This window comes from Bufo gargarizans, unplaced genomic scaffold, assembly GCF_014858855.1.
Source record: "Bufo gargarizans isolate SCDJY-AF-19 unplaced genomic scaffold, ASM1485885v1 fragScaff_scaffold_437_pilon, whole genome shotgun sequence".
NCBI classification, from domain to species: Eukaryota; Metazoa; Chordata; class Amphibia; order Anura; family Bufonidae; genus Bufo; species Bufo gargarizans.
Window position 1 is genome coordinate 351,800 of NW_025334116.1, and position 144,179 is coordinate 495,978.

A 144,179-nucleotide genomic window follows, 5' to 3' on the forward strand; every position below is an offset into this window, starting at 1 on the left:
GGCACATTTTGGAAAACCGATCCACAATCATAAGAATGACCGTATGGCCTCGGGATGCAGGGAGGTCCACAATGAAATCCATCCCCAGGTGTGACCATGGACGCTCCCCGGTGGCTATGGGTTGCAAAAGGCCCAACGGAAGGTGCCGAGGGGACTTACTCTGGGCACAAACGGAGCATGCCGCTACATATGCGGCGATGTCGGAACGTAGAGAAGGCCACCAGAACAGACGTGAAACAGCCCAGGACAGCTGATTCTTTCCAGGATGCCCCGCGGCCTTGGAGTTATGGTAGGTTCGCAACAACCGAGTGCGCAACTCCTCAGGCACAAAACACCTGCCCGTTGGGTCTCCCAGAGGGAGCACCAGATTGAGCCGCCAAAATCTGCTCACCCAGGGGAGAGGTCAGGCTGGTGCGAATAGCGGCCAGGATCTGATTCGGAGGTATGACCGAAGTCGGAATCGACTCCTCCCCGGACAGCTCGGAGTACTGCCGTGATAAGGCATCCGCTCTGATGTTCTTGGAACCGGGTAGGTAGGAGACCACGTAATTAAAACGTGACAAGAACAGAGCCCATCTGGCCTGACGTGGTGTCAATCTCTTGGCCTCAGAGAGGTAGGTCAGATTCTTGTGGTCCGTCAGGATGAGAACCGGAACCACCGAGCCCTCGAGCAAGTACCTCCATTCTTTAAGGGCCTGCACGATGGCCAATAACTCCCTGTCACCAATCTGATAGTTGCACTCCGCGGAAGACAGTTTCCGGGAGTAAAACCCACAAGGAAGCAGAGGACCCTCTGGTGTTCTACGCTGAGACAGAAGGGCGCCTACTCCCGTCTCAGACGCGTCCACCTCGAGGACAAAAGGCAACCCAGGGTTGGGATGCGACAGAATCGGAGCCGACACAAAGGCGGACTTTAGAGCCTCAAAAGCTCGGATGGCCTCGAGCGGCCAGACCTGGGGATTACTGCCCTTCCTGGTCAGATCCGTGAGAGGCTTGGCTAGCATGGAAAAGTCCTTGATGAACTTCCGATAATAATTGGCGAAGCCCAAAAAGCGCTGCAGGGCACGAAGACCACTGGGCTGGGGCCACTGTAAGACAGCCGAAACCTACTCAGGATCCATGGAGAACCCCTCAGCGGAAATGATGTAACCTAAGAAGGTTACCTGGGATCGGTGAAATTCGCATTTCTCAAGCTTACCGAACAGCTTGTTCTCTCGTAACCGTTGCAACACTCGCCTGACATCCAGAATGTGGGCCTCCATGGATTCAGAATATACCAAGATGTCATCCAAATAGACCACCACACACTGCTGCAACAGGTCACGGAAAACATCGTTGATGAATTCCTGGAAGACTGCGGGCGCATTGCACAACCCAAAGGGCATAACCAAGGATTCATAATGACCGGTCCTGGTGTTAAACGCGGTCTTCCACTCATCGCCCGCCTTGATCCTTACCAGGTTATATGCCGCCCTCAGGTCGAGTTTGGTAAAGACTGTGGCCCCTTTGAGGCGATCGAACAGCTCGGAAATCAAGGGTATCGGGTAAGCGTTCTTGATCGTGATGCGATTGAGACCCCTGTAATCGATGCAAGGCCTCAACTCACCGCCCTTCTTTTTCACAAAGAAAAATCCAGCCCCTGCCGGGGACGAGGATTTGCGAATGTGTCCGCGTGAAAGCTCCTCCCTCACGTACTCCTCCATGGCCTCATTCTCCGCTACCGACAGTGGATAGACTTTGCCACGAGGAGGAACGGCACCAGATTGTAACTCTATGGCACAATCGTATGGGCGGTGCGGAGGTAGGGCAACCGCACGCACCTTATCGAATACATCCCGGTACTCCTCGTATTCGGGAGGCAACAGAGAGTCCGAGGAAGTACACAGCAACTTGACAGGCCCATGGATGCAACTAGCCCCACACTGCGGTGACCACGAGAGGATCTCGGCCGATCTCCAATCGAAAGTCGGATTATGCTTCTGGAGCCAGGGGTACCCCAAGACCACCGAGTAGTGTGGAGACGAAATAACCTGGAGACAGACCGACTCTCTGTGAACGGCACCAATGGCCATCCCCACTGGAAGGGTCTCCTGAGTCACGTGTGGCGGCAGAAGGGGTCTGCCGTCTATCGCCTCAAGAGCCAGTGGGGAACCTCGAGGCTGCAGAGGAATGGAATTGGCGGCAGCGAACACACTATCAATGAACAAACCACCAGCACCAGAGTCCACCAACGCCTGGGTCGTCACCGAGCCCCCGACCCAGGAGAGGACAACAGTAATCAGTGGTTTGTCAACATGGGAAACCGGGGACGAGGAGACTCTACCCAAGATCTGCCCCCGACAGGATCTCAGGTGCGAGCGTTTCCCGGACGGTTCGGGCATGCCAACCGAAAATGCCCACCGAGACCACAGTACATGCATCGGCCCTCGCGTCTCCGGAGTACCCTCTCCCCCTCGGACAGGCGAGCAAACCCCAGCTGCATGGGTTCACCCCCAGACAAGTCATCCCCAGGAGGCGTGGGAGGAGAGGGAGGCACGGGTGGGACAGCAAACGTAGGCGCCAATCTGTTAGAAGACCTCCGCAGGCTCTCCTTAAAGGAAGGTCTCTCCCTGAGTCTGGTGTCAATCAAAATCAGGAAAGAAATAAGGGACTCGAGCTCCACTGGTAGGTCCTTAGCTGCAACCTCATCCTTCAAGGCATCCGAGAGACCATGAGAGAAAGCAGCGACCAGAGCCTCATTATTCCAGCCCACCTCTGCTGCCAGGGTACGAAACTCAATGGCGTATTCAGCTACGGATCGTGAACCCTGTCTGATGGACATAAGGAGCTTCGCAGCAGAGGCAGCACGAGCCGGCACATCGAATACCTTCCGAAGAGAAGCAACAAAACCGGAAAACTCGGCAACCACCGGATTGTTGTTCTCCCATAAAGGGCTGGCCCAGGCCAAGGCCTTGTCCGAGAGCAGCGAGATCAAGAAGCCCACCTTTGATCTCTCAGTAGGAAAGGCATGTGGCAGCAACTCGAAATAAATGCCCACCTGGTTAAGGAAACCTCGGCACTGAGTTGGCTCTCCCCCAAAGCGCTGTGGAAGGGGGGCAGAACCGGTCATACCCCGAAACACCGCAGGCGCAGCAACAGGTGTCGGGGTAGACTCTGGCGCAACAACCGGAGCGGCAGTAGGAGCGGGCCCAGGAGCGACAACCGACCCATCGGCAACGGAAGCTAAATGAGCCGTGCGTTCAAGCAGGGTTTGCAACGCCACAGCGAACCGACCCAACAGGTGATCCTGCTGATCAAGTCTGGCAACCAGCGTAGGTAGCGAGGATGGCCCTGTACCGTCAGAATTCATGGCTTGGTCCTAATGTCATGGAACCATGAACCAGACGTACAACAAGAGATAAGTGGAAATCAGAAGGCTTTATTGAAAATCAAGCTGTAAGGCAAAAGTCCAAACGGATGGCTAAACCGAAGCAGGGTCTTGCGAGGCCAGAGGTCAGGAACCAGAAGGGTAGTCAGACGAAGCCTGGATCAGGAACCAGCAGGGTAGTCAGACGAAGCCTGGATCAGGAACCAGCAGGATAGTCAGATGAAGCCTGGATCAGGAACCAGAAGCAGCAGCAGTCTTAGAAGCATGTGAACACAGGAGGACCAAGCAAGGAACTGAAGCCACAGACCTCCTATATATATGAGCTAGGCATCCAGCTCCTCCCAGTGGGAAGGAGAAGCCGCAGGGTGGGAGGCTACAAGAAACCCAGAAACCAAGATGGCCGCCAGCACATGTCAAACGAAGGAGAACAGCAAGAAGGTAAGACCATGACACCAAATGTCTAAAAATGCCCTCCTAAAAGGAATTTGGGCACCTTTGCGCATCTAGGCTGCAAAAAAGTGTCACACATCTGGTATCGCCGTACTCAGGAGAAGTTGGGGAATGTGTTTTGGGGTGTCATTTTACATATACCCATGCTGGGTGAGAAAAATATCTTGGTCAAATGCCAACTTTGTATAAAAAATGGGAAAAGTTGTCTTTTGCCAAGATATTTCTCTCACCCAGCATGGGTATATGTAAAATGACACCCCAAAACACATTGCCCAACTTCTCCTGAGTACGGCGATACCAGATGTGTGACACTTTTTTGCAGCCAAGGTGGGCAAAGGGGCACATATTCCAAAGTGCACCTTTCGGATTTCGCAGGCCATTTTTTACACATTTTGATTGCAAAGTACTTCTCACACATTTGGGCCCCTAAATTGCCAGGGCAGTATAACTACCCCACAAGTGACCCCATTTTGGAAAGAAGACACCCCAAGGTATTCCGTGAGGGGCACGGCGAGTTCCTAGAATTTTTTATTTTTTGTCGCAAGTTAGTGGAATATGAGACTTTGTAAGAAAAAAATAAAATAAAAAATCATCATTTTCCGATAACTTGTGACAAAAAATAAAAAGTTCTATGAACTCACTATGCCCATCAGCGAATACCTTAGGGTGTCTACTTTCCGAAATGGGGTCATTTGTGGGGTTTTTCTACTGTTTGGGCATTGTAGAACCTCAGGAAACATGACAGGTGCTCAGAAAGTCAGAGCTGCTTCAAAAAGAGGAAATTCACATTTTTGTACCATAGTTTGTAAACGCTATAACTTTTACCCAAACCATTTTTTTTTGCCCAAACATTTTTTTTTTTCAAAGACATGTAGAACAATAAATTTAGCGAAAAATGTATATATGGATGTCTTTTTTTTGCAAAATTTTACAGCTGAAAGTGAAAAATGTCATTTTTTTGCAAAAAAATCGTTACATTTCGATTAATAACAAAAAAAGTAAAAATGTCAGCAGCAATAAAATACCACCAAATGAAAGCTCTATTAGTGAGAAGAAAAGGAGGTAAAATTCATTTGGGTGGTAAGTTGCATGACCGAGCGATAAACGGTGAAAGTAGTGTAGTGCAGAAGTGTAAAAAGTGGCCTGGTCATGAAGGGGGTTTTAGCTAGCGGGGTTGAAGTGGTTAAATCATAATGTAGTCAAAAACAGAAAAAGTGCTTGAAATTATCTTTATTTTGCAAATCATGTTACAAAAGCGTTTTCTTTATTATTAGTATTTTTTTTTTTTTATGAGACTTTCATGGTGGGGAACTTACTTACGTTACAGTAACTATTGTTTCAGAATAAGCTGGTATTGTGGATATATGTATCTGACCATTATATGACTTGTATCCTGTTTTTCAGCAATTTTTCTCTTTCAGGCTCTATCTGTAATTTACAGTTGTTCCTGGGCTAGTGGGTGGAGATTTGCTGCCATGATTCTCTAATAGAATACACATGGAGAAAACAGGAGATAGTGATCCCATACTGTAACTTTCTCTTAGGACCCCCTTACACTGCCCAATGTTCCAGCAGATTATCACTAATGAGCATTTGTACGAGTTTTGAAAAGTGTGTGGTAAAGTGGATGTGGTTAGCTATGTTATTTAGATTCACTCCAGATTTATCACTGCAACTTTTTAAAAAGTTACAAAAAAAAAAGCTGAAAACTCACCCCAGTAGGAAGGTGCAGAAAACTGGAGTAACATTTCTAGAAAGAAGTGCTAAGGTTCAAGGATATACCAAATGTAATAAACAATGTGCAACATTTGATATATTTGGTGTCAATAAAGACTCAAACAAAATTGACTTGAAGTGATCTTCTCACCATAGGGGGGAAAAAAAGAGAGTGACTTTAATCTTCCATCTGCTTTTTCTGATCTTTATATGTAAGGTCTAGTGATGAGCGAGCACCAAAGTGCTCGGGTGTTCGGTCCGAACACATCGCGATATTCGTGTGCTCGATCGAGCACCCGAGTATAATATAAGTCAATGGGAGACAACCAAGCACCCCCTTCTCGGATGAGGGGAGGGTGCCTGGACCATAGGAAAAGGTCTGAAAGTTATGGAAACACCTCTGAAATCGATCAGGAACAGCAGGGGGACCATGTCTGGAGGCATCTTGGACACCAATGTCGCTGCTGGGAACCATGTTGTCCAGGTTGTTCGCCACTTTTACAGACTGACAAAAAAACGTCCAAAACCCCGCCCCCACAAAAAATAATTCTTTTTAGAGGAAAAATTGTTAGGAAACATTCTTTCCTGTAGATTTAATTGTATATACTGTACAATGTAAGTGCTGCCAAAAATTACAAAGAAGATGCACTCCGATACAGCCTGTATTTCACCTAAAGGAGGGCCTCATTCACATGGTGGTACAATTGTTCAAGTAATGGGACTCCTACACTCATGCAGCCAATGCACTAAGTGAAAGGGCTGCCAGAAAATACAAGGAACCAGCACTCCAATGCACCTTTTATTACACATAAAGGAGGGCATCATACACACCCTTTAAAAATTATAATTAAAGGCCTGCTCGTGACCCTCAAAAAACATTAGGAGCAAGGGCCTGCTGGTTACCCTCTAAAACATTACGGGTGAGGGCCTGCTGCTGAGCTGACCCTCTTAAACATTATGATAATTTGGGTGTAAGGCAGCTCTCACCTGCTCCACGACACCCTCCGGGCACGGACACCGCACCTGGATGCGGGGATGCAAAAGCGATTTTAAAGGAAGGAGAAGTCCAGCTCAGGTCAGGTGTAAAAATGTGGCTTCTTTATTTCAGCGGTTATAAAATTCCACACAGCAAGGTGTAACAAGTGACGCGTTTCAGACCTCTAAAGCATCAGGGTCCTTCTTCATGACAAACACAAAATACTGTGGGCGCACCCCCTGATATATCCCTGTCCGATCACCAGCTAATGCTGATCACCAGAGAGAGGGAGGCACCAGGGGGAGGTCCCACAGATCCTCAGTTAAAAAGTACAACATACAGAATGTGTCTAAATAATTAAAAAACGTGGGAGGAAGTAGTGCGTTCATAAATAATATTGCATATAACTGCATAAAAGTGCAGCACATAATAAACATAGAGTTGTATATAACTAAAAGGGACACAACATTGGATAAGCATATAGTATGTGAAATACAAACAATGCTACATATTAGCCATTTTTTTTATATTGCAATATGAGGTCATGGCGTTTATTGAGTCCTAATGGCTGGCGGGATCCCAATTGGAAAATCCAAAAGGCCTCTCTGTTCAGAAGTTTTCCTTCTGATCCCCCCCTCTAGGAGGTAAGAAAACCCTCTCTATACCCTGCACTTTTAAACCTGATGTGTCCCCAGCATGTAAAACCGCAAAATGAAGACTGGCGGCTGAGACATTGCGGTTCTTATAATGCGGTATATCTGAGATGTGTTTTCGTATCCTATTCTTCAGGGGATTAATTGTGCAACCTACATATTGCTGTGAACACAAATCACAGGTAATCAGGTATACCATATATTTGGAATTGCAATTGATATGCGAGTGTATATTAAATGTTTTACCATCTACTGTGGACCTGAAGACCTTATCAATAACCATGTGGTCACAGCAAATGCATTTGCGGTGTCCGCATCTGAAGCTGCCTTTGGAACTGAGCCAAGTTCGTTGTCTACTTTACCTCAGAGAAAAAACTCGGGCTGATATCAGGGGGTGCTCCGACAGTATTTTGTGTTTGTCATGAAGAAGGACCCTGATGCTTTAGAGGTCTGAAACGCGTCACTTGTTACACCTTGCTGTGTGGAATGTGTGGAATGTTTTAACCGCTCAAATAAAGAAGCCACTTATTTACACCTGACCTGAGCTGGACTTCTCCTTCCTCTTAAACATTATGGTTGAGGGCCTGCTGGTGAGCTGACCCTGGAAAACATTGGAGGTGAGGGCCTGAGGGTGAGTCAACCCCATAAAACATTGCAGTGAGGGCCTACAGGTGAGCAGACCATATAAAACATTAAAGGTGAGGGCATGAAGGTGAGCGAACCCCATAAAACATTGTAGTGAGGGTCAACAGTTGAGCAGACCATATGAAACATTGGAGGTGAGGGCCTGAAGGTGAGCGAACCCCATAAAACATTGTAGTGAGGGCCTACAGGTGAGCAGGCCGTATGAAACATTGGAGGTAAGGGCCTGAAGGTGAGCGAAACCCATAAAACATTGTAGTGAGGGCCTACAGGTGAGCAGACCGTATAAAACATTGGAGGTGAGGGCATAAAGGTGAGCGAACCCCATAAAACATTGTACTGAGGGCATATATACTGTATGGAACAGGAGGAGGAGGAGGATGAGAAAACAAGATTCAAACATATACCCTTTTTGGGAGGTGAAAAGGGTGCATCTGAATCTTGTGGATTGAGTGCATTGTAAAGCATACATTTAAATTGCGCGGTTGTTCCTCATTAGCTCAGCGTTCCTCTGGTGGAGTGGAGAAGTCAGGGGCAATCCAGGCCTTGTTCATTTTTATCAAACCTGTCAACCTGTCAGCATTGCCAGTGTACAAACGGATACGCTTATCTGTTATAATGCCACCAGCAGCACTAAATACATGCTCAGACAATAAGCTGGTGGCAAGGCAAGCCAGCACCTCCAAGGCATAGAGTGCAAGTTCGGTCCACGTGTCCAGCTTCGACACCCAGTAGTTGTAAGGCACCGAGGGATCATTCAGTAAGCTGACACGGTCTGCTATGTACATCTTCCAAGCCACTAGGCCGCGGTTCAGGGTGAGGTTTCTGGCAGGGTGTCATAAAAGTGTCCCGTGCCTTGAACAGTGTTGCCCTGCATTTGTTGGAACTGGTGTGTGTTCCCCTTGTCTCCCTTCCTTCGGTTGCCAAAGGAAGTAGGGACTCTGCGGCCAGCATTGTCAGATGTAAATATCTGGAGCGATTTCTCAACAAGGACCTTCTGGTATTGCACCATTTTAAAACAAATGAGTTGTCTCATCAGGAAAAGTAAGTGCGTATACACTTCTTCCTAGGTACTGCTCAAGGATAGTCAAAAAAGTCAAAAGGAAGGGGAGCAGTTACATAGTAAAACTTTACTTTTAATATATTCAAAAAATACTCCCATAACCGGGAGTTAAAATACCTCTTACAAACATATATAGACAAAAGGTGCAGGACCTAAATTAGTGTGCCACCTACAGGAGCAACGACACACCAGGCTAGGTGCATACCACCCAGGGCCAAAACACATGTCAACATAGGTGCATGCAGCCCAGGGCATAAAGTCGCAGAATCCAAGTCCCATAAATAGATGCCGGGATGGTAGGGACGCTATGTAAAAACACGGAATGGTCCTACCGGTTTAGTTGAGAACCTCACTATTCACAAGGTAGGTAATGTCAATAGAAAAAATGGTCACTCCCTGTGGGCTTCTCGGTACCAAACGTCCAGGCAGTGGTGCAGGCATCCAGTTCTTAGGTCAATCGTAGCAGTGGGGAGGCCTTAAAAAGAGAGAAACTGTGCCTATTACACCCTACTTGACCTATTCAGCCCTAGTGACCTAACACAGGGTCTGTGCCCCGCAAGGGGTGGCCTGTCCAAAACCTCAACCTGATCAAGGATCCCTATGAAGCCCTCCACAAGGTGTCCAGAGGCTAAACTGGGTGCCCAAACAGGGTAATGGAGTGGTACATAAAAATAAAATTGTCCACAATATGTTCGCATGTCTCAATGCGTTTTATCAGATGAACATATCGAAAGACTGCTGTATTTACTAGAAAGGCCCCATGAATCATCAGGGGACATGGGGATTAGTATTAACCAAATCCTAATTGTCTATCTGCCAAAAGAGGGGGGGGGGGCGCTTATGGCACAACCTCGCAAAATAGGGCAAGACAGAGTACTACTGAGGTGAGGCGTATGGCGTTGTTATTACCTGCAAGAAATATATAAACACACGGGCAACCCCTTAGGAAAAAGATCCCACAAAGCCTACACTAATGGTGGGTGAAGGATGGTACTCACAATACTGCCGGAGAGGCATGTAGCAGATGTCCAGGGTCGTGGGCACTGGAATTCACAGTGCCCCACTAACAAACGTAGGTCGGACAGGCGCCATATGGTGCGCTGTATTTGAAAGAAGGGGAGGAGAGCCGCCCCTGTGCGTGCGCACGGAGCGACGACGGCCCACGTGACCACGCCAAATCACATGATCGGGTCAACGGAGGTACGACGCTCAGCTCCAGTGTGCAAGTGCATGCGGCCAGACGGCACCAGGACTGCCAACATCAGGCTCAGCCTCAGTGACATGTAGACGTAGCCTCATCACTGAGGTATGCGTACCCATACATGTCAGTAGAGTCCTAAGGCTGCCGGTGGGGGGGTGGAGCTATGTGATGAAAAGTCAAACCCCACAGCTACTAGAAAGCCTACCAGTACATGCCAGAAGGGACGATAAATTAGTTATCAATCTATCCTCTGGTCCCTTGACTGAAATAGAGAATAAGTTACTTAGACAAGGTCTCTCATTCGTTCCAACTACGAGGTTTGATCTGTTTTGTTGGGCCAAGGATCTCCACCTGTTTGCCCGGAAGCTGAGGTGGAATAAACACTTCAAGCTTAAAGACCATAAAGAGACTCGCGATCTGGGCATACCGGTGGAGATCCTTGGTGATGTCCACTTATTGTACAATTTGGAAACTATGCCCATTAACTCTGAGGGTAGGGGCCCCTTTACGGACCTGAAGAAGAAAAGCACCAAAATGCCTCCGCTAGGGGAGGTCTCGTGTATTGACGTTTTTGTAAAACAGACTATCGCAGGACTCTCTACTCTTGATTCCTCCTCTATTAGGTTTAATTATAGTAAGGAAGAGAGACATGCACTTATATCAATAGAAGGCTACAAAAATATAAACATTAAACCCTCTGACAAAGGAGGGAACGTCATCATTATGGACACTTCGGCATACAAGGAAATGTGCCTAGCTATCCTTAACGACAGACAGGGTAATGAGGTGCTACCTAGTGACCACACCGTGAGATACCAGAGTGAGTTACGACAGATATTAACAAGGGCTAAGACTGACCAACTTATCAGTGGTGATGAGTTTGAGTTTCTATACCCCTCCCATTCAGTGGTAGCAACCTTTTATTGTTTACCGAAGGTCCACAAGGACACCCTACCTGTTAGGGGACGCCCCATCGTTTCAGGGGTGGGGAGTCTCTCACAAAAAATTGGCATCTATGTGGACCGTCTACTCTGTCGGTTTGTACAATCTTTGCCCTCGTATGTTAGGGATACAGGTGATTTATTGATGAAATTGGAGCACATTTGTATAAAACCGCACACAACGACTTTGTCCTCGAATTACTACAATTTGTCCTAACTAGGATATACCACCAGCTCAGGGGCACCGCTATGGGCAGCTCATGCACGCCGTCCTACGCTAATTTGCTCCTGGGCTGGTGGGAGGAGACAGTTGTGTCCCGCTACACTGATGATATTTTCATTTTGTGGAGAGGGACCGAAGGGGATTTTGCTAGGTGGGTTCGCAAGCCTAATAGTAACACGATTGACCTTAGATTTACTTTTACCATTATGAAGAATTACCTTCCTTTCTTGGATATTTCCATTTATAGGGATGACGTTGGTGGTCTGCAGACCACCATCTACCGGAAACCAACGGCAACAAACTCCCTGCTTAAGTGGGACAGCTGTCACCCTGCCCCATTAAAACGGGGGATTCAGTTTGGACTATACATGCGATTGAGACAAAATTGTTCCGAACAAAGTGAGTTTAAGCACCAGGCATATGAAATGAGAAGGTGGTTTCGTGAACGCACCTATCCTGACAGGACACTGAGACAAGCCTACCAAAGGGCCCTGAGACGGACACGGACTGTTCTTTTATACTCGACGACGCGCCCTGAGAATGACTCACAGAAAACGATATGAGTCATAGGTACCTTTGATTCAACAGCAACCCGAGTAAAGGGCATCTTGGGCCACAATTGGGATACCCTATTGATGGACCCAGATTTGGCTGAGGTACTTAGTCCATATCCCCCACTGACATTTAGAAGAGGTACTAGTATAAGAGACCAACTTGTGCACAGCCACTTTAGCCCCCCTGTAAGACAACAGACATGGCTAGACAGAATGACCATAGGCTGCTATAAATGTGGCTGCTGCAGTTTCTGTGGATAGTTGGTCCAAGGCAAATCCTTTACATTGGTCTCCGCAGGCAATACCCACACTATACAGTATGTCATTAATTTCCGTACCGTGGGGGTAATCTATCTCCTCACCTGCGAGTGCGGGAAGCACTATGTGGGAAAAACCCGGAGGGAGTTCCGCAAGCAGATGAGCGAACATATCGGGGATATACGTAATGAGAGGGACACCCCAGTAGCAAGACATTTCCTTACTGCACATGGGGGCCGCATGTCAGCCATCACCTTTATGGGCATCGACTGCGTTAAAAAATTAGGATAGGATTAGGATAGACACATCCTTCAAAAAGAGTGTTGGTGGATTTTTAAACTTAACACCTCCCACCCCTATGGTCTAAATGAACAGTTACACTTTGGGTGCTTTTTATGACTCCCCATCACTGTTTAACCCCCTCATCATATCTTTGGATTAGCGATATATGTCCATCACTTTATTATTAGTCACTATGGTCTGATTTATAGATTATTTCCCTATTCTGGTAGGTGCGCTTTTGACCCCTGCCAATAATGTCCCTTCTGTCATGTACTTGTGGGTTTTTACTCGTGTTTCCTCCAGTATCTTAGGGTGGCAGTGTAGTAGCTGTGGGGTTTGACTTTTCATCCCAACAGCTCCACCCTACCTACCGGCAGCCTTAGGACTCTACTGACAGGTTTGGGTACGCATACCTCAGTGATGAGGCTACGTCTACACGTCACTGAGGCTGCGCCTGATGTTGGCAGTCCTGGCGCCATCCGGCCGCATGCGCTTGCGCACTGGTGCTGAGGGCCGTACCTCCGTTGACCCGATCATGTGATTTGGCGTGGTCACATGGGCAGGCACACGCACAGGGGCGGGCTCTCCTCCCCTTTTTTCAAATACAGCGCGCCATACGGCACCTGTCAGACCTACGTTTGTTAGTGGGGCACTGTGAATTCAAGTGCCCACGACCCTGGACATCTGCTACACGCCTCTCCGACAGTATTGTGAGTACCATCTTTCACTCACCATTAGTGTAGGCTGTGTGGGATCTTTTTCCTAACTGGTTGCCCGTGTGTTTATATATTTCTTGCAGGTAATACTGTGAAACAACGCCATACGCCTCACTGCAGTAGTACTCTGTCTTGCCCTATTTTGCCGTGTTGTGCCATAAGCGCCCCCCTCTTTTGGCAGATAGACAATTAGGATTTGGTTAATACTAAGCCCAGTGTCCCCTGATGATTCATGGGGCCTTTCTAGTATATACCGCAGTCTTTCGATATGTTCATTTGATGAAACGCATTGGGACACGTGAACATATTGTGGACAATTTTATTTTCATGTACCACTCCATTACCCTGTTTGGGCACCCAGTTTAGCCTCTGGACACCTTGTGGAGGGCTTCATAGGGATCCTTGATCAGGTTGAGGTTCCGGACGGGCCACCCCTTGCGGGGCACGGACCCTGTGTTGGTCACTAGGGCTGAATAGGTCAATAGGGACAGTTTCCCTCTTTTTCAAGGCCTCCCCACTGCTACAATTGACCTAAGAACCGGATTCCTGCACCACTGTCCGGACATGTGGTACCGAGAAGCCCACAGGGAGTGACCATTTTTTCTATACCTTGTGAATAGTGAGGTTCTCAACTAAACCGGTAGGACCATTCCGTGTTTTTACATCGGGTCCCTACCGTCCCGACATCTATTTAGGGGACTTGGATTCAGGGAATTTATGCCCTGGGCTGCATGCAGCTAGGTTGGCATGTGTTTAGGCCCTGGGTGGTATGCACCTAGCCTGGTGTGTCGCTGCTCTGTAGGTGGCACACTAATTTAGGTCCTGCACCTTTTGTGTATATATGTTTTTAAGGGGTATTTTAACTCCCAGTTATGGGAGTATTTTTTTTAATATATTGCACCATTTTACTTGCCCTCTCCACCGCAGGAATGAGAAATGAGAAGTTCTCTTTGTAGCGGAGGTCGAGAAGGGTGAAAACCCAGTAATCCGTGTTGTCTAAAATGCGTATAATACGAGGGTCACGGAAAAGGCAGCCTAACATGAAGTCAGCCATGTGTGCCAGAGTACCAACAGGCAAGACGTCTATGTCAACGTTAGTATGACTCTCCATCTCCTCATCCTCCTCCTCATCCCCTTGTGCCCATCCACGTCGAACCAGTGGAATTAAAGTTCCGTCGGTAGTACCCTCTGTAGCAGAGGCAACATTCTCCAGCTCCTCCTCCTCATTGTCTTATTCACGCTGATAAGATGAAATATGGGTGGTCTGGCTATCACCCACACTAAAGTCTTCCCGCATTTCCACATCTGCCACATTCAAATCGTCGTCCTTAATTGTGAGCAGCGATCGTTTGAGTAGACACAGAAGTGGGATGCTTACGCTGATTATAGAGTTATCGCCACTAACCATCTGTGTGGATTCCTCAAAGTTTCTTAACACCTAACAGAGGTCTGCCATCAATGCCCACTCCTTGCTTGTGAATAGTGGCAGTTGACTCGAAAGGCGACGACCATGTTGCAGCTGGTATTCCACAACTGCCCTCTGTTGCTCACAAAGCCTGGACAACATGTAGTAGAACGTAGAGTTCCAGCACGTGCAACAGTTAGTGATCTGGAAGCCCCAAGCGCTGCTGCAGCGTTGACAGAGCTGAAGCTGTGGACCACTTGCGGAAATAGGAACCCACGCAGCGCGCCTTTACAAGTAGCTATGTCAAATTTGGGTATGTTTTAATAAAGCGCTGAACCACTAAGTTTAATACGTGCACTAGGCATGGCACATCCATCAGGTTGCCAAGCTCCAAAGCCACCACCAAGTTACGGCCATTGTCCGACACAACCATGCCTGGTTGTAGGTTGAGTGGCGACAGCCACAGCTCGGTCTGGTCCCTAGGCGACAGCCACAGCTCTGCAGCGGTGTGCTGTTTGTCACCAGGCCCGTCGCTACCCAACAGGCAAAACAAGCAATTGCTTGGGGCCCCGAGCTGGTTGGGGCCCCGAGCTGGCCCGGGGCCAAGCAGAGCTGAGTAACTCAGAAGATCCGATGGTATATTCTAACCCCCAAGCGTTCCCATGGTGATGGGGACACTTGCCTGCGGGTTAGAATATACCATCGGATCTGAGTTTTACGAGATCAGTGAGATCGTAAAAACTCAAATCCGATGGTATATTCTAACCCCCAGGCGTTCCCATGGTGACGGGGACGCTTGCCTGGGGGTTAGAATATACAGACAGGGCCACGCCGCTCACAGCAGTATATTTATAAACTAATCAGTAACTACTTTAACTTTAATCATTGCTCATTGCTGAGCTCTTTACTTGGATTATTTGGATATCTTACTTTGTCTTAGCTCCAGTAATAGCAGGCAGTGCGGGGGGCGGCGCTCACTCACTGACCGACGTCACGCGCCTGCTCCTCCCACTAGGCGGCGCAGGCGTGTGACGTCAGTGAGTGAGCGCCGCCTGCACTGCCTGCTGTTACCGGAGCGAAGACAAAGTAAGATATCCAAATAATCCAAGTAAAGAGCTCAGCAATGAGCAATGATTAAAGTTAAAGTAGTTACTGATTAGTTTATAAATATACTGCTGTGAGCGTCGGGGATGGGGATCTGTGGATGGCACTGTAGGGGGATCTGTGGATGGCAGTGCCATCCATAGATCCCCCTACAGTGCCATCCACAAATCTCCCCCCTAAACAGTGCCCTCCACAGATCCCCCCTAAACAGTGCCCTCCACAGATCCCCCCTAAACAGTGCCCTCCACAGATCCCCCCTAAACAGTGCCCTCCACAGATTCCCCCTCCCTTAAACAGTGCCATCATGGCACTGTTTAGGGGAGGGGGGATCTGTGGATGGCACTGTTTAGGGGGGAGATCTGTGGATGGCACTGTTTAGGGGAGGGGGATCTGTGGATGGCACTGTTTAGGGGAGGAGGGATCTGTGGATGGCACTGTTTAGGGGGGAGATCTGTGGATGGCACTGTTTAGGGGAGGGGGGATCTGTGGATGGCACTGTTTAGGGGAGGGGGATCTGTGGATGGCACTGTTTAGGGGAGGAGGGATCTGTGGATGGCACTGTTTAGGGGGGAGATCTGTGGATGGCACTGTTTAGGGGAGGGGGGATCTGTGGATGGCACTGTTTAGGGGAGGAGGGATCTGTGGATGGCACTGTTTAGGGGGGGAGATCTGTGGATGGCACCGTTTAGGGGAGGGGGGATCTGTGGATGGCACTGTTTAGGGGGGGATCTGTGGATGGCACTGTTTAGGGGGGAGATCTGTGGATGGCACTGTTTAGGGGGGGATCTGTGGATGGCACTGTTTAGGGGAGGGGGATCTGTGGATGGCACTGTTCAAATTTCATGCACATTAAATGCAACAGCAGTATTTGCACTGTAAACCTCCTTTTTTATTTATATAAAGTGTGGGTGAACTTAAACTGTATGGCTATACTGTGGTTCCTGTAGGCTTTGCGTGCGTAAGGTGTGGAGGGGGGGCCTCCATGTCTATTTTGCTTGGGGCCCCCAAATTCCTTCAAACGGCCCTGTTTGTCACCTAGGCAGATCAGCTTTAGCACGGCCTGTTGACATTTCCCCACAGCAGTGCTACACTGCTTCCAGCTACCGACTGATGGCTGACTGCTGGAGGTAGAAGTGGTGGAGGTAGCGGCAGAAGAGGAGGAGGAGGAGAAGTAGGGGTTGGAGCCAGTAACATAGCTGCTGGCGGAGACCCTGATGGACGTAGGGCCCGCAATCCTGGGCGTGGGTAGCATCTGTGCCATCCCAGGGTACGACTCACTCCCGGCCTCCACAACATTCACCCAGTGTGCCGTCAGGGAAATGTAGCATACCTGGCCACCAGCACTTGTCCATGTGTCCGTGGTGAAGTGGACCTTCCCAGTAACGGGAGATGTTCTGGGACACATGTTGGTGTAAGGCGGGCACGGCACACCGTGAAAAATAGTGGCGGCTGGGGACCACATACCGAGGGACGGCCAAGTCTCCACAAGCCTATATGGCAACATTTCAAGGGCCAATAAATTTTGAAAGTTGCGCATTTAGAGCTATGGACAGTGGGTGGGTGGCTGGGTATTTCCACTTGCGTTCAAATGCCTGGGGTAAGGACAATTAGACGCTGTGCTGGGACAGGGAAGTGGATATATTTGCTGATGGTGCAGGGCAAGGGGCATCCAGACCTGCACCTTTCACAGGGGATTGGCCAGCAGTGCGTAACACAGGGAAAGAGGAGGCAGTGGGGTGGCCGGCAGACCCAGATTGTGGACCCAGGCATTTGGCCCACTGATTAGGGTGCTTGGATGCCATGTAGCAGATCATGCTGGTGGTGGTGAGGTTGCTGGTGTTCGCGCCCCGGCTCATTTTGGTGCGGGACAGGTTGTAAACTACCACTCTTTTGTTGTCTGCACTTTCCGCAAAAAAGCGTCATACTGCGGAACACCTACCCCTTGGCAAGGGGGACTTACGCATGTGGGTGTTCGGTGTAACGGTTGCGGGCCTGTTTGGTGTGGGCCGACTTCTCCCATTTGCCACCCCACTGCCTCTTACAGCTTGTTGCGGTGCTGCAGATCCCTCGGCTTTTCACCTTCCCAAGTTGGGTCAGTGACCTCATCGTCCACCATTCCACTTCCTTATCCCCATCCTCCTGACTTGACCTAAGCACATCCTCAGTGATTGACAACTGTGTCTCATCCTCATCCACCTCGTGAACAAATAATTGATGCTTACCACCCTCATCTTCTTGACCCTTTGAAAGGTCAAGAGGTTGTGGATCAGGGCACAAGATTTGTGCCTCTTCAAGCATGCTTGGCCAAAGGGCCAAATCAAGTGAAGGCGATGAAAATAGGTCCTGGGAATGACCGAGTGTGTTATCAACGGTTTGTCCGACTCCTGACTCTACATGGTGGGAGGATGAGGGTGAGGATTCTGTGGACCAGATGCTTTGCTAATGTGACTGGTCTTGGTGGAAGAGGGGTGGAAGAATAATCTTCTGTCATCCAACCGACCACCTGGTCGCACTGGTCCGACTTGGACAGTGTTGTGCTGCGACGCCAAGTTAACTGTGAAATGAAACTGGGTACGGTGTTTTTTTTCTTTTTTCCAGTTTCACCGGCAGCTGGCACAGTTTCATTGCACCCAGGGCCACTGCCTCTGTCTGAACCATCAGCAACATACCCACTTCCCCGTCCCTTAGTGCTCGCCTTCTTCATATTAAAAGTTTTATTGTATAGATGTTGGACAACTTTGTTAAATTTGCCACCAGCAAAATTTCTTCTCTGCTGGATTACTGTATATATGGTTGCAGCCTAAATGCAGACACAGATGTGACCTAAACCAGTGAAATTTGTCATAAATATAAATAATTATCTGATGAATTACTGTATATAATGGTTGCAGCCTAAATTCATGCACAGATGTGACCAAGAGTAGTGAAATTTGTCCCAAATAGAAATAAATCTATGCTGAATTACTGTATATAACGGTTGCAGCCTAAATTCACACACAGATGTGACCAAAACCTGTGAAACTTGTCACAAATAGAAATAATTCTCTGGTGACTAACTGTATATATGGTTGCGGCCTAAATTCATGCACTGATGTGACCAAAACTAGTGAAATTTGTCCCAAATAGAAATAAATCTATGCTGAATTACTGTATATAACAGTTGCGGCCTAAATTCACGCACATATGTGACCAAAACCAGTGAAACTTTCCACAAATAGAAATAATTCTCTGGTGAATAACTGTATATATGGTTGCGGCCCAAATTCACGCACAGATGTGACCAAAAGTAGTGGAATTCATGACAAATAGAAATAATTCTCTGTTGACTAAATGTATATATAGTTGCGGACTAAATTCACACACAGAAGTCACCCAAGCTAGTGAAATTTGTCCCAAATAGAAATAAATCTATGCTGAATTACTGTATATAACGGTTGCGGCCTAAATTCACGCACATATGTGACCAAAACCAGTAAAACTTGTCACAAATAGAAATAATTCTCTGGTAAATAACTGTATATATAGTTGCGGACTAAATTCACACACAGAAGTCACCCAAACTAGTGAAATTTGTCACAAATAGAAATGATTCTAGGCTAGAATACTGTATATAACGTTTGTGGATTTCCCCAGAAAAATACATTTCTATGATGGAGCGGTGTGTATCTCACTAGCAGGCACACTCTAGTGAATAAGCCCCTTTTTAGAATTTCTGCTAAACACACTGCTTTCTGATGGTGTACTGTAGATCTCACTGATATGTAATATTTCTTTCTTTTGAAAGCTTTTTGGTACTGAACACAGTGATTTTCCAGCCCTGCACTATCTGTCCCTTCCTGTAGACGCCTGTCCCTAAGGCTCATGCACACAACCGGTTTTTTTTTGCGGTCCACAAAAACGGGTTCCGTAGTTCCGTGATCCGTTTCTGTTTTTCCTTCCATGGGTCTTCCTTGATTTTTGGAGGATCCACGGACATGAAGGAAAAAGTAGTTTTGGTGTCCGCCTGGCCGTGCAGAGCCAAACGGATCCGTCCTGACTTACAATGCAAGACAATGGGGACGGATCCGTTTGACGTTGACACAATATGGTGCAATTGCAAACAGATCCGTCCCCCATTGACTTTCAATATAAAGTCAGGAGTCCCTATTATACCATCGGATCAGAGTTTTCTCCAATCCGATGGTATATTTTAACTTGAAGCGTCCCCATCACCATGGAAACGCCTCTATGTTAGAATATACTATCGGATTTGAGTTAAATTGTGAAAACTCATATCCGACAGTATATTCTAACACAGAGGCGTTCCCATGGTGATGGGGACGCTTCAAGTTAGAATATACTACGAACTGTGTACATGACTGCCCCCTGCTGCCTGGCAGCACCCGATCTCTTACAGGGGGCTGTGATCCGCACAATTAACCCCTCAGGTGCCGCACCTGAAGGGGTTAATTGTGCGTATGATAGCCTCCTGTAAGAGATCAGGGGCTGCCAGGCAGCAGGGGGCAGACCCCTCTCCCTCCCCAGTTTGAATATCATTGGTGGATTGGTGGCCAGTGTGCGGCCCCCCCGGCCCCACCTTCCTCCCTCTATTGTATTATCATTGGTGGCCAGTGTGCGCCCCCCCGGCCCCCCGCTTTAGTATTAATATCATTGGTGGCCAGTGTGCGGCCCTCCCTCCCTCCCTCTCTTGTATTATCATTGGTGGACAGTGTGCGCCCCCCCCCCCCCGGCCCCCCCTCCCTCTATTGTATTAATATCATTGGTGGCCAGTGTGTGGCCCCCCTCCCTCCCTCTAATGTATTATCATTGGTGGCACAGTGTGCGGCCCCCCTTCCTCCCTCTATTGTATTAATATCATTGGTGGCACAGTGTGCGGCCTCCCCTCTCCCCCCCCCCATCATTGGTGGCAGCGGAGAGTTCCAATCGGAGTCCCAGTTTAATCGCTGGGGCTCTGATCGGTAACTATGGCAACCAGGACGCTACTGCGGCACCTGAGGGGTTAATTGTGCGGATCACAGCCCCCTGTAAGAGATCGGGTGCTGCCAGGCAGCAGGGGGCAGTCATGTACACAGTTCGTAGTATATTCTAACTAAAAGCGTCCCCATCACCATGGGAACGCCTCTGTGTTAGAATATACTGTCGGACCTCAGTTTTCACAAAGTGAAAACTCAGCTCTGAAAAAGCTTTTATGCAGACGGATCTTCGGATCCGTCTGTATGAAAGTAACCTACGGATGCGGATGCCAATCTTGTGTGCATCCGTGTTCTTTCACGGACCCATTGACTTGAATGGGTCCGTGAACCGTTGTCCGTCAAAAAAATAGGACAGGTCATATTTTTTTGACGGACAGGATACACGGATCATGGAGGCGGATGGCAAACGGTGCATTTTCCGAGTTTTCAACGGACCAATTGAAAGCCAATGGGTCCGCAGAAAATCACGGAAAACGGAACAACGGCCACGGATGCACACAACGGTCGTGTGCATGAGGCCTAACACTGCTGAATTTAACCCTTTTAAAAAATAAATAAATGCTGCACTGCTGTCAAACACACACTTTAGTCCTGAAGAGGACTGTTTTGTCTTTCAAGAGCTTTTTGGGAGTTCAATCGTTGTAATTTCAGCAAATCGCTATATGTCCCTGCCTACTGTCGGCTCTCCCTGACGCTGAATGATCCGAGCGCGGGACATCGGCTCCTATATAAACTATTACCATGTGTTCCGACAAGCCAACCAGTGTAAGGCTTATAGCTAACATGGCTATGGCATTACACTGGAGGGAATTACTTACCTGAACGCTGATTGGATGCTTCAGGAGACGCCAAACGTGCGGGGCGGAGACCCAAGCAATGCAACAAACACTTGTGGTATTCGGCCGAGTACCGCCACGTGCCGAGCATAGCGATGCTCGAGCCGAACCAGTACTCGGACGAATACCACGTGTGTTTGTTGCATTGCTCGAGTTGTGTGCTTATTTTCATTTACTCAAATGAACTGTACAACAGTCATTTTCAATTTATTTCTACCGAGGCCTCACCAGGCAAAATATGGTATTGGTCATAGTTCATGGAAATTTTTTGTGTTTGAAACCAGCTCAACTTTTATTACATTAAAATAAGCACAATGAATCAGTTATATTGCTAATCCAACGATAAGTGCAACCATAGAGAGGTCTGTGTAGTAAATAATTACTTCTGCCAAAACTGCCTCCCCAACGACTGGGGTATGTTTCACCATTGAGGCCTGTCTCATACTTTAAGAAGCACTAGTCTAAATAACATCATTTGAAATTGCTTCTTAATACTACAGTTTAACTTCTGAAAGTTAGTAAGTGAGCAGTATGATGGTAACTTGACCCAAGTAATTTGTTTGAGTACAAAATTAGGAAGTACTGATCGATTCCTATGGCAGTGTAAACTCCCTACTGGAAGGCCATAGAAACCCCTTAGAATATTGCAGTCTATGTTATAAGCGATCAAACAATCATGTCACCTTAGGGGGACTAAAAATCATTATACAACCCAATTATTATTTTAATTTTATCAAAAAGGGATTGTAAAGTAGACAAGTCTGTAAAAGTTGACAGCTGAATATATATATACTGAATGTAGGATAGTACATAGAGGAGGAGTAACCAGTGTGGCTGTAATGGTAAAGAGACAAAATGGCAATATGGGAAATAAACTCCAAAAATGTAAATTCAGACCTATGCTTATAGTATCAGTGTAGGATATGGAAATTCTATACTCATTTTATCAGGCATTTCCTGTAATTAGGGGGTTTACCTTTCAGATCTTTTATCCATTTTCACCTTGATCTCTATTAGGTTTCATAACAATGTGCTGATTTAGCACCTCTAAATTTTGCACTCTACTGTGTCTGTACAATGAAACAAATATTACTTTTCAATTAATAAAGAGCAACGTGTGCCGCTTATGCTTTTAACTAATGATACATTTGAAGCAAAATGTTATTATAGGAAGGTAGCAAAAATAAATAAATAAATCACAATGCGTTATGAGTGGGGGGAGACATAGAAAACTGAAACCAGACACAGCACACAGATTATTTAATTTTCTTTTCAGCATTATGTTTCCTGCGGGGTTAGCAATTTGGTCTGATAAAGATATATTCATTGCATGGCTTTTTGTGAGTGCCAAGTCCCTGCTGATATAGAATTTCCTTTTCATGTCCTTATGAATTGATCCTGTTTTAAGTGATATCACATCTACGGAATTATCTAAATTTAAAAATTATGGGCATACTGTCAAGAATTTGGCCATGAGTACTGAAAACTGAGAATTACTGACCTTAGCTGACTTTGAAGTTTTTGACCTTAAAAGGCTTGGCTGCTTTATTTTTGAACTCACTACTGCCCTGCCACTTTAAAGGCCATGTTTACTAAACGTCCCCATTTGTTTTTCCAGTCCTAACACCTACATTTCCTTTACTGTTGTCCCCGCATATGTTTTCATCTGTCAACTCTCCTGAATGGATTCTGTCTCTGAGCATCTTGAAAGTGGATGCAACATATGCCAGCATGCCTTGTCCCTGTCATGCTGGTGACAGGTTTGAGAAGGTCTGAAAGAATATATTAGTTATCTGACAGCCTCTTTTGGTTTCACTTTGTCTGTGTGTTGCTGATATGGCCACACCCCCTGTTCAGGTGTGGATCATGTGACCCTATTTAGTCTGACTTTACCCATCACTCCTTGCTCTGGATAGCTTCATTTGGTTTTTCGAAGAGCTGGAGTGTGGTTCGTGGTGAAGTCCTGCTCGTCCATCAGCCTCAGAAGTTAAGTGTTCTGCTTGTTGTGTTTTGTATTCCCCCCACCTTTGTTGTTTACTAGTCCTCAGCGAGACGCTGGTTCCTTCACCAGGGAAGGAATGGGTTGTCTCTGCCCGGTCATTACTATTAGGGCAACTGAGGGCCACCAGGGTTTTCTAGGTTCCTGTGTATGGGCATCTCTACCATCGAGAGGTGCCGATACGGATAGGAGTTAGGGCCAGGAGCAGGGTTTTATAGGTGGTGACCCTTTTCCTTCCCTAGCGGTGAGGCCTAGTGTCTTTTCCCTTCCTTCTTGTTGTCCTTTGGTGTTCTCCCCTACAACATCCGTGACAGTCCCCCTTTCTCCCCACACTACAGATATCTCAACCACATAGATTGTGATTATGTGTAGTCACTTGATATATCAGCAGGACATGCAGTAAAAAAAAACAATGAATGGGGACAATGTGGACTGCGGGCACGTACCCTGGTTCTTAGATTTGGCGCATAAGCAATAGAAACTGATTGACGAGGGCTTGAAGAGAGCCATGCACAGGTGGGACATGTGACCCTCGAAGAGAAGACATCAAATGGAAGTGCTGTGGTGCATGTCTAGAGGAGATTTGTTTGTTTACGGCCAGAATAGCAGGGAGAGAAAATGGAACTGCAACAGAATTGAAAGGAAGATAAAGGTATTTACATATGTTTATGCTGAGTCTAAGGAAATATATATTTTAGGTAAACAGCCAACCCCTTTAAGTTTTTTTCTATAGACATCTGGGAGGGTGCATTTTTAAAATGGGAAAATCTTATGGAAAGGGGAATATGAATCTGTAGATGTATCTTTCAGATTAGCTGCCCGTGGCATGAGAAACTTGGGAATGTTCCTTTCCATGCAAGGCATATTCCATATCCTGATTGGCTGACTTAGGCTATGTGCACATCTTCGGAGGAGGTTCCAGCAAAAGGCTCCATCACAGATTCTGGCAAAAATTAAGGATGAAAATACCACTGCATGTACTCATGTCGGAACCCAACAGACTTCTAATTATAAATGGGATCCAGCAGGACGCCAGCAAGGGTCTGGCATATAGTGTGTTCGGCAATTCTGGTATTCTGTTCTTATGGTGTAAACGAATACCAGAATCTAGGTGCAAGTGTGCACCTCACTTAGTCTCAGCAGAAATAAGGGGAACAAGGGAAGAAGATCTGCAGCAGTGTTAGAATGTGTGCTAGTTTGAATACATGAAGCATACCCACATTTTCCTAATTTTGTATTTTATTAGTAGGTTGTCATTTAGCTTCTACTGTCTAGCCACATTAAAACTGCCCTTAAAGGGAACCTATCACCATGAAAATGCAAGGTAAGCTACATGCAGCATGTTATAGAGCAGGAACAGCTGAGCAGATTGATATATAGTTTTGTGGGAAAAGATTCAGTAGAAATTGTACTTTATACATGTAAATTACTGCTCATTCTGCGCTGTGAAGTCTGTATACACAGTGTAAGAAGGTACAAGGAATCCTCGTAGATGATAGGTATGTGTCACCTAGGTTCCTGGCCTCGGTGGAGTAAGAGCCAGTTTTCTCTGTCAGCAGCAGTTGCTGTTTTACACCTTGCTATCTAGTATGGCTGTAAATAGCTGATCCCGGACGGCTCTTACAGGGAGTAGTCAAAGTGCTGGGTGGGTGACTACTCCCCACGGTCCAGGCCAGGTTTTGACAGGCCTATAAAAAAAACAGCCAGCAGTGTAAACTCTGCTGAGATCTGAGGCCTGTGTGTGGGCTGAAAGCTGAAGACAGTGTGTCGGGCGAGCAGGTGGACTTTCTGAGGCTGAGCATTCAGCCGGGTGTAGATTAAACACCGAAGATCAAAGGTAAATGTTTTTTCTGTATGAACTGTTTTGCGTTTGAGCTAACACCAATACTGAAAATGGACTGCCATACTGTGAACCTGCAACTAGTGTGAATAAGCACTGCAGTTTTTGAGTTACAAACGTGTCTTTGCCTCTATACTGCACCTGCTTGTCCTGTCTACCAGAGTGAATCCCCACAACAGTCATAGAGGGAAGGATGTCAGTCATTGATAGGATAACCTTCTTGGCCTCAAAGCCCAGAAAAAGCAGGAAATTAAATGTATAAATGACAAGTTTTACTAAATATTTTCCTACAAAACGATTAATTTGCTCAGATCATCCTATGACATAATATGCTGCCTACAACTCAAACACCATATTCAACATGACAGATTCCCTTTAGGTATTCCATTTTTAATGATTACATTTATTTGTTAAAATAAAAGGATGGCAAACAATCTTCTAACATACATCCTTTTAAAATTTTGTGCAGACCTTTATTACTTCCACGTAGTAGCCTATCTCTAAAGCTAAACAAAGTGATATTGCAGATTTTAGTCCTGTAAAATGCATTCAAAGGAGAGATGAATAGAACTAAAAATGGTGTCAGTCATGTGAACATCACACGTCATGTGACTTCTGAATTTTAGTTAACTGCCAAAGTATCTAACAGGTTAATAGTAGTGTATTAAGGAGCAGAACATGTACAGTATATACAGTATTACAATGTGCAGCAGCACCTCATCATGTCTGTCAGGGTCTGTGTAGAAGCAGTTCTAACATTGTTTCTGTTCCCTGCAGTTCCTCTTAGAGACAGGCAGCCATTTTGCAAATCACCTATATACAGGCAGCCACATGAATACACACAGTGATGTACAGTAATCATTGTTATAACCACAGTAAAGATCATTATTCCACCATTAGCCCTTTTTTAGCGATGCAATGGATGTGTCCTGTGTGTTCAGCTAGCACATATATGACACGTAACACCGCTGGTTACTGAATACCTAGAGGTCACATGATATGAATGTTGTCACATGACTGATGCCATGTTTCAGTTAGGCCATGGATATATTACACTGGGCTGATCCATGGGCTATAACATTCTACTGTGCATATTGTGGTCATCTGCTTTCACGAGGGTGTCATGACCTATGGCTGACCCTGTTGTGTCTGGGGTCAGAAGGTCGTAGAGGGTGGCTACTCGCTTGGTTTCAAGAGAATGGATTCCGGTTCAGGTTTTCCTGCTTAGGTTTGGGATCCTTTTTGTCCCATTTAGGAATCTGTAGCTTTTCTTTTCAGCTGTTCTCTGTCAGCCACTCCCAGCTACTATATATTCTCCCTTTCTGCTTCCCTTGTTGCCAGATATAGACCTTCTTTCCAGATCCCACTGCCCTACTTATTTTAGGGTAAGCCAGAGACGAGGCACGTGATCGGTGTACAGGTTAGCAGCCCGTCTAGGGACGTCAGGGCAGCCAGGTGCCAGTGCTAGGTGAGTTAGGGGTCACCACTCCTCCCTCTCCCTAATGGAAGTGTACTCCTCTTCCCTCCCCTCTGCGCCGCACGTCTGTTACCTGCCATATCAGACGTGATATAAGAAAGGTATGTTAAATAACACGGATATTAGAAAATTGTATGATTTCCTATTATATAAACAAATAAAAACTGCAATATCCCTTTAACAACTGTTAACTTACTACATGTATAGTCACACCACATTTGAAGTGTATGGTTCAGGTTTAAGTTTTTCTTTTTTTTCCCTAAAAATGGGTGGTTAGCTTTAACTTCAGCATTCCATTACAATGGATTTAAAATATACAGGTCCTTCTAAAAAAAAATTGCCTCCATGCCACGCCGCATTGAAGCAGTCATTTTTGCAAAAGGATTCCCGACCAAGTATTGAGTGCATAACTGAACATAATTATTTGAAGGTTGACTTTTTTTGTATTAAAAACACTTTTCTTTTATTGGTCGGATGAAATATGCTAATTTTTTTAGATAGGAATTTTGGGTTTTCATGAGCTGTATGCTAAAATCATCAATGTTAAAACAATAAAAGGCTTGAACTACTTCAGTTGTGTGTAATGAATCTAAAATATATGAACGTCTAATGTTTATCAGTACATTACAGAAAATAATGAACTTTATCACAATATGCAAATGTTTTTTGAAGGACCTGTAGATGTGATTAAAGTGCATTCTTTCAACTTTGATTCAAGAGATTATCAAAATTATTGCATTAAAGGGGTTCTCTGGGATTTTACTATTGAAGTCATCAATATTAGATCTGCAGGGGTCCGACATCCGGCACCCCTGCCAATCAGCTGGTTGAAGAGAAGCACTAAGGCACTAAGCCAGCGCAACCTTCCCTTTATATTTAATCTGCTTGCCATCGACATAGCAGCGGGCGACCAGGTGTAATTACAAGAAGCTGTCCCATTCACTTCAATGGGATGGCTCGTTCCTAGCCCCTCCATTTTCACAGGTTTGAAAGTAATTGTACAAACTGTAATAATTATAAACATAAGGATTATTTTTAATACCTGCATGCATATACATTACAGTGACTGCCTAAAGTCTAAAACCTATGGATATAACCAGATGCTGAGTATCCTCCCAAGACAGGGGATAAGTACCAGATCGTTGAGAATTCAACAATCATAAGACCAGTGGTCCTGTGCCCTTATTAATGGAGAAAAGTTGAGCATCGCACTGCCAGTCCATTCATTCTCTATGAAACTGCCGAAGACAGCCAATCTCTGTACTCGATCATCTCCAACAGTCTCATGAAAGAACCAATTCCCCGAAACTGAGATGCATAATGAGAGATTCACATTGTATGGAGAAACAAAATCTCTCATCTAATGATACCTGACTTCTGTCTATTCATTTTTTACTCTAATTTTCGGTGTACTGTTTCTTTAAGAGGTACAGTATTGTCTTCTATTCAAGCTACACAACTCAGAATTTTACCAATACTGAAATGTCAATGATCCTTTGCTGATAATAAGAATAGTGATATGTGTCATGCATCAGAGTGATACTATAGATATGGTTTTCTCACATACTAACTGTGGGGAACGGATGTTTATATAATGTATGTATCAAAACATCCAATAGACTTCAGCCTTTTGTCCAATAAATGATGTGGCAGATATACTAAGACTTGCATTGAAATCACAAATCTGAGTATAGAGTCTGCCGACACTGAATGCACCTAATTTATTAACATACAGGCCTCTTAATAAATTTGGTGCATTTCTAGGCAGTCTGTATGCCAGAAGTTCAAGTCTACACCAGCTATAAGCTGATATGAATTATAATTTACCCCACTTTCTGTCATAAATTATAGTAAATGTCGGGTTGCAGTAGGTCCCGCCATTCCTGCTATATGCCCTGCCACTTTTCAAAAGTGCAAAGACGTGTGAAAAGGTGCAAACATGGCATGCACCATAAATTGTGGACTTTTATGCCACAATATTGGCATAAAAGGTTTGATAAATACCCCTATCTCGTTCATAATACTGAAACACAATACACATTTTACTAAACATACATACTTTTTTTTACAAAAGTGAGAGGAAAAATTAGACAAAGATCAATGGAGCCACAGGTCAATTCATAATCTAAATAAAACTAAATAATAAACTGTATAAATATTGTGTTAAGTTAGAGCCTGGAAGGGCGAGTGTTTATTGTTTTGTTTTTGCTGGTGTGCCACAATAAATGCACTGTTTGGACCTGATGTCCTGAAGCCGTATCTGTAAGGATGATCCCCTGAAAGAAAGCTACCCCTTACATATGCCAATATCTATAAGTCTTGTATACAATAAAATAGCCAACAAAGAGGGTACGGCCACACGGTCAAGTTTTCTGATGCAGCTTTGGAAGGCAAAATCAGCAGTGAATTTAAAAGAGAAATCACATCTGTCCTTTATAATTTCTCTCCATGATCCACTCCTGATTTTGGCTTCCAAGACTGCATTAGGAAACCTGACCGTGTGGCTGTACTCATATTGAAGTAGAGTTAATTAATGGAATAATATCTCTTCATACAGAAATTGCTTTGCTGCAAAATTTTGCAATACCCTCTTTTTTTTTACAATGTTGATTCAAGACACAAGATGGCTACTACCAATATAGAAAGGATTTTTACAATTCTTTGCAGTGAAGTTACCATTTACAAGAACATTTTCTCCCTTTTTTTCAAGTAAGAAAATCTTGGCGTTTATTGATCCAGTCATCTAAGAAAGTGACTATATGGTTTACATGTGTCGTGTGAGGACAATCTACAGTACATGGACTTTATCTGTTTTGGAAGGAGTTCAAAAGTTTACCTTTCAGCCTAATGTAAATGCCTGCTGATTACAATCTGTTGCAAGGTACAGACTCTGTGGGTGCACCCTGAACTTGTTTGTTGAGAGGACCTGGTCCTTAAGGGAACCCATAATCATCGGTATGTAAACAGATAAGAGAAAAATAACTTAGTATATCTTCTTTAGAGTAAACTGACCCTATCGAAAGTTAGCTTCCCACTAACTAAAGGTAAACTTTACAATAAAATGTAAAAATATATTCTATCAGAAAATGCTAATTACATTTATTTTATCACTTCACCTCTAACAGGCTGTATGCAATGATTCTGCTATAAGGACAATAAAACCTCTCCAAACGAGCACCTCTTTAAGACCACTCTTGTATTTGGACCAGATCTCCTGTGACAGTTCACCATATATCATGCTTAGTGCTATTTGCTTTGAGAAGTCACCCTTTTCAATGCAATTTTGGGTGGTTGTCTCAGAGTTTTAATTGTATTAGGTTTCTTGTCGCAGGATTTTGGCTCACCTTTAGAAAGAGCCTTCAACATAATTTGAAAGAATGTGTTGAATAGCCAGATTATATCATGGATCAGTTTATGTGAAAAAGGTCTAACTTTTAAGCAGGGAGTCTAAACTGGTCTTTGGGTCTTGGTCTTGAAGACCACAGATTACTGCTTGTTTTCCTTAAATCTTAAACTGTGTAGTCTGACCCTGCAGGCACGTGTTTTTTAACTACATCCTCTACCTCTTCTTGGTAATCTACAGACAGAAGCTCTGTCCCAATATTGAAATGGTTTTCCCACTTAAGATATTGATGGCATATCTATTTATGTCTGATAGATAAAGATACATTCTCTATACAGCATTCAGCTCCATTCTGCTATTTTTTCAGAGGCTGCATGGCTGGCTGTTTAAAGTCAATATCAGACCAAGTGGACTCCAAAAAAAGCTATAAACTGATAAATATTAATTAGTTCGCAAGAGACCGGGTTCTGAAATTGCTTATAGTCTTCATCAAGTGCATAAATATGGTTACTAGCACATTTACATGCAGCATTTTGTAGTACACTTTTGGAAAGAGAATGAATTTGTCAATTAAAATTGCTTGAAGTTGATGATTTATCTGGACTGAATCGAATCTGACCATTGAAGGAATTAGACCCAAAACACATTTTTGGAAATTGACTAATCTCTAGCTGTTTGTTATCTAACTTTGTATATATATGGCATTGCAGCCACAATCAAATGTGTGTTTTTTTATCGCAGGATTTTTCTAAATGACAGAATATACAATAATTTTAATAACGTAAATGGCAATCCTACTTGTGAAGCAAGTTTTGAAGCCAGAAAAACAACTGACTGATGTGGTTTGATACATTTTGTAAATGTAGCCAAAGTATACAATGCAGGTTACATGAGGTTATGATACATCTTAAACTGGGTATAAAAACTGATTGGTGAGCCAAGAAAACTGAACTGCATCTCCTCCCCTCGTTTTTAAGCACCATCGTACCTAAATCTAGGTGCACGTGGTGTTTGTACACCACCCTTGACACTTTCTAAAAAGGAGTTGCGGTGGGGGGGGTGGGCAGGACAATCGGTCCTGGCGCATTTATCATTTATGCCAGTTTTCTAGCGCAAATCTTGACTGAAGTACACACTGGCTACGGGATGGCCTAGATTTCAATATAGGTGCATAGCCTGCTGGATGATGCACTTAATTTATGGAAAGGTGTGCACCTCGTTGTAAATTAAGTGCATCTTCCGGCATCGCAAGGTGGGGTATAAAGACAGGTGTACAAATACTGGTTTTGATAAATGACCCCTTTAGTGTTTTAAAATGCTATTTTGTCAGTATGTTCACAATCCTGTAAAAAATCAAAATTAATAGAGATGATCCGATTATTTTTCTTGCTGTAGAGGATTTTATTTCTTTCTACTTGTACAGCTATCTTTTACATTGCAATAACGCAGTTTTAGAAACAGCCCAAACCCTGTCTCCCGGCAGTTTATTATTAACACAAGCATGACAAAGCGTCGTGAATTCAACATAAGGAGGACAAAAAATATATATATATATAATAAAATATTGACTGACCTTTCCTAAAGATTAGTGACTAGCTTTAGGATGTACCTTTAAAAAGGGATTGGGTTCAAAACATTCATTAACCCCTTTAATGCCAGTGGGACTGGCAATGCATTGCTGTTCCCCCTGGCGCCAAAGAGGTTAAAAGGCACCAAAGACAAAATATACATATTTACAAAGATACAATAAGAACAAAAGTACACAATCCTTCGACAGGGTGTCTGAGTTTTTAAACTTACTGTAAACCTTCACTTGCAAAAAAACAAAAAAAAACAAACAGACTGTTGCGTTTAGACAATATAACTTTTCACATACACTGGTGCAATACATTAAAATATCTTGTAAGTGCTCTATCACAATAAAACAAATTTCAGATTGGATTCTGCCCGCAGATACAATCTAAATGTATGCCATATTTCAGAATTTCTTTATAGCGCTTTTTTTAAACTTTTTTTTTTTTACTCTTCATAATATAGGTATAGTTTTATTTTTATATATATATATATATATATATATATATATATATTTATATATATTTATAACTCTGACATAAATTCCTTTTCCTTTGGTTAAAACTATAACAAAAGTTAAAGCCCTCTCTTAAAAAGCAAACACAATAAATTCTTTGTTCTATTTTTCGCCTTTAGAGTGCACAGTTTGCATACCATAAAATTAAATACTTTTAAAATTTTTCAAGGGTGCAAGACTAGCGACTAGAAAAATATCTGAATGAGGTGCCTTCTAGTGCTGGTATAATATTGCAGCTGTAGCAAAAAAGGTACCTTTTAGGGTCATATCAGCCTAATCTTAAAAGCAAGGCTACCACTGGCCAAATGACTCAAGAATGCCTTATTGCTCTGTAAAGAAGGGGACTAAGGCGGGCTAGGGCTGAACTCTACCCAGAATTGAGCAGTTTATCATTTCCCATTTGAAGAACAACAGTCAGTTGATTCTACCATGACAGTCTTGCGTTTGACCACAGCTTGGTGCATTGCTAGGTCCTGTAGCAGCCAAGAGATTTACATAGACTTAAGTGTCCCTCGCATCAATATGTCAAACATCTAGCACCTGGCACTGACACTAATTCATTCAGTCCCTCTTATGTACATGGCTAAACACTGACCACTTTGAATACAACCCCTTCGTAGGGTGCATTTATACACACATATATATATATATATATATGTAACTATATCCTAATGTATTTTATAAGGTGCCAAATATAGATTATTATTAAGGTCACAAGTACTAATACAGAAACTAGAGGGGGCAAGGTGCTTTTTTCAAGTGCTTGTGTTTTGCTGAATCCAAAGAATGCCAGATGGCATGCAAGTTTGGAAAGATTGCTAAGAGGATTGGTAAATAATTTGACTTCCCAACAGATTGTGGATTCCCCCATTTTGTACCTGGCTTTTTTTACAGTCACTAAAACATGGCTGTTGATAATATCCTTCTACTAAGCTAGACACTGTTTGCCACCAAAGAGAAAATCTTAAAATAGAAGAAAGGTGCTTCCCATGGGGCATCTTGGCAAATATTAACAAGGGAAAATAATAACTGCCATAATGCCTTACTGCAGACATACAAACCGTAAAATCTCAAGGGACTTGTGCATCCCAGGCTGATGGAACTACCTACCAAAGTATGGTGGGTCTAAAACTGGATTCTTAACATATGCTAACCTTCAATGGTATTAGGAACTCACTCCCAAACTAAACATACTAGCATTCTTACACAGCTGGTGCTTCAAAAGCTATATTTCACTCCACGTGGGAGTGCCAGTGCATTGTTGGCTGGGTCCACACAGCAAGGTGCAACAGGCTTTGCATGCCCAATTAAACTGTTCATTCAGTCTTTTCCTCAAAATTTTGATTCTCTCAGGCTGAGAATTACAACGTTGAAATAATAAAGAGCGCATGGTGACTATGCCACACAGATTTAGAAAAAAAATGTATATATATATATTTACAATTAAGGGCGCACATTTCACATGACCAGGAACAAAAAAAAAAAGCTAAACCCGTTTTGTTTTGCCCATATGCGCTTAAAAGGTCAAATAGAGGCACTCCAGTATCACTGGGCAAAGTTCAGCAAGATTTTGGGAGATCAGCGGGGAGCTCTGCTTGAGACACACGGTACTGGACTTTTGTGTTGGTGATTGCACCATGCTTTTGACGCAGATGAAGTCGCAGTTGGCTCTTGTGACGAAAATGGAGATTGCATTTTTCGCACTAGAAAGGAAATGAGAGAAGAAATTGATAATAATTTTTTTTTAAATGAAGTATAAGTTATCATCTTATATTTTAAACATTCTCAGCAACCAGTTCATATCTTATGCGTCTACACAGTCTGAAACAAATGTCTATATATTTACTGTATGCCTACACCAACATTTCTGTCTATATACATTGCTAAGCCACTATCACAAACATTCTGTGCAACAAAATAACATGCCATGATTTTACTGAAACCACTATTTCTCAGGGTATCTTCACACATGTAGAAAAGCCAGGGTTGTGTTCCAGCTCACCTTCCAATTTTTTGTAGCCCCATGCACGGAGTTGGTCGAGTCAGTCTATATACTGATTGTAGCAATTTGAAGGAAATATACTCCAGCACGGTTCCAATGTGTTTGTAGTTGCGCTTTATTCAATTCTCCAAACCGCAGTAGCAAGTGCAGACAAAAGACTCCACCTCCACCTGGTACTGCTACTGCTGTTTGGAGAATTGAACAATAAAGTGCAACTACAAACACATTGGAACCGTGCTGGAGTATATTTCCTTCAAATTGCTACTATCTTCACACATAGCATATACTGTATGTTGCAGAATGTCTGCAGCTGAAGAATCCATTATATATAAATTGGATATCACGCGTATTTGGATGTGCATAAATTCTTCAGAAAGTAAATTTCTTATTTGGCTTACAACCTAATCCAAATCAACTAGCATAAGCATTTGTAATACACGTTTTTACATGGTGGACCTACATGATAGGGTTTCTCTCCAGTGTGAATGCGCAGGTGGCTCTTTAATGTCTGCAAGTGTCTGAACCTGGTTCCACAGATCTCGCATGGGTACGGTTTTTCTCCAGTATGTATTAGTACATGCGCACGGAGGTGAGCAACCTAAAGATACAAAATGCTAATCATTTAATTGAAAGCATGGATTCTGATATAAACAAACATAAAATAGGTTTGTTGAATGGTCATAATGATTAAAAAGTATCTACAGCTACGTCTTCTGACATTTACTACAACACGTGTCAGTAAATACATAGACCTCTTCTAGCAGAGGCCAGGAAAGGTCTTCAATGATGTTAAGGACCATCCTCTCTATGCAAGTTACTATTACAGACAGGCAAGCAAGAAGAGAAGCAGCTGGGAATAACCCATGTCTGTGGAGAGCACTACATAAAGTGTTTGTTTTCAGTCTTTAAAGGGGTTTTCCAGGAGTACAATATTGATGACCTATCCTTGGGTACATCTTCAAAATCTGATCAGTGGGGGTCCAACTCCCGGTGCTGTGCTGCGGCCTTCTCACAGCGCACCAATCACTGCACCGTACACTGTATAATAGCTTTGCTTGGTATTGCAGCCCAGGCCTATTTACTTGAATGGAACTGAGCTGCAAATCGGTCATGTGACCTATGAATGTGACATCATTGGTCTAGAAGAATGGCTGCAGCACTTAACGGACCAGATATTGGTGGGAGTGCCGGGAGTCAGACCTCCACATATCAGGTATTGATGATCTATCCTAAAGATAGGCTACCAAAAAACAAACAAACACCTCTTTAACCACGGAGAGACATAAGAGCTGTACATTTCTTTATTAAAGGCTATTCCAACACTGCATTGAAGCAGAAGTATATAGCCTTTAATGGGGTTTTCCAGAAATGATTATATTTTATGTAATGCCCACAGCCTGCCTCCCGAAAAAGAAAATTCATACTTACCTGCTCCACAACATCCCAGTCCTCTGCTGTCTCCATCTTCCAGTCCCTGCACAGTTTACATCCAGCTCGCTATGGGCATGGTCACATACACCTCTCCAGCCAATGACTGGCTTCAGCGGTAACGTGACCACAAGCATTAGGGTACTTTCACACTAGCGTTTTTGTTTTCCGATACCGGAAAAAAATGATCAGTTTTATTCTAATGCATTCTGAATGGATAGCAATCCGTTCAGTGTGCATCAGGATGTCTTCAGTTCAGTCTTCAGTTCAGTCACTGTATGGTTTTTGGACAGAGAAAATACTGCAGCATGCTGCAGTTTTCTCTCCGGCCAAAAATACTGATCACTTGCCAGAATGCCAAATCCAGCATTAATTTACATTGAAGTGTATTAGGCATTAAGTGTTCCGGCAAAACGGATCCGGATTTTTTTTTATAGCGGATCCATTTTTCCAGATGACACCGGAGACACGGATATTTCAATGCATTTGTCAGATGGATCTGCATCCGGATCCGTCTGACAAATGACATTAGTTTGTGTCCGGATTGACGGAACTGCCTGCCAGAATCCTCTGCCGCAAGTGTGAAAGTACCCTTAGCTGGAGAAGTGTATGTTTCCATTTCCATGGCCAGCCGGGTGTAAACAGTACAAAAACCGGAAGACGTAGACAGTGGAGGGCTGAAGCAGCATGGAGCAGGCTAGTATGAATCTTCTTTTTCAGGCTGCAGGTATTACATAAAATATATGTAATGTGTAATATATATATATATATATATATATATATATATATATATACACATACACACACACACACACATAAAAAACATTTGGTTTAATGTATGTCTGTGTGGTCAAGACTACCTCTGGTGACATTGCAGGGAACATTTAAACTGACTGGTTCTTGACATGTACCTGTACAAAGCGGGCACCACATGTCTCACACTTATACGGCTTTTCTCCAGAATGAATTCTTGTATGGGTCTTTAGGTTTGCAGGTCGATTGAATTGTGCGCCACAAATACTACACCGATATGGTTTTTCACCTGGGGATTAAATAAATGACAGATTAACATTAAAAGATAATAGGGAACATGTACTAAAATTGTAGGCCCTTTTTTTTTTTTTTTTTTTTTCTGCAAGTGCCTTTTTTGCCACAACATTTTTGACTTTTTAGCTCCCCACCCCTCGTCCAAAAGGTGGACGGTAGGAGGCGGGCTACGGAAAGGAGAAACAGAGCCTGACTCATTTAAAAACATCTTTTTACTTAAACTGGCGTGTGAAAATGACCCTCAATATAAATTAACACTTTCAAAAATGGTAACCAAGTTGGGCTATACGGGAAGGAAGTTAAACAATAGACCACTTCAATCATTTTTCCAAGTGTACATAAGAGAGGGAGTGAACCATTTTTTTATGAGATCAACTCCACTAGAATTAAAATACTTTACAATCCAATGCTTGACAACCCGGGAGTAATTCAGCAACTCACCGGTGTGCACGGTCTTATGGCTGGCAAGGTTTCCTTTGTAGCGGAATGAAGCTTGGCAGCGGTCACACTTATAGGGCTTATCACTGTGCATCTGCAGAGTGTGTCTTTTCAAAGAGCCCTCTTCAGAGAAACGAGAGTCACATTCATTACAAAAGAAAGTGCCATTTTCTGTGCAGAAAACAAAAACAGGTAAGAGATTATAGTAAATAAAATATGTTCAGTAATGTTGCCTTCTAGCAACTAGTCATGGGTTTATGTCCCAGCAAGGAAAGCTCTGCATGGTGTCTAGATGGATTTTTTTCTCTAAATACTTCAGTTTTCTCTAACGCTATTTAGCTTCCTATGAAATAGCTTCCATTGTGTACACATGCCTGTGATAAGGTGAGAGCCACATGGTATCAAATGGTTCTGCATAATATGTAAAATCTACCTAAATAACTGCTAAGAAATACATGATATTGGTTCATTGCAGTAGTACTTAGCAACTTACAGCTTAAGTAATATGCGTTCTAAATGATAGCTGAGTTTTTGGTTTTGAAATGTGAACTTACCACAGCTTGAGTCTGAAAACTCTGACTGGGTCTCAACTATCTCTTCTCCAAAGTTTGAACCCGGGGTGTGTGGACACATTTCTGGAGGGGATTGTGAAGAAAACATGTTGAACTTGGGTGTATGGATGTAAAGAGGCGAATGTCCTTCACTGCTCAAAGGTGACCCCTCCATACTCCTGAGAATAGAACAAACAAGTTACTCATGTGTTGTTTTATGATCATAGGGAAGGGTAAAAAAATGAACCATTTTCTACAGGCGAAATAGTGAGATTTAATTGAACTGCGTATGACTAAGGGAAACTTTTTATTTTGTTAGCTTTTCAGTGCTTACCTGTTTACCAGGCTGTTCAGCTTGCTAGCCTGGTGAATGGCTGTGTCTTCAGGGCTCATATTAAGTTTAGATGACGTTTGTATGTCCATATTTTCTGATTTAACTTGCTGTTGACATGTCTGAGAAGTGTAAAATGGTGGAGACAGGTTGACCATTTCATTTTGGTTGGCGCACGCTTCCTTGTCACTCTGGTTCAGAGAATTCAGCAATTTATACTTTTTCCAGTTACAAGCTTTTGGGTCTGTAGATTTTGACATAGGAGAGCTGGATCCTTGTGAAATTCGAGCATTTTTACTGCTGCTGGACTCTGTTGGAGAGTTAGGTTGGCAGTCTGACTTCTGTGGACTTTGAGGGCTAACAAGACCTTTGCGGTTTACTGGAGAGTTTGTAGGTTTAAAGTGCGCTATTTCATCCTCTGAGGATGTTCTTTCCTCCTCTTTCCCTTTGTCACAATTATAGAATGGGCTGCTTCTTATGGATGGACCAGCAGACCGGGAGCCTGCAAGCACATTGTATTGAGAGTCACTACGGGGGTCTTCCAATGAAGCCTCCTTAGGAGAGTAGATGTTGGTGTGGCACACATTGACAGACAAGTCTGTGACTGCTTTCCTGTAATCTCCTAGCACAGTCCTTGAATTTTCACCAGGTAACACACTTTCCTTAGGATATCTATTTGATCTTTGGATGTCAGCCATCTGAACATCTCTTACTTCATCCTCTGGAAACAGAAACCCATGGACTGGTATGTGACCATACAGAGGGTATGAGGATGGAGAGCCATTGTATAAATTGGGTATATAGGACCTTCCATCACAGATAGCTGTATTACGAAGAGGTACAGTATTTTCTGATATCTCACAGTTTCTGTAGGCCATAACATCAGGAGGCAACATTGACCTGCCTTGTAGAAAATCTTCTCTAGATGGTTTCACAGAACTCACAATATCTTCACTGTCAAAAAACAAAGACAAAAAAATTATACTTAAAGCCCAAAATAAGTTAACCATTATCTACAGAAGAGAAAACAAGATCATTGTAAGTGCATGGAACAAATAAGCAAAATAAAAACATTTACTGATGGAAATAACAAACTCTACCTGGACTTGAGAAACCTCTGGCAGGTATCCACGACATGCTCCATCTGTAGGTAAAGTGCAGTGCTCATGACTGCCATAATGCTGCTGTCTCTTAAGCTAAGTCGAGACGTGTACATGAAATCCAAAAGGACCCTAAAGCCCTCTGCACTGATTTCTGGATCAAGGTTGATGATGTTCATGTTGCACTTCATCTGGTCGGTGAAGATGGCATAGAATAACCCACTGAAAAAATAATAAAAATAAAAAAAAACATTTACATTTCTACAAAAAAGGTCAAATAAGATACATGGACAAAAATGAAAATTATAGTCAATACTAGATGATAGAACATCTAGTATCGACTATAATAAAACATAGAAAATTCATCAGAAATGCCAAGACATTATACGCATCTGCACTAACCTGCAAGCCATCAGGACCGTCTTGTGAGCTCGAAAGTGTTCCCGATTTACAACGATGATCACATCTGTCAGGATGTCTCTACTTCGAAGACGATTAAGATTCAAGAGCACATCACTAGCGTGCCGCGTGAACTGGATGCAGCTGTCAGTTGCAGATGTCATTGTTGCCCCTATCCTAAAGCAAAGAAGACCCAATACTTCAATACTTGTCTATAACTGCTGTTAGCTACTGTGAACATTTCAAATAAGTTTCAACTTCCACTTTTGGTGGTTTATGTTATTTATGGACCACTTCATTGTCGCCACTTATGAAAGTGGAGTAACATGCAGGTGCTAACCAACCAGTGACTTGTACATACAATGAAGATAAAACACACAAGTACTTACCCAAAGTTTCAATTCAAAATCCAAACTCCTCTTTAACTACTGAAAAAAAAAAAATATATATATATATATATGAGTATGCATGTCAGATAGATGTCATATTGATGATATTGTCATATCATATACTACAGTGATGTTAGATTTTACATGTTAGACGACTGCTGTTATCCCATCTACTAAGAAGCTATGTTTTAGGCTACATGCACGCGAATGTTGTTTGTTTCAATTCCGTTTTTTTTTTGCGGATAGGATCTAGACCCATTCATTTCAATGGGTCCGTGTGCTGTCCACATCAGCATAGCCGTTCCGTAGCCCCACAAAAAAAAAATAGAACATGTCCTATTCTTGTCCGTTTTAGGCATTGTTACAATGGATCTGCAAAAAAAAATAACGGATGGCATACGGATGCCATCGTTTAGTTTTTTTTGCGGACCGCAAAACACATACGGTTGTGTGCATGTAGCCTTAGTTACAGCATGGAAAGTGTGCCAGGACATGTCAGCACTCCAGTTGGCTTTCCTCAGGTTTCTATAATATGAGTCCTATGTTACAGTAAAAAGAATCTGGATGGACTCTTTACGTTAATTTCATTTTTTTCCTAGGTACCCTGGTTTCTTCTCACAATTTAACACATGACTTCTGATGGCTAAGTGACTATGATGATAGAGGGAGATTATATTGTGAACCCCTATGGAGACAGAGACCAAAGTAAATGTGTACAGTCAGTTGCAGAAATCTGGACCCTATATGAATATAAGCAAAGCAATGAAATACTTAACTAAAATGTAAGTAACGGATAGTCCCATAAATGAAAGAGGAAGATTTCAGAATGGATGAACGGACAAAACAGCTGGCCCAACAGATAACTTAACAGCTACCAAACGGTTAATATAGGAGTCATTTCCTCTTCCTATTCCAAGGAACCCTGAAACTAGGCATTTCCCTCGCCCAGTGGTTTCTCTACCTGTTTTGTACATTTCCATCCACAGAGAAGGAACCGTCCAAAAATGAAGAAAACCACCGATTGTTGGATTACATTAAGAGAAAAAAAAACTAGACTCACCGGCAGGCCAAAAGTGATAAATCCTTACCAATACGATCTGAAATCACTGATGTCCTACTATACCAGGCTCTACTATATAGACAAACATGTCCAGTTCTCTGCCTAGACTACCTGATCAGAAATATCTAATTTAATAGTATGCCATTAAAATATCCAAGTAATATCCATATAGGACATTACCTTCTACAGTGAGAGCTGAACAGCCTCTTACATACATAGGATTGCAAGTGGAATATTAACAGACACATCCTATGTTATCACACTACCTGCTATGCATGGCTTTCCTGCACACAGAGGAATAGGGGTGGACACTGCAGCCGTCTCATTCTGGGAAATATTTGACTCAGACTGGGATTTCTTCACCCAGTGAACTCTAGTACAATTAACCTTCCTGAAAAGCTAGTCTGGGACACGGCCATACAGTATGCACTCCCTCGTAGGCTTCCCTAACACAAGACACATTTTACTTGTCAAAATCCAAAACTTGGAAGTCGGGGTCCAAGGAACAACACCTATAAACAATGAACATCAGACCAGGCACTGAAAGCACCACTTTAATTGAATGTGAATTGTATTTCCACACAGATTATAGTCATTTGGCCTCAGGAAGGATGCAGGATTAGTGAAATGGATAAAGCATTGCGTTATTTAGGCTCGAGCATAAAAATGGGGCTCTATATTCCATTGCAAATCGGGCTTCAGCTCCTAGGCTAGCTTGTGGTCACCAAAGCAAGAGTTCCACAATCCGCCACCAGATGGCAACAAAGAACGTGGATTTTCTATCCTACTCAGGTTCTGCCTGTAGTTGAGCTGATCCCACAAACTGTCATTGGCTACAGCCCTCGTTAGTAAATCACACAGTACTGTATGTGGCATGTCGGATGTACCGCACCACAATACAATCCGTTTTCCTATAGCATCAGTAGTATAATTGTGACAAGTGGAAACGTTTTCTTATTCTACTGTCTATTCACTTAGAGGCAGATTTTACCTTGGCTTTTGTGACATATCCTCCCAGAAACTGTAGCTGACAAATACTGTACTTCTCATAGGAGCATTGGGAGGTGGGAAACTTCTAAATCTACAGCACCATCAGCCTGACTGTTGTCAGTATCTAATTTTCAAGCCAGACTCATGTATACGTTTTTCCAACTGTTACTATAGAGGCCCAAGAGGTAGTTATGTGCAAGCAGGGGGATGAAGGAGCAGTAACAAGACCCAAGGACAAAAGGCATTGGTATAGTGGCATCTATCAAACCTTGGGGCTGCCATGCCCTGTAATGTCACGGCCACAATCCATTCGACCTGTTGAAGCCTCATGTGATATAACGCATGAGCATGTATTCCATAAAATAGTAATATACATCATTTCCAGATGTTATCAGTGCACCCCTGCTCTGCCACAGGAGCAATTCTGCTGCTTCAATGTCTCAAGGGATAACTCATGCTCTCCTATTAAAAAAAGGGGTTTTAATCTGTTCCTCATATGAAAAACTGTTATGAGGGGCAATTTGCCCAGTTTGCTTTCCAGCAGAGAATCACTTTCAAGTTCAATGGATTAATAATTTAAAAGGCCGCCTGGGATTTGTGACTGGCAGCGAGCGCTCCCTGCGATGTTACTCATTCCTTATTTAACCAACAGCTTGTAACAGTATCAGAGGAGAGCAGCGACACAAGAAGGCGCAGCACTCAACTGGTTAATCCCACCAGCCGTCGTGTGCCCTGGCAAAAGATAAAAATTGTCATTGCAACAAAAAAAAAGGTATGTAACAGATGAGAAGGCCAGCTCTGCCCTGTCATGGAGGCGTCACGTTGCAAACGTCCTGCCAGAAGAGCTGGCATAGCAGTCAGTAGATACCACAGCAGCAATGTGTGGCATGGAGCTCGGGCACACACAGAAGTGAAGCCCTCATGGAGCCCAACGCCGTCATGATCAGAACCTGCTGTGGTGTCTGAGGGTGGGGGTGAGCCCATAGGCTTGGTGCCAACTACAGCTCGCCCCACCTCTCGTGGGCTGTATATCAGTCACAGAAGCTGCGTCCAAGACATAAATGCCCTCTTGGTTTATAGGCATGAAAAGTCTAATAAACATAACACCCAAAGAAAACTTGTTTTATTTCAGATACTAAGTGTACAATGTTTTGCATATTTTTATATACGACATGGCGGAAACAGAAGGTCTGTAATCATGTCCAGGCATGACAGCGTTCACATCGCGTTTAACACATACACATGACGTTCATAATAAACGGATACCCCAGTGGCATTTCTTTGCAGACAGCGTAGTGTATTAGGCTGTGTTCACATCACGTGTTTGCCCTAGGTGTAACATATACATTAGGGGGAAAAAAAGGATGCAAAAGTGTAGTACACTACACTACCAAAAAACGTATATTGTTTTTAGGCTACTTTCACACTGGCGTTTTAGCTTTCTGTTGGTGAGATCCGTTCAGGGCTCTCACAAGAGGTCCAAAATGGATCAGTTTTGCCCTAATGCATTCTGAATAGAAAAGAATCCGCTCAGAATGCATCAGTTTGCCTCCGATCAGTCTCCATTCCGCTCTGGGGGTGCTGCTTTCAGCGTTTTGGGGTCCGTCTGACGAAACTGAGCCAAACAGATCCGTTCTGACACACAATGTAAGTCAATGGCGACGGATCCGTTTTCTCTGACACAATCTGGCACAATAGAAAACTGATCCGTCCCCCACTGACTTTCAATGGTGTTCAAGACGGATCCGTTTTGGCTATGTTACAGATAATACAAACTAATCCGTTCTTAACGGATGCATGCGGTTGTATTATCTGAACTGATCCGTCTGTGCAGATCCATGGCGGGTTCGCACCAAACGCGAGTGTGAAAGTAGCCTTACAATGCAACCCTTTGGTGGCGGAGGCCACTGTCTCCATCCGTTTGTCGTATATGTTAAATGTAATACAAACACATAATGTGAACCTGGCCTTCCAGTTTTACGCTCCTAATTAAACGTAATACAAACACGCAGCTTTAGACTGGGGGTCACATCACGTTTTTTGCCATCTGCTCAATGTATACAAAAACCGTATATGCCTCAGACTGATGCCATGCAGCGGCGGCATCTGTTCACCATACAGTTCCACTGTAAAGAAAAGGAGACCTTAACATATACTTTTTTATGCAGGATATTATGCAGGCTACGCTTTCTTTTCCCAATGTATACGTTAAACGGATGACAAAAAAATAATTCATGTGAGCCCGGCCTTATACACGATGTGAAGAGCCCCGAGGGATCCCGCCGGCGGCCACTAGATGGCAGTGCGCGCTCTGGCAGGCGCTCTTCTGTCCCTCAGAAAAGTTGTGTTTGGATAAACACTCACACGTTTGTTCTGCTGTTTTGCCCTTTTCTTGCTTAAATAAAAAAATGAAATGGAGTTTTTCTGAATCCTGACTCAACAAGTCCCCCCCCTCCCGCCATGAAATGACAGGTCTCTGGCTTGGACCTGGCGCGGAATGCGTTGGTTAGAGACACCTCCTTTGTATTTGTGACGGGGCCAGCTACATTCCTGCCCTCCCAAATATGACACCAGCCCCCGGCCAAGGACCATGTTTCTATTATGGAACCTATATTTTGTCCCTTTTTTCCATGGCTTGTGCCACCCAAGAGCTGCATCTATGGATGGAGGCTTTATATTTTACACAGGCTTCCCCTAAATTGCAGGTGCCTGGCCAGTACATAATTATCAGTGCAGAAATAGCGTGCCCACCTTCACCCCAGTGCCCCAAACCTTCACCGGGCACAACACTGAGGAGAAGACTCCTGACATTTCTCATTTAACCCTTCGCAAGTCTATGAGTCAAGCCAAGAAGGCAATGGAGTTTAGTTGCCACAAATAACACCCTGCGCAGCTCTGCAGCATCTGGCCCCTGACAAGTGGCGACTACAATGGTCGTTGCAGGAGATATATATATATATATATATATATATATATATATATATATACAGTGTCCCCAGCCTGAGAGAAGACATGAGGATGGAGCGCCATGATATCTTCCCTCACAAACACATCGCCTAAAAATCCATCCGTGCCCTTCAGCCAGTGCGGAGGAATGCGAAACCTCCAGTTAACCTCCAGTCAAGCCACAGGGGGGGAAGCGTGTATTATTTGACCCCTTGGCAAGGCTTCCAAGGAGGGGTATAAAGGCCACCATTTAGGCGGCGAGGTAAGTACGGCTCCGCCGCTTCCCCCTCAGTGTCGGCAGCGTTTTCTCTAAATTTAGCGCGTCGCTGGGGAATTTTATCAAAGAGCGCCGTTCTGCTAGTGAGCGGCAGGGGGCGCTCCCGCCCCAGACACCGCGCGCAGACATCTGTTATTTACCACTTGTGTGGACGGCGTTCCTGCGCTGGAGGAAGCGACTACTGGCATCATGGAATACAAAATGTCCTATAACCTGGAGGGCGCCGAGTGCCATACAGACATGTGGCGTCCAATGTACTACAGCGTGCGCCTGGTACTAAAGAGGGCACAGGTGGGCACCCCCGAGCGGGGATTACAATGCATTTAGGAGAGTCAACAAAACATAAATAATAATAACAAAGTGACACGGGGAATGCATGACTAGAACGAGGCGCCCTGTCAGGGCACAGCCATGGGCACCAGCCGCGCGCCTCGGGACCCCCAGCCTGCTCCGTGCGGTGGTCTCCGGGAGTAGCGTGTGGAGCGGCGCCAGCACAAGTTCACTGGGCGATGGTGATTTACGAGGCGCCCCCCTGTGCCAAGTTCCTTCATAGTAAACACTGAGCAGACTGCGCTGCCAATGGAGAGGAGCGCGAGAGGGAACGTCCTCCCCGCAGCCGCCGCCGGCCCTAATCCCCTCAAAACGGGCACCATTAGCCAGAAATCCTCCTAATCCTCCTGGAGAGTTTTTGGGCAGCCAGACTGCGCCCTCCCTGCCAGCCAGCAGCTCCATAAATCCACCCCGTTATCGCTGCTGCCCCCTGTAAGGTGAGGGAAGGGGCACTGCCACCCTCCAGACAGTCTCCTGCGCACACACACACACACGTATGGAGCAGGGAAGCCAGACAGAGACAGGGAGGGCAGCAGCGACTAATGCCACAACATGCCAGGCACAGCAGCACGGGCACACTGTCAGCTCCCGAGCAAAGTGAGCAGCAATACAGCAGGAGAAATGACAAGAGAGGCAAAGGGGAGAGAGGAGAGGAGCCAGCAGCCTCCAGCCCCAGCAAGTCATAAAAACAGAATGAAAGAGAAGCAATCACCTGGTAGGGCTTTCCTAGAAAATCCTTGCATCACCACTTCTAAGAACCCCCAGTTCTAAGAATCAACAGGGCTCAATTCTCGGAATTTGAGCTTCTGATCTTACCATTATAAGAAGGCGGGGGAGGACGGAGAGTCTCCCAGCCAGCCCCTTTCACTGTCCTTCTGCCTATCGTCGCCGTCTGCGGGCACTTGGGGTTCCTCCGGGCACGCTGCCCAGCCAGAAAAAAATGCCCTTCATAGGGGTTCATCTTTTTTGCTGCTTTTAATCGGGCTTTGAGCATATAGGGCTACCCGGACCCCCCTGAGTGACTTGGTTTCGCCCGGCTGGGGAGTCACGTGGTATGTCTTTGGCCGTGACGTAGGCTTTCAACTTCGAAGGCCAGCCCCGAAATTCTGAGAACTAATTTGCTATTCTGTGACATAAGAGAGACTGCGCTGCTAGGCTGCGCTCCATACACTGACTGCACACAGCTCCCTAATAAAACCTCCTTCCCCCCTACACACGTCCCCGGCAGGGTGGCAGTGCCAGGTCCACTCAGTGCGGGGACTGGGACCTATGCAGCCGGAGCCCTCGTTCTGCAGCACTAGGGCTGGTCCCTGGACTGGAAGGGGTATGGTATGAGCTGGCAGGCTGTGCACCTTCTTTACTGTCTTGTGCCCTCTGCATTGTGTGTTGTGTTGTGTCTAGCTGCTGCCCACTTCTGTCTGAGCCTGGCATTAGTGACAGCAGCACATCTCTGTCTAACTGGCATGGGTGACACCTTGTCTTGGGCTGGCAAAGTTTAGGTGGCATGTGTGGGTGCCTGGGGTGGGGTCTGTCTGTGGCTTCCCATGGGCTAATCAAGCAGGCACCAAGTGAGAGTGGCATACTGACAAGTCCCAATGAGCGCCACAACTCTTACATCAGTAGCCGGAAACAGGATTACGGGCCGGCTAATCAGATTGAGCGCGGTTTTATGCCGCAGCCTGTGTCTCTAACATGACAGCTTTAATCACTGACACAATGGCTTTAACTCCTCAAGGTTGTCACAGTTCCCACAGAAAGGCGCATGTAGCAGAGCTGATGTTGGGGACTTAACTCTTTGGGGCTCCATGGTTTTGCACAGTGGGAAGTCTGCTCTCCTACATCTGACAAACTCTGCTCTGCTACATGCGTCTGTGTGAAATAGAGAAAGTGGTGCAGCCTTAAAGGAGACAAAAACCTCCACCAAGGAAGTCGCATCATTTCGGATCCTTTCATACTTTCTGCTGCGGTCGCTTTTAGTTCTATTTTAACTCTTGCAGTCCAGACCATTTTCTGCTCTCATCGGAAATGTCAAATATTCCTTCTCATGCTCTTCTAGCTACGTGTAGTTCGGCAATAAAGGTGTTGTGGAAATGATCGCTACGTGTAATTCATGACCTGTGACGTGTTACAGGTGACTGGATATGCACAGCAGTAGTAGGAATGGGGGGGGTAGGGGTCAAACGTAGCAGAGCTGAGTCCAACATGCCGATCCTTCTTTCTGTCATCATGGAAAAGTTAGGATACCCCTATAGAGATTAGATGGTTGGCCAGTTTCCCCCAAAATCCACCTTTAGTCCTCTGATGTTATCCACAGGACGTAAGGTGAATCTATTCTGGTAAGGCAAACCGTGCAGTCCCAAGGAGCTGAACTGCAAACCCATCTTTGCCCTGGCAGTGCCTACCACACATCAGCCACCTATGGTGTGGCGCAGCCTGGCGGCTAGGCCTCTGTGTACACTCAGGTAGTCTGCGTGTTGTGATGTTTTTGGCCTATCTCCTGTCTCTCTCTTTTTTTTTTTTTGGTGACCTACTTTTTAACAACCGGGCACTATGGGCCCAAGTTGTTAATGGATTGAAATCCAGTGGGTGTTTAGGCATCCGGCACGTCAAGATATTGCTCCAGCAGCTGAAAAAAACCTGAAGTGTCAGAATATTTAACCTTGTCTTTGCCAGGTGACCTAATTCATCAAAACATTCAGAAAGAAATGCACACCAAGAGGGAAGATCCACCCTGTGCTAACTATTGGGCATATTAACACTCACTGGTCAGGTGCCAATTTCGCGCACAGCATTATTATGCAATGCTACATGTAACCCGTCGGTATGAGACATGTACAGTGATTATTATACAATGCTACATGTATGCCGTCAGTATGAGACATGTACAGTGAATATTATACAATGCTACATGTAACCCGTCGGTATGAGACATGTACAGTGATTATTATACAATGCTACATGTAAGGTATGAGACACTGTACAGTGAATATTATACAATGCTACATGTAACCCGTCAGTATGAGACATGTACAGTGAATATTATACAATGCTACATGTAACCCGTCGGTATGAGACATGTACAGTGATTATTATACAATGCTACATGTAACCCGTCGGTATGAGACATGTACAGTGATTATTATGCAATGCTACATGTAACCCGTCGGTATGAGACATGTACAGTGATTATTATACAATGCTACATGTATGCCGTTGGTATGAGACATGTACAGTGATTATTATACAATGCTACATGTATGTCGTCGGTATGAGACATGTACAGTGATTATTATGCAATGCTACACGTATGTCGTCGGTATGAGACATGTACAGTGATTATTATGCAATGCTACATGTAACCCGTCGGTATGAGACATGTACAGTGATTATTATGCAATGCTACATGTAACCCGTCGGTATGAGATATGTACAGTGATTATTATGCAATGCCACATGTATGTCGTCGGTATGAGACATGTACAGTGATTATTATGCAATGCTACATGTAACCCGTCGGTATGAGATATGTACAGTGATTATTATGCAATGCTACATGTATGTCGTCGGTATGAGACATGTACAGTGATTATTATGCAATGCTACATGTAACCCGTCGGTATGAGATATGTACAGTGATTATTATGCAATGCTACATGTATGTCGTCGGTATGAGACATGTACAGTGATTATTATGCAATGCTACATGTATGTCGTCGGTATGAGACATGTACAGTGATTATTATGCAATGCTACACGTATGTCGTCGGTATGAGACATGTACAGTGATTATTATGCAATGCTACATGTATGTCGTCGGTATGAGAAATGTACAGTGATTATTATGCAATGCTACATGTATGTCGTTGGTATGAGACATGTACAGTGATTATTATGCAATGCTACATGTAACCCGTCGGTGTGGGTAGGGGCCGGGCTATATTTAGGATCCATGTGTTTTCTAGAAGTAAGGCTGAGTATTTGGGATGCTTGCTGTATGATCGCCCTGTCACACGTTAGTGTCTGGCTGGTTGAACGCCCTTCGTGCTCCTGATCCTATTGCAGCAGATCTAAGCCGTTTCTGATCCTGTCCCCGAGTACAATATGATAGACAAGCACTGGTACTTTTCCATTGAGAGTGACTGCTGCCTGGTTTGTTTTTGTCCTGCATGTAGAAGCATTACATTCCAGTCATGGGTGCATTCCCATGGGTCCTGAGCCGTAATAAAGTCCCCGGCCAAAATCTGCCTTTACTGCTTCCCATCCACTGGATGAAGAAATACCAGATTGTTAGTCCTGGTTAATTAATAACCTGAGCTCTTATACACAAGTCATCATACAAGGGGCAAAGTCTGTCTGATGCACCACACAGCTATACAGGCCCTGCTCCTTCACACTGCTGTCTCATAGGAAATGCACAACGCTTTGTACTGCTTACTACAAAAGGGAAATTGGCTATCATAATGTGCGCTGCTAGAGCACTTCGCATTGTGTGGTCTGTTGACTATGGGAGTCCCCGGCTGTATAGACAGACCATATACAGCAAGGGATAGAATGGAAAAGCAAAGAAGCTAAAACAGAGCTGAGCTAGAAGTTGACCCCCAAAAGGATTTGTCCCTGTTTCCAACCAATATATATTATTATTATTTGTGTTTTAATAGAGTTTAGGAACATCTGATAAGAAAGAGAGAAATTGACAGCATCATCTCAATAAACGTGATGTCATCCAAAAGACATTCGTCTCCGCTATGTGCAGCATCGTGCACTTTCCCTAATCAAGGCCAGACAGATAAGGCTACTTTCACATTAGCGTTTTCAATTCCACTATGGAGATCCGTCATAAGATCTCAATATCGGAAGAAAACGCTTCAGTTTTGTCCCGATTCATTGTCAATGGGGACAAAACTGAACTGAACGAAACGGAATGCACCACAATGTATTCCGTTCCGTTTGGTTGCGTCCCCATCGCGGACAGAAAAACGCTGCAAGCAGTGATGTGGTGCGGAGCAAGACGAATCCGTTTTCTATTGTGTCAGAGAAAAATGATCCGTCCCCATTTACTTAAATTGTGTGTCAGGACGGATCCGTTTTCTCTGACACAATTGAAAACGGATCCGTCCCCCATTGACATTCAATGGTGTTCAAGACGGATCTGTCATGGCTATAGAAGACATAATACAACCGGATCCGTTGGCTGCTGACCGTCTCATGTGGCTTTAGATCTGCTCCCCTATTCTCCCAAGATGGCTGGACTATCGTACATAACAAGCATAGATTGTAAGCTCTTGCGAGCAGGGCGCTCATTCCTCTTGTAATAATCAACTTGTCTGTTGTTATGTTATCTATGACTGTACATGAACCCCTGAATTGTAAGGCGCTGCGGAATATGTTGGCGCTATAGAAATAAAGATTATTATTATTATTGTATTATGGTAACGGAAGCGTTTTTGCAGATCCATGACGGATCCGCAAAAACCTCTAATGTGCAAGTAGCCTAATAGTAATAGCTAATTGCATTCCGTTTTGGACACTGCTCAGTAGTAATTGAGGAAACAAAATAATAGTTATTGCTAATGTGACCTTAAAGTCCAGCAGCAAAGAAGAAAATATGATGAATTATGACTTAAAAATACAAGTACGGATGTAGCAGAGCTGAGTTTGTGAACTAATAACTTGAGGTTCCATTTTTTGCACTTTACCTGCAGGCCTGTATACACCTATAGATAACGCATATGTCACCTGTATAGGCAGAAAGTCATTTCAGAGGCTGATTTGCTGATAAGGGTTCGGCCACATATTCAGGCTTTTTGCTGCACTTTTTGAAGCCAAAATCAGGAGTGGATCTTAAAGAGAAAGTATTAATGGCAGATACGACTTCTTCTCGTTTTTGAATTCACTCCGGGTTTTGGCTTTAAAAACTGCATAAAAAAAAAACTAAACATGTGACAGCAGCCTAAGGCAAAAGCTTTGCACTGAATCATGTAATATGGACATAATAGCATGAGTCTGGAGCCCCTGGTTCACCACTGAAAGTGATGGGTGTTTTCAGATCTATCGAAGTCTATAGAAATATTCACGTGGCCATTTGTTTTTAGCAGCCGGTGAATAATGGCCATCAAAAAATAAAACGTGTCCTTATTTTAGCTGTTTTCACGGACCGACAGCCCCCGAAAAATTGAAGGGGGCGATTTCTTAGAACGCACCAGTTAAAATAACAGCTGTTAAAAAACGGGCCATTGTACTGTTTTTACCGGCTTTTTTTTTAATGTAGACTTATTGTTGTGAACAGACTGAAGTGCCGAGGCATTACTATTCAAGAACAAACATATAAATGTGAACTGTGGAGAGGATCAAAATAATGTTTACAAGCTGGAAAGCAGCCTACAAGAAACAGCTAGGATGAGTTCTTTCTCCGAGTGGGTCTACCCCAGAGAGCTGCAGTAACCAAAGGGTCAGGGGGCAGGCAGAAGGCGCGCACAAGTTAACCCCAAACCTGTGTGGGTTCTGCGGCTTTATAAGAGGCTGTATGTCTAAAACAGCAGAGCTGCTACCCAGAAGACATGTGTATGTGTGTACACATATAATATATGCGTATGTACTGCATATATATAATGTGTGTGTGTATATATAATATCTGTGTGAGTCAGTCAGGTTACAGCGATACCACATTTTTAGAATTTTTCTTTAATACTTTGGGGAAAAAACTTTGGAAAAAAATATATTTTTTCTATGCATTGCCATATTCCGACCCCCACTTTTATATCTATGGAGTTGTCTTAGGGCTCAATCTGTACCAATTTGGGATGAGTTTGACTTTTTGATCACTTTTTATTCAGTTTTTTGAAGGTGAAGCAAATTGACCATTTTGGGTGGGATAAATATGTTTAGAATTTAATTGTATGGGCATTTTAGGATGCAGAGATGCCTATGATCTTAATTTTTTATTGTTTATTTTAATTATTTTTTATGGCCTTGATTTAAATTTTTTTACTTTTATTTTCACATTTTTAAGTCCCCTTAGAGGGGACTTCACATGATCGTTTCTCCCATAGGTTCCCGAGGCTGCCACAGCAACTGAACAATTCCTGAGCTGTTTGGGAGCTCCCAGGGAAAGACCTCTCAGTTACTGTGGTCGCAATTGACCATGGCATCTGAGGGGTAAAAAGTCCATGATTGGCATGATCTCAGATCACAAACTTTGCCTCTTGGTGTCTGTTGTGTAAAACCCATCGGCTATTACGCCTGCTCAGCTTCTGAGCGGGTGCCATCTTTAAAGTCCCGGCTTCTGTCGCACATGTATGGGGGCGATCGGGAAGGGGTTAATCATAACACAAGAATGGACAAAGATTTCAATATTTATTTTTGTTTAATTATATTTTATGGATATGAAGAAATTACATAGTCACATAAGACTGTGACCAAGTGGCCCATTTACTTTGCTTTAATTCTTATAATTTTATTTTCTTGTGCTTGTTTATAGTTTTAATACATTTTTAACATAACAAATCAGATCGACCACCTGTATTACTCCTTCTGTTCCCACCATCCGTGCCTTATCTGTCTTTTGCATAATACTGCCATCTTAATCCTCACAATAGTTACCGCAAATGTCTTCCCTGCTATGTTTTATTTTTCAGACCTTTTATTATTTTTGTCAGCTTTGTTTGGATCCTTAAAGGGAACCTGTCACCCAAAAATCGTCTATCAAGCTGTTTACAGTACCTTATAGTGCTGTGTCCTCGTTTCTCGATGCACTTTTTCTTCGTTTTGCCGCATGTCTGCTCATTCAGAAATCGTAGTTATATTCAGCTGCTGCCCCGTGCTGCAAGTCAGGCTTGAAGTCACGGGGGCAGCGGCCTCGGCGTCTTCCATGGCCCTCTCCCCGCCCCCTGCCTCTGTGACTGACACCCGAACATCCGAATCCGGGACCGCGCTCAACGGCCGCATGCGCAGTAAAGGGCGGCAGGAGCGCGGTCCCGGCTGCCGCGCGTACTACGCGCCGTCTTACTTTCGCCGCACTGCGCATGCGCCCGACATCCTGTATCAAACGCGCCCGCGCCCAGATGCCGGGCGCGGGCGCGTTTGATACAGGATGTCGGGCGCATGCGCAGTGCGGCGAAAGTAAGACGGCCCGTAGTACGCGCGGCAGCCGGGACCGCGCTCCTGCCGCCCTTTACTGCGCATGCGGCCGTTGAGCGCGGTCCCGGATTCGGATGTTCGGGTGTCAGTCACAGAGGCAGGGGGCGGGGAGAGGGCCATGGAAGACGCCGAGGCCGCTGCCCCCGTGACTTCAAGCCTGACTTGCAGCACGGGGCAGCAGCTGAATATAACTACGATTTCTGAATGAGCAGACATGCGGCAAAACGAAGAAAAAGTGCATCGAGAAACGAGGACACAGCACTATAAGGTACTGTAAACAGCTTGATAGACGATTTTTGGGTGACAGGTTCCCTTTAATATTTTGCCAATAACTTTCCAGAAGAGAAGTCTCCAGAGCTAAACATAATGCTAATGGTAGCGTAATGTGATTAATAGTATATATATATACACCAGTTGCTTAAAGCGGCACTGTACTTTCAGTAAACTTTTGATATGTCATATGATAAGTTTAGTTTCTGAGTACTGAGACCCCTATGATCTCTAAAACGAGGGGAGTGAAGCGCTTGCTTAGCGTTCTCTCTCTGCGTGCTGCATGAGACAGGAGCAAGATGGGCCCATACACTTTCTATTGAATCTGTCCCACTTCATGTCCTGCAGCAAGGAGAGACAGCGTGCTAAGCGAGCGCTTTCTCACCTGGTACTAGAGATCACAGGGGTCTCAGCCCTCAGACCACCAATCTGAACTTTTGATATGTCCCTATGATGTATCAAAAGTTTACTGATAATACAGTGCCACTTTAAAGACATTGTCCCACGAAAAATATTATTTTCCAATCACATGTGATTAAACATTTAGTATAGCTACTGAGTTATACATCAAAGCATATCAGTATAGTGCTGTATTGTTCTTTTCTTTATTAATCTGTCCACCTCCCTGAGGTGGTCACACATGCTCGGTTCCACCCGTTAACTGCCACCAGCTGCATCTACTGTTAGAAGCTGTGACCATTACAGGAGAGAGCTGCACTAGAACGGACATGCCCCCTAAAAAGGGACACCCCTGAACTGTGCTAGAAAGAGAGCTGCAGCAGAAAGGACGTGCCCCTGAGCTGTGATGGGGAGAGAGCTGCAAAAGAGAGGACACACACCCCTAACCCCCAGTTTGAAGAAAATTCACTTTTTCACTTTGGGGGACTATGCCATTGGGGAACTACAGGGGTTGGCACAGTATAACTGCCAGTGCACTATAGGGGACAGGGGCTTTATAACTACTGGGGACAGGAGCATTATAACTACTGGGGGGCTGGAGTATTATAACTACTGGGGGCAGGGGTATCATAACTACCGGGGGCAGATACTTTATAACTGCTGGGACCGGGGCATTATAGCTACGGTGGACAGGGGCATTATAAGTATTGGGGAGCTGGAGTATTATAACTACTGGGGGGCTGGAGTATTATAACTACTGGGGGCAGGGGTATCATAACTACCGGGGGCAAATACTTTATAACTGCTGGGACCGGGGCATTATAACTACTGTGGACAGGGGCATTATAAGTACTGGGGACAGGAGCATTATAACTACTGGGGGGAAGGAGCATTATAACTACTGGGGGGAAGGAGCATTATAACTACTGGGGGGAAGGAGCATTATAACTACTGGGGGGAAGGAGCATTATAACTACTGGGGGGAAGGAGCATTATAACTACTGGGGGGGAAGGAGCATTATAACTACTGGGGGGAAGGAGCATTATAACTACTGGGAGAAGGAGCATTATAACTACTGGGGTCAGGGGTATTATAACTACTGGAGGAAGAGGCATTATAAATACTGGAACAGGAACATTATAACTTCTGGGGCACTACTGGGACAAGGGCATGTGTGTGAGGATGAATACTTGTTGCTACAATCATTTGTGCTCATACAGATGTCATTGTATGTCAAAGAGCAAGCAACTGCCGACAAATGATGTGCCACGTGAACAATGACATCACCTGGGAATAAGCGTTCATACAAATGTTTGTTCCCAGTAACGGGCCTGATATTCTGCCCATGTAAATGGGCCCATAGACATTCATCACTTATAATTAGAGATGAGCGAATCGAAGCTGATAAAGTGGAATTCAGGATAAATAAAATTTGCAACAAATGCGATTTTCCTCTCGCTTTGTGGTAACTAATCGCATTTTTCTTAAAATGGCAGCTACACGTGTGAGGAGATGGGGCAAGGAACTCTGGGAAAGCGGGATCACCCAGATTGACATACCTGCATAAAGCCAATCAGCAGCCAGCCAGCTCTGTGATGTCACAGCCCTATAAATACAATATATCAATCGGCACTGCGGGAAACAGAGTGGCGGTGCGCATGTCCCAGGGCAAGCGTCCCATGTAGATAAAAGGAAAAAAGGACCGGCACTCGCTAGTAGTATATAATCTTGTAATATATATTGTCACATCACTGGGATGTGACAATCACAAGAGTATATACTAATAGCGAGTGCTGGTCCTTTTTTCATTTTAGCCCTATTAATACGTCGGCCATCTTACAGTCAGATATTTTCCAGCGTTCAGAGTGCAAGGACAGATGTGTGAAGGCGCTACAGACAGATATTGGAAAAACGATTGTGGGAAAAAAAAGACAGATTTTTTTTTTTATAAGTGCAGGGAAAGCATAGGCAGGAATAATTTCACAGCATCTTAGTGCAGAGAGAGACGTCATAAGGCGCTTGGGATATTTATAGGAAAGTGATTTACAAGTGCAGGGAATGATTATTTGGGGATCCAAATAGTCATTAGACAGCTCTGTCATTCAAGCTTTTATTTCTTGCTGAAAGCGTTTACTGGCATATTTCAGTACAAAAAGAAAAATATATTCTCAGTTCACATCGGCGGTTATATGTGTTGAAAGCATGGCTGGGAGTCAGCAGGGTAAAAGCAGTGAGAGGTTGGGAGCCAAACATGCCCGGGGTAGGACACCTGCTTCGCAGCAGCCTACCTTCCGGGAAATAGTGGTGGAGGGGTTCAAGGAAGTAGCGGCGGTAGCAGTCAGTCAGTGCGGCGGTTATATGTGTTATTTTGTATTTCAGTACAAACAGAAAAATACATTCTCAGTTCATGTCGGCAGCGGTTATATGTGTATAAAGCATTTAGTGGCCTATTTCAGTACAAACAGAAAAATACATTCTCAGTTCACGTCAGCGGCGGTTATATGTGTTGAAAGCGTTTAGTGGTCTATTTCAGTAGAAACAGAAAAATACATTCTCAGTTCAGTTCGGCGGCGGTTATATGTGTATAAAGCATTTAGTGGCCTATTTCAGTACAAACAGAAAAATACATTCTCAGTTCACGTCAGCGGCGGTTATATGTGTTGAAAGCGTTTAGTGGTCTATTTCAGTAGAAACAGAAAAATACATTCTCAGTTCAGTTCGGCGGCGGTTATATGTGTATAAAGCATTTAGTGGCCTATTTCAGTGCAGACAGAAAAATACATTCTCAGTTCACGTTGGCGGTCATATGTGTTGAAAGCATGGCTGGGATTCAGCAGGGTGGTAGCGGTGGGAGGTCGGGAGCCAAACGTGCCCATGGTAGAGCACCTACTTTGCAGCAGCCTACCTACTGGGGAAGTAGTGGTGCAGGGGTTCACGGAAGTAGCTGTGGTAATAGTCAGTCAGTGTGGCGGTTATATATGGTAAAATCTTTATTGAAGTATTTCTGTCAAAAAACAAAATTTATTCAGCGGTCAGTGCTGCGGTTACATGCGGTTAAATCTCCATGATGTCTCCATGATAAATCTGCAGTGTGGGGCCCTGTGTGGCTTCTACACACTTTCAAAATAATCCTTCAGCGGAGCGAATAGATGTCGGATGACCAGGTAGCTCCATGACCTTTCCAGGAGCTGCTGTTGGGAGCAGCGGTTCATTTATGGGACGTCCGTATAGTGCGGGGGAAATCCGAAGACCCTTTCAATCTCCGTGGTCCGTCATATGTGGTAAAATCTTTATTGAAGTATTTTGGTGGAAAACTACATTTTATTCAGCATTCAGCGCTGCACTTATATGTGGTTAAATCTTTTGTGACTTATTTCGGTGGAAAAATAAATTGTATTCAGCGTTAAGCTCTGCACTAATGTGCGGTAAAATCTTTTGTGAATTATTTTGGTGGAAAAACATTTCATGCAGCGTTCAGCACTGCAGTTATATGTGGTAAAATCTTTTATGACATTTCAGTGAAAAAAAATTACATTCAGCATTAAGTGCTGCACTTATATGCGGTAACATCTTTTGTGACTTATTTCGTGGGAAAAAAATGGTATTCAGCGTTAAGCGCTGCAGTTGTATGTGGTAAAATCTTTTGTGAATTATTTCGGTGGAAAAACAGATCTCCACCTTCTCCATTAACACACCACACTGACTTGACACCCCCAGCTATATGTATATATAAGTGGTGCCAGCACCACCTAGGAGTGAATAAAGGTAAATGACACTGCCAGACTGTTAAAGGGAATTATAGCACGATACCACAGTACATTTGAAATGACATTTAGCAACAGTTTAAAGTGCCCACATATAGAACATAGTGGGACACTGCATCAATATGAATCAGGTGTGGATCAGCCAGGATTTCCACGCACCATTGCCTGATGCATCAGACTAGATCATCCATGGTGCCACACCAACAATTTGACAAAAGAGACCGATTTCTTCTGGCTACCTGCCTCAGCTACTAATCTTTTTTTTTTTTTTATCCTTTATTATTTTCTGGAGCAAATATACAAGTTCTCATATCAACCAGTTAAAATTTACAAATATACTTTATACAAGTTAATACACTTGTTCCTTTTAATCCACCCTATCCATTTTGTTTCCCTGCTGCGGGATCCGTCCGCATTTTAATATCTACCTTGAATTCTGTTTCCAAAAATTCCAGTATAAGGGATCTTGGGAGCCTGAAGCAAGTAAGGCAGCCTGCCCCCTTGGGGAGCCATCACTCTAATTTCCTTGCCACTCTTCTATAGGCCTCAATAGTGTCTAGCCGAGCCCTCCATTCATAAAAACTAGGGCTATTCTTCGTACCCCAATATTTAATTATCAAGGCCTTTGCCACCATAAAACCTTCCATGCTAACTCGTAATTGGTAGGGGGTCAGCTCAGAGCGGGCGAAAAGACCCAATATTGCCTGCGTAAAACTTCGCTTCAATTTGATCTTATATCTTTTATATAATTCCTCATAAATACTAGTCCAAAACCCACGTACTTCTGGACAATTCCATAGTAGGTGACCTAACTCCGCATTTTCTGATAAACATTTCCAACACAAGTCCTTCCTTTCCTTATATATCTTGGCGAGGAAGGCGGGGGACTCTGTCATTGTGCCGCTCTGTGGTCTACTCCTAATGCTGATGCTGCCGCCACCTCCAGACTCTGTCATTGTGCCACTCTGTGGCCTACTCATGCTGCCGCCACCTCCAGTCTCTGTCATTGTGCAGGTCTGTGGTCTCCTCATGCTGCTGCAATCTCCACACTATGTCACCTTGCCACTCTGTAGTATCCTCATGCTGCTGCCATCTCCACACTATGTCATTGTGCTACTCGGTGGCCTCCTTATACTGCTTCCACCTCCAGACCCTGTCATTGGGCCACTCTGTGGTCTCCTTATGCTGCTGCCAACTAAAGACTCTGTCATTGTGCCACTTGGTGGCCTCCTCATACTGCTTCCACCTCCAGACCCTGTCATTGGGCCACTTTGTGGTCTCCTCATGCTGCTGCCAAACTAAAGACTCTGTCATTGTGCCACTCTCTGGCCTCCTCCTGATGATGCTGCTGCCGCCGCCACCTCCTCACTCTGTCATTGGGCTACTCTGTGGTCTCCTCATGCTGCTTCCACCTCACCACTATGTCATAAGTCCACTCTGTGGACTTCTCATGCTGTTTCCACCCTCCCCACTTCATGACTGGTCCAGTATTTTGGCTTTCGGCCTGGCTGACATCATCATTTATTTGACCTTTCTTCTGATCTGTCAGAAGGAAGGAAAAATGAGACGCACAACGGATTCTGTCTGTGTAGCAGCTGTAAGGCCTGTATGGTCCCATCAGAATTGGCTTATGATTTGGCAGCCAAAAGCAAGAGTGGGTACAAAACACTGAAGACATGCAAATATTCAATTTACGTGTCATCTCTGTTTTGGATGCACTCCTGTTTTTTTTGTTGGCATTAGCAATACTGATGGATTACTGACCAAATGCTGACCGAGTGAAGGCGTATGCTCCACAGACAGGATCTGTTTTTTGTGGGTTATTGTTAAAACGGATCAAAGGGAGGGCAAATGAATCAGTGATGTCAACACAAACTTACTGCTGACACCCTCTGCACTCTGTCAGGGGGGCTCTACTTGTATATGCGTTTAATAAAACCGGTTCTGTAGACATCTATGTGGAATCAGCTGGCGACGGTGTAAAAGGAGTGCGCTTCTTCTTGACAATAACATGGACCTGTAAGGTTGAGTTCATACTTTAGTTATTTAGTCAGTTTTGGCCCCATGACTGCCCTAATAAGTGAAGTGTGCAGTGATTCTAAGAGCGACGCCTGTCATCTGTGTGTCATACGGACTAACAGTATTATTTCACTACTAAAGCAGACTCCCTATGCGTGTTACTGCAAGGTACAGTGTTCTACACACCTATAAAGGCTCTCAGCAGCCAGGAAATAGACGTTTTTTAACGTAATTCGCTGTGAATATATTCTAATCGAATTCTTCCCGAAAAATTCAGCTAACTGGCAAATCGAATTTTTTACAATTTCGCTCATCTCTACTTATAATCGATAATATTCAATATGGTTTTCCATTGTGTCTTTAAAATGTTAGTCGTCCGTGATTTTTTCTGATAAGTTATTATAGAAGAGGCACATTCTGTATATCGTCTTAATGTGAATATCTCATCTGAACTGGAAAATGGAGTTATACAGACTACATATTACAGTAGTCTTTACAAGCCTGTTTAATTTGTTTTTTTAGTAGCCAGTCAATAAGAACTTTCATAAGCATCTAGAGGAAAAAAACTAAAAGTTAGTTGCCAGCAACAAATTTCTAGGCTCATTGCCGACGTGGCTCCTGGGATTTGTCCATTACTGGGCAATGTAGTCTGCAAATGTGAAATGTTACATCTTTGTGTAAGGTATTGTCTTTGAGGCATTTTATTCTCTTTTAAACAGTTTTTTTATTTCCATTTATACTCAGTGTTCAGTATAGGAAACTGTCAGTAAGCTGCTATTGAGAGAGCTCATAAATACTATAAAAGCATAATGGTGTCCTTCTATGTATGGATTTTGGGTGAATTACTCTTCAGCACCTACATACTATCTCAAGGCTAATGATACATGAATAATCAGAGCAAGAATTAGGTATTCATATGTTAATTGAGCTGTTTGGATAACCATGTATTATTGAGCTAAGAGCATTCTTTCAATATGCAAGCCGTCCTGGGCACGCACACAAGCCATAAAAACATTCAGCAACAGCTAGCCTGATTGTTATTTCTTTCAAGGCAAAAACAGAGTGAAAATGAAAATTAAAATGATATAGCAAAAATAAAGCTATATGACAAATACATAGATTTTACACACCCTGACAAACAGCCAGTGTCATCCCTGGCAGAGCTACACTTTAACATAGTCCCTTTCTCAGTACATGCAAGTTTTGTACATACAATATGACAAGTTTTTATACTATGCTGTCAAATAATATAATAAATAATAAAAGGGGATATGTATCATTATTCTAAACCAGATGTATCACTATTCTGCACCCACGTGTCCAACGTTTACTTCTTTTTCCTGCGCCCTTGCCAGTTTTACAAAAAGTGGCTAGAAGGGGGGCAAGCCGTGGTTAGGACACATTTAGCAATATATGTTCCCCAACAAAAATGGGGCAGATCATATTTGTAATATACGCCAGATCCTTGTTAGTAAATTTTGCTTCAGGAAAGGGGTAGTGGGCAAAATAAATGATTTCCAATATAACTGGCAGCGTCAAAACCTTATACAATAGCATTAAACTTTCAGGAAAAAACAAGGGGGGAGTTTTATTTAAAGTTGTATAAAGTAGAACGGGCTTAGTTGCTCATCTCAACCAGTCAGATTCCACCTTAAATTTTTCACAGCTCCATTGGAAAATGAAAGGTGGAATCTGATAGCTTGCTATGGGCCATCAATTTGATAAATCTCCCCCAAGGTTTTTAATCAATGTCGAAAGGCCGACCATACAGGCAGAAGCTATCAATCAGAAGAACAGGATGCATTTCCAAGTATGCGAATATAGCGAGGAAACATTAACAGAATTCGTTTTTAATAAAAAATTTCATGATGCCCCAGGTTGTACCCACAAAAAACTTACTATATTAATAGAGATGAGCAAATTTTTTTAAAGTGCAGTTCGGCTAATTCGTTGAATAAAAAAAAAAAGTTCTTTACCCCTCAGATTCTGCGTTCATACATGATTGCTGCATCTGAGTGTAAAAACAGTGTAAAATGTACATTAAAAATAAAATTTCATAAAACTTACCGCCTCCATTTGTTCACAACGTCACAATGCACAGGATTTCGTCAGCGTTCTTCAATCAGGATGGTGGCTGGCGGCCCATCGCGAGCAAATGGAGGAGGTAAGTCTGAGCTTTTTAGTTTTTTTACACTATTTCAGGAAAATTGATTCGCTAACACAAAGCACGAGGAAATTCGGCTTAGAGGCGAATCGAATTTATCCTGAAATTCGGATCTATTCACTCATCTCTATATATGTTCCTTAATTATGAGGAAAATCACTACAGTCATAGAGACATGGACAACATCACTCATCCCATGTGCAGACCGAAGAAACACATGGTGAGGTTACGATGTTGCACATTTAAATGTCTGTTAATAATCCCATCCGATCTGTGCTGATCCATATCAGATTGGCGTATCCTTTTGGCTTCACTAATATAGGAATGGGATTCTCTGTGCAAATCAGCTAATATGTTCTACGGTAATGAAAGTTTTCTTTTCCAAACAAACAGATCTCAAGAAAATGGTGGTGAGGAGATTTCTAGGTTTGTGTACAATGTCTCCAGGCATCAGTATTATTAGGAGCAAATGGTGTTTGTAAGGGTTCAGTAAATACTGTAGGCCCCTGAGCCATGCTGCTTACCGAGAGTTTTTCTCATGTACCGTTTCACTTGGTAAGTAATCATTTTTAGCACGAGATGCCTTTTTTATTTTATGATCTAGTGAAAAGAAATGCAACCAAATATGGGTGGTTGGAGAGGCATCTGGACAGCCTTGGGTCCCCTGAGCACTAAATGCCATTTCTTATTCAGGTCTATTTATTGGAAGGATATTTTCCACCATACCTGAAGGCATACTTGTGCCATGCTGCAAAGTCATTGACATTGTCAGAAGTGCCTGTAATCCCCATACAGCCCAGTCCTTGGCATGATCATCACAGAATATGAGTTTAAAGATATGAAGTGGTAAAAATATATTTATTCCTGTCCTAACTACTGTATGGTCCCATATTCCTTTGTTAAAGAAGCAATTTTTTCCCTCTATACAGTGCAACCTTGACTCATTTTAATAATTTAACAGCATTTTCAGAGCCAGAGGTGGCAGAGCTTTATTAGACTTCACTTACTGTGTGCTCTGAGTCATAAGGGCAGCAAGTGATGTAGGTTAGTAACATAACACCTCTGTCCCTTATCGCACACTGCAAAGTCTCAGTGTATTCTCGCGTGATGCTGCTTCAGCTTGCCTCCCCTGCCTCCTGCTTGTGATAGGTTTCTCTCATGTACTGTTTTACTTGGTAAGTTCCTCCTGCTTACCTACAAGCAAGGGAGAAAAGTGTGAAGCTGAATATCGTACAAATACACTGTAGCTCCTGCACACAGCACACACAGATAGCATAGACAGTGATGCAGGGGAGTGTTATAACTGCATTATATCGGTTCACCTGTTGTATCACTGTACTTATAGTCTCTTACATATGGCAGGAATGAGATATTCAGCATGACTCTCTGTATGATGGGCATACAGAAGAGCAGGGAGGCTGTAACTCGGTGGGTAGAGGAGGTGTCTGAGAGCCACCAGACGGTATTTGATAGATGCTAATGTAATCCTTTAGTTCACAGCAAGTCAGCCATACAGTGGAGACTTATAGGGGGACATTCACTAAGACCAGCGATTTAGACGGTGGTCTTAGTCCCTGTCAGCTGCAGCTTCATACGCCTACACATAACTTAGGCGCATGATCCGGTGGCTGTTCACCAAGATTAAATCAACACCAGCTCTACGGTGATAGATTAAAGTAATTTTGTATTCCAAAATCAGGTGTAGAAAATTATAAATGAGATGAGTCTGCCGCCCTGCCCTATTCCCCACCCACAATACTCCCCCTTTTTTAGGAACTCAAGAAAAGTAAGAGTAAGAGGCATACATGGGGAAAAAGGCACAGAACATCTTTACGACAAAATCTGCGCCAAAAGATGACATATATTTTTTCATAATGATATGTCTCTGGAACGGAGTGGGCCCCATAGCAATCGGGTGTCTGCTGTTTTATACAGCAGACACCCACGGCTAATTTCTGCGACTCGCAGTACTGCCGATCATGGACATTTCACCTCTCTGACAGGAGGCTGCTGCATAGTAGTTTGTATGGAGCCCCTGCCTGTGGCAGGGCTCCATAGAAACACACTAAAATTATCTTAGACTCCAATGCTAATGTGAGAAAAGCAATCCAATGATTGCTTCTTTCCTATGGGTTTTATTTAAAAAAGTGTAAAAAAAAAAAAGCTTTTAAAAATATAAAAACTCTAATCACCCCTTTTCTCAACAAGAAAAAAAGTACACATTATAAGTATTTCTGCATGTGAAAACGCCCATACTATCGAAACCTAAAAATATTTATCCGATACAGAAAAAGGCAAAATGAAAAAAAGTGTAAAAATGGCTGATTTTCCGTTTTTGGCCCACAATTTTTTTTAACAAAAAGTCAATAACACCCCAGAATGGTATAAATGAAAAGTACAGATCGCCCCAGAAATATACTATATAACTACAAAAAAGTTATAATGGTCAGAAATGACAATGAAAAAAAAAAAGTTTTTCAAGTTTTTTCTCAGTATCAGAATGCAAGAAAAACGTATAGTTATGTGGTACGTGAACACCGTAAAAAAAAAAAAAACTGTAAAATTGTGGCAGAATTGCATTTTTTTCCAATTCCACCCCATTTGGAATTTTCTTCCCACTTCCTATGCATCCCACTTGAATGCTTGTCTTTAGGCCTCCTACATCCTATGCAATATTAAATGTTGGCATTAGAAAATACAACTTGTCCCACAAAAAACAAGCCCTCATACGACTATGTGAATGGAAAAATAAAAAAATGATGGCCCTGGGAAGACAGGGAGCAAAAAACAAAAATTCAAAATCGGAAAATCGCCTCGTTAGGAAAGGGTTAATGGAATTTTACTATAATCAATGTAAGCATGCAGAAGTATTTTCCTAAATGCCATACAAAACAGGATTTATAGTTGTAGTGATCAATATTTAATGATAACTGTCATCTGCAGATTTGTTTAAATACTGTATGTCAAATAAATGTAGAGATTATTGATTTTGAATGATAGTCATGCCATAAAACACTAATATTGTAGGTCAGTATAGTAATTATCAAGTGATTCAACACATAGCCAAAGTATTGTTTTCACTGCTACTACACATTCAGTTTTCTGTTTGAGGAGCACAAACCAAGATAGTTAATCATTAGTTTGTGTTATCATTTAAAGGACAATTCTATTGACCAATTTGCCTAAACTGAAAAATGAAGCAGCGTTGTGAATAGCCTTAGGCTAGTTTCACACTAGCGTTCGTCGGTCTGCTCGTGAGCTCCGTTTGAAGGGGCTCACGAGCGGACCCGAACGCCTCCGTCCAGCCCTGATGCAGTCTGAATGGATGCGGATCCGCTCAGACTGCATCAGTCTGGCGGCGTTCAGCCTCCGCTCCGCTCACCTCCGCACGGACAGGCGGACAGCTGAACGCTGCTTGCAGCGTTCAGCTGTCCGCCTGGCCGTGCGGAGGCGAGCGGATCCGTTCAGACTTACAATGTAAGTCAATGGGAACGGATCCGCTTGAAGATGACACCATATGGCTCAATCTTCAAGCGGATCCGTCCCCCATTGACTTTACATTGAAAGTCTGAACGGATCCGCTCAGGCTACTTTCACACTTAGAATTTTTTCTAAGTTATTAATGCAGACGGATCCGTACTGAACGGAGCCTCCGTCTGCATTAATATGATCGGATCCGTTCAGAGCGGATCCGATCGAACGGTAGTGTGAAAGTAGCCTTACTTAACACTCACTTAAAGCTCCTGTGCAATCGTATATCCTTCCATGGTAACATACTACAAACTCTGTGTTGTCTGACTGTGCAGTAATACTCACTCCCCTCTGTCCACTACTGACTTACAACTGACAGGATACAAAAAAGTAAAGGGTAGATAGAAGGAGAGTTATCAAAATTGTTGTTTTTGCGGAACCATCTATTGAAAATGTTATGCCCAGCCCAATGTTTTCTATGTAATTACTGTATACTGTATATGCCATACGGAAAAACGGAACAGACCTCAAATAAGCTCTGTGTAGTCGGATCTGGAAGACACAGGCCCTGATTTATTAAAACCATTGTAAAGGAAAACTGGTTTAGTTGCCCATAGAAACCCGATTCCACCTTTCATTTTCCAAAAATAATCAAAAGTGGAACCTGGTTGCGATGGGCACCTAAACCAGTTTTCCTTTACAACGGTTTTAATAAATCAGGGTCTGTGTCTTCCAGATCCGACAACACAGAGCTTGCTTGAGGTCTGTTCCGTTTTTCCGTATGGCATATACAGTAATTACATAGAAAAAATTGGGCTGGGCATAACATTTTCAATAGATGGTTCCGCAAAAAACAGAACGGATACGGAAGACATACGGATGCATTTCCGTATGTGTGCCGTTATTTTGCGGACCCATTGACTTGAATGGAGCCATGGAACGTCATTTGCGGGCAATAATAGGACATGTTCTATCTTTCAACAGAACGGAAATACGGAAACGGAATGCATACAGAGTACATTCAGTTTTTTTTGCGGAACCATTGAAATGAATGGTTTTGTATACGGAACGCAAAAAACGGCCCGTAAACGGGGAAAAAAACGGTCATGTGAAAGAGTCCTAACTCTTTAACAGCACTTTTCAGATGTGCATAGTTTGGGTTACATTTTATTGTTTGCTCTCACAATGGAGCAAGTAAGAAGTGCATAAAACTGCATAAACGGGAGAGTTTAGTGTTATTATCTTAGGTGTAATATTGTGTTAATGGCTTATAACAGAGTTATTTGACCACTAGTCATAAAATACTAGTTGGTTTGTACAAATTTTAAATGTGCCTCTAAATGATTTAAGATGTTTCTAATAACTGGAGATATTTGAAGTACTGGAAGGTATTGTAAATGTTATATTAATTTGTAACAGAACAATTTGTTGTTACCATAAAAAAAAAACTTGAATAAAATAGTAAAATAAAATGTAATATATATATATATATATATATATATATATATATATATATATATTTCGATTGAGCTAATTTCTGCTGGACTTCTATATTATTATAATATATTAATGTAATAAAAAATGAGTTATTCACTGTAGTATGTATCGCAGAATCTGAAGAAGAAAGTATATCTTATGTTTAATATATTAGCTAAAGCAATTAAATAAGAATTATGTGAAGAAAGTCTTTTAAATTTGTAATATAAAAATAGCCAAAGAGCATTATATTAAGTGTGCTGTAGGGGATAACTTTTATATATATATATATATATATATATATATAGAGAGAGAGAGAGGTTGGTATAAATTGTTCCTACTTGTATTCATTTATTGGTATGTTTGTTTAAAGAGATGCATTTCCAAAAACTTGTGAAAAACAGCTAAAATTGGCAATCCTAGTAAGCAAGTCGTACTCTGTTTTCCTGCTTTTCTTGACGCTGATCAAGTGAAACTTGGCTCACTACATTTTTGCATCTAACCGATAATATTGAAGAACAATTGTGCACCTGTCTATGTAATGCATATTATTAATACGACACTATTTTAATTCTTTGGTATCCTGTATTAGAGATTGCATTGAGATTATTTTTTTATGTTAGCAAATAGCTTTGATTTGATTTTCTGCCATAGCTCAAAGTGCATTAAGTACATACAGTCTATTGTTGAATTTCAAAAACTTCAAGAACCTTGAAAGCCGCATCAGTCTCTTGGAACCGTTCCATTTACATGCTGTTCGACTATGCATAGCAGATTTTGACTTTGGTTATTATTGTGCCCCTAATGCAGGAAAATGGTTGCTTATGTTAGCCATTTAAGCTTGGGCAGAAATGATTTGTTTCTTTACTATACCAAGGGATTGGCCTTATCTATCACTGTAGTAGTGACATAGCCAATGGCCACTCTCATGCTAGTGTTTCAGGTGCCATATAGTTGAAAGAAAAAGGAAAAAGTTTGGTACTGTGTTAGCCAATAGAAAACTAGTTTAGTGCTCTCATTGAGAGAAACAAAATAAGAGTATTGCAGGTTTGATACCTTTTAATGGCTAACAAAAATAGAAGTAATGATGTTACATAGCGAGCTTTCGAGACATCACCAGTCTCTTCATCAGGTGTACTGGTGATAGTACGCCTGATGAAGAGACTGGTGATGTCTCAAAAGCTCGCTATGTAACATCATTACTTCTATTTTTGTTAGCCATTAAAAGGTATCAAACCTGCAATACTCTTATTTTGTTTCTCTTAACGAGAGCACTAAACTAGGTGCCATATAGTGATGTAGAGGCCAGATATTCAGTTTTAGTTGAAATGACTTAATGTATTGCCATTCACATTACACTAGTGACTGCTGCAGTTTTGTAGTGGTTTTAGATCACTGTGGAGTGCACAGAACGTTTGTGTTGTGTACTGTAGTTCTATTTTCTGTCATAGCAGCAGAAAAATGAAATTTTATGGAAAACAGATGAATTTAATGGATTCATCATTGACTTATTATGGGTCTGCCAGGTTCTGTAATGGTGTCTATGATTTTACCAGAAAAAAATGCTGCGTGCTACCCATTTTCTGTAACACAACAGCTTCAGACCAGATTCTTTAAAAAAATGTATTGTCTTTTACTATGAGAAATCATAAAAGTGAATAAACAGATACAATTTTGTGAATATTTAATAGAACTATTTATTTATTGATTTTTGGTAGGAGAGTTGTCAATATCCCAGCAAAATTGTTATCATATAGATATAGCTGTTGTTCTAACTTATTCTAATAAATACAGCATATTAATAAATGTAAGAACATATAGTAGTTTGCAAGCCAACCGTGTTTATTTTGTCATTTACATGTCACTTTTTTGTGTTTTATTATGTAACTATTGAAATATTAACTTTTGCCTAAATATTTTTAATTTGGGGGGTACTCTTTTCCAAAGCCCAAGGTAAAATAAGTCCTAGAGGTAGATATGCTTCATCTCTGCATAATATTTGATTACAATCAGCTGCTATTACCAATACTTTATGTTTCTATGATCATCAAGAGAAGATTAATTGCTCATTTTTATTTTGAATGTTATCATCATTATTTTAATATGTGAAATATTTTCTTTTTAATTTTTGTAAAAGAAAACTGAAGATTTGTGTTCAGAGCAATGTTTTCCCTAGAAAACAGTATGGCTGGAATAAAAATGAATCTGTTTTAATGCAGTTTCTTAGCCAAAGACAGAAGTAGATTCCAATTGAATAGGAAATATAGAGGAAGAATTTATACTTCTCCTTCCTGCTTGATGCACTTCTGGCTTTTGCTGAAAAAAACCTGCATCAAATGCTGAACTTCAAACATCAAACACCTCGTACTCAGCCTAAGGGCTCATGCACACAGTGGGTGCTCAATACACTGGCACCGTCTAGATCTGCCCTGGCCGCCGCACGAATGTTGCCTGTGCATTAGGGACCACAAATTGCGGTCCGCAATGCACGGAACGTCTGCACAACGGCCGTGTGCATGAGCCCTAAAGTAGTTAAAGGGGTTGTGCAGGCAGTTTGTATTGATGACCTATCCTCAGGATACATCATCAATATCTGATCAGCAGGAGTGCGACTGGTATCCCCACCAATCAGCTGTTTGAAGAGCAGGAGGTGCTCCATGCAAGTGCTGCTTCCTCTTCATTACACTACACGTCGTCTCCCTTGCAGAGGTGGTGTAGTGTAATTATAAGTTCTCGCTCTATTTAAGCGAAAGGAGCAAGTACTTGTGATTACACCACACCTCTGAGATGACGGGCAATGCAATGAGAGAAAGAAGTGCTCGCATGGAGCGCCACCTCCTCTTCAAACAGCTGATTGGCCGATCAGATATTGAGGACCTATGCTGAAGGTAGGTCATCAATATAAACTGCCTGCACAACTCCTTTAATGTGCCCAAAAGACAACTAATTTTCTTTAAGGTTGGGCTCATACAGTTTTTGATTGTTTTTTTTTTTTTTTGCCAAAAAACAGGAGTGGATATGAAAGAGAGGAGAATGCCAAATTTTGTGGATATTTTAATTATTTGCATCATTCAGATTTGATGTTTTTTTTTTTCAGAATGGAAAGATGTCCATTCTCCAAACCCAATTGTTAATCCATTATGGTTTTCATTTGAACTAAAAAAAGATTGTTATTGCAAAAATAGGTGAACAGCCAGAAATTCTCTGCCTTTTGGAAAGCTGAAAGCTGAATGATTTTATTTCATTTTCAGGAACTTGTATTAAATAATGGTTCTTCTGCTATTTCATATTTTTCTTCTTTGTTGTAAATTTCAGTATGTAGCATTATTTTCACAACTAACACAGTCATTATATGTTCATTTGTAAAAAGAGATTCTTATTTGCTTTTTGACTTAATATATTCCTCTAGTGCTAGTTACCAATTATTGAAAAAAACGAAACAGCATTAATTGTAATGCATAGCTGGAAATCTTATTTTAAGGGATAGGCCTTGGTAAGAAACAGAAAATATTACAGCATTTTAACCCATTAATAACCCAATATATTTTTACAGATACAGTATATCGGCTGGTGACTGGCTTATGTAGACTTATATCTACTTCCCTGTCGTGTTAAGATGTTTGGGCCATTATACAAATCAAGCACCTTCTGTGTCACCCCTGTCTCCTCATAGATTGTAAGCTCTTGCAAGCAGGGCCCTCATTCACTTGTTTTAATTGTTGACTTTGCTGCTATGTTATTTATGACTCTGCTTGTACTTGAACCCCCTGATTGTATTTATGACTCTGCTTGTACTTGAACCCCCTGATTGTAAAGCGCTGCAGAATATGTTGGCGCTATATAAATAAAGATTATTATTATTACTTATCCATTTATTGGCAATATACGTGTCACTTGGAGTCCTCTTTAAAACGCATACTCAGATTTATGTTTTAAGGAATATTTTGGATGTTTAGGTCTCAGAAATATGTTACATAGTCCGGTTCTTCTTCTGCTGTTTCTTTACAAACAACAGTGGTACCATGCCATTATATGGCACATGCCCTCTGCAGCCAATCACTGTAGACCAATGAGTAGACCAATGAGGACATTGATTGGTGGCAGCGGTCATGTGCAATGTCTTTATACATCACCACTGCTATTTGTAAATAAACACCGGCAGGAGAGAGAACTGGGTCAGCACCACAGAGAAAGTGGTGGAGTAAGGGTGAGTATAGCATGGTTTGTACAGGGTGGACAATGAAAAGGAGCTGTCTAATAGTAAATCTGTCTTAGTTGTAAATAGCAACCAATCGGAGGTCAGCTTTCATTTTTTCAGAGCCCTTTAGGAACTGAAAGCTGAGCTCTGATTGGTTGCTGTGGGCAACTAAGACTGATTTATTATTCAGTTTGTTAAAAGTGGCCTATTGCATCAGAAAGATGGAGTTCTCCCTGGAACAGATAGATTAAGGAAACGCAAGAGACCTTTGCCGACAAGTACCCAGGAGCAAAACCACCAGATAAACGTTGTATTCAGAGTCTGAATTGTGTTATAATAATGTATTCACTTGCTCGTGCATCTTGTCATACTATCGCTGGAGACGGGCTACTTTTTTGTGGATCATCCTGTGTTTTAAGCCATTTTAGGACTTGTCTGATATTTTTAATCATCTCAGACAACCTCTTTAACCCCCTTAAGGCAAAGGCAATTTTGGCCCTCAGGATGCAGCTTTTTTTTATGTCATCAATGCATTTTTTTTAACTTTTTTAAATTCTCCATCAGTGTCACCGTATGAGGGCAGAACGAGTTGTATCTTGTGGTACATATGTGGTACACATGTAAAATGTATTGTATAACTTTTATGTCCATGGCAAGCCTGGGGACCATTATAAGGCCTATTGCACACGGCCGTATGTCTTTTACAGTGTTTTACGTTCCGCAAAAAACAGATCTGCAAAAAATACGGATGACATCCGTGTGCATTCCATTTTTGGCGGAACAGAACATCTGGCCCCTAATAGAACAGTACTATCGTTGTCCATTATGCGGACAATAATAGCACATGTTCTATCATTGAACGGAATGAAAATACGGAAATGGAATTCATACAGAGTTTTTTGCAGACCCATTGAAATGAATGGTTCCGTATACGGAATGCAAAAAATGGAACGGAAACGGAAAAAAAAAAGTTTGTGTGCAAGAGGCCTAAGGCCCCAACTGCCAATGTAACTGTAAACTTATCTGTCCAGCTCCAGGGTGCGATCCTTAGTCTCAAAGCGACCATGCCAGGAGAGACGTGTGGCTGAGCCATGCCCCCTGGTAACCCGACTGCATCCTTAGTACCAGGTTGCAATGCTCTGTAAATCCCTTCCCAGCCATACTCCAGTGCCAGTGATAGTCTTGTTTGCTCACTAGCTAGTTTCCGTGTTCCTTGTTCCTGCATTTGCATACTGATTCCTTTGTGCTTCTGACCTTGGCTTGTCTTTTGACCACCCTCTGCCTCTTGTTTGGTACTGCGTAGCCCATCTGGTTCTGAGCCATTTCTGTACGACTGCTTTGGTGTTTGTCTGTTAGTGTTTGACCGTCTCTGCACTTCTATAGAGTAGGGACTGTCATCCAGTTATGGTTCTGTGAAGTAGTGCTTATACTGCAAGTAGGTAGGGAAAGCAGGCTGGGTTATAGCTAAGGGCTTACTGTTCTCAGAATCTTGCACAATAGAGAACGGATCCGTCCTCCATGGACTTTCAATGGTGTTCAAGTTAATACAAACGAATCCGTTCTGAATGGATGCAGACGGTAGTATTATCTGAATGGATGCGTTTGTACAGATCCATGACGGATCCGCACCAAACGCAAGTGTGAAAGTAGCCTAACATTAAGACCTTGACAGTTGCTAAAGTCATGTTAAGCATCTGTTGCCTTTGAATGTATAGCCACTCCGTTGTCTTTTTTTAAGAATGTTGCAATAAAGGTTTTAGCTCAAACAAGATTGGTGAGTGTTACATGGATTTCTTTCTTTGCTCTATATGTAAGAATTGATGCTTTGAACTTTTGCCTATTTGATTGCACCCGAATTACTGGACAACAATATTTATACATTCATATTGATGATAATTATGCGTAGAACAGTTTTACTTTTGAATACTGGTCACCATTTCTTTTGCTATCAACATATATGTGTCTAACATATAGTATTTTAGGATTTTTGCAATTATCATTACTAGTGCATTTGTTCAATTCCAGTCCAGTCCAATTACATTGAAATTCTAAATGGTGCAAATGATTATCGGTGCAAGAAAAAACTAGTGCCCGCTAATTATAAACTTGCTTCAAACCAGAGCTTGATGGGAGCTGCTGAATAGAAGAATAGGTTTTTGATGATGCACTAAAATTTTGAAACTGAAAGCTCTTGACTGTTTGGAATCCTCTGCATTATGTGCAATCTGCGTATTTTATAGTTATTTTAATAAAATAATTTCAGCATTTCTATCACTTGTTTCAGCTTTTTATTTCTTCTCCTTAAATAAAATATTTTAAGATTTTCTTTTAATATAGCTTTAAAATGGTTTGAACTGGATGTCTACAGTATGTCGGAGTCACATCTACTATGATGTTTAGCAGTGTATTTTATTATATGACTATGTGGCAGCAATTTATGAAATTATCAATAAACTTATTGCCCAGAGTAAACAGAAATAAAACTTCCAACATCTAGCAAATGCATATACATCTACACATCTGTACAGTACACATGCACAAAAATTAAATATTTGTATCTGGTCGTGCACTGTAAGTGGACACTTGGACATTACATGGTGTGAAGCCCAATATGCTGATAAGTGGTAAAGGGTTAATGAGCTTAGTTTTAAGCCAAAGCCCACAGGAATGCCAAAGGGAATATTATTTAATCAAAAGAGCAAATAAACTCTGCATGATCAGGGCTTTAAAACAGCAAGAGAAATAAAAAGAGAGCTCTGTTATACTCTGAAGATCCATACCCAATGAGCTACTGTGAAGTTTTCTAAAATAATGGAGAAGTCTTCATGAACATGGTGCGGGCAGATTGCTTATTGTTTCGTATTAACACTAGAGATAACAACCCTTAAGCTATGAAACAAATTAAATTAAAATAGAACATGTTTAATCTTTAAAGGCTATGGACAGTTTTGCACTGCATTTTCTTATTATTCATTTTCTATGTAAGTGAAAAATGAAGCAACTTTACAAATCCTTTTCATTAAAAATTTCTTACTAATTTGCTTCTGCACAATGTGTGTAATTCCTTCACTAAGCTGACAGCTGGCAGAATCTGCCAGCATTAGGCATAGAAGCAGTGAACAAGAGGAGGTTGTACATGGCAGATCAGAGTGTGGAGAAGATTAGAAGCATCCAAGGAGAGCAGATCACTCAGGCTGTGCATACAAATGAAAGCACATGTAAGGTGTGCAGTGGGCTCACCCATGTAAATTTGTCAGATATGTTTCTTTGTGTTGTTACCACACTGTGAGGCAATGCTTAGTTTTATGTCATGTGATTATATAATCTTACTGCATCTTTAAGTGAATGTATATATTAATATATCTGCGTGATTTTTTTTACAGTTATGCGGACAGAGGGCTGAGTTAGGAATCCATAGTGGACTTCAGTACTTTCTCATTGGCTGGACAATGTGTAACACGCTGCTTCTTAGCCTTTATAGTCTGTTCATATTACTGCAAAAGGTGTAAAGCCATGTGACTTTTTTATTTAGGTGTATACAGTGTGTAGAACAGTGTTACTCAAGCACTCATGTTGTTATGACACTTCATATATTATTGTACTGTTTTCATTTACAAATATGCTGTCACTGATAACAGGTATGTTTGTATCAAGTAGATCACTGTGATGCCATATGAGGTCATAGAGCAGTTATGTCTTGTGTGAGGACTGTAGCTCCTCGATGAACAACTCCTCCTGTAGGGAAGGAGATTAGTCTATATATACGTGTTTTGGCACCACTGGTGAGAGTGGTGATGGAGATTGACAGCTACCAGCATACAGAGACAGTGTGACATGTAGCAAGGAGTAGAGGTTGCGCTGATAGTAGTTGCAGGTCCTACCAAAATAGGGCTTTGCAACTTTTTGGGTTTATTAGAGAAAAACATTTGCAGCGTTTTGCATTATTACATGACTAACCACAGTTTTGAACAGTGTTTGACAAAGTGGACCTGTCAAGCTGGTTTAAGCCAGATATATCACCTGCTACTTTTAAAAAGTTGTAAAAAGTGTTGTAATCTTACTCTGGTAAAGAAGTGGCATAGAAAGTGTACTAACATCTGAAGACAAAAATGTTAGACTTAAGGATGCACCAAATAGATCATCATGTGACATTTGATACATTTGGAATAAATTATAGCAACGCAGACTCCTTCAAAAGTGACTTAAAAAATTCTTCTTGTGATCCATCTACCCCAAGATGTGTAAAATATTTTTTCTTTCCAAGTCAAAGGCGTCCAGAGCCTGTAAACCTAATATTTAAACTAGTCCATTTTCAGTAGAATACATAAAGCACCATTTCTATCGACCGAATCTACAGTCGTGGCCAAAAGTTTTGAGAATTACATAAATATTGGAAATTGGAAAAGTTGCTGCTTAAGTTTTTATAATAGCAATTTGTATATACTCCAGAATGTTATGAAGAGTGATCAGATGAATTGCATAGTCCTTCTTTGCCATGAAAATTAACTTAATCCCCCCAAAAACTTTCCACTGCATTTCATTGCTGTCATTAAAGGACCTGCTGAGATCATTTCAGTAATCGTCTTGTTAACTCAGGTGAGAATGTTGACGAGCACAAGGCTGGAGATTATTATGTCAGGCTGATTGGGTTAAAATGGCAGACTTGACCTGTTAAAAGGAGGGTGATGCTTGAAATCATTGTTCTTCCATTGTTAACCATGGTGACCTGCAAAGAAACGCGTGCAGCCATCATTGCGTTGAATAAAAATGTCTTCACAGGCAAGGATATTGTGGCTACTAAGATTGCACCTCAATCAACAATTTATAGGATCATCAAGAACTTCAAGGAAAGAGGTTCAATTCTTGTTAAGAAGGCTTCAGGGCGTCCAAGAAAGTCCAGCAAGCGCCAGGATCATCTCCACCAGTGTAGAGCTTGCTCAGGAATGGCAGCAGGCAGGTGTGAGCGCATCTGCACGCACAGTAAGGCGAAAAGACTTTTGGAAGATGGCCTGGTATCAAGAAGGGCAGCAAATAGGCCACTTCCCTCCAAAAAAAACCATCAGGGACAGATTGATCTTCTGCAGAAAATATGGTGAATGGACTGCTGAGGACTGGGGCAAAGTCATAGTCTCTGATGAAGCCTCTCTCCGCTTGTTTGGGGCATCAGGAAAAAGGCTTGTCTGGAGAAGAAAAGGTGAGCGCTACCATCAGTCCTGTGTCATGCCAACAGTAAAGCATCCTGAGACCATTCATGTGTGGGGTTGCTTCTCATCCAAGGGAGTGGGCTCACTCACAATTTTGCCCAAAAACACAGCTATGAATAAAGAATGGTACCAAAACACCCTCCAACTGGAACTTCTTCCAACAATCCAACAACAGTTTGGTGAAGAACAATGCATTTTCCAGCACGATGGAGCACCGTGCCATAAAGGAAAAAGTGATAACTAAGTGGCTCGGGGACCAAAACATTGAAATTTTGGGTCCATAGCCTGGAAATTCCCCAGATCTTAATCCCATTGAGAACTTGTGGTCAATCCTCAAGAGGCGGGTGGACAAACAAAAACCCACTAATTCTGACAAATTCCAAGAAGTGATTATGAAAGAATGGGTTGCTATCAGTCAGGAATTGGCCCAGAAGTTGATTGAGAGCATGTCCAGTCAAATTGCAGAGGTCCTGAAAAAGAAGGGCCAACACTGCAAATACTGACTCTTTGCATAAATGTCATGTAATTGTCGATAAAAGCCTTTGAAACGTATGAAGTGCATGTAATTATATTTCACTACATCACAGAAACAACTGAAACAAAGATCTTAAACCAGTTTAGCAGCAAACTTTGTGAAAAATAATATTTATGTAATTCTCAAAACCTTTGGCCACGACTGTACAGCTGAACAAATGAAACAATGTCATGTTAAACATTTTTGCTGGAAAGAACATGTTCATTTGGCTGTAAATATTATATTTCAGTGTTTGCACCAGGCATGCAGATGGGTACCAAACCCCAAAACTTCAATGGCCAAACTAAATGACTAACTACTAACAGGATGGTGGTTGACACTTGAACATTAGCAAGAAAACCATGTGGGAGTTTCCTTGTAACAGAGGTGGTCATGGAGGAGACCACAGTATTTTTATTTCTAAATGTATTGCACAGTATGAATTAAATTATTAGATGTGCAATATGAAAGGCGAAATTTTTTCTACAGTTCATATATATGTTTAAAATGCCATGAAAGCAGCTATTATCTTTAAACATACCGTAATCATTCATATTCATTGGACTTTTTATCCACACTTGACATTAATATTCTTTAAGTACGTTTACCCCTAAATTAATCCCACACTGTTTTGTTTTTGTTGTTCCTTACCATTGGACAACCCAACTACCTCATTAGTCATTCGCTGCACTCTTTGAGCTGTCAAGTTGGAACACTTTAATTTGCTTTTACTGGAATCAAGCCTGAAACTCAAAAAGCGTTTGTGGTAGTTTCTCTACTTAAAAAATACTGATTCATTTATACAAGGTATAAATATATCCCTTAATCACTTATACAAGTTACAGAGCATTTGGGATTTTAATATGGTAGACAAACTGACATAGAAATAGAAAATCAGAGTCAACCTGTGTTAAGTCAAGCACAACACTGGTGAAACAGTACAGTGGCTGCAGGGACACAGGAGACTCTTCTGCTTTGATCTGACCCTTGTATATTTCTCTAAGCTACCTTTGATTTTTTTTTTTTGTTATGGTCATATAAAAGAAATCAAACTACCGTAATAGCTACTTTCATCTATATCTGCCAAAGATATGTAGAAGTGAAAAGACATAATGGGACACTGAAAGAGGACAAGGTGATGACCCCATGGCGACATCTTTTGTGCATCACTTCACACTGTGTAATGACCCACAGTGTTAATATTACATCGTATTAATCTTTTAAAGGGTACAAGACAATGCCAGTATAACTGTATAACGGCAATGTTGTGCTTTACAATGCTCCGAACTGCTGAAGCAGCATGAAATTCGTCATTATGTGCTAATAACCTTAAAGTGGACTACCCACCTTATAAAGTGATGGCATATCACTAGGAAATGTCAGCACTTTATGATTTGTGTAGGGTCTCACTTCTCCGACACCCACCGATCCTAAGAATGAAAGGATTGCAGTGCTAATGGAGCACTGCATCCCCTCACTGTTTTATCTTGTACAATACTGTACTGGGAACTGCAGCACTGGTTTATTCAAATGAATGGGGCCAGCTGAGAGCCTTATGGCCAGGATCATGCTACAGCCCCTTCATTCCCAAAATAAGTGGGCATCACGCCACATACAAATCATAAAGTGATGGAATATCCTAGAGGTCAGCTCTTCACTGATCCTTACTATGGAGTGTCTGTCAATATTGTTTCAGTTAAGATTAGATCCAATATAGAGACACGTATCAGAATTTTTTAATAAGGTACAACAGGTCTAAGGCTACTTTCACATTAGTGTTTTTTGCGGATCCGTCATGGATCTGCAAAACGCTTCCGTTGCAATAATACAACCGCATGCATCCGTCATAAAACGGATCGGGTTGTATTATGTCTTCTATAGCCATGACGGATCCGTCTTGAACACCATTGAAAGTCAATGGGGGACGGATCAGAAAGTGCCTATTGCATGAAGCCAAGTTATAATTTTAGATTTTTTTTTATTGCACCTCTATGACCATCAGCTGAAATATCACAGACTCTGGCACTCTGGAATTGTTAATCCTAAAAGTAACCCCTTTTAAACTCAAAAATATTTTTTCAAAAATTGTTAGAGTAGCAGAAGTCTTTCTTTCAAAGGTGGTCATTTCATGCCCCTCATTATGGGACGTCTTGAGCCAAGTGGAACAGTAAGAAAGGACACATCTATGTATGGTATGTGTCAATATATAATATACGGATTTAGTCCTTGTCAGAATGAACCTACTATTATTAAGGTAAGGGTATAATAAACTTTGTGGTTAAGCACTTTGGCCAATTTGTGACACTTTAGACTTTGTCCAAACCAGTTGTTCATAAACATGTTATAGAAATGCCAGACAGAGAAGAACTATACAGAATTCCATATCATTGATTTTGTTATGGGCTATAAGTTTTCTGTATGTAACATTTCTTTGATGTAACAATTCCTTTCTGCTTCTGAAATAAATTCAACTGAGGCAGCTACATGCATAATATTATAGGAAAATTGGCAAAAAACAATTTCCAAAGTACACAGACTTTTCAAATACTGAGCTTTACTTACTTAACTGAAGCCCTCAGCTTGCCTGCAAAATCCTTAAAATGATAAATAAAGCAGTGGAAAACCAGTCACACATTAGTAACCTCCAGTGTTATTTTTTATTACCTATTTATCCATCATTTCTCTGTTTATGTATCATGTATCACGCCTCCTGCATGCTGGAGGAGGTGTATGCATTGATTTTAAGCTAAACAAAATACTAATATCCAGGATTTATATTTTGGAATATCCAGGATTTATATTTAGTTCTAAACCTTCTCAGACAAAAAAAACCATTGAGCATTTGACAAGACTTAAGGAGCTCTATTGCCAAAATTTCATCTAGCAAAATGGCTGTTAAGGAGATTCCCGGTTGTCCTCTATTAGCCCACAGCTGAAGCTTTCACAATAGTGCTGGGCTGTCATGAGCGTCCTGAGAGTCAACATAAGGGTTCATGCACACAGTAGTGTAGTTTATGTGAATTTTCAGCATGGACTTTCGTGCGTTTTTTGCTACATTTCTGCACCAAATCTGGGTGTGTTAGTTGCAGATTTTGACATGAATTTTCATTTGCTCCAAATCTCGCCCTTTGCATTGTAAGGGATGAAATCTGCACTGAAAATCTGCATTAACAGTTGACATGCTGTAGATTTCAAAATTCGCACCATTGTTCAAATATCGCACAGAAAACTTCCACACCAGATTTTGAAACTCTTATCTACTTAGCCATTACTGTATTATGCATGAAAATCCATGTGCAATCCATATCCACACTGCTATGTGCACATACCCTTAAAATGCACCTAAGCAATGCTATCATGCTAAATTCCTAAACAATCCCACCATACTACACGTCAAAAATGTTGTCATACAACACACTCATATTGCACACCAAGCAATGCAATCCTACTTCACATATAAGCTAAAAATGCTTCCATACTGCATGACTAAAAGATGTCAACATATTGTATACCTAAAATACAGCTACAGCTAGAGATAAGCAAATCAGTTCAAAGCAGATCAAAATCTTTATGAATTTCCCAAAAACTTCAGTTTCTAGCAAATGCAAATGTTTTGGAATTCACACGACACAAATTGCTTAAAATTACTTCTGTTGTTTTACATATCAGAATTCAGGGAAGATGAGAAGATGAAGAATGGTCACATGAGCCTAGACTTACCCATAATGCCTTACAGTCAGCCTCAGCCAATCATGAGGGACTATAGCTGTGATGTTAGTGGACATGCCATAGGCATTGTATTGCCAGAATCTACCATGTTTTTTTGGGCTTGTACATTGGAGGGATAGTACATCTGTTATATATATATATATATATATATATATAGAGAGAGAGAGGAAACAGATCTTAAAACACACAAAACAGCTACTTTAGGGTCAGACAGGTTATATCACAGTGAAAAACAATAGCTAGTGAGAGATATAATTATTTCATAGAGAAATACATTTTAGAGACAGGAGTCAGTGTGTAATATTATGCAACTTCATCAGGCTGCCTTGGAGATGCTGATTTTGTCAGCGATTTATTAGACTTTTTGTGTTAGTGTGCAGTATTTAAAAGGGGTTTCCAAGATTTTTATACTGATGACCTATCCATCAGTATCCTGATATCCTGTAAGCGGTACGGCCTTCTTTCTGCCTTATGTAGGCAATTGATGACACATTCATTGGTCACGTGGCCTAGGCGCAGCTCCGCCCCATAGAATTATTTTTTCAAAAATGTTTAATAAAGTACCAAAAATATGTACAAACCATCTCATTTTCATACAATAATACAATATAAAATTATTATTTTAGCATTGCTTATAACCACCCACTTCCCAGCCCTCCCTACCCTTGTGATGCGTCTCAGGACCCTCTATAATTCCAACACAGAGAATAAAAAAAGGAAGGTAAAAAAAGAAAAATTAAGAGAAGAAAATAAATGTCATGGAGAATTGGGGGAGGGAACAGATTAAAACCTCCAAACTTCCCATTTCTTAATCCATTTCTACTGACTATTTCTTTGCTTATACAAGAAATACTCATAGCGTTTAACCCTATTAACCAAATATATCAAATTTTTCAAATTTGGAACATTTCGTGAGAACCAAACTCGGGAAATCAAAAGTCCTGCCAAGAACAGTATTCTATTGAGGAGAATCTTTTTATATTTATGGCAATTTACCTTGGAGAGATCACTCAATATCCAACACTCAACCGTAAAAGGATTTTTTTTTATTGCAATCCAAAACTGTTATAATTCTGTACAGTACCAGAGCATATGTGAATGATCAGCCCCAAGAAAATCATACCGTGGACACTTGGAACTATCTCTTAACCCAACTTTATTAAGCCACAAGGGCGTAACATATAATATATGCAAAATATTAAATTGTACCAATACGTGATCAAAATTGTGAGATGTTGAGTTCAAACTCGAAAATATATTTCCCCATCCCTCCACTTGGATCCTTGGGCTGTCAACTCCCAAAGCCCTTTGCCCTGGTGATTGCATCCTAATAAATAGTGCCGTAAGTAATGATTTATAAAAATGTGAAACCTTTAACTTCTGATCTAAATTCCATATCATATCATTTAAAAAAGTAGAGGTATCAATCTCCAAAAGTGATTTGTTCTTTATACTAGTAAGTGCCGAACCTAATTGAAAATATCTAAACCAGGACAAACCATCCATATTCTCCCCTTGTGTTAATTTCGCAGTGTTCACCTTCATCGGGCTATTCTCGAAACTGCCTGCTCCCGGTGACCGCATGTGTTTCAGAGCGGCAAACACTGCGAACTGGCCATCACTGGTTAAGACCAATAATGGAAGTATCTCTCCATTCTTCACCACTTGTGCAACATAATTTTATTTTTATTTTTTTGCCAAAACTGGTCCTCGGCTAATTTAACTAAGGTCTGAAAATGAAGATTATGCCAAAGGGGGGTACACTGAAGAGATCCTTTTATTCCCTGCCATCTTCTAATAGTATCCCAAGCCTTAGATAGTAGCTTTTTAGCTTCTCTATACTCCTGTTGCACATTAGTCAACTGCCCTGATTTCAACAGTGTGAATAAGTTGCTATAGGGGGATCTCCTCATCAAGGTAGTACACAATACACTTCTCCCATTCACGATAAAGCCATAATTGGCTAGCTATAAAATAGCATTTGAAATAGTGATGATTCAATCCTCCCTCTTCCATCAGCTTGTATAAGTATTCCAGTCTAAGCCTTACCAGCTTTCTTCCCCACAACAAATCATTAAAAATTCTCTCGATAAGCTTAAAAAACGTATCGTCTATCCAAATTGGTGAATTCCTAAGAATATAAAGGAGTTGGGGCAAAATCACAATTTTAACCAGGGAGACGCTATCAGCTCTAGATAAAGGAAGTCGGAGCCATATCCCAATTTTAGACCTCAGCTTAGTTAATAATGGAATCAAATTAAGCTGAAGATAAACCTCAATCTTGGGAGACACAGTCATACCCAAATATTGAAAAGAGTCTGAAACATTCAACATACTCCGAGTTCCCTCAGCAGAGAATAAAAAAGTATCCAATGGCACAAGAGTGGTTTTTGACCAGTTGATATCTAAACCTGAGACTTACCAAAAGAGTTAACCATTTGGATGAGTCTTAGAAGTGTTGTATTAGTATGCTCCATAAAAACTAAGACATCATCTGCATATAAAGAAATGCGGTCCTCCACCTCCATTGTTCCAAACCCTTGTATATTGGAGTCCTGCCTAATGGCCAGGGCTAGGGGCTCAATATAAATATCAAATAACAGTGGGGAAAGAGGGCAGCCCTGGTGAGTACCCCTATTCAAAGCAAAACTCGTTGTCAAACTCCCATTAATATTCAATCTCGCCGACGGTGAGCTGTACAGCAATTTGATCATGTCTATAAATCTATGTCCAAAACCCATCCTACCCAATACCTTCCAGATGAATCTCCACTCCACCCGTCAAAGGCCGTAGCAGCATCCAAAGACAGGATGGAGCAGGAGACACCCACTGCTAGACTGCAAATTTGCATGTAACTGATGGAGATTATAATGGGTACCCTTGTTTGAAATAAACCTGTTCTGATCTGGGTGAATAATCAAAGTAATAACCCTGGAAAGCCTTGTAATCAGAATCCTTGAAAGAAACTTTACATCAGTATTCAGTAAGGACATATGTCTATATGACCCCAAGTCCAAGGGATCTTTACCCTTCTTCAATATTAATATTATTACAGCTTCTTTCATTGATACCGTAAAATCCCATCCTCCAATGAGTCAATGAATACCCTCAATAAATTAGGGAGGATGACTTCCCTATATTTACGGTAAAATTCATTTGGAAAATCATCTGACCCTGAGGAGGAGTTACCAGAACATGATTTAATTGCAGCCTCTACTAAAAATCTACCTTGAGCGATTCCCTTTAAATGTCTGTAAAGACTGGAAAAGAAATGGCGTCCAGGTAAGAGTCCATCATTTCATCCGTGATGTTACTATCTGCTTTATATAGATCTAAGAAATGTTTCAAAAAGTCCCCTTTATACAATCTTGATCCGCAACAATTCTACCATCCATTAAGCGAATTAACTTATCAGATTTTTTTTATCTTGATTGGAAATCACCCTCGACAGTAGTTTACCCGGACTACCTGATTCAGTGAAGTATTTCTGACCCAGAAAGAATAACTTCTGCTGGGTCTTATCAAGCAAAAAGTCGGTATATGCTTGACTTGCATTCTGCATGGGCGTTTTATTTTCTTCTATCTTATTTCTAGAAAATTCATTCATAGCGGAAATCAATGCTTCTTTTGAAGTCTTCTCCTTAATACTATACCCTTGTCTTAAATTAGAGATGTTATTAACAAGGCTTCCCATAGTACTTGGGTATCCACTAATTTATAATTAATCTCCCAAAACCGCACAATTTCCTGTTGTATTAACTCATGATTGTCCATTACCAACAACCAATAAGGATTTAATCTAAACGGGGGTTTTACCATACCCCGCCCATGATCCATGCATAACTCAAGGGAGAGAGGTACATGGTCCGAGAGAGATCTGGCCTCATATTGCATCCATTTTACATAACTTATATATTTTTCATTTATTAAGGCCAGATCTATACTAGACATAGATTTACCAGAATTGCTTACACAAGAATAGGCTCTTCTCCCTCGCACTAAGCATCTCCAATTATCCCCAAAGCCAGATTTTGAACAGAACCAGGCTAAGGGTGACTGAGCACGATACCAAGCACAGTTGCTCTACAATATACAGAGCTGTGCTTGGTTAGCAAACAGCTGATCGACAGGGGTCCCGGGGGTCGGACCCCCACTGATCAGATACGGATGACCTATCCTGAGGATAGGAAAATCTTGGAAAACCTCTTTAAAGTATACTGTCACAAACAGACTGTCTCAGGCTGCAACCATGATATTTAAAGTTGCCAGCAGCATTTAAATCTATGCAACTCAATTTATTATTAATGTGAGTCACAATAATCTTCATCACATAATTCACAATCACATCAAATCATTCACAATATTAACCCCAGTGCAAAGAGTGTACTGCCTGACATATTGGTGTGCATTACAGGTACGGACTGTATATTGTAGTGGACTTTGTACAATTCACCTGCCACTATCCCTACACAACCTCACATCTCCTGCCTTAACCATCATGTTCCATATTGTTCTACTCCCGCTACTACTACTGCCTCTACACAGCCCCACATTTCCTTTATTCTACATTATATTTCATACTGTGCTGCCACTACTACTACCCCTACGCAGCACTACATCTCCTTCATTCTACATTATATTTCATACTGTGCTGCCAGTACTTCTACCCCTACGCAGCACTACATCTCCTGCCTTTTCCACCATTCTCCATTACATCTCCTGCCTTTTCCATCATTCTCCATATTGTGCTGCTGCCGCTGCTATTGCCCCTATACAGGCATTAAAGAGCTTGAAAAGAGTTGGGTATATTAGTCCTAGCAGACCCCGGAATTTTCAGGACAATTCATAACAGAATTTTGGTCATCTCTGGTGGCAACTAAAGACACTTAAGTATTGCCCAATTAATAATACCAACAGGACTGAAAAGAAATTTCATGCTATGCCTAAATAATATCACCATATAGTACCCAAATAATACTGTTATTTCAGAACACGTAGTACACATTTGTGCCTAATCATGCTCACACACATGTATCACTACAAACTCTACATGGAGGCACACAGGGTACAGTTAACCCCGCAACCCCCTGCCCTCATGTATATACCCCTGAGTCAATATAGGACAGGAGCTGCATATAGGACATAGCATCAACCGAGTCAAATTGAAGACTTGTGAATCACCCAATAAGATATATACCCCTAGAGAAAAGTGAGTGGGTCTAAAGTCAGCTTCAAATGGGGTTGTTGGGGTCACTGAGAGCCCATCATGACATCCTTTAGCAGTGCAGAAGGCCAGTTTGACCTAAGAGTCCCAGAATAATCCTTAACACTATAATGACATCAACACAGTAAAACATAGCCTAGGATGAAGGATAAACATCATTGTGATACAATAGAACACAGCTCATAAATGAAGACAATGTTTATTGTGTAATCATCAGAATAGAGCAATGCTTATAAGTGAGGATGTGACATTAACACATCAGGGCCCATCTAGGATAAAAGAATATTGTGACACTATAACAATAAAACACAGCATAGAAATAATTGCAAACACTACGGTGCCATGATAATGGTTTTCCATAGGAAAAGTTCTAGCAAATTTTTGCAAGTCTCATTTAAATGACTGGGGCTGTTGTAGAAATGTCTGCTCTAATTAAACCCATGAACATGCATCATTTTTGTCATCCCAATCATCAGTACCACAACAATGCTTTATTGGCTTGTTTTTACAGCTATGAAAGGGCAGGTAAATGAAAGGAGAAGATAGTGTAGATGGAGAGTGGGATATAGGAGGGGACAGTGGGGATTTAGTGGGGGCTGGGATTAGTGAGAAAAGTTGGAAGAAGACTGGGCAGAACTAAACACCGAGGAAAAATTGAACTGCTGGTAACAAGAACCTGTTACGTACAAACACCAACCAAGGTAACCCAAAAATCCCAGATATTCACTTTACAGGTAAGGCTACTTTCACACCAGCGTTAGGTACGGATCCGTCTGGTATTTGCACAGACGGATCCGCACCTATAATGCAAACACTTGTATTCAATCAGAACGGATCCGTTTACATTATTCTTTTAAAAAAAAGTCTAAGTCAAAACGGATCCTGACTTACATTGAAAGTCAATAGGGGACAGATCCGTTTTCAACTGCACCATATTGTGTCAGTGAAAACGGATCCATCCCCATTGACTTACATTGTAAGTCAGGACGGATCCGTTTGGCTCCGCACGCCAGGCGGACACCAAAACGCTGCAAGCAGCGTTTTGGTGTCCGCCTCCAGAGCGGAATGGAGGCGGAACGGAGCCAAACTGATGCATTCTGAACGCATCCTTATCCATTCAGAATGCATCGGGGCTGAACTGATCAGTTTTGAACTGTTTGTGAGATCCCTGAAACGGATCTCACAAACGGAATTCAAAACGCCAGTGTAAAAGTAGCCTAATAGTAATTTAAAATGTATTTTCACAAATGCCAGAAGTCTAGCTAGCAAAATGGGGGAGCAGGAGGCTATGGTACTAGAAGAACACATAGATGTAGTTGGTGTGGTTGAGACATGGTTGGACTCTCCGCATGACTGGGCTGTAAATATTGAGGGTTTTACACTATATAGGAAAGACCAGGTCAATTGAAAAGGAGGTGGCGTGTGCCTGTATGTGAGGAGTGATCTGAAGACAAGTGTGAAAGAGGCAATTGTGGGTGACGATTGTGAGGATGTGGAAACCTTATGGGTGGAAGTTCAAAGGAATATAAACACTGAAAAAATAACACTTGGTGTAATCTATAGACCCCCTAACATCACAGAAGAGATAGAAGCTCAACTGTGTAACCAAATAGAGAGGTAATTATAGACCAGTTAGTTTAACATCTGTTGTGGGAAAAATATTTGAAGGACTATATACAGGAGTATGTGACTGTAAATAATATTATAAGTGATAACCAACATGGGTTTACCTATAGAGATGGCCCTGCGGTTCGTCCGGCTGTCGTTTTGCGGCAAACTTTGCTCATTCCCTGTTCGCCGAACATGCGAACATATGGCGATATTCGCGCCCGCCATATTCTTTTATATTGTGAAGAACTTTGACCCATGACACATCCATCAGGTGGTACAGGACAGCCAATTGAGACGTTTCAGCACATGGACATACCCCCTACCTTATAAATAAACCTGATCTGGCAGCCATTTTACATTCAATGTTTTGCCAGTGTAGGAAGGGGTTGCTGTGTGGAGCAGGGACAGGCTGTTAGGGACACAAATTGCTAGCTAATAGGGCCACAAAAGAACTTTTAAGGACTGGTATAGGTGTGCTATCGATAGGTGTGACTTACTGAGGGGTGTAATATACTTATAAAATACTTTCTAACATAGAAATTATATTATTGTGCAATTGTATTGTGCAGCAGTTGTGTGCGGTTCTGCTGAGATACTGCAACTACACAGAGTGCCAAACGCTATAGGAACTATTAATTTCTACTGGTGTGATTTACCAGTTGCCCCCCCAAAAAACTGATTGAGGCAGGGGTGTTATATACCAATAATATACTTTCCATATAGTGCATTTAGGTTGTGCAGCATTTGTTTGCGGTTTTGCTGTGTTACCGCATCGACACAGAGTGAAAAACACTATTGGAACAAATAATTTCTACTGTTGTGATATACCAGTTGCCCCCCCAAAAATGTATTGAAGCGGGGTGTTATATACCAATCATATACTATCTACAGTTCAGACCAAAAGTTTGGACACACCTTCTCATTCAGAGTTTTCTTTATTTTCATGACTATGAAAATTGTAGATTCACACTGAAGGCATCAAAACTATGAATTAACAGATGTGGAATTATATACATAACAAAAAAGTGTGAAACAACTGAAAATATGTCATATTCTAAGTTCTAAGTAGCCACCTTTTGCTTTGATTACTGCTTTGCACACTCTTGGCATTCTCTTGATGAGCTTCAAGAGGTAGTCACCTGAAATGGTTTTCACTTCACATGTGTGCCCTGTCAGGTTTAATAAGTGGGATTTCTTGCCTTATAAATGGGGTTGGGACCATCAGTTGCGTTGTGGAGAAGTCAGGTGGATACACAGCTGATAGTCCTACTGAATAGACTGTTAGAATTTGTATTATGGCAAGAAAAAAGCAGCTAAGAAAAACGAGTGGCCATCATTACTTTAAGAAATGAAGGTCAGTCAGTCTGAAAAATTGGGAAAACTTTGAAAGTGTCCGCAAGTGCAGTCACAGAAACCATCAAACGCTACAAAGAAACTGGCTCACATGCGGACCGCCCCAGGAAAGGAAGACCAAGAGTCACCTCTGCTGCGGAGGATAAGGTTATCTGAGTCACCGGCCTCAGAAATCGCAGGTTAACAGCAGCTCAGATTAGAGACAAGGTCAATGCCACACAGAGTTCTAGCAGCAGACACATCTCTAGAACAACTGTTAAGAGGAGACTGTGTGAATCAGGCCTTCATGGTAGAATATCTGCAAGGAAACCACTGCTAAGGACAGGCAACAAGCAGAAGAGACTTGTTTGGGCTAAAGAACACAAGGAATGGACATTAGACCAGTGGAAATCTGTGCTGATGAGTCCAAATTTGAGATCTTTGGTTCCAACCACCGTGTCTTTGTGCAACGCAGAAAAGGTGAACAGACGGACTCTACATTCCTGGTTCCCACCATGAAGCATAGAGGAGGAGGTGTGATGGTGTGGGGGTGCTTTGCTGGTGACACTGTTGGGGATTTATTCAAAATTGAAGGCATACTGAACCAGCATGGCTACCACAGCATCTTGCAGCGGCATGCTATTCCATCCGGGTTGCGTTTAGTTGGACCATCATTTATTTTTCAACAGGACAATGACCCCAAACACACCTCCAAGCTGTGTAAGGGCTATTTGACCATGAAGGAGAGTGATGGGGTGCTGAGCCAGATGACCTGGCCTCCACAGTCACCGGACCTGAACCCAATCGAGATGGTTTGGGGTGAGCTGGACCGCAGAGTGAAGGCAAAAGGGCCAACAAGTGCTAAGCATCTCTGGGAACTGCTTCAAGATTGTTGGAAGACCATTTCAGGTGACTACCTCTTGAAGCTCATCAAGAGAATGCCAAGAGTGTGCAAAGCAGTAATCAAAGCAAAAAGGTGGCTACTTTGAAGAACCTAGAATATGACATATTTTCAGCTGTTTCACACTTTTTTGTTATGTATATAATTCCACATGTGTTTATTCATAGTTTTGATGCCTTCAGTGTGAATCTACAATTTTCATAGTCATGAAAATAAAGAAAACTCTTTGAATGAGAAGGTGTGTCCAAACTTTTGGTCTGTACTGTATATAGTGCATTTAGGTAGTGCAGCATTTGTTTGCGGTATTGCGCCCCCCAAAAAATGATTGAAGCAGGGGTGTTATATACTTTATGCATAGTGCATTGGTATTGTGCAGCATTTGTGTGCGGTTCTGCTGAGATATCGCAGCTATACAGAAGGACAAACGCTATTGGAACAACTAATTGCAACTGTTAAATCAAAGCTGACCAAGTCGAATTTGTTTCTGAATGAATGCGAATTTCCTCACGCTTCGTGGTAACGAATCGCATTATTAGCAAGAGTTTAAAGTGCCTACACATAGCACATAGTGGGACACTGCGTCAAGATGAATCAGGCGTGGATCAGCCAGGATTTCAACACACCAATTCCTGATGCATAGATCATCGATAGTGCCACACCAACATTTTGACAAAAGAGACCATTTTCTTCTGGCTACCTGCCTCAGCTACTTTTCTGATGCTGTTACCCGCCTGATGCCAAACATCTGATGCCAAGTGCTCCTTCTTTCAGCCACCATCTTCAGTGAGTACTAGTATTGCCACCCACCTCCACACTATGTCACATTGCCACTCTGTGGCCTACTGATGCTGCCATGTCCACACTATGTCACCTTGCCACTCTGTGGCCTCCTGGTGCCTCCATGTCCACACTATGTCACAGTGCCACTCTGTTGTATCATGCTGCTGCTGCCATGTCCACACTATGTCACCTTGCCACTCTGGCCTCCTGATACTGCCATCTCCACACTATGTAACCTGGCTACTCGCTGGTCTCCACATACTGCTTCCAACTACATACTCTGTGATTGGGCCACTCTGTGGCCTCCTCATACTGCTGCCATCTCCACACTGTCATTGTGCCACTCTGTGGCCTCCTGATGATGCTGCCACCTCCAGACTTTGTCATTGGGCCACTGTGTGGTCTCCTCATGCTGCTTCCACCTCACCACTATGTCATAGGGAAACTCTGTGGACTTCCCATGCTGTTCACACCCTCCCCACTTCATGACTGGGTCACTATTTTGCCTTTCAGCCTGGCTGAAATCATCATTTATTTGACCCTTCTGATCTGTCTGTGTAGCAGCTGTAAGGCCTGTATGGTCCCATCAGAATTGGCTTATGATTTGGTAGACAAAAGCAGGAGTGGGTACAAAACACAGAAGACATGCAAATATTCCATTCACGTGTAATCTCTGTTTTAGATCCACTCCTGTTTTTATTGGCATTAGCAATACTGATGGATTACTGAGCAAATGCTGACCGGGTGAAGGCAGGATCTGTTTTTTGTGGGTTACTGTTCTTCAGATAAAGGGCAAATTAATCAGTGACGTCAGCACAAACTTACTGCTGACATCCTCTCCATTCTGTCAGGGGGGCTCTACTTGTATAAGCATGTAACAGAACAGGTTCTGTAGACATCTATGTGGAATCAGCTGACAAGGGTGTAAAAGGAGTGCACTTTTGTTTTACACTAACATCGACCTATAAGACAGAGTTCATACTTGAGTTATTAGGCCAGTTTTGGCAAATTTAAGTATACTTTCGTATAATTTTAATCAAGTTTTGGTTTAATAAAATCGTGTTAAAATATTTTATAAATTTTATAATAAAAATTAAATGTTGCGTAAGACAGGAGAGAATCGTCCAGTCTTCTGTTTATTCAATGACGTGGTGTTGCGATGGAGAAAGCATAAAAAAAAAAATACTCTCAACCTGGAGCCGAATCCTGTCAAGATTGATGCAAGTGCGGTATTGGCTGCTCATTCAGCAAGATTCTTCTGGGGGAACCTGCCTGGCATGCTTAGGCCTCTACCAGCGACAGACAATGAGAAGAAGACAAAGCTTCAAGATCGCTTGGCACCCGGAAGAGTTTCAAATTTAATCACGATTCAAACCAACCAGGACCCAGTCTCTTACATTTTTCCTAACACAGGAGGAGGACATTCTGTGGTGCACGGAGATGGAGATGGAGATGGTCTTCGGATTCCCACATAGGTGTCTCAGAAATGAACCGCGGCTCCCAAAAGCAGCTCCTGGGAAGATCATGGAGCGTCCCGATCATCCGTCATCTATTGGCCCCACTTTATTTTGAAAGTGTGTAGAACCCGTGTGGGACCCCCACGCTGAAGATTGGTCATGGAGACACCAAATTTTATAATATATATGGAATACATTTCATAATAAAATGTTTAATAAATGTAATAATAACATTTACATTTTTTCTTAGGTCTTCTGTTTATTCAACGACGTGGTGTTGCGATGGAGAAAGCATTCCAAAAAAACAATTCCTCTACACCTGGAGCCGAATCCTGTCAAGATTGATGCAAGTGCGGTATTGGCTGCTCATCCATCAAGATACTTCTGGGGGAACCTGCCGGCCATGCTTAGGCCTCTACTAGCGACAGATAATGAGAAGAAGACAAATCTTGTTCTTTTCTCTACATTGAATGAATAATTTTTGGGGCCTGTACTCCACTGGCCTGCAGTAAAATTGATATCTAATGACCGTCTAATATCTTCCACTAAATACTGATTGAGGGGTGCGATATACCTTCTTCCACCAAATATTGATTAAAGGGAACCTGTCACCTAGAAAATGCATATTAAACCGCCAGCAGTATCTTATTGCAGCCTATAGCATGATTATAAAAATCTCTGTGTCTTTTCTGTGCAATGCGGCAAAAGTCTAAAAAAATACTTCTACTCAATAGTCCACACTATGTAAACGATAGCCTTGAAATCAAGGGGGCAGTGGGTTTCTCGCCTGAAGTCAAGCGCACCCCACCCCCTTTACCTCCCCATAGCGTTTTAATGATAGGGTTTCCTTCACTACTGGATGCTTGAATGTAGTCTTGTGCTTGCGCTGTGTCCCTGCAATACCAACGTCTGCGCATTGTTTCATTCCACTATGAGGTATTGTTCAAAAGCTCAATGCTCAGGAACTCACACACGAGAGCCTGCGCATGCGCGAAACTACATTCAAGCAAACAGCAGTGAAGGAATCCGGCATCCTATCAATCAAAAGCTATGGGGACGTAAAGGGAACGGGGCGCGCTTGACTTTAGGTGAGAAAGCCGCTGCACCCTTGACTTCAAGACTATAGTTTACATAGCATGACCCATTGAATAAAAGTATTTTTACAGACTTTTGCTGCATTGCACAGAAAAGACACAGACACCTTTATAATCATACTACAGGCTCCAATAAAGTACTGCTGGTGGTTTAATATGGTTCTATATACCTGTTTCCACAAAATACTGATCGAAGGGTGCGATATAACTGCTTCTACAAAAAAAAATGAATAAGGGGTTCTATATACCTGCTTCCACAAAATACTGATTAAGGCCTTCAATATACCTGCTTCCACAAATACTGCTCTTCTCTAGGGACTTTGGCACAGGGTAATTTTGAAAATGACAGGCAGAGGAAGAGGCAGGCCATTCCGCAGGGGTGGTAAGGGTCAGGCAGGTGCACCAGGCCGGAGCCTAAGTGGGAAGTTGGAGAAGGTGTGTGTGATTATGTCTAAGGACGCATCAGAGTTGGTTGCGTGGCTCACTCAGCCTTCCGCTTCTGCATCCTCCTTATCCTCTGTATCTGCACCCTCTTTATTCTCTGCTATGTGCACCCCCAAAAACACCACCACCACCATAGCCCCTTGAGTCAGATGAACTATTTTCCCATCCATCCCCAGACCTTACTGATGCACAGCCATTCTTGGCATCGGAAGAGGGAGAGGTGGTAGCAACGGCCGCCACCCAGCGGTCTGATGACAGTACCCAGATCAGCCCAAGGAGGGTTATTTTAGAAGATCTTACAAGGCCATGGCTCGCCTTGCTGATGTTCAGCAGCGACACCACTTGCCCATTAAACGGCTAATTTGTGACTGCCAGACGCGCTGGAACTCCACCTTGTATATGCTTGATAGGCTGCTCCAGCAGAAATGTGCTGTTAACGACTACCTGTATGAACTCTGCGGCAGGACAGGTTCTGGAGAGCTTGGTTTCTTTTTACCTCGCCAGTGGCTGCTCATGCTCGATGCAAGCAGACTTCTGCGGCCATTTGATGAGATCACCAAACTGGCCAGTCGCAGCCAGGGCGCCATCAGTGACATTGTACCTGACTCCTTCTTTCTGGGTTGTGCATTGCGTTGTGTCATTGATCAAGCCATCAATGAGCAGGAGCTGGAAGATGAGGAAGTCGCAATGCTGAATGAATTCCCAGGGGGGCTACTCCTTCAGAGACAAGTCAGCAGGAGTCTGAAGAGGAGTCAGAGGAGGATGGTGGCTGCGGGGAGGAGGAGGAGGAGCAAGAAAAGCAGGCTTTAAAATTTTTGGGGATTCCTGGTGTTGTCCATAGCTGCGGGGAGGAGACCGAGGACGACATTCTCATGGGCGATAAGCAGGAGCCAGGGCGCTACACCACTTCCAATCTAGTGCAAATGGGGGCCTTCATGCTCCAGTGTTTGAAGAGGGACCCCCGTATAAAAAGCATAAAGGTCAAGCACCTGTACTGGGTGGCAATGTACTTAGACCCCCGGTACAAACACAAAATGGAAGACATGTTACCAGCATCACAGAGGGCTGTCAGAATGCAGCATTTCCAGGCCTTGCTGAGAGAGATGCTGCATTCTGCTGTTGCGGGCACTGGCAGAGGAATTTCCACCCACAGCGAAACGGGTGTGGGTCCCAATTCTACTGCGCCTGCAAAATGAGAGCGGTTTGAAGATGTGTTGGTCACTTTGGATATGAGATCATTGCAGCCAACCCATCGACAGCTGCCCTCCGGATCCAGCTTCAGGGAATGCCTAGAACAGTGGTGGCAAACCTATGGCACGGGTTCCAGAGGCGGCACTCAGAGCCCTCTCTGTGGGCACTCGCACCTTGAAAAAAGTCTATGGTGTACCAATATGCCTTAGACTTTTCCTGCAATTCATCAGTGCGGGGCGCGCTATGAACACGACAGGCAGCGCACTGAATGTAGGCAGGCTATTATAGCTAAATGATCAAGTACATGGAGGATATACTATACTGGACTGTAGTATTCAGGGTAAATTGCCAGGTTGGCACTTTTTGCGATAAATAAGTGGGTTTTGGGTTGCAGTTTGGGCACTCGGCCTCTCAATGGTTTGCCATCACTGGCCTAGACGGACAGGTATACGACTACATCGGGTTAACGACCGATGTGTACGCTCTGAGACGAGAGGAACCCCTTGACTACTGGTTGTGCAGGCTTGACCTTTGGCCAGAGCTGGCACAATTTGCCATGGAACTCTTGGCTTGCCCCTCGTCGAGTGTCCTGTCCGAAAGGACGTTCAGCGCAGCAGGGGGGATCATGACCGATAAGCGCACTCGCCTAGCTCATTTAAAAATGAATGAGGCATTGATATCAGAGGAATTCAACACCTATGATGACCACGTGTAATTGAATTTACTGACACATATTCTTCACCACCCAGAACAAAGTATGGTCCTTGCCTTATGTATATACTGCGACATAAAAGGCCTTTTATGTCAGGTGAATGCCTAATTTTTTATATCTTTATAGTATATAGATTCTAGTGTATTATACTGTGCCCTGTATTTCCCAGTAGAAAAATGATCCTTGGGAAACAGTCCTCATCCCTGACCACGAGGACCAGGTAGCGCTTAGTCAGTACATGGCGGCCTTCCCTCTTCACCACGCTGCTACGCTGTGTACTGGTGCTTATTCTGACACTAGGGCTGGGTTCACATCCTATATTTGCCATCCATTAAGTGCATACCAAAAATGTATGTGTTAACAGATGCCTCAGGCTGAAGCCGCACAGTGGCGTCCGTTCACCATACAGTTCCATGGTAGAAAAAAAAATTACGTTAACATATGCATTTTTTTAATGGACTCTGCAGGATACAAAAACGTGGAGTGCTGCACATTTGTATACATCAAACCGATAGGAAATAATTTTCTAGGCTCCAGCAGGGCACATTTTTAAGAGTTTCCCTTTAAGACGCCAAAAAATGGCCCCTGATTAATATTCATATTTTTGTGGGAATTTTTGCCTTTAATCCCCCTCTGGTATATCACTGTCCATGTTGTGGGACTATTTGTGCACTTCTAGTAAGTATTTGGTGGCTGCAAATATGACCTGAAGGTTTTTCAGGTTCGCCTGCCATTAAAGTAAATGGGGCCCGCCGCGAACTTGCGGTTCGCGAACTCTGCCGATGTTCGTCCACCACTAAACTGCATCACTGCCTCCCATTGAACTGCATAACTGCCTCCCAATGAACTGCATCACTGCCTCCCAAACAATGGGAGGCTGACACTGCTCGTCCGCTGCTGAAATTTTGGTGTAGTGTTTGGTGTAATTCTGACAGCAAATGCCACCATGTGAACTGGCCCTTAAGCATATTCTATGGAGAAAGATGCCATTGGCAAAAAAATAAAGTATCACACGACTAAATTGCTATAGTCTAACCCTTATAATCACATTGGTGACCAAACTTAACAAAACAATTCACATAGGGTAGGTAACCGACATTAAAACTTAACATTTAATGTATAAATTGCTAAAAGTATGAGCCCAAAATTAAGAATATTAATAACATGCAAACAAATATTCAGCCTTCCCACAAAAGATGTAACCTACAGTTAACCAGGTATACATGGGAAAATGCTGACTGTAATAAGCATATCAAGATATAAGATGTGTTACAAGAATACAAGAGAGCACCCGGGTATATTAGGATAAAAATCATCAGGGGACCAATATACCAAATAATGTTACAAGGTTGAAATAAATGATATTATGATCTATATAAAACGGTGATCAATCGCTTGGCAAGACTACTTAGCTGTATGATAAGTTCCAAAGTGTAGGTTAGCCGTAGAGCTTCAGCACAGGTCCTGTGTATGGCAATCCATGAAATGGCCTTCTGTGTGTGGCAGTAGCCTGTGCTGAAGCTCCACGGCTGACCTACATTTTGGAACTTATCGTACAGCTAAGTAATCTTCCCAAGCGATTGATCACCGCTTTATATCGATTATAATATCATTGATTTCAACCTTGTAACATTATTTGGTATATTGGTCCCCTGATGATTTGGCGCAGGCCAAGGAAACGCATTGGGACATCTTTGTTACAACTGTTTATATTTTCCTCCTTTCCATTTTCTGATATATCTTGACGAAGCTGGGCAGTCACGTTCCTGTCTGGAGCAGGGAGAGATAGGGACATTGAGTGAGAGGGGTTTGAGGATATTCGTGTAGGGAGATATAGGATCATAGACTCAGTAGCTTTGTCTCTCTGATACCACTTTTCTATCCTAATATACCCCTTGCTCTCTATCCTAATATGCTCTCTTGATGTATTCTTGCAACACATCTTATATCTTGATATGTTAGTCGGCATTTTCCCATGTATACCTGGTTGACTAGGTTACATCTTTTGTGGAAAGGCTGAATATTTGTTTGTATGTTATTGATATTCTTAATTTTGGGCTCATACCTTTAGCAATTTATACATTAAATGTTACGTTTTAATGTCGGTTACCTACCGTATGTGAATTGTTTGGGAAAGATGCCATTGGCAAATAAAAAGTTGTCAAAATGATCCCTGAGAACTTTTCATAGCATTTTGTCAGAGATTAGCCTATGGTTTATGCTACAGTTGTGGTGTAATTTTTTTTTGCCATAATTTGTAAACTTTCTTGCCACCTTGGGGGGGATTAGTAAGAGGGGGAGTGTCCTCCAGCCTCCAGACAGATTTACTATCATTTATACTAGAATCAGGTGTAAATCATTGTTCAAATCTACACTCAATTTCTGGCATATACTTAAATTTCTGGAGCACGGACTACTGTGAGATACGGCAACGTTATTATGAGGTTTTCCCTCATAATAATTTTGGCAAATTTTGTGCCAATTGACTTTATAGTAAGGCTATGTTAAGCCATTCTTAGTATACATACCAGCTCTAATGTATATACAGGTGAAAGTCGAAAAAATAGAATATCGTGCAAAGTTCATTTATTTCAGTAATGCAACTTAAAAGGTGAAACTAATATATGAGATAGACTCATTACATGCAAAGCGGGATATTTCAAGCCTTTATTTGCATTAATTTGGATGATTATGGCTTACCGCTTATGAAACCCCAAACTCACAATTTTGAGGTACCCTTTGCTCAGGGGGTATGGATTAATTAGCTGACTACAGTGTGACACTTTGAGCCTAGAATATTCAACCTTTTCACAATATTCTCATTTTAAGCTGCATCAATGCAATTCCTTTTAAGTTGCATTACTGAAATAAATGAACTTTTGCACAATATTCTAACTACTAGCATAAAATATCTGGCTGGGTATTGTATTTTTTCCACTGACAAATGCTCAAAAAACTAAAAATGCAGCTAACTTCTGTGCTATATGTGAATCCAATCTTAACATTGTTGAGAAATTCTGAAGATACAAGCGTATAATGAGGACTTGAGTTTTTGGCTTTAGTTGTAATGATCTTGAATGAGTCATATAATTTAGTGTTTGTTGTGAAACACATTCTTGTTTGTGTAGGTTTCTCAATCCCATAACTGGGTCATATTTAAGGTAAACCTCATCTCAAGTCTCACTCTGGTTGATGGCACAGTCCCGAGAAAAATAAGTTGTCAAGTAGGTGTATAATGGTGATCAGTCCCAATTTTGGTGTGCCTGTTCTGCGAACCAGATCACAAAATGGGTGAAATAAGCAGCAAGCCCTTAGATCAGTGATGGCTAACCTTGGCACTCTAGCTGTGGTAAAACTACAACTCCCAAGATGTCCCCCTTGCTTGGCTGCTCTCAGAACTCTGTAGAAATAAATTAAGCATGCTGGGAGTCGTAGTTTCACCACAGCTGGAGTGCCAAGGTTAGCCATCACTGCCTTAGACCAATCATATACAACAGTCCCACACACATTCAGTTCCTTATAGTCTATCATGGCTACATATAATAGGTATAGAATAAGTAGTTTAATAGTATGCAATACTTTTCCATTTTCCATTAATATTCTACTCCTGGGCACCCACTTGAAACTCATTTTATTGCATAGTCCAATTAAATGATGTGTGGATTATATTTTATGTAAACCAAATACTTCTGCAATCCACAATGCAAATTTGACATATTCATCCCTTCCTTATCCATGATCTACATTATTAATAGCAACTAGCCAGGTTGGGAAATTTTTACACATGAAAGCGGATTGGATAATGACACACTCATGTTCCTGGAAATGCAATGTTCCTAGATGCAATGAATGTGCTGCCAGGAATGATCTATCAATATGGTTAAAATAAATAAATGTTGCTGATAAATTCTCACTTGCATAAGGAAATGTGAGTAATGTCAATCGGTTTTCAGATATCATTCTGTAAGCAATAGTGAGGACCTTATACACATATGTATTGTACGTTATACACAGCATAATAAATATGTATGGTACTGTTCTGTACTTTTCTAAACTAATCTGTAAGAAAAGCTAGCATGAACACTTGACTGTGGTGGTTTTGGTGCCAGTGACTTCATTTACTTGACTGGAACTGATTTTCAGTCAACAGAATCTGTCCTGTGTGAAGGCGTCCTGAAAAAATTTAATTGGTTAAGCGTTGAACAGGTAACTAAAGCTTGTTAGGTCTATGATCACCTTTCAACATTGTTTTACAGTTTATCTATACATTACAGTAGATAGACAGTAATCTTAACAGTGCAATCATAAAATGCACTTTATAAATCCTTTGTTTTACCAACCTTAAATTCTGAGGCATATAACATGAAGTTCCTGGGCCCCAATGCAAAATCCTTAACAGCACCCCCTACCTACCATGTGTCATTTATAATACTGGTGTCTTACATGCTCAGATTGGGCCCCGAACCAGGAGGTGGACCTTCATTCATAACAAACATGCGCCACCAGCTCATGAACCCTCACTACTGTGGTGGTGCACCGATTGTGGCCCTGCTATAAGCAGTGCACTAATAGTCCTACCACTGTCCCAATCACTGACTCGAGTAGTGAACTGATGGCCCCAACCCCAACCTGAATGATGAACTGACATCCCCTCCCCCGACATGAGCCGCGCACTGATGTCCCTTCTCTGGTTCTGTATAAAGCAATGACAGCCAGATCTTACCCCAGGCACACAGTTGTGACAAGCTTCCTAAGCCCATGCGGCCACTGATATATGTCCTAACAGGGTACACAAGGCTACAGCAGAATGACAAAGCTGGTGCATGGAGGCGGCAACAAGAGGCAGTGTCTGTGGAACAGTATATTGAACACCTGAGGTGGACACTGCGGATGATGAATGAATACCCCAATAAGGGTGGTTACTGTGGCCTATACTGGAAGGGTCATTGCAGATGACACTTAGGCTACATTTACACTAGCATTTCTCTTTTTGGTATTGATATCCGTCATAGGATCTCAATACCGGAGAAAACGCTTCAGTTTTGTCCCCATTCATTGTCAATGGGAACAAAACGTAACTGAACAGAACGGAGTACACCAAAATGCATTCCGTTCCATTTGGTTGTGTTTCCATACCGGAAAGCAAACTGCAGCAAGCTGCGCTTTTCTTTCTGTCATGGGATGTGGGGTGAAACGGATCGGGCATGACCCACAATGCAAGTCAATAGGGACGGATCCATTTTATCTGACACAATAGAAAACAGATCCGTCCCCCATTGACTTTCAATGTCCTTACTATGTTAAATTAAATACAACCGGATCCGTTCATAACAGATGCAGATGGTTTTATTATCAGTAACGGAAGCGTTTTTACTAATTCCTACCAGATCAGGCAAAATGCAAGTAGCCTTACACTGACTAGCAAAAGGGTAAGGGTGGGTTAACATCTGGGTTCTGGATTCGGTTATAGCTTTCCGTTATAACATGGTTATATATTCAGTATATTGCTATATATTAGTTTTTTTTTGAATATTCGCGAATATATGACAAATATTCTACAAAATATTTGTCAAATATCGCGAATTAGAATATAGCCCCTACCGCTCATTACTACTTCTTACTATTGAATTGAATAGGACGGAACTGACCCATAGAAGTGAATGGGGACAGGGGAGTTATTACACTGCTCGCCGCAGTGTCGACGGCGAGTAGGTAAGCAGTGAAGAGAACACAGCACTCGTATGACCACTATGTTCTATTCAACCAGCTGATCAGCAGTACTGACAGTCGGTCCTCTGCCGATCTGATATTGATGACTTATCCTGAGGATAGGTCATAAATATTACAAAAGTGGACAAAGGGTTTTCCAGGATTTTTTAGTATCAGATTGGTTGGGGTCCAACACCCGGGACCCCTGCCGATCAGCTATTTGAGAAGCCACTGGCTCTTGCAGTAGCCCGCAGCCTTCTCTCGGCTCACCAAACACAGGACTGAACATTGTATAGCGGCTTTGCTTGGTATCACAGATCAGCCCAATTCACTTCAATGAGGCTGACTTGTGCATAGGCCATGTGACCGATGAACGTAACGTCACATGGCCTAGGCAAAGCCGGAGAAGGCCTTGGTGGTAGTACTGATCAGTGGGAGTCCCAGGTGTCGGATCCCCCCTAATAAGATATTGATAACCTATCCAGAGGTCATTAGTTAAATAATCCCAGAAAACCCCTTTAACTAACCCTAAGTAAAAAAAATAGCGGCCCTAAACTGTGAATGACCCAAACGTTCAATATTTTTTCACCTTATATTATTTTCTTAAGGAAAGAGACATCCAATGAACATTTTCTCTTCTCATATCATATGCAGGTAAATGATACCTAAAGCACTTCGCCATTGTGAAGACCCCTTCAAACAACTCACCAATTTACAACCCCCAAGTCCTCCAGTCTGGACTTGGGGGTTGAGATTGGATTAACTACAATCACAGTTGGAAATATGTATTGCTCAAGTACTCAAGTACTCTGAGAGTTAAATAAAATCCTTTGTTAGAGAAAGCACCATTTGGTGCCAAAAATGGATTTACTGTATTTGCATATGCTGAACAGGATTACAGAAGTGCATGAATAGGGTAAAACTAATACTGTTCTGACTCATCTACAACCAACCCATAAAAGTAGAAAATCTGCACATAAATGCTGCGGTAAGTTTTTTTAATGTGTATGTGCATTGCTACTACTACTTACTACAGTAAAAAAGAAATCATTGACACAACAACTAGCAAAGCATGTAATAAAACAAGGTTTGACTAGGAATCCGAGTGCACATGTAAATAATCTGTTCTTTCAATATCTGTCTGTAAGGATCGAAAGGGGAGAAATATACGACTACTTACCGAGTAGATCGACAGAGGCATCGCCATCTTCAATAAAAGAGCCAGTACATTGTTTCATGTCTTTCTTAGCTCTTCCTCAGCACAGTTTTACAGCCTTGGTTACACCAACATTTTTCTCTGTAACTGTAAAACAACCATCTTACAAACTCAATTTCTGATTTGTATACTGTTTACTGTTAAGAGTGCTATAAAGTTCCAGGAAGTTTGATCTCGTCTATCATGTCGGCTAAAGGTAGAGCACAGAACAAGCAACTCTAAGTGAATGCTTAGATAAGTAGGAGACGTTCTTTAACAAACCTGCATTGATCATTTATGATGTGCCGTCCTTTGTTGAGTCATCAAGGCATGAAAATGAAGATTTCATCTATATATTCGATGTTTGCCACCCAAGAGCGTCACCCATTACTAATACCTTGGGAGACTGGTATTTAGGGCGGCACCTCTTCGTATTTGTGGATTCTTTCCAAGGTGTATAATTGTTCTGTTGGCAAGCAACCTTTTTCTCTTCCCAGGAAGCAAAGTTTCTAAAAAGCAAAGTACAGTAGTGTACTTATCCAGGATTTGACTCAAACAAAATGAGACCACCTGTCCTGTTCATTTCAGATATGTCATCCTAGGGCTAACAGTTTTTATACAATAAGGCTACTTGCACATTTTTTCATGGATGCCTTTCTGAAAAATGGTCATTAAAAATGGCCCCCTTGCATTGTACGGGGGCTGGCTGTCCATTAAAACAGACTGGGGCAGTTAAAAAAACGGCTATGTGAATATACAATAGACTATGATGGTTCTGAAAATGGTCATGTGATGACAGTTGAAAAAATGGCAGTCATACAGATGTTTTTCACCTTTGTGTCAATGCACCTGAAAAAGGTTTATTCCATCACAAAATTGATGGTATATCACTAGGATATGACATCACAATCTGATTGGTTGGGGTCAGGTGGCTCGGATGTCCACCACCAATCCTGGGAGTCTGGTCATGCTGTAGGTCCCTCCACAACTGGTAAATGGCAGCAAAAAACTCTGAAGGTACCCCTTCGTTTTTAGGATTCACAGGCAGTCAAAAAGTGGCGAATGTATGCGTGATGTTTTGTAAAGAGTGCCAAGATCTCGTTTTTTTCTTTTTCTAATATACATTTACCGGTAAGTATGTAACCCATACACCTTCAAGAGCTATCTTTCCCAACTCCCCCATACAAATACAGTACATGCTTAAATTCAGCGTGTATTTGTTTTCAATGGGAAGAGTAGAGAAAATGGCTGCAGTGGCTTAACTCCCAGGAGAATGAAAGGATCAGGCGTTGAAATTCAATGCACCTCACTGGATTCTCTATTGTCTGATGATGTTTAGGAAGAGTTGGGCTCTCCTCATACACATTAGACCCAGCCAGCCCAGCCAAAAAGGTTTAGCTAATAATAGACGAATGTATAATGGGGGCCTTATGGAGAGGGCAGGGGTTGGAAAGAATGAGTAGCTAGATGGAAAAAGAGGCATTCTTCTCTGATAAAATTTGTTACACAGTTTATTATATTCACCTGTACTATTAATTTATGCAGATGTATGTTGAAAGTTGAGTGACTTTAAGATATTCCCTATTAAAAACCATTTGTAATGCATCGGAAATAAATTCTCTTTGTGACTGTTTTTGTCCTATTTTGCAGGTTGTAAGTTACCCATTCTCAAGCTGCAGGAAAAAAAGCACAAGCATCATGATATGGAGATGTTTCTCATACTACGGTGTTGGGCCTATTTATCGCATACCAGGGATCATGAATCAGTTTGAATACATCAGAATACTTGAAGAGGTCATGCTGCCTTATCCTGATGAGGAAATGCCCTTGAAATGGGTGTTCCAACAAGACAATGACCCCAACCACACCAGTAAACGTGCATCATCTTGGTTCCAGACCAACAAGATTGACGTTATGGAGTGGTTAGCCCAATCCCCCGATATTAATCCAATAGAAAACTTGTGGGGTGACATCAAAAATGCAGTTCCTGAGGCAAAACCAAGAAATAGACAAGAACTGTGGAATGTAGTCCAATCATCCTGGGCTGGAATACCTGTTCACAGGGGCCAGAAGTTGGTTGACTCCATGCAACACAGATGTAAAAGCAGTTCTCACAAACATCGGTTATACAGCTAAATATTAGTTAAGTGATTCAAAGGAAAGCAAAATCTTCAAACATTTTTCAGTTTATATAGTGAATGTTTTTTGAACAGTCTAATATTCACTTTTCTTCATTTTTTTAAAGGAACAACACAAATTTGATTTATTTTTCCTCATGTTTTGATTTGGAATAGAATGTGTAGTATTCCCAATGCATTTGTGTTTATGGACAAAAAAGCTATTCGAAGGATTTTGAGCTTTATTCACTTTTTTTAAACACACTGCTATTATTTTGAACACAACTATAGCTGTTATAGATAACCTATAGTATAATTCACAGAAATTGGTCCAGCCATAAAACTTGCTCCAAAGGTATATTTATTGCTAAGCTTGGTGTCTAGAATGTTAACAAAAAGCATGATTTTTTTTCAAAAATACTAATTCTATTGTGTAAAAGTAGTAAAACTTAAAAAACTACCATATTTTTTGCTCTATAGATCAGACATCCAATCTTCATCACACCTTAGATCAGACCCCCAATCTTCATCAGACTTCAGATTAGACCCCCAAATCATAACCTCAATCTTCATTAGACCTCAGGTCAGGCACAAAATAAATAACACAACTTGCCTTGACTGCTTCTGACAGCTCAGCCACTCAGGAGATCCGGCACGCTCTTTTGGAGGAAAAAAGTGCACCATAGAGCAAAAAATACTGTATACAATTTTGGTAATTCTAATAATGTCCAGTGCAAAAAAGTTAACATGTCATTTCTCCAGCCTGGTGAATGCCGTAAAAACAAAACTAAAAAAACAATGCCATATCCTCATTCTGCTGCCCCCAAAAAACTAAATAACATTCTATCAAAAAGTGGTATGCACCCCAAGATTGCAACAATAATAATGGCAACTCAGCTTCCAAAAAGAGCAAAAAAAAAATATAAGTCCTCACATAGTTCCATCAAGAAATAAGTGTATGGTTATCACAAAATGGCTGTACTGGTACCCCAGAGTTTGTTTCAGAGCAACATAAACCATTTTATCCATAGCTGCAAAAGCCCTGCAAACAGCAGTTTGTGTGTCCACAAATGTAATGTAGCTATGTAGATATAGCGCTATATTCTACATATTCGACAATTCTACCGAGCCAACCCAATAGGAAAGTTTCTTAACGCCCTAAAGCGATTTGATTAATGAGCATATTTAATTGCTGATTTTTGGCATAAGATAAATTATATTAAATAATGAAGAATATTCTAATTCAGTACTGACTAAGATATTTTAGCCTTCTCACATTGGCCCACAAGCAAAAAACAGGCCGGTAATAGACCATTACTTGTGGGCCAATGTGAGAAGGCTAAAATATCTTAGAACTGAATTAGAATATTCTTCATTATTTAATATAGTCTATCTTATGCCAAAAATCGGCAATTAAATATGTGCATTAATCGAATCGCGTAAGGGCGTTAAGCAACTTTCCTTTTGGGTTGTCTTGGTAGAATTGTCGAATATGTAGAATATAGCACTATTTTTGTAATACAAATATTCGTTGTTTGCATGGCGCCTGATCTGAGGATTTGATTCTCCTCCTCTAAAACGTAGGTATGTCTTATCATCAGGTGTGTCTTATAAAGTGAAAATACAGTATTTCTAAATTCTATGAAACATCTTTGAGGACAAATTGCTCACTACACAACAAGTAGAATCCACGAGGAAAGTAATTTCCAAAATAGGGTCACTTCTTTGGGATCTCATTTGTACGGGTGCCTCAGGGTCTCACAACATGGCACTCAATAATCATTACAGCAAAATCTGCAGATAAAAATTAATTCAAGACAGGTGTATTAGTTTCCGGAAAAGTTTTCTGAGTTTTGAGGAAAATAATTTCTCATTTGTCAATCTCTTAATAGCTAATTTTCTGTCTCCTTAAAATTAAAGAAGATTTACTTACTTTTTACTCTTCTCTTGTGTATTAGTGACTCTGGAATGAAGAAGTTGGCTCTATACTTCTATACATCTATGCATCATAGAAGGATCACCTGCTCAAGGTTCTTTTCTATGAGCCAGATCATGTTTGTCTACTGTATGCATTACCTGGACACCCTTTCATATTAATATCTGCCAGTTAATGCTACGTTTCAGCTGCGGTGGAAAAGAGCAAGCAGATGCAATTTGCCCCAGCAATAAAAGCTGATCATCGGGGATAAGATAAAACGGACACATGATAATCAGCTCCTTTTTCAAAGTTATGAATTCAAAATTATTTAAAGTGTAACTATCAATAGATTTTTTTTCCCTAAATGTGTATTTTTTAAATATACTTTATTTGTTGATTAATTACAACACCTTCCAAAGTTGTCTTTTCACAGTGAGTTGGTATGGAAAACTCATCTTCACTGTTCAACACTGCACAGCGCTTCTCACTCACTGCTGCTGCCCTCACGGTCTCTCTTCTATATGGGTAAAACTGGCTATATATATTGTGAGGGATTAGCTCTCTTTCAGGGGTCATTCTCACAGATATCTTTGCTAGAAGCCAAGTTTAAGGTCCAAACACTGTGCTTTATTGCGGCACATCCACGGAATCATAAACATTTATGCAAAATATTAAACATTCGCCCAGCTGTGCTATAACTAAACATAACATAACCATACCTCCGTTCACACAAGGTACCAACATGCTGCTTTCTTAGCCAATACTCCAGCACTTCCAGGCTGTAACAAAGTCCAGTACCTTTAGGAGATTGTGGCCCAGAAGTCCGCCTGACTCTGTCCTAGCGACCGTCGATTCCCAGACCTCGCGGAGTCCCCCAAAGCTTAGGCTAACACCTAGCCCTGTGGACCCTCAGCCAGCCACCCTTAGACCACCCTTCAAGAGCCTCCAGCAGGCCACTGTTGCACCAAGACTCTCTCTCTGACTGACAGTCTGGCCTGGGCTCTTATCCCAGACTGATTGTGACACCTGGTGCTGCCTCAGAATTGATGACTGATGGGGAAGACATGGAAACTTCTGCCATGAATCTCCCCTAGCAGCCATGAGGCCCGTCACTACCTCACATACCCCCCCCTTTGTTCAAGCACGTAGTGGTGAACACTAACATCAAATCCAGATGCTCGTGAACGGGCATAGACCTGGCCAACAGTCTTCCCCTTAGGCCCCATGCACACGGCCGTTGTTCACAGCCGTGTGCGGGCCGTGGAACCGCGGCCTGGATCCCTTCCTGTGAGCTGGAGCGCACGGCGTCACTGGTTGCTATGACGCCGTGCGCCCCCTGCTGCCGGCACAGTACAGTAATACACTGGTATAGATCATACCAGTGTATTACTGTATAGCGGCGGCAGCAGGGAGCGCACGGCGTCATAGCAACCAGTGACGCCGTGCGCTCCAGCTCACAGGAAGGGATCCAGGCCGCGGTTCCACGGCCCGCACACGGCTGTGAACAACGGCCGTGTGCATGGGGCCTTATTCTGCCAGACCCAGGACAACTCTCAATTCTCTTACCCATCTCATGAGCCGGTACTCTCTTTTTAGATTTTCTGGCTCCTGCACATGCTCCTCACGTCCTTACTTGGACTGCTGCTACTCTGGACCGAACTGGTCCCAGTCATGGTCGTGTCCCGACCCTTTCTCCTTTGCCTTGCGGAGCTCTTTCAGCAGAGCAGACTTATCCACGCTCGCTTGTTTTACAAGCCTCCGATTCACTTCTTCCTTCTTTCCATTTCAGTAGCCGTTCCTTCGGTCACTGCAGCACCCGAGGACTTCACGTCCTCCCATACCTCTGCCTTAACTTCTTCAGCCTTGGTTTTCTTGGACCCAGCATCATCTACTTGCCCTCTTAAGTCCTTTTCCTCTTTCTCACCGAGGTAGGAGGTACCGGGGACAACAGGGACTTCACCATACTCGTAGACTTCTGGCATTTTCTCCAGAGGCTCACTTAGGACACGATTCTCCTTTCCAGAAGAATTCAGGAGAGCCAACCCAAAGTAGTAGACAGGATCAGCATACTTGTCGGCCATCTCCTCGTATTCCTTCCCCAGCAGACTGCTGGCTACTTGGATGACTTTGCAGGTGGAGGGGACATCTTTCGGGACCAGGTCCTAGCTACCCACTGCCACGAGTCTCTTGGCCTCTGCATCCACATCATCCCCAACAACGGGTTCGGCAGAAAGATCTGCCGTCTTCTCTGCCTCAGTCGGCACCGCGGCGCCACCCTCTCCAGATCCCTTCTTAACAGGCTCTGGCTTAGACTGCTACAACTCATAGACGTTTTTCCCGACGTCATCCTTTGAGCTCATAAGATCCTCCATCTCTGCTTTGAGTTGCTTGTTGAGCGTCTTAAACTCATCTCGCTCCTCTTGCGCTTCTTCAAGGGCGCTAGCCAAGGAGAGGGCTTTGGTCTCTTTTTCCTGAGCATCCGCCTTCGCTTGGTCATTTTCTTCGGCATATCGGGCCGAGATGTATTTCTCTCCAGCCCAGGGCCGGTCAAACTTTTTCATTTTTTTCTTAGTTTTTCACACCAGTTTGTTGGAAGCGCCCCGCTCTTGGGCCTCCTGGTCCAACTTCTCCTCGCTTGGTTCTGCGGCAGCAGATATAGGAGTATCACCATTCTTTTTTGGAGACCCTGTGGGGGTTCCACCCAGAGTCCCTTCAAACACTTTATCGGTCTACCACAGTTTTCTGTATTTCTTTGGCGCCTTTGCTCTTCATCTGGATATCAGGCTGTAGACCCTTCAGCTCACTCATTTCTTTCAGGGTCTCCTCCCTTGACCCCTCTGCAGCCTTCTTTGGTGTCTCTGTGAAGACAGCTAGTCTTTTTTTAAAATCAGATCTAGGGACTGTATCGAGAGGAAGGAATCATCTTCCTGCTTGCAGCTGTACCGACATGTCAGGTAATTTACCACGGCCTGGGTATGGGTCTCAGACATTAGACTGAATTTTCCCCACTTAACTTTCGTCATGTCAGATACAACTGTCATCTGGTCGCTACTAGTAACCACCTCAACTTTCCAAGACTTCGACCTGGTAGCTTCCCTCTCGGAGTTGCTAATGGTCACAGTGCATACGACACCTATGCCGATCGTGTCATTGTTAACGCTGACCTCTAGGGGCACTGACAAGTTAATCCCAACCTGGGACATTATTTTATTGATCATAGAACACTGTGGGGACTGCATATCCACCTCTGGTACGTGTGGTACACCCTCTAGGACTGCCACCCTTTCTTGCATGTTCACCAGAGTAGGATTGCTCCACTCTGTGCTCGCAATATTTATCAACCCTTCTGCCTTTTTTTTTTTACTTTTCCTCCAGGGGGCACTATTTCCCCCACCACATCCTGCAACGGAAAAGGCAAACCATCACCTATTTCACAAGATGTCACATTTTCATTTTGCATTTTATCAGCACCATTGTTTCTAATGGTCACTTCATTTAAAGGGGCAGAAACCACTTCTGCAGGAGTTTTGTCACTCTCTGCAGAAGTGTCTCCAGTACTCAAAACCTCCAAGCATAAGGGAAAAGTTTGGCCAACCATTCCCTTATGTATGAGTGTATTTGTAACATCAGATTCATAAGTCCCAGTTCTTACCAGAGACTCTCCCCCTTAGTGAGAACCACCTGATAGTCCGTATTATCCACATAATTGTCCCGTACAAGTAACACTCTATCAGTCTCTGGAGTGGCCATCATGCTACCTCTTACCCGGGCTAGCATGGGATCTCTGACTTTCACCACCCCAAATCTAGCTTTGATCACAGGCTCTTTGGGTGACTCAGAAACCTTCTCCCCTGCAGGTTCCTGCGAGGGAGTAACCGCAACAGGCTCACCCGCCTGTTCACACACTGTGTTTTTCCCAATGTCATACACTTCCAAGACGGTTTCCCGCCTCAGTGATTTTTAGTCACTGACCCAGCCAGTTCCCACTGCGGCCGGCTCACGGTCACTGGAACTGCCACAAAACTATTAACAGGAACAGTCTTACCTCCTGAGTTGTTGTTGCCTCTAGCTACCACGTTGCCTTTTGCGTTTCAGCACGGACGCTTGCCCCCATCCGACACCAATTGTGGGTTATTAGCTCTCTTTTGGGGGTCATTCTCACAGATATCTTCACCAGACACCAAGTTTAAGGTCCAAACACTGTGCTTTACTGCGGCACATCCACGTAATCATAAACATTTATAGAAAAAAAGAATTTAGGTTCTTCAAAGTAGCCACTTTTTGCTTTGATTACTGCTTTGCACACTTTGAAGAACCTAGAATATGACATATTTTCAGTTGTTTCACACTTTTTTGTTATGTATATAATTCCACATGTATTAATTCATAGTTTTGATGCCTTCATTGTGAATCTACAATTTTCATTGTCATGGAAATAAAGAAAACTCTTTGAATGAGAAGGTGTGTCCAAACTTTTGGTCTGTACTGTATATATATATATATATATATATATTCTACGCTGTCTGGCTGACATTGGTACACTGTCAGTGGTGAGCAATTACAGTGTACTACCTAATTCAGGCATTGATCTCACGACCCTCCTAACAGCTCGTTATTCGTTAACTAAACCGTCAGTTCTCACCACTGATAGTGTACCCATGTCAGCCAGACAGGGTGCAATAGATATATAAAAATATAAAAATAGTATATATGGCCAGTAGTGATGGAACGAACATTGGCTGGGACGATTCTCAAACGCGCGTTCGCAGTCAAATGTTTGCAAACCGCGCGTTAGCGGCAGACCCTATTCACTTTAATGGCAGGCGAACCTGAAAAACCGTCAGGTCATATTTGCATCCACCAAATACTTACTAGAAGTGCACAAATAGTCCCACAACATGGACAGTGACATACCAGAGTGGGATCAATGGCAAAAATTCCCACAAAAAATATGTATTTTAATAAGAGGCCATTTTTATGCGTCTTAAAGGGAAACTCTCAAAAATGTGCCCTGCTGGAGCCTAGAATTTTTATTTTAGGCCATGGGAGTACGGGCCCCAAAAATTAGGCATTCACCTGACAGAAAATAACAAGTGATTATGTGGCTGGAGGTACATTAGGTGGTCACTGAATAACAATTTTACTGTAGGCCATTGGAGTACAGGCCCCAAAAATTAGACATTATACAATTAGGCCTATACAATGCAGATGTCTGGAGGCGGAGAAGAATGCAGGGATTCCAGGTAGAGATGGGGTAGATAGATATATACATGTGGTCCATCCTGCTAGAATCTACCCCATATCTCTGGAAGCCCTGAAATCTTCTCACCCCCCAGACATCAAAATTGCATCGGATTACTAAATGTTTTTCACGAAGCTACAGGATCTGATTTTCTATGTCAAGTCCTCAAACATGAAGCAGAGCTGCATTCGTTTTGTGGGGTAAGTTTACCTGCAGTTCTATGTAACTCGAGAACACATTGTGGCTTCAGAACAGACTACATACTCCGCTCTGCAGAATGACAGTGTCTGTGCTCCCCGTTGCCTGTCAGCCCCTTTCTGGTGATCTCTGGCCTGGGCTGTGTGACACTACCCCCCGTGTGTAGCCAAGCATCTTAGCTAAAGGCTTTTTCAGCAGCCTGACCTGCGATAGATGATCCAGGTTTCGCACGGGAGGCAGCCGCCGAGCACACCAACAGCAGCCGGGGACCGTGACTGAGTCATCACCCAGGGAGAGGAACTGATCCCGGCGACATAGCCGTGGACATTTCCAGACACAGGCCGAGGCAAGCTGGCTCCTCACTGGCTTTTGTGATCAGATGGGCAGAGAACGGTTGGGTGCTGCCGCTGTCCGGAGCCCAGCGTGTGTGCCGAGTTGATCATGTATGAGTGGGGCGAGCGGCAGTATCCATGCCTCACTCCAGACATAAGGAGGATAAGACAGCTGCTACTAAACCCCGCCAGTCCTGCTGCCCTCTGGCTTGGAGGAATCAGCACACAGCACGACAGGCTGCGTTACCGCAGTGTTCTGCTCCAGACTCGATATGGAAACTGAGAGCAGACTGGTGCGTGCGGCGTGTGGAGCAAAATTTGTACTAAATTATCGTGTGCTTTACAAATAAAAATTCTAAGGAAAATATAGCATTTTGTATACCTGGGAGCACATTGATGCTCTAGACCAGTGATGGCGAACCTTTTACAGACTGAGTGCCCAAACTGTACCCCAAAACCCACATATTTATTGCAAAGTGCTAACACTGCAATTTAACCTGAATACTACAGTCCAGTATAGTATTATATCTTCCATGTACTTTATCATTTAGCTATAATAGCCCGCCTACATTCAATGCACTCTCTGTGCTCTTCATAGTGCACCCTACGCTGATGAATGGCAGGAAAAGTCTAAGGCATACTGGTACATCATAGACTATTTCTAGGGTGTGGGTGCCCACGGAGAGGGCTCCGAGTGCCGCCTCTGGCACCCGTGCCATAGGTTCGCCATCACTGCTCTAGACAAAGAAACTGCTGCTGTCAGAGGTGTTTATTTGTTGTGTTGCCTGGTCTGGTGGGGGCCCATTCCTGGGAAGACATTTCTGCTGCAAAGAAAGACCCTGTCTGTCCTGATCATGCTGAATTATTTATATGCCTTATACTACACCATTACCTATACCTGCTGCTGTCTGTCCTGATCTTGCTGAGTTATGTGTCAGCCTTATAGTACAGTGTTACCATTTACCTGTTGCTGCTGTCTGTCCTGATCATGCTGAGTTATGTGTACACATTATGCTCCGCCTGTACCATGTAGCTGCTGCTGCTGTCTGTTCTGATACCGATGAGTTATGTGTATGCCTTATACTCCACCGTTACCATGTACCTGCTGCTGCTGTCTGCCCTGATACAGATAAGTTATGTGTAGGCCTTTTACTCCACCGTTACCATGTACCTGCTGCTGCTGTATGTCCTGATCCTGATGAGTTTGCCCTGGACTAAAATACTGGCCAATCCTTTTGAATGATGTACATTTACCACATCCGAGTATCACCTTTAGACAGGGCTGGTCCATATTAATTTTTCACACCCAGTTCAGGCAGGTACATGGTTAGATAGGAAACCGTTCGGTACCTTTTGTTGTGGGTCATGCTCTGCCAGGGCCAGCCTGTGGGGTGTGTGAGCTGTGCGGCCACACAGGGCACCTTGGTAACAGGGCCAGACTGTGCCAACAGCGAGGAGGCTCCTTGGCCAGTGTAGCGACTGCCACAAACACCACACACTGTAACGACATGCAGGACAGCAGCGGCGCCCCTTACTACTTGCACGCTCCTCATTTACGAGATTTGAATCCAACAAATCCCAGGCATAGTCATCTGTGTTTACTGGGATTCAAACCCACGCCCTTATGTATCAGAGGCAAAGCTCTTACCCACACAGCTATAAGAGCTGCATAGCCACTGACAGAAAAAATATGAGACTTCTACTGTAGACTCTGTTATAGCTGTTATAGCCAGTGTACATCTATACACATGACAGCTACCCCAACACACCCAGCACTGCTATATCTCTAAATGACAGCTGCCCCAGCACAGTCAGCTCTGCTGTATCTCCATATATGAAAGCTGCCCCAGCACACCCAGCTCTGCTACATCTAATACACATGACAGCTGCCCCAGCACACTCAGCTCTGCTACATCTATACACATGACAGCTGCCCCTGCACACTCAGCTCTGCTATATCTATATATCTCTAAGTATTACTATACAGTAGATAGATATATAGAGATATAGCAGAGCTGAGTGTGCTGGGGCAGCTGTCATGTGTATAGCACCACCGACAACCTGCGTAAGGAGAGGGGCAAGGATGTAGCCTGTGTTCTCGTCTCCATAGCAGCAGGCAAGCAGCAGGGGAGCCAAGCGCCTATAATGATGATCGGTGCTCGGCTGATTTGGGCTGCTGTGAGTCATGTGACTCACCAGCCAGGCCTATTTAAAAAGGCAGCCTGCTGGCCACAGGTTGCCTGTGATTAAGGTCTTTATACGCTCCTGTATTTCTGGCATTGTGTTCCTGCATCCTGACCTCGGCTTCTGCTCATCCCCTGTTGCTTGTCGAGATCTCTTGGTACTGACTTCCGGCTTGTGTTTGGACTCGCTCTTGTTGCTCCCTTGTACTGATTTGACTTCCTGGTATTTGACTGTATCTAGAAAATGGCTGAACATTTTTATTCTAAACCAATAGTAAAAAATGACTTTTTGCCCAAAATTAGTAAAATGCTATCTAAAAAAAATTGCCCCGAAGGTGACCACAGCCTTTAAATTAGCTTGACAAGCTAACCTTGCCCATTTACCATCCACTTTTAAAAACTGGAATGAGTGGTGTAAAAATGATAAATTATTGAGCACATAAGCCCAAAAAGTCCTAGTGCCCAGTTTTGCAACTTACTGAAGCCAGAATTCTGCAGTGCAGGGCTTTAGAATTAGGAAAAACTGTTTTGATTGATAAGTTCAGCTGTTTGACTTTTAAAGTAGTTCTCTGAGTTTAAGATATTTCAGTGGAACTATTGTGGGATAGATATAACGTATTGATTACTTTTTCTTAACTCTTTCTGGTAAGTTGGAAAAATAAATAATAAATTGCGGCATTGATTTTAGTGTTATAAATTTTCCAGCGTACGTTTATTTATTCTATGGCTGGTTACAATTATAGTGATATCAAGTATATATAGGTTTTTATCTTTTACTAACTTTGCATAATAATAACACTTTAGCAGCTTTAGTATTTTAACTTTTCCTTTGAATAAGCTGTGTTTGAGCATGTATTTTGCTGCAAAAATGAGACAAGCTGTAGTTTAATTGGAACCAAATTTGGGTACGTTTTGATCACTTTTTATTCTGTTTTTCTTTTTTTTTTTGGGGGGGGGGGGGGGAGGAGATGAGACAATTCTGGACTTGCTATTCCAGGCTTAGCGGAGCATCATCACTACTGCTACTTGTCGTCACTCCAACAAAACCTGGAATAGCACATTGGTGCAGGGTTCTATGGCAGAGGATTCAGAGGTACAGTGCTCACTGAACATAACGTCTGTACATTGCATATATGGCTATGGTGTACGGATTCTGTATGCAATGCAGTGAAAAGCGCTATGAAAAGGCACAAACTTCAGGGTCCTGTTTTGCTAGTAAAACAATAAAATCAATTAATAAAATATTTGACAAAATCTATTTTTAGGGCATTTGTAACAGCTATAGGGTCCATTCACACGTCAGTATTTTTCTTTTCCAGATTCTCGTTCAGTTTTTTGCGGATCTGTGTTTCCGCAAAAACCTTTCATTTTACCAATTTTACATCACCATCTGTTTCGTTTTTCCGCCAAAAACCGGAAGGAGGAATATATGTTGGTAGGGTACAAAAAAAAAATGTCTTTCTTTTTCCTGTAAACGGATCCACAATTGCGGATGACATGCGTATGACATATTGATGCATTCCGCATGTCTCCCGCATTTTTGCGGACCCATTGACTACAATGGGACCACGGACCGCATTTTGAGGACAATCGTAGGACAAGCTCTATTTTTTTTTGCGGATCCGCATGACAGAACGGAACAGAGCAACGGATGCGGACAGCACACTGAGTGCTGTCTGCATTTTTGCGGGGCCTTTGAAATGAATGGGTCCACATTCCGTTCAGCAAATTTGCGGATTACAAAATACTGACATGTGAATACTGACATGTGACGTTTTAGATACACTTGAAGACTAAGTACTTACACTCCTTTTTTTAGACAGTATTATTAAACGTGGGCCATTATATGTAAAACTAATTAAATAAAACATTTATTCTGTTCCAAAAACATTCAAAATGTAGATGCAGTTGAAGCTTAAGGTAAGTCCTATACTCAATAAAGAATAGAGTCCATACTGAGCAACAAAAAGTACACTTACATTAATGAATAAAGTAAAAATGATTTTCGAAAAGGGTTGTATGCGTTGAGATAAGTAATGAACCATAGAGCAATTGTAGCAATGAAAAACGCAATGATGCAGTTCCAATTCTCTCCAGTTTTTTGTCTGTTGGATTTCTGTCTTTAACAGTATTTTAATCTTAAACACTTTGCAGAACAGAATTTGATCACAATGCATTCCATATGGTTAGGGGACATTTGTGGCAAGTGTATTTACAGTAGTTGAGATATCCTCTAAGTAACTGAAGAAGGGTAAGTGCAGGTCACAGTACATGTTGCTGGGTACACAAAGAGGACTATCTACAGAGCTATCCATCAGCATCAATTGAAGGTGCTGAGATTGAAGACTAAAATAGTAGACATATTAGCAAGGCAAGCTATCCAGACAAGGTAATCTATGGACCTAGAGACCTAAAATAACTTGTGTCTATATAGTACAATTCACTATGATGACATGCTTAGAAGATCATGTGCAAAAAGATAATTGCACTAATGGATAAAGTATGTCTAATTTCTCCAAGAATTTCATATATAATGAAATACACCTTGGGTAATTATACATGCATGGGTAGAGAAAGTCTATAGAAACTTGAAGCACTAAATCTAAATAAGCTACAGCACATTTTAAGTGATCTCTTTAATTTTTTTTAACTTAAATTTTTATTAAGAGATGTGTTACATCCCACATTGCGAGGATATTCGCTACGAAACACAATAAATGTAGTCCACGCACGGGACCTTGAGATGTAAAACTAGTCTCAGGAATGTATTTCTTGATGTGCAACAGAAAAATAAAATCAGAAACAATAGAAATAACAACCGTGAAGTGATCTCTTTAATTTTGAATACATTACCCACAGAATGAAAAGTGGGTGCGACAAATAGAAATTATTATTAAAAGAGAGACAAAATAAAGTCATGGCTGCCTGTTAGGCATAAAGTAAATCACCATGTGAAGAGTAAACCTAACTTTTATCATGAGGTACCATAAATACCCTGAATACATTTTTTTGCGTAATGAAAACCTAGTTTATAGGCTGATATAGGACCAAATGCACAGCAGTGTAATAACTAATGTACCATTTAAGGCTCCATTCACACGTCTGTGATGTGTTGCGGACCCGCAAATTGCGGGTTCGCAACACACCAGCCCGGCACCCCCATAGAAATGCCTATTCTTGTCCGCAAGCTGCGGACAAGAATAGGACATGTTCTATCTTTTGCAGAGATGCGGCCCCGAAAATCGGGGACGCGCTCCGCAATTGCGGATACAGACAGCACACTGTGTGCTGTCCGCATCCATTCCGTCCCCATAGAGAATGAATGGGTCCGCACCCGTTCCGCAAAATTGCGAAACGGATGTAGACCCATTCTGCAGACGTGTGAATGGAGCCTAAATGACTAGGAGTTGTAGTTTCCCTACTGCAAGGGAGCCACTAGTTGGAGTGAGATGGTGTAAGGGTACTTTCACACTAGCGTTTTTTCTTTTCGGGTATTGAGTTCCGTCCTGGGGGCTCAATACCGGAAAAGAACTGATCAGTTTTATTCTAATGCATTCTGAATGGAGAGAAATCCTTTCAGGATGCATCAGGATGTCCTCAGTTCAGTCTTTTTGACTTTTCAGGACGGAGATAATACTGCAGCATGCTACGGTTTTATTGCCGGCCAAAAAACAGAACACTTGCCTGAATGCCGGATCTGGCATTTTTTCCATGCCGCATTGACAGATCCTGTATTCTGGTCTGCGCATGCACAGACCTTTAAAAATGTGAAAAAAATACCGGATCTGTTTTGCCGAATGAAACCGGAAAAACAGATCAGGTAATGCAATGCATTTTTCTGACTGATCAGCCATTTTTCAGACTGATCAGGGCTAAAAATTGCCTGATCAGTCAGAAAAAATGACATGCATTTGCATACAGTTTTCCTGATCAGGGAACAGAACTGCCTGCCGGAATCAAACAACGCAAGTGTGAAAGTACCCTTAGATGCGCGAAATGTATTAATAGGTGCACACCTCAATATGTGTCTAGCATGGGAATGTCTTATATTTTTTTTAAACATTCCCTACTTTTTTTGTTTTCTTTTTAAAACCGTTTCCTGCCAAACAACACTGTTTGGAAAATATTGAGGTGTTGGCCTAAAATCCCTTTGTCTGCAGTACATTATAAATGAGGCTTAGAAACAATGTAAATATGCTGGTTTTATTGCTATATGACATTATTAACCCCTTAACGCAATATGAAGTACCGTACATCATAATCATTAATGGGAAGAATGGAGCGGGCTAACATGCTAAGCTTACTCCATACACTGTGGATGCCTGGGGTATAAAAGAGCTGACAGTCACCAGCAATGACCGGGAATGGAGATAACTCTGATCTCTATCATTTAACTCCTTAGATACTGCTTTCAATAGTGTTCATGGTATCTGTGTAGTTAGAAAGAAGAAGGGAGCACGCTCAAAAGCCTAAGGCACAGCCTGAGAGGCAGCCTGAAAAATTCCATAGAGTGCAATAGCATTCTATAGGACAAGCAATCAGTACAGTAAATAAGTAAATAAAATAAATGTTTTTAAAAAACACACAAAAGTATTTTTTTTTTATTCAAAATACCCTCCTTTTCCACTTGTAAGCAATTTCTCTCAGAACATTTAACAGTTGCCGAACCATCATGGCTAGAACAATATCTTCCTGCTACCATCCCTTCCAAAAGGCCTACTCTCTAAAATTGACATGGGTCTAATTCAATAACAAAGTACTAGCCAAACCTAGCTTTCTCCTTCCCTGGGAGAGAGAACTTTCCCTAAATTCACGGCTTCTCTAAATGTGTGAACATATAAAATTCTCCTATAATACTAAGACTAGGTGGTACAGGACCCCAGAATTCTTACATAGGATGTACGCGACTATTCAAAACATTTGCTGGGGATGTAATATGCACCTGGGATCTTTATCCCATATATGGTGGCCCTGCCGTCCTGGAAAATTATTGCATCCATATGCTAAAAAAGTCTCTGGCCGGTCTGTCACACTGACCCCTGCACTTATATTGCTTTAGTTGCCCTCCAGTGACTATAAGGCCCCTTTCACATGGGCGAGAATTTCGCGCGGGTGCAATGCGTGAAGTGAATGCATTGCACCGGCACTGAATCCGGACCCATTCATTTCAATGGGGCTGTGCAGATGAGCTGTGATTTTCACGCATCACTTGTGCGTCTTTCGTGAAAAATTGTGCGTTTTTCACGCAACGCAGGCCCCATAGAAGTGAATGGGGCTGCGTGAAAATTGCAAGCATCCGCAAGCAAGTGCGGATGCGGTGCGATTTACACGCATAATTGCTAGGTGACGATGGAGATGGATACCCAATCTTTATTATTTATTATTTTCCCTTATAACATGGTTATAAGGAAAAATAATAGCATTCTTAATACAGAATGCTAAGTAATTTAGGGATGGAGGAGTTAATAAATAATTCAACTCACCTCATCCACTTGTTCGCACAGCCCGGCTTGTTTTCTTTCTTCTTCTTTCTCATCACATGGTCTATCACATGGTCCATCACCATGGTAATGGACCATATGATGAGCGCAGTGACGTTACCAAAGGTCCTTTTCCTCCCAGGTCCTCAAAGAAGAACAAAGAAGACGAGCCGGGCTGCGCAAACAAGTGGATGAGGTGAGTTTTATTTCTTATTTTATTTTTTTAACCCCTCCATCCCTAATTTACTTAGCATTCTGTATTAAGAATGCTATTATTTTCCCTTATAACCATGTTATAAGGGAAAATAATCAAATCTACACAACACCGATCCCAAACCTGCAACTTCTGTGAAGAAGTATGGGTTCGGGTCTGGGTACCAAACATGCCGATTTGAGAGAAATTGCTTACAAGTGGAAAAGGAGGGTATTTAGAATAAAAATATATATACTTTTGTGTGTTTTTTAAAAACATTTATTTACTTATTTACTGTACTGATTGCTTGTCCTATAGAATGCTATTGCAGTCTATAGAATTTTTACAGGCTGCCTCTCAGGCTGTGCCTTAGGCTTATGATGAGCGCAGTGACGTCACCAAAGGTCCTTTTCCTCCCAGGTCCTCAAAGAAGAAGAAAGAAGACGAGCCGGGCTGCGCGAACAAGTGGATGAGGTGAGTTTAATTTTAATTTTATTTTTTTAACCCCTCCATCCCTAATTTACTTAGCATTCTGTATTAAGAATGCTATTATTTTCCCTTATAACCATGTTATAAGGGAAAATAATAAAATCTACACAACACCGATCCCAAACCTGTAACTTCTGTGAAGAAGTATGGGTTCGGGTCTGGGTACCAAACATGCCGATTTTTCTCCCGCGTGTGCAAAATGCATCAAAAAGCTTTTCACTCGCGTGGAAAGATCACACATTTTCCTGCAACGCACCCAAATCTTTTCCCGCAACGCACCCGCAATGCCTATGTGAACCCAGCCTAAGCCTAAAAGCCAAGACCTTTTAAAGCATTTAATCACTGCAGCAAAATTGGTAGTACAACAACCCAACATCTAAAATTGATACAATATGTAGAATGAAGGAACGCTTGAGCTGGGAACTACACAAACATAACAAATTCCAAAAGGTATGGTGTCTCTGGATAAGCTTTTATGCTCAAACCTTCTTCCTGTTCTACCTGACTCAATTAATGCACCAACATTCAAGAGCTTTTTGATCACCCCATGAACCCAATACTTAATTTCTCACTACACCCAAGAGCAGAGTCTAGGATCTCATACCTTGTCCAATCACTTCTATTCCAGAACTTTGTTAATAGTTCATGTTTCAATTTTCGCCTATGTTATCTTAATACTGCTTAGAAATCTGCAGTCACATGTCATTATGTTGTTTTCAGAGCAAATGTAACTTTGTATCTTCTTAATTTATGCTGACTTGTGACAATGGTTTATCTTGCTTAAATTCAATAAAGAGATATTTGATTAAAAAAGGTTAAAGCTCTTCGAAAGTTGGTAATCTACAGTAATACATTAGTATGTAGTACTATGTAGTAAAATGTAGTACAGTTATGGAGTCCAGATCACAATTTTTTATTATCATACTGCCCCCTGTTGTCAGAGCTACATTAAAATAAATTGTCAGGACTGCCGTGTATGCGCACATGAGTCCTTTCCATTATGTTCGCCCAGCACAGCAATCCTGACTGTGTATTTCAGTGCAGCTTTGAGTGCTGACAGCGGAGGAATGGGGGACAGTAGGAAAAAAAAAAATGGCGCTCTGGACCCCTTATGTATTGCTGCAGACTACTTATGTATTGCTGCAGACAATAGTGCAGAATCATGGTGAAAGATCCACTTTATGAGGTTAATGGTTGTTTCCACTTTGAGAATGGATGAGCGAATCGACTTGGGATGAAACATCCGAAGTCGATTTGTAAAAAACTTAGTTCTAATACTGTATGGAGCAGGAGCTCCGTACAGTATTAGAATGTATTGGCTCAGATGAGCCAAAGTTATTGCTTCGTGAAGTCTTGCGAGACTTCACGCAATAACTTCATAAATTAACTTGTACTGTAAAAACACATTTCCAGAACCGGGTTTCGGTTCCAAGCGGTTCCAAATCGATTCGCTAATCCCTAGTGAATACATTTTCAGAGTCATATGATTGTACATTTCCATTTCATTATTTCTTCACACTGAGCACAGTCATGCACCATTTTGGATGACCTGATTTAGCAAAATATAACATTGCGTATAAAACACTGTATATATGGAAAAAGTATATTTGTACATACCGTACTTTTGAGGTGGGGTTCAACAAACATATGTCTGCAAAATAATTTTACACCTGGAGAACAGTACTATTCCACTACCTAGGTTAACAAAAGGCTGGATTCAGGTAAGGTACAAACTATGCCTGGGGCGTTTCTGTAAGAGTGTGGTGTGTTTGTGAAAATGAACTCTGTATACAATATGAAGCAGTGCTTTTTTGTCTGATGTCTGAGGTTTAAAAGTTCAGGTTTTGTGATGTGATACCTATGATCTTCTTTGACTGGATTAGAAACCATTAATAAAGGTCTACTTTTGCATAAGAGATAATAGAGCCTGCCCATATTGTTTCCCTGCAGAGGATAAAAACTCACATATGCAATAAAACCCTGTGAACAAATACAGCGTGGGCACTGCCGTACATATTTGTGCTTGGGCACTGTGCCTGCATATGCCTATGCAGGTGCACTACTTCAGAATTAAAAGGACCACATGTGAGATCTAAACTGAAGATCTGTCTTAATCTGGCTGCCAAAGTTTGTTCTTCAACTCTAAGGTAGCTAGAGATCATAACTAGAGATGTGTGTATATCCTGGAATTTGTTTCGGGTCCAATTCTGTTGATTTGGCTGTCAGATTCGATTTGATCCGAATAAATTTGGTCCGAATCGAAAGTGCCCAGTTTCCCTGAAAAATTGTATGACACTCTGAGGTCTCCTGGAACTGTATCCAATCCTTTTGGAGCTATTTGACACCACGATAGCATTAGACATACTGTATACAGAAATTGATACACAGACCTTAGATGGTGTAACAAAAAGCAGGTTTAAAAACACACTGTACTGTCAAATTCTTCATGCTTATAAAATGAAAATAGTCCATAAGCATCCATTTTTGGAGGCAGATGCAGGGGCATAGTTAGTATCTCAAAAGATCCGAGCCCAAGCCCAAATGCATATGCATATGTGCCAAATTCTTAAAATAACCACGCTGCCCACACACATGCCCTAGCACTGAAGACATATTTGACTTGTTGGATGGACACTACCAAACATACCGTACTACTATTAGATCCAGTGCCTAACAGGTGACAACTTCTCAGATGTAGACATTATTTTTTACCATCTTGTCCATGAGAGCTTTTTAGTCACATCAGGTATAATGTCCCTATAGTATCCCAAGTAGTTATAATGACACCAGTATTGCCCCCAGTAGTTATAATGCTCCTGTAAGGACCCAGTTATAATGACTGGTCATGACCTGCGTCATCATCATTATATCCGCCACAATAAATGTCAGCCCCAACTGTGCCTGTGAAAACTCCATATCCTCCTACACCACTAGTTCCTCCTCATTCTCTCACCCCTCACATCCTAGTTTCCTAGTATCCATCTCTATTTCCTCCTGCATGTGCAGTCCCCCAGGTGTCATATGGCAGCCAGCAAGATGTGAAAGTATTCTTCTTCCACCATCCTTTGTTGAATGAGTGTGAGTGTTTGCTCCAGTATAAATATCAGGGGGATGACATACTTGATAATGCTGTTTACTGCTACTTACACATTTCATGGCCTCTTGGAAGGGCCTGAGTAGGTGACATGAATTCCTGTCGAGCTGCCACTGCCTGACCTCAAAATAACACATGCTCCCTGCTGTGGTGGTGCATGGTGTAATCATTGACACTTTACGCTGCTACAGACAGTCAGGCATATACAGTACAAGGTGAAATTCCAGTGAGTTGGGATAACGCAGATCAAAAGAGGCAATGGTTCTTGGCTACATAAGAAAGGCTGAAATGCACAGACACTCTCCTGGATATAGTCAAAGACTTCTGTAAAGCACAATACATTGAAAAAAAAAATTGCACTACCAAATTTTTGACAGTTCAGCCACAATGTTCCTGCTATTCTTGCTAATTACATTGCCCAGTTGTAGTTGGTAGGGTACCATGCAGCATAAAATTTCCTGCTTGATTCAGATTAGCAACAGATCCACTATGGCTTCCCTAACCCAGGCTTTTAAGCGTTTCAGCTTACACATGTTAAAAAATATATAGGGACTGGAAGCAAAGCTCTGCCTTGTTTCTGTTCGGGACAGGATAATGTCCATTGAGGAGGTTATGGAGGAAATGGTTAAACACCTGGTGTGAGAACCAGACCTGCACAACCGTGGAGGTGTCAGAAGCACCTGGTCTCATTGCAGTGGTGCATCATCACTGCTGTCTTGCAAAACATAGATCTTTCTAGTGGGCCTACTGTCCTTGGCCATTATTGCTGCTCCACATGTTGATGGTGGCGTACACCATGGTGCATTGTCACAATTCCAAGGAGCAACACATGTTCTTTGCTACATGCGAGTGCAAGGGAAGGATTACATTTTTTGAGAAATAATGGCAACTAGGCATCCTCCCTTGAGATATGCAATTAGTTGCCTAAAGACAGTCGAATCCACTAACTAGAATGACAGCAACTGCATCGAGAGCTACTGGGCCAGGTAGGAGTTCAGAAGTAGATTATTTGGTGCATATTATTGATTCCTGCCCACACATTCCGGTATGAATGACTGTCAATGGAGCGGAGGAGGAATTGGAATAGGAGAAGCAATAGCTGGTGATGTTGATAGTGATGATGATAACAACCATGTACTACTTGTGAATGTTGCCCTTGCCACTAGAATTAGAATGGGTAGGAGGTGGATTGTCTTGCCCACATTACTGGCTAGTTTGATTTTCGTAAGTGAGTGTGCAAAGCTGCCTCATGTGCTAATGTAGTCTCCTGGAGCAAGCATACTTTGGAGTATGGACGTTAGTGGACATTTGCCCCTATTGCTTCTATACAAAGCCATCAACGCCCTACTTTATTGCACTTTGAAGGGTTAACGTGCACTATGATTTATGCACTTGTTTACACTTATACAGTTTTTTAATTGTTGAATTGCATTTTCTGTTTATTGTTATATATCCTGTTCATTTGCACTGTTATTGCATTGTATTTGCACTGCACTATGGACAGGGTTACTACACAGCTTAATACTGAGAGACTTTAGGACTTTGTACCTATGCACTGAGAAACTAATCATTTTCCATAGTTACCATAAGAGAAAAGGCAGAGCTTAAGTTTTTGAGTGGAAAAAAACAGTCATAGTGAATTTTTGACTGACTACTTTAAGAAGTTCTTTACTTTTCCGAAATTAATGACATACCGTATGGTCAGGATAGGTCATCAATATCAGATTGCTGGAGGGGTTCAACTACCAACAACCACACAGATCAGCTGTATGAAGAGTTTGCCGCGCTCATACAAGCTTTGTGTTTTCTTTACTAATTGCTTGCTCACAGTTGACATTGCAGTGACGAACAGTGTAATTGCAGCTCCTCCGTCCCATTCACTTCAATTCAAGTGAATAGGATGGAGCTATCCAATTGAAGTGAATGGGATGGACTAGCTGTAATTGCACTGCTCGCTGCTGCAATGTCGACGGTTTACATAAACTGTAGTGAAAAATTGGGGGTCAGTCAGCACATCCAGTGCGCAGGTGCGCGTTGCCATGGCTGAAAGCACAAAAAAAAAATATATATATACAATGCAACAGCACTCTGCAAACCAAATGAAGTACAATAATGCCCAAATAATAGAAAGTATTCAGGTGCAAATGCTACGCTAATAAATTTGAGATGCTTGGCAAATCATTTGGTACAAAATTATTTGGGCCCGTCTGCCAAACATCAAGGCGATCTCAGTAAGACAGGAACCTTACACTAAATACCACATTAACTGGGGCCATACTGGCCTCCATTACATTCAGGGAATGCAGGTTCTACATGCATGCCGAGCCCACATTATATTATGCCTTTTATGGTGCCAAAATGGCCTCCATTATATTCAGGGGAAGCAGGCTCCTCATGCATGCCGAACCCACACTATATAATACCTCTTTGATGCCGGCCTCCATTTTGTTCAAGGAATGCAGGTTCCACTAGCACGCTGAGCCCACTCTGTATTCCACTTTACCTGGTGCCAAATGGCCTCCAATACGTACAGGGAGAGTAGGCTACAGCTTTATAGCTATACTAATTAAAATCAGCCTATAGGGCAGACAGGTTAATCAGGAGTGCACAAACAACAAAGTCAGCCACACCTCCTATAGAAACTGCAAAACAAAATTGCCATGGCTGAAAGCACAAAAGGCAAAAAAATTATAATTTAAATATACAATGCAACAGCAAGGCCAAAATAATATAAAGTATTGTGCAAATGCTACGCTAATAAATTTGAGATGCTTGGCAAATCATTTTGCAAAAAAATGATTAGGGCCCGTCTGCCAAATGTCATCCCCTGAATGTAATGGAGGCCAGTATAGCCCCAGTTAATGTGGTATTTAGTGTTAGGTTCCCATCTTACTGAGATCGCCTTGATATTTGGCAGACGGGCCCAAATAATTTTGTACAAAATGATTTGCCAAGCATCTCAAATTTATTAGCATAGCATTTGTGCGTCAACTGTAGTATATGTCTAAAAACTGCTGTCATTCCCATTGACTTGTATTGAGGCACAATACAAGTCTATGGAATTATATATAGTATATAGTGGGCACTCAATAACTGGCGCTACACATCAGGTCCCTCTGATATTAATCACAGTACATTTTATTCAACAATGGTTACAATATAATAAAATAAAATAAAACAGTAGTCTATCTATAGGTTCCAGATAAGTAACTTAGAATCCTGTAAAACTGTCCAATAAAATTTGCATGTGTGAATATATGCGCTAATATTTGCGCTTCAAAGAGTCTCAATCATATAGATCGTTACTGGGGAATATAGTCCTCGGTCTCACTCAATAGCAGTGCTGAGTAGTTACTCACTGTTTGATGTCCTGGTTAGCTTGTCTCTGCCTGTGGCGGCGTCCCACCACAGGTCAGCGCACTCACCCGACTTCCTTGCTGTGTTATGATGTTAAATTTCCACAATATCGCTGTGATAGTTAGCCACCTCCTCGTAACTCACAGTTATATGTCCCCACGTGTTGCTGGCGTCCTGCGTATTTTCAGCAGTCCACGTGATCAGGACTTCAGGATGTCTTTGTTCCTTTGTTAGTTGAGGATTCCTGTAGAGGATCGGGGGTGGTATCAAACAGCCGTCTAGCTGGTTTTTTCTATAGCTGATCAGCTTATATTTCCAATGTAGAGAGGTGTCTTTTCAATATAAGGATCCCATCCGCTATACGTGTTTCGAGGTCTAAGACCTCTTCCTCAGTCGCTACTGAGGAAGAGGTCTGAGACCTCGAAACGCGTATAGCGGATGGGATCCTTATATTGAAAAGACACCTCTCTACATTGGAAATATAAGCTGATCAGCTATAGAAAAAAACAGCTAGACGGCTGTTTGATACCACCCCCGATCCTCTACAGGAATCCTCAACTAACAAAGGAACAAAGACATCCTGAAGTCCTGATCACGTGGACTGCTGAAAATACGCAGGACGCCAGCAACACGTGGGGACATATAACTGTGAGTTACGAGGAGGTGGCTAACTATCACAGCGATATTGTGGAAATTTAACATCATAACACAGCAAGGAAGTCGGGTGAGTGCGCTGACCTGTGGTGGGACGCCGCCACAGGCAGAGACAAGCTAACCAGGACATCAAACAGTGAGTAACTACTCAGCACTGCTATTGAGTGAGACCGAGGACTATATTCCCCAGTAACGATCTATATGATTGAGACTCTTTGAAGCGCAAATATGAGCGCATATATTCACACATGCGAATTTTATTGGACAGTTTTACAGGATTCTAAGTTACTTATCTGGAACCTATAGATAGACTACTGTTTTATTTTATTTTATTATATTGTAACCATTGTTGAATAAAATGTACTGTGATTAATATCAGAGGGACCTGATGTGTAGCGCCAGTTATTGAGTGCCCACTATATACTATATATAATTTCTTACTTGCCAATGTGGTTTGGGTGAACCACACCTTAGTGAGAGCACCTGACCTGGTCAACTAAAGGGTGAGCCACTATTAACCCTGTATCATACAAGTCTATGGAAGACTTGAATTGCAACATTGTTTCTGTCAAGCAAACACAACAGGATTTATTTTAATATAAATAAACAAAATGTAGAAAAATCATTTGCAAATGGACATGGACACAAAGTCAAGTAAAGGGCAGTATAAATATGACAGAAAAATGTGTCAGTCACACTGTCAGGACCAGGGTTACTACATAATTATACAACATTTTGATTGTAAATGATATGATGAAGATTGGGGTAATTCAGATTCATAAGGAATTTAACCCCTTAGTGACCAAGCCTGTTTGGACCTTAATGACCAAGCCAGATTTTGGAAATCTGACATGTGTCACTTTAGCAGAGAATAACTTTGTAAAGGTTTTGCACATCAAAGTAATTCTGAATTTTTTTTCCTCATCACATATTGTATTTTACTTAGGTGGTAAAATTTTACTGATAAAATATCTGTATCTTTATTAAAAAACTTAAGAATCTATGAAAATTTTAAAAAAATTGGCATATTTTCCTATTTTCAACAGCAATATTTCACATAAATACATAAATACTATTCAATATTTGATCAGAAATATATTTCCACATCTTTACCTTATTTTGGCTGCTTTTACAAAAAACTTAAACTTTTTATTTTTTCATTTAGTAGACTTACCATTTTAACATTATTTTTTTATTTTTTTGCAGTACTCAGCTGGGGGAAATATGGATGTTGCCAAGGCCTATGTGAGAGGGCTGCTAAATAAAAAGATCATTGAGTTAAAAAAAGGTTTTAAGAAAAAAGAATATGATTTAAAATAAGCATTGAAAAATAAGGAGCAAAAGATGATTACTTATAAAAGCTTGGTTGCTGGCAGCTAATAATTATAATAGCTATTTTAGGGAAAAAGCACAGAATATGGACTTGTTTGTTAAATATAGAAGATACTGGGAAGTGGGTAAACCAGGTAAATTCTTGTCTAGGACAGTAAGAATGATGAAAAAGTTGTAAATGTTGCTGAGATTCGAGATAAAGGGGGTATCATATATGATGAACCAGACAAGATAATGGGTGTGTTTAGGGAATATTGTAAGAACTTGTACTCTATGCAGATTCAAATAGATTATAGCAGACTGATTGGTTTTTGAGGGATATCAAAATTCCTAAACGTAGTGCTAATCAACAGGCAGATTTAGACCGACCTATTTCAATAAATGAGGTGCTATTAGCAATAGTTGAAACTCCACTTGGTAAAGCAACATGCCCAGATGGATTACCTGCAGAATTATATAAAAGAGATAGAGAGTTTTGAGCGAATAGATTAATGGAGGTCTTTTAATATTCAAAACAAGTGGGTCGCTTACCTATTTCCATGGGGGAAGCTACGATCATTTTAATCCTTAAGGAGGGTAAGGACAGCTTAGACCCGGGTTCATATCGCCCAATATCGCTAATGAACAATGACTGTAAGATTCTGGCCAGAATTCTGGCGAAGAGATTGAAGGGGGTAATTACGAATTTAGCGCATAAAGACCAAAATGGATTTATGCCTGGAAGATCTACATCGTTGACCCTTTTTAGAATTTTCGCCAATATTCAATGGGCTGGGAATGACACAGGTCCACATTCTATTCTGTCATTGGACGCGACAAAAGCCTTTGACAGTGTGGAATGGGGTTTTCTGTGGGAGATTTTGGTTCAATCTGGTATAGGTTCTGAATTTTTAAAGTGGTTGAGGATTATCTATAGTGGCACGAGAGCAAGGATATTCGTTAATGGCCAATTTTCTGAAAGCTTTAATATTGAAAGGGGTATGAGACAGGAATGCTCTCTCTCCCTTACTTTTTGCCCTAGCTGTTGAACCATTAGCTATTAAGATCAGACAGGATTCATGCTTTGAGGGATTTGGAGAGAGGGGGAGAGAGGATAAAATATCAGTTTATGCAGATGATCTTCATTTTTTTTCTTGCCGATACTAACAGGGATCTAAATTATGTTATGGCAACAATGGGAGAATTTAGTAAACATTTGGTTACTAATTAATTGCAGTAAATAAACTCTACTTCCGGTGAGTGATAAGGTCGCGGTAAGGGATAATAAGCTAAGGATATTGGGCCCTCAAAATAACTTTGAGGTTTACTGGTTCTCAGTCAGATGAGAGCTGCTTTGCAATATGTCATAGTGCACAAGGCTGCCATTGTAAGGTATGCTGACCAAGCCTGTCACCTGTCTCATGGATAGATTGATGGCTTGCACGTAGCTGGCATTTTGCATATAGCCTTTGTGTGGTTGTCTATTGTATGTTGTACATAATAGGAGTCTAAGACGCATCCAGCTATTCTCTTAATGCTGTTTCCAAACCATTTTGATGGGGTTTCCATCAATTTTTAACCTTTGTTATAAACCAGACACCCTCTTCTCTTCCGAGCAGGGGGTGCCTGGTTGTCTCCCATTGACTTCAATTATAATTGGGGGCTCGGCCAAGCACACGAATATAGCAATGAGTTCGGGCCAAACACCCGAATACTTTGGTGCTCACTCATCACTAGTACAAATCTTTTTTCCTGGCTGGTCTATTAGTGGCCAAGAAATGGATGAGAACTGATGTGCCCACTGTGAAGGAGTGGATAAATATGATGAATTTATATAGATCCATTGATAAAGCAGGTTATATTAAGGAAAATAAAATGCATATTTATAATAGATTATGGAGCAAATGGAAGATCTTTATTGATAAATTTAATTGATAATTTTTTTTTTTACCCTCTTGCTATCTGGTGTGGGGGGTATAAGAATAAAATATTCATGTATGTTTATATGTCCTTATAATGTATAATGTATTCTTTTGGAATAAAAAAAAATATCACATTGGCTTATGTGAGCTGATGAATCTGTTACACCTTAGACTGGTGGGTTTAGTCGAGTAGAAAATCGTTACAAATCAAGTGCTAGCGATTCACGTGGCACGATAATCGGTTAATGTGAATGTATGTGGTGACTGAACGATTGTCCTGGAAATGCCCTATAAGACGCACCGGCCCATAAAACGCACCTAGGTTTTAGAGGGGGACAATAAGAAAAAAATATTTTTCGTTACACTTCAGGTAAGATCAGCAATCAGTCCCCCAATGTTAATCAGACCTCAGATCACAGCCTCAATCAGACCCCCAATGTTAATAAGGCCCTGATAAGACCCCAGCTCACACCCAAAAGTGAATGGCCCCCAATCAGACCTCAGATATGAGCCCGAATATAAATAAGACCCCATTCAGACCTCAGATCAGACCCCCAGTCTCAAATCATGCCCCATGCCTCTTTTGACTAGCCTTAGTCACATATCAGCCCCCACTGCCTCTTTATCAGTCCACATTGCCTCCTAATAAATCCCCATTGCCTCTTTATAAGCCCCCATTGCCTTTTTATAAGCCAACATTGCCTCTTTATCAGCCCCTATTGCCTTTTTATGAGACCCCCATTGCCTCTTTATCAGCCTCCATTGCCTTTTCATAAGCCCCCATTGCCTCTTTATCAGCCCCATTGCCTCTTTGCCAGCCCCCATTTCTTTTTTATAAGCCCCCATTGCCTCTTTATCAGCCCATTGCCTCTTTATCAGCCCCATTGCCTTTTTATAAGCCCCCATTGCCTCTTTATCAGCCCCATATTGCTTCAAATGAAAAAATAAAAACAATCACTTACCTCTCCTGCTCCTGGGCGCCACCGCTCCTCACCATCACGATCTTTTTCATCCGGCGGTTGGCTGTGCTCTGTGAACTGGTGCGCACAGCGTGACGTCACAGAGCATCTGAGACTGTGCGCAGCCCTGCACAGCCAACAGCGGAGGACTAGGAAGCGATGAGTACAGATCCGGTCCTCCGGTACTAATGAACGCTTCCATAATGGAATGGAAGCGCTCTTTAGAATTCGCCCCATAAGACACAGGGTAATTTTTTCCCCCACTACGGCAAATATTTTAAGGCCTATTTTCAGAAGAAGCAAAGCTAAACCTAAGTTGGGTTTTGTGTCTCCCCTGGGCTCTGGGTCTGTTTGTCATATGTCCAGTTTTCACCTGTGTATTTGACTCTCTCTTTGCACATTTTAGATTTTTTGTTTAGCTCTTTATTTTGTTTTTCCCTGGTCACATCTTATTTGTAAAATGTGTTTATACCTTAGATTTGAGCTATGTGTTGGGATCTGGCGATGACAGTCATATTTATAAGGCATAGTGCCAAGTAAAGTCTTCAATTAAATTATTATCTGGATAGATATTATCTCATTGTATGATTGTCCCATATATGAAAGCAAGGGGGAATTTGTAGAGGTAATTGTGCAGACCCTGTGTCCGGCAGGGCCATTATCATGCATAGCGCTTAACTGTTTTGCATGTTGTAATTTGTCTTGTCCATTTACTGCTTGTCGAATGTAATAAAGCATGTATTTGTACTTAAAAAAACAAAAAAACTAAACAAAATTGACCCCATTTTGAAAGATAGACCCCTTAATGTATTCATCTAAGGGTGTAATGAGTTTTTTGACCCCCTATTTTTTTTAAGAAATGAATGCTAAGAAGGTGAAAAAAAAAATATATTTTTATTTTTTACACAAAAGTGTCAATTTAAAGTCAGTTTTTTTTCCTACAAAGCACATGAAAATGATGAAGTACACCCCAAAATATATCACTTCATGTCTTCTGTCTTCAGAAATACCCCCATTGTGGCCCTAATCTTATGTCTTGACACACGGCAGGGCCCAAACATAAACAAGCACCCAGTGGCTTTCAGAACACAAAATTTGCTTGAAAATGTTTTAGGCCCCATTGCACACTTGTAATGGCGTTGAGCTGCCAAAACAATAGCAAACCCTGATAAATGACCCCATTTTGAAAAGTAGACCCCTAAGGTATTTATCTAGTGGTTTAGTGAGCTTTTAGACCCCCTAGTTTTTTGCAGAAATTAATGATATGCAGACGGAAATTTAATTTTTTTCATTTTTTACACTAAAGTGTCAATTTAAAGACCGTTTTTCTCTACAGAGCACATGAAGAAGTACACCCCAAAATGTATCACCCCATTTCTCCTGTCTTGAAAAATATCCCCATTGTGGCCCTAATCTTATGTATTGACACACGGCAGGGACCTAACTTAATGGAGCACCGGGGGCCTTTCGGATAATAAACTGAAAATGGTTCAGGCCCCATTGCACACATGTAATGGCGTTGAGTTAAAAAATTACTGAAAACCCTTATAAATGACCCCATTTCAAAAACTAGATCCCTTAAAGCATGCATCTAGTGGTGTAGTGAGCATGCTGAATGCAAAATTATTACAGGATGAAATAATGAGTATAGATGGTTTTATTCAATTTGTTAATAACATTTTCACAGGAAACTGGAGAAAACTTATTTTTAGATGGGTAACCCTGTTACTGTCTTAGAAATCCTCCACATTCTTATCTTTGTGGCGCGTACAGATGAGAAGTGAAGCTGTGTACTTACAAGGGAGGCAGATTTCTAAAAAGGCATTTGCTTGTACATATGACTCGCCAACAAGTCCAAGAAAACGGAGCAAAATGTCTCCAACTATGTTGCAAATTCCAGTTTGTTCACAAGATACAAGAACTCCAATAGGGCTATAATGACAAGCTGGCATTCAAGGACAGTGACTGGTCATACAACGTCTCTTTAGTCCCATCAATTTCTATATGAGAGGCGCGGTGCAACATAACAGGCCCCTGCCCGGGAAGGTAGCAACCGCACAAAATAAACCAGTCACCTCCAGAATATATAAAAGGACAGTGTCCAGAACCGTATGTAGGAACAGTAATGGATCACTAATTCCTAAAATGATGTCAGTATTTCTAGATGTGTTGTGGGGTGTCCACAAAAAAGAAAATCATAATAAAGCCCTTAGTGTACTGGTGAGGAACAACTCAATCATTAAAGATCCTCCAAATAAAAAAAATCATGCCAATATCATGATAGAGTTATGTGAATGGAATTAACAGCTTTGTGTGGCAGGACATAGTCATAAAAAATTAAATTAGGAAAATTAAGAAAACAAATCAGAAAAGGTAAAATTTGTTCCAATGTCTGAAAAAAAATTAGCTCCACATCCCATCCCAAAAGGATCCCTCCTTCCCTGGAAAGCCCAGAAACTAAACAGAAAATGAGAATAAATCGACTTCCTGAAAAGACCCCCGACCCACCCTTTTGCGTTGTAAATAAAAATAATAATTAGCAACCATATGGTACTTCTCAAAACAGTGGTAATTGAAGAGGTGTGGTTGTGATGGGCAACTGGGGCAGTAAAATCGGGTGTCCCTCCTCCTTCCATATTTTCTACACACCCGGCATAGTTTCTGAGGATATGTCTTGCTGGCAGTGGCAGGGACGGTGTGAGGGAAGTGGCGTTCTGAAAGCCTTCAAACATCCTCAGATTCAAAGGCTTGTCCGGGTACGGGGGACTCAAACATGAGACTCTCAACCACCTTCTCCTGGAACTCAAGGAAGTTTAGGGTTCCTTGGGACTTTTTAAATAAAACAAAACTATTATAGGTAGCAATCTGAATGAGGTAGATTGCTACCTTTTTTATGCCAGGCCCTGTTTTTTCGCTTCACCAGGTAGGGTTGAAGTGCCTGGTCCGAGAGGTCTACACCTCCCATAAATTTATTATAATCTGTCACACAGACCGGTTTGCCAGCAGTAGCCCCCCCTCTCCCTAAGTGCTACTGCGGTGTCTGCGTGTACAGTGGTCAGCATGTAGGCATCCTTCCTGTCCTTCCACATCACGGCAAGTAGCTGGTCACTTGCAAGGTCGAAGGATGTTCCACTCTCCAAACGCTTGGACACCAGCAGTTGTGGGTATCCCACTCTATTTTTATGCACTGTCCCACAAGCCCCTGCATTTGCAGCATGGAGGGATTTAAAAAGGGGTATGCTGGTATAAACATAATCAGTGTACACGTGGTACCCTTTATGTAGGAATGGCGGCAATAGATCCCACACAACTTTTCCCAATATCCTAATAATTTTGGGGCAGCCTGGGGGGTTAAGTTGGGAGTCTCTGCCTTCATATATAGACAGACCGCAGGTGTAGCCTGTTGTGCTCTCACACACCTTATATAGTTTTACCCCACCTCATATCTGGCACACTTGGAGGGAATAAACTGACGGAAGGAAAGGCGGCCTTTAAAACATTGATGGATAGATTTTTATCAGGGGTATATAATTTTAAGAATAAATCCCTAAGGAGGGAAATAAAGGGTCTTAATTTATTTAGGCAGTCAGAAGCTGGGTCAGTTCTGTGGGGGGGGGGACTTGTCCGAATAATGCATAGACCGCATTAGGGCTTCATAGCGGTTTCGGGACATAACTGCTGCAAACACAGGGGTTGAGTGGACAGTACTTGCAGCCCAAAAGAATTGGACAGATAGCTTTTTTTACAATGCCCACGTCCAGGCTAAGCCCCCAAGGTTCCACCATCTCATATAAATAGACATAGGTTTTTCTACAGAAAATTGTGTGTTGATTAGTTTGCTGCACAATTAATTCCAGGACTTTATCGTTCACAAATAAATGAAAAACATCATAAGGGGTAAAATTGGTGATGTCCACATTCATTTGGGGAGTAGATAAAAATTGGGGTACTTGGGGGGGTGGATGATGAAGCAGGAACCCACGTAGTAGAAGAGATGGGACCGCTGGGTGGTGAATGCGATGAGGTGGTGACTTCTACCACCATAGGGCTATGGGGTCGGGATGGAAGCAAAGCTAGAGTCCCCGCTATCGGAAGAGGTGTCGGTTTCAGAGTTTTCAGAGCATAGAAATTCATATGTCTGCTCCACACTATATAATCTTTGAGCCATTTTTTTAAACTAAAAAGCTCAGAAAGAAAAAAATATATATATATCCCACCCTAAAAATTTAAAGTAAATGTTCTCTAGCGTCAGTAGCAGTGCGTTCACTGACCGACAATTATGGACCCTAACAGATGCCCACTGACCGACTAACAGATGGACAATGACAGATGGCCTCTGACCACCAGTGGCAGATGGACAGTGACAGATGACTGCCAGTAATAGACAGACACAGGGTCCCTAATAAAAGTAACTGACTGTCCTTAATAGACGTCTAATGACGGACACCTAACGATGGAAGCCCACTGACCGCCAGTTACGGACGGACAGTTTATAAATTGATTTTATTTTTTTTTACAGTAAATCGCACAGCCAGGACAGGGAGCTTCTGCACTTTTTTGTAGCGCTAGCTTGGGCTGAAGTGCCACCGTAAACAAGCGGTGCTTCAGCCCAAGACCCCTTAGTGACCACCGTAAAAACATGTATGGGTGGTCACTAAGTGGTTAAATATATAGCATTAGCTGAAGCAGCACTCATGTGCAGCAGTGTATGTCAACCTGTCTATGCAACACACTGGTACTGACTCCTATCTCTCTCAAATCTATCACTCTAAAAAGTCCATTTACATAGGACGACAGAGCAGCAGATCGTCGGGAGGGAAGCATACCTTCCCGACAATCGCCTGCTCATCAGTGGAGGAGACCGCTGCTATTACATGCCGTGATCTCCTCCACAGTATGGGGAGAAGTGATCACTAATGACACCACTCTGTCCTATACTGACTCGTTATTTGCCAGCAGCAGAGTCAAATTGACTGGTGAATGGGCATTTTGCTCGTTCATTGGGTAATCGGCGGTACATTTACACTGCCAGATAATCGCTAATGAGAGTTAGTATGTGTTTTACTATATATCTCTGCCAGACATCCTATCTTTGAATTCCCCAATATATATATATATATATATATGTAACAAATTTGACCATTGCTTTAGTTACGCGTTTATGATTTATTATTTCATGTATTTGAACTTTGGGAAGTTGAGATTTTGTACTTAACCCCTTCCCAACATTTGCTGTACAGATTACTGATTGTTTCAGCTTCTTGTCATTCCTGGATCAGGCCAGCATATTGTCAACTCAATCTTTTTAATGGCAGAGTGTAATTCAGCGCAATCTACCATTAACCCCTTCCCACCTATCTTTAAATAAGGCATCCACACTATAGCCCCACTCTGGGTTAATATATGCAATCAATGTGTCAGGGCTCCATAGGAAAGTAACGTAATCCTCATGAACCCCAATGCTAATACATTGGGGTCTATGAGAGAAGAAATCTGATGATTGCTTGTTAAATTTCCCTATGGGAACTATAAATAAGTGTTAAAAAATGTGTGAAAATGCCCGTACTATTAAACTATAAAAATATTCAATACAGGAAACTGAAAACATTCTAAATGGACAATTTGCCGTTTTATGGTCGCTTCACCTCCCGCAAAAAATGTAATACAGATTTCACTGCAAGAATGAGCCCTCACTCAGCTCCATACACATAACTACAAAAAATATTTTTACCCCATTTGAAATTCTATCCAGCTCTCTACTACACCATATATAATATTAAATACTGCCATTAGAAAGTAAAAAAAAAAAAAAAAGCCATGCTGCAATGTAAATAGACAGATTGGTGAGAATACTGTAGCTTTTGTACCCAGCACCCATAGAGATAGGAGGACAAGCAGGCATCAAGGTGGCTCAGTGGTTAGTACTTTTACTTTGTAGGTCTATGTTCATGTGTTTATATCATAGCAAAGGGCAAAATGGATTTAGTATATTCCCCCTGTGTTTGCATGGGTTTCCTTTCTCACTCCAAAAAAAGAATACTGATAAATTAATTTGGATTTTAGATGAACCCTTCCCACTGGAGCTACTAGCTTCAAATCAGAAGGGTGTCCCTCCTGCATTATGGCTGGTAACTTTAAATGTATTATGTAGTTACAGCAGCTGTATTCTTCTCACATTGGCTTTTCGTGTGTCCTCACCTTTTAGCAGCTTGGAGGTAGATGGTAGTAGTTCCTTAGCCTGTGCCCTCCACAGCAGGAGCAATACAGTGCTGGGTAGATGAATGCATGGGCCCAGGATCATTCCTCGTCCTGTCCCAAGCCTGTACGCTCCCCTGCTCAGCGAGCGCAATGATGTCACTAAGGAGGCATGACAACTGTGTGGAGGTTCTAAAGGGGAATAAATGTAGTGAGCTTGGGTGGTCTTGACCAGCAGTTGAGGGGAAGGGGTTGAAGGTAAATTGCATTTGCTGGTTCCTTTCAGGGAGCTAAACATGGTGTGCACATTATGTTTAGCTTTCCTGCACAACCTGCACTGATCATTGCTGGACAGGGAGAGGCATTACTGTGCAGCTAAGAATAACTGCAGAGTTCTCTCCATGACAGGAAGCTGAAGTGATGTCCATATTGCATACAACGTCCCCTGCTGCTCTGCACTAATCATTCGGTTCAATGCGGACAGAGAAGGAAGACTGTGCAGCAATGAATGGCTGCACAGTTCTCTCCATGACAGGAAGCTGACGTGATGTGCATATTGCATACAACATCCCCTGCTGCTCTGCACTAATCATTCGGTTTAATGCGGACAGACAAGGAAGACTGTGCAGCAATGAATGGCTGCACAGTTCTCTCCATGACAGGAAGCTGAAGTGATGTGCATATTGCATACAACGTCCCCTGCTGCTCTGCACTAATCATTCGGTTTAATGCGGACAGACAAGGAAGACTGTGCAGCAATGAATGGCTGCACAGTTCTCTCCATGACAGGAAGCTGAAGTGATGTGCATATTGCATACAACGTCCCCTGCTGCTCTGCACTATTCATTCGGTTTAATGCGGACAGAGAAGGAAGACTGTGCAGCGATGAATGGCTGCAGAGTTCTCTCCATGACAGAAAGCTGAAGTGATGTGCATACTGCATAAAACGTCTCCTGCTGCTCTTCACTTATACAGTTCACGGCAGAGTTCTCTTGATGGCAAAAAGCTTTCCATAATTTGGAAACTGCACTCAGCTTCTCCTGCTGCACTTTACTGATTATACACCCCCCATCTATACAGATGACCTATCCTTAGTCTCAGAAACACCATTTAACTCCAAAAAGAAGTGTTTTATTTTAGTCGTGTTTTTAACCATTAGCACAATTGGGCCTATTAGAGGATATGAATTATATGTTGACTGTATTAATTCAAGGTTTATTTCCCATTATCTCATACAATTAGGTTTTTCTATGTATGATGGTTGCACTAAACATATACACCTCACTCTACTGACATCATGGTAAACATAATAAATTATATTTTCATACAGCTTTATCACACAGGTATCCAGGCTTGATGCCTGTTCATATTACTAATGCCAGAGGTTGAAAGTGATGATCTTAATCATGCTTCCATGCCAATATATATTTATAGGTATCCATTTGTTAACTAACTAGACTTCTGAAGGACAACACTTTAATTAAAACTGGTGCATTAAATCACTGCAGAGGAGTGATGAAGTCATAAGTAAAAACCTTACATCGCTTTTTACTGTCAAAATCTGTTGATCTATTAATTTTTCTGGATTACAGGATAAAGTCATTAGGGTAAAGTTTCATCCCAATATAGTAACCCTAATACATCTATGATATCAATTTGTTGAGTGATATCCTTGGCTATGTTTACTGCAAGCTTTATACATTCTTGGAAGACAGGCACTCAATGAAATTAAATGCCTTTTAATAGAGCATTCATTAACCTTATGTTCATGCTTGAGCATGCATAATATGTGAAACTTAAAAAAAATAAGATTGTATTAGTGAAGCTTAATTCCAATGGCAAAGGGACATATTTTTTTTTTGGCTAAATATATGTCCTTCAGTCTATAAAATTTTGGAAAGTACTGTATAAGCTATCTGTAATTGGAGTAGGTTTTCTATTGTAATTGACTGGTAAGTGATTTACCTTCTCGGTAATATGTTCTCAGTTGTTTGATCAAAAGTCTAAGAATAGAGTTTATGTATTAGGTTTTGTCCCAATGAGTGCAAGAAGAATGAGGCTACATGCACACTGTCAGTTAAAAACGGACACACTGTCAGTTTTTCATGGCCATTTCATCAGTGTGTGCATCCATTTTCTGGCCGTGTGTCCGTTTTTAATGTCCCTTTTGCATCCGTTTTTCATAACGGACATGAAAAATGGATGAATTTGGTTGGCAGTTATTTCTAGACCCACCCTTCTGAGAATACCCACAGGATGCTAGGCCCCCCGCTAAAATAATTTCCCCTATACTGTAAGATTTTTTTTTTACTGCTCCCAGCTTTAATAATGCCCCATGTAGGCCCCCAGCTAAATAAATGCCCCCCACGGTGTATAGATTTTTTTTTAACCGCCCCTAGCTTTAACCTCTTCAGGACACATGATGTACCGGTACGGCATGTTGTCCTAGTACTTAAGGACACATTACGTACCGGTACGTCATGTATAGTTCCGATCACCACCGCCCGGCGGGGTGGTGATCGGAACCCGGTGCCTACTCAAATCATTGAGCAGGCACCTTGGCTAAATGCGCCAGGGGGTCCTGTGACCCCCCCCCCATGTCGTCGATCGCAGCAAACCGCAGGTCAATTAAGACCTGCGGTTTTCTGCGTATCTGGGTTATTCGGGTCTCTGAGGACCCGATAACCCGGAACAGAATCACCATCCTGCAATACTGAGGGTTGTTGGTGACATCACCTCTCAGGATCGCCTCTGATTGGTAGGTGGGCGTGCGGCAGGAGGTTCAAATCCTGCACGTGTCGGATCTCATCCAGCATCACCCCATTTGTGCCCCAGCACCCATCCGTGCCCCAGCACCCTATCTGTGCCCCAGCACCCCACATCTGTTCAATAAGGTACATAGGGAAAGGCTAGGGAAAGGTTGGGTTATGCAGGGATAATAAAGGGAAAGTTAGTGGAAGTGACCCTAGACCCCCCCAGGGGTGCTGCAGCTTGCTCCCCCCTCAACCATTTTTTGTGGCGTGAGTTTTAGGGATAAATACGTGAACACCCATGCCCCCACACACACGCACACGGAATGAAGATTTACACGCACGCACACACACACGCAGACACAAAATCCCTTTGGCCTGCCGGATGTTCTCGGCCGAGGAGGCACACGCCCAGCTTGCACACGTCCCATTGAGGACGACCCCCACTTTCCTGTTGTCATCCACGTCCTCCTCATCATCTAGCAATGAAGATGAGCGGAGACTCTGCCAGGCGGAGCAAGGGGACCGCCATGATAGGGACCCTGTGGCCCACCCTACTACGAGCAGCTCTGGGGCTCGTACTAGTTTTCCGGCCCACCAGTTAAATCCACCGGAGCCCCCTGCCAGTGAACTTGTCTGGTATACCCCAGAGCGATTTGAGCCCGTGATTCCTGATTTTGTAGGCCAACCAGCAATCCAGATTTCCACAGTGGGCTTCACTGAATATGACTTTTTTAGTCATTTTTTCAGTGACCAACTGGTAAATCTAATGGTAAAGCAGACGAACCTGTACGCCCAACAGTTCGTTGCTCAACACCCGGGCTCTTTTTTGGCTAGGCCCGGTGGCTGGACGCCGGCCAGTGCAGCCGAGATGAAGACATTTTGGGGCCTCGTGCTGCATATGGGCCTAGTCAAGAAACCTAGTGTCAGGCATTACAGGAGTGGGAACATCCTCTACCAGACCCCACTTTACAGTACGACCATGACACGCTCCCGGTTTGAGGCCATCCGGAAATGCCTGCATTATTCAGATAATGCAGCATGTCCCCCCCTAGGTGATCCTGCCTATGACCGCCTGTACAAAATCAGGCCAGTCATCGATCACTTTGGGGCCAAATTTGTACAGGCCTATGTACCTGGAAGGGAGGTCACGGTTGATGAGTCTCTCATTGCGTTCAAGGGGAGACTGATTTTCCGCCAGTATGTTCCCTCAAAGCGGGCGAGGTATGGCGTGAAGCTGTACAAACTTTGTGAGAGTACCTCAGAGTACACTTACAAGTTTTTTGTGTACGAGGGGAGAGATTCCCGTATTCAACCCCCAGAATGTCCCCCCACTCTGGGTGTTAGCGGGAAACCTGTGTGGGACCTTATGCACCCACTGCTAGATAAGGGTTACCACCTGTACATGGATAACTTTTATATTAGTATCCCCTTGTTCCAGTCCCTCGCTGCCAGATCCACGTCCGCTTGTGGGACCGTGCGGAAAAATCAACGCGGCCTCCCTGCCCACCCCCTCCAGGTACCTATCCCCAGGGGTGAGACCCGTGCCCTTACCACTGGAAACCTGTTGCTGTTCAGATATAAGGACAAGAGAGATGTCCTTGTACTATCCACAATTCATGGTAACTGCATCACCCCCGTCCCTGTGCAAGGTACCGCGGCAACGGCCCTCAAGCCCGATTGTATCGTCGACTACAATCGGTATATGGGTGGAGTTGATCTCTCTGATCAAGTCCTCAAGCCATATAATGCCATGCGCAAAACCCAGGCATGGTACAAAAAAGTTGCGGTCTACTTGGTGCAGGTTGGCTTGTACAACTCTTTTGTGCTGTCCCGGAGCGCTGGCAACACAGGGACATACCTTCAGTTCTATGAGGCAGTCCTCAAGGCCCTGGTCTTTTCGGACCGGGAAAGAGCAGGCCGGAGTACTTCAGGAACTGGAGGCGCCTGGATAGTCCCTGGCCAACACTGTCCAGGTGTGGTCCCCCATACTGGAAAGAAGGGACGGACCCAAAAAAGGTGCAGAGTGTGTCACAGGAGGGGGATATGGAAGTACACCACTACTCAATGTGACGCGTGCCCCAATCATCCAGGCCTCTGCATTATTGGTTGCTTCAGGGAGTACCACACTTCCATAGAGTACAACATTTATATCCCAATTTAGCCACAATCGGATAAAAAACAGGTTTCTCAGACTTGAGACACTAAAACAAAAAAACAAAAAATTTCTAAAATATTATTTAGTAAAACTAAAATAAATTAAAAAAGAGACTTATTAGGTATCGCCGAGTCCGTAAGAATCTGCTCTATAAAAATGCGCCCCCCCCCCCCAATAAAAATAAAAACTGCAAAAAAAAGGTTTTTTTTGTCACCTTACATCACAAAAATTGTAATAGCAAGCGATCAAAAAGTCATATGCCCCCCAAAATAGTGCCAATAAAACCGTCCTCTCATCCGGCAAAAAAATTAGCCCCTACATAAGATAATTGGCTAAAAACTTTAAAAAAAAATGACTCTTAGACTATAGAGATACTAAAATGTTTTTTTTTTCTTTATAAAAAGATAATATAGTGTAAAACATAAATAACAAAAAAGTAGACATATTAGGTATCGCTGCATCCGTAAGAATCTGCTCTATAAAAATCCTCCCCTAACCCCTCAGATGAACATGGTAAAAAAAAAAAGGTGCAAAAAAAGAAATTTTTGGGCAAATTTTCCATGTTAATCGGTTTTTTAACACTAACAAAGCAAGGGTTAACAGCCAAACAAAACGTTATATTTATTACCCTCATACTGCAGTTTACAGACACATCCCATATGTGTTCGTAAACTGCTGTATGACCAAACGGCAGGGCGCAGAAGGAAAGGAATGCCGTATGGTTTCTGGAAGGCATATTTTGATGGCCTTTTTTTTGGGCACCATGTCCCATTTGAAGCCCCCCCTGATGCACCCCTAGAGTAAAAACTCCATTAAAGCGACCCCATCTAAGAAATTACAACCCTCAAGGTATTCCAAACGGATTTTACAAACGTCGTTAACTCTTTAGGTGTTTCACAAGAGTTATTGGCAAATTGAGATGAAATTTCAGAATTTCTATTTCTGGTAACCTTGCCTCACAAAAATGTAATATAGATAAACCAAAAATCATATGTACCCTAAAAATGGTCCCAACAAAACTGCCACCTTATCCCGTAGTTTCCAAAAGGGGGTCACTTTTGTACAGTTTCTACTCTAGGGGTGCATCAGGGGGGCTTCAAATGGGACATGGTGTAAATAAACCAGTCCAGCAAAATCTGCCTTCCAAAAACCATACGGCGCACCTTTTCCTCTATACCCTACTGTGTGCCTGTACAGTAGTTTACAGCTACATATGGGGTGTTTCTGCATACTACA

General features: G+C 42.2%; 1 protein-coding gene across 7 annotated transcripts; it reads right to left on the reverse strand.

Moving 5' to 3' along the window:
- Nucleotides 1–31,396: 31,396 nt before the first annotated feature.
- On the reverse strand, nt 31,397–102,805 carry BCL6 (BCL6 transcription repressor). 7 transcript variants are annotated; one of them, XM_044273170.1, is made up of 11 exons: nt 102,674–102,805; nt 102,377–102,499; nt 39,794–39,832; nt 39,408–39,576; nt 39,006–39,227; nt 37,909–38,859; nt 37,578–37,753; nt 37,027–37,194; nt 36,450–36,580; nt 34,571–34,708; nt 31,397–33,811 (listed from the first exon to the last, which is right to left on the reverse strand). In XM_044273170.1, exons 4-11 carry the CDS (start codon nt 39,566–39,568, stop codon nt 33,668–33,670), a joined length of 2,091 nt encoding a protein of 696 aa, XP_044129105.1. In that variant the 5' UTR covers nt 39,569–39,576; nt 39,794–39,832; nt 102,377–102,499; nt 102,674–102,805; the 3' UTR covers nt 31,397–33,667. The 7 variants fall into 7 exon arrangements, with proteins under 7 accessions (XP_044129105.1, XP_044129102.1, XP_044129104.1 ...); XM_044273167.1 differs by having other exon boundaries at nt 39,408–39,581; XM_044273169.1 differs by lacking the exons at nt 102,377–102,499; nt 102,674–102,805 and adding an exon at nt 46,213–46,345 and having other exon boundaries at nt 39,408–39,581.
- Nucleotides 102,806–144,179: the final 41,374 nt, after the last annotated feature.

What these genes read in the sequence shown, in the direction of transcription:
- BCL6 (XM_044273170.1), bottom strand. Translation starts at nt 39,568, where the DNA reads ATGACATCTGCAACTGACAGCTGCATCCAGTTCACGCGGCACGCTAGT. An exon ending in CAGAGGTTTCTCAAGTCCAG is followed by an intron (nt 38,860 to 39,005) that starts GTAGAGTTTGTT and finishes GTTTTTTGACAG; the next exon opens with TGAAGATATTGTGAGTTCTG. An exon ending in GTGGTGCCCGCTTTGTACAG is followed by an intron (nt 34,709 to 36,449) that starts GTACATGTCAAG and finishes TTGTATCTTTAG; the next exon opens with GTTGCTCACCTCCGTGCGCA.